The 102,037-nt window shown below is 43.2% G+C and overlaps 12 protein-coding genes across 20 annotated transcripts in view; 6 read left to right on the top strand and 6 right to left on the bottom strand.

Annotated features, from left to right (window-relative positions):
- The first annotated feature begins 4,093 nt into the window (after positions 1–4,093).
- Positions 4,094–16,513, top strand: lrrc8aa (leucine rich repeat containing 8 VRAC subunit Aa). Its single transcript, XM_084035420.1, has 3 exons — positions 4,094–4,259; positions 9,586–11,710; positions 12,900–16,513. The coding sequence occupies exons 2-3, from the start codon at positions 9,596–9,598 to the stop codon at positions 13,173–13,175; spliced, it is 2,391 nt and encodes a 796-aa protein (XP_083891546.1). The 5' UTR covers positions 4,094–4,259; positions 9,586–9,595; the 3' UTR covers positions 13,176–16,513.
- A 1,335-nt stretch (positions 16,514–17,848) lies between these two features.
- On the top strand, positions 17,849–22,814 carry phyhd1 (phytanoyl-CoA dioxygenase domain containing 1). Its single transcript, XM_084035668.1, has 11 exons — positions 17,849–18,002; positions 19,506–19,664; positions 19,983–20,058; positions 20,145–20,192; positions 20,287–20,342; positions 20,855–20,917; positions 21,312–21,333; positions 21,421–21,549; positions 21,637–21,753; positions 22,157–22,283; positions 22,477–22,814. Exons 1-11 carry the CDS (start codon positions 17,970–17,972, stop codon positions 22,523–22,525), a joined length of 879 nt encoding a protein of 292 aa, XP_083891794.1. The 5' UTR covers positions 17,849–17,969; the 3' UTR covers positions 22,526–22,814.
- Positions 22,815–22,838: 24 nt separating this feature from the next.
- On the bottom strand, positions 22,839–26,482 carry dolk (dolichol kinase). The gene is made up of 2 exons (XM_084035667.1): positions 26,352–26,482; positions 22,839–25,830 (listed from the first exon to the last, which is right to left on the bottom strand). The coding sequence occupies exon 2, from the start codon at positions 25,793–25,795 to the stop codon at positions 24,110–24,112; it is 1,686 nt and encodes a 561-aa protein (XP_083891793.1). The 5' UTR covers positions 25,796–25,830; positions 26,352–26,482; the 3' UTR covers positions 22,839–24,109.
- A 548-nt stretch (positions 26,483–27,030) lies between these two features.
- Positions 27,031–39,620, top strand: nup188 (nucleoporin 188). The gene is made up of 43 exons (XM_084035419.1): positions 27,031–27,118; positions 27,975–28,029; positions 28,164–28,237; positions 28,320–28,404; positions 28,507–28,587; positions 28,732–28,776; positions 28,892–28,984; positions 29,094–29,213; positions 29,327–29,538; positions 29,700–29,814; positions 29,936–30,136; positions 30,574–30,654; positions 30,740–30,832; positions 30,939–31,058; positions 31,154–31,280; positions 31,393–31,551; positions 31,842–31,968; positions 32,079–32,166; positions 32,257–32,333; positions 32,425–32,539; positions 32,738–32,858; positions 32,954–33,020; positions 33,243–33,368; positions 33,462–33,702; positions 33,786–33,992; positions 34,085–34,254; positions 34,365–34,434; positions 34,526–34,593; positions 34,671–34,866; positions 35,159–35,236; positions 35,328–35,413; positions 35,527–35,672; positions 35,758–35,936; positions 36,170–36,370; positions 36,811–36,903; positions 36,990–37,142; positions 37,221–37,358; positions 37,448–37,522; positions 37,688–37,903; positions 38,045–38,176; positions 38,265–38,338; positions 38,518–38,647; positions 38,786–39,620. Exons 1-43 carry the CDS (start codon positions 27,093–27,095, stop codon positions 38,963–38,965), a joined length of 5,241 nt encoding a protein of 1,746 aa, XP_083891545.1. The 5' UTR covers positions 27,031–27,092; the 3' UTR covers positions 38,966–39,620.
- Positions 39,621–40,674: 1,054 nt separating this feature from the next.
- On the bottom strand, positions 40,675–49,011 carry LOC311029938 (kynurenine--oxoglutarate transaminase 1-like). 2 transcript variants are annotated; one of them, XM_084035363.1, is made up of 13 exons: positions 48,884–49,011; positions 48,737–48,795; positions 47,590–47,737; positions 46,300–46,449; positions 46,116–46,202; positions 45,808–45,933; positions 45,609–45,729; positions 44,296–44,372; positions 44,128–44,217; positions 41,790–41,976; positions 41,608–41,681; positions 41,378–41,464; positions 40,675–40,952 (listed from the first exon to the last, which is right to left on the bottom strand). In XM_084035363.1, the coding sequence occupies exons 1-13, from the start codon at positions 48,953–48,955 to the stop codon at positions 40,893–40,895; spliced, it is 1,338 nt and encodes a 445-aa protein (XP_083891489.1). In that variant the 5' UTR covers positions 48,956–49,011; the 3' UTR covers positions 40,675–40,892. The 2 variants fall into 2 exon arrangements, with proteins under 2 accessions (XP_083891489.1, XP_083891488.1); XM_084035362.1 differs by having other exon boundaries at positions 41,608–41,684; positions 48,884–49,010.
- A 1,021-nt stretch (positions 49,012–50,032) lies between these two features.
- Positions 50,033–55,148, bottom strand: LOC311029939 (kynurenine--oxoglutarate transaminase 1-like). The gene is made up of 13 exons (XM_084035364.1): positions 55,106–55,148; positions 53,301–53,359; positions 52,782–52,929; positions 52,412–52,561; positions 52,183–52,269; positions 51,970–52,095; positions 51,769–51,889; positions 51,484–51,560; positions 51,314–51,403; positions 50,877–51,063; positions 50,695–50,771; positions 50,428–50,514; positions 50,033–50,342 (listed from the first exon to the last, which is right to left on the bottom strand). Exons 2-13 carry the CDS (start codon positions 53,351–53,353, stop codon positions 50,283–50,285), a joined length of 1,263 nt encoding a protein of 420 aa, XP_083891490.1. The 5' UTR covers positions 53,354–53,359; positions 55,106–55,148; the 3' UTR covers positions 50,033–50,282.
- Positions 55,149–56,551: 1,403 nt separating this feature from the next.
- Positions 56,552–58,976, bottom strand: surf6 (surfeit 6). Its single transcript, XM_084035353.1, has 4 exons — positions 58,767–58,976; positions 57,837–58,046; positions 57,669–57,751; positions 56,552–57,368 (listed from the first exon to the last, which is right to left on the bottom strand). Exons 1-4 carry the CDS (start codon positions 58,855–58,857, stop codon positions 56,679–56,681), a joined length of 1,074 nt encoding a protein of 357 aa, XP_083891479.1. The 5' UTR covers positions 58,858–58,976; the 3' UTR covers positions 56,552–56,678.
- An 11-nt stretch (positions 58,977–58,987) lies between these two features.
- On the top strand, positions 58,988–61,591 carry surf1 (SURF1 cytochrome c oxidase assembly factor). Of its 2 annotated transcripts, none has more exons than XM_084035354.1 (9): positions 58,988–59,127; positions 59,212–59,257; positions 59,954–60,081; positions 60,195–60,277; positions 60,465–60,656; positions 60,749–60,821; positions 61,024–61,186; positions 61,272–61,353; positions 61,434–61,591. In XM_084035354.1, the coding sequence occupies exons 1-9, from the start codon at positions 59,074–59,076 to the stop codon at positions 61,498–61,500; spliced, it is 888 nt and encodes a 295-aa protein (XP_083891480.1). In that variant the 5' UTR covers positions 58,988–59,073; the 3' UTR covers positions 61,501–61,591. The 2 variants fall into 2 exon arrangements, with proteins under 2 accessions (XP_083891480.1, XP_083891481.1); XM_084035355.1 differs by having other exon boundaries at positions 59,045–59,127; positions 59,218–59,257.
- A 507-nt stretch (positions 61,592–62,098) lies between these two features.
- rpl7a (ribosomal protein L7a) lies at positions 62,099–68,714 on the bottom strand. Of its 2 annotated transcripts, XM_084035740.1 has the most exons (8): positions 68,580–68,690; positions 67,431–67,551; positions 67,087–67,236; positions 66,755–66,895; positions 66,347–66,426; positions 65,949–66,079; positions 65,640–65,709; positions 65,395–65,532 (listed from the first exon to the last, which is right to left on the bottom strand). In XM_084035740.1, the coding sequence occupies exons 1-8, from the start codon at positions 68,580–68,582 to the stop codon at positions 65,428–65,430; spliced, it is 801 nt and encodes a 266-aa protein (XP_083891866.1). In that variant the 5' UTR covers positions 68,583–68,690; the 3' UTR covers positions 65,395–65,427. The 2 variants fall into 2 exon arrangements, with proteins under 2 accessions (XP_083891867.1, XP_083891866.1); XM_084035741.1 differs by lacking the exons at positions 65,395–65,532; positions 65,640–65,709; positions 65,949–66,079; positions 66,347–66,426 and adding exons at positions 62,099–62,312; positions 62,572–62,651 and having other exon boundaries at positions 68,580–68,714.
- A 1,656-nt stretch (positions 68,715–70,370) lies between these two features.
- Positions 70,371–80,325, top strand: usp20 (ubiquitin specific peptidase 20). 3 transcript variants are annotated; one of them, XM_084035739.1, is made up of 25 exons: positions 70,371–70,524; positions 70,841–70,941; positions 71,094–71,147; positions 71,440–71,502; positions 71,602–71,742; positions 71,882–71,984; positions 72,287–72,356; positions 72,463–72,576; positions 72,692–72,770; positions 73,926–74,439; positions 74,546–74,695; positions 74,859–74,971; positions 75,241–75,413; positions 76,178–76,272; positions 76,369–76,402; positions 76,525–76,570; positions 76,669–76,849; positions 76,972–77,098; positions 77,187–77,356; positions 77,778–77,859; positions 78,129–78,237; positions 78,334–78,436; positions 78,521–78,589; positions 78,679–78,847; positions 79,183–80,325. In XM_084035739.1, the coding sequence occupies exons 2-24, from the start codon at positions 70,864–70,866 to the stop codon at positions 78,834–78,836; spliced, it is 2,826 nt and encodes a 941-aa protein (XP_083891865.1). In that variant the 5' UTR covers positions 70,371–70,524; positions 70,841–70,863; the 3' UTR covers positions 78,837–78,847; positions 79,183–80,325. The 3 variants fall into 3 exon arrangements, with proteins under 3 accessions (XP_083891865.1, XP_083891863.1, XP_083891864.1); XM_084035737.1 differs by having other exon boundaries at positions 72,692–72,791; XM_084035738.1 differs by having other exon boundaries at positions 70,378–70,524; positions 70,838–70,941; positions 72,692–72,791.
- Positions 80,326–89,619: 9,294 nt separating this feature from the next.
- ptges (prostaglandin E synthase) lies at positions 89,620–92,422 on the top strand. Its single transcript, XM_084035249.1, has 3 exons — positions 89,620–89,945; positions 90,043–90,125; positions 91,435–92,422. The coding sequence occupies exons 1-3, from the start codon at positions 89,829–89,831 to the stop codon at positions 91,682–91,684; spliced, it is 450 nt and encodes a 149-aa protein (XP_083891375.1). The 5' UTR covers positions 89,620–89,828; the 3' UTR covers positions 91,685–92,422.
- Positions 92,423–94,457: 2,035 nt separating this feature from the next.
- The window catches only part of garnl3 (GTPase activating Rap/RanGAP domain like 3), a 54,298-nt gene continuing 46,718 nt past the window's right edge, over positions 94,458–102,037 (bottom strand). For 2 of the 4 annotated variants that reach the window (XM_084035734.1, XM_084035733.1), the window contains exons 28-31: positions 101,281–101,340; positions 98,650–98,868; positions 97,940–98,060; positions 94,458–97,860 (exon numbers count right to left, since the gene is read on the bottom strand). In XM_084035734.1, coding sequence (XP_083891860.1) covers positions 97,695–97,860; positions 97,940–98,060; positions 98,650–98,868; positions 101,281–101,340 — 566 coding nt within the window. In that variant the 3' untranslated portion in view covers positions 94,458–97,694. The remainder of the gene's footprint in view (positions 97,861–97,939; positions 98,061–98,649; positions 98,869–101,280; positions 101,341–102,037) is intronic. The other 2 variants (XM_084035736.1, XM_084035735.1) reach the window with 1 other exon arrangement.

Genomic DNA, 102,037 nt, shown 5'->3' with positions numbered 1-102,037 from the left:
CAGCTGCCCTTTCAACTGCCTACTCGTTTTCACACTCCCCAAGACGAACAGGGCGAGGAGGAGGAACTGGGCTCCTCATCTCACCCACATGGTCCTACCAGGTCCTTCCTCTCGACCACCTACCCCAATCTACGCTTGAATTTCACGCCGTCGCTGTCACCATTCCTTTCAAACTCAACATCATAGTGATCTATCGCCCACCCGGTCCTCTTGGTGACTTTTTGGATGAGATGGATGCCCTCCTGAGCTGCTCCCCTGATGATGGCACACCGCTCGTCGTCCTCGGTGACTTCAACATCCACTCGGGAAAGCTACACTCATCTGAATTCATCGACTTCTTTTCTGCATTTGACCTTACGCTCTCCCCCTCTCCACCAACTCACCGGGCCGGGAACCAACTTGACCTTGTCTTCACAAGATCCTGTGGCATCTCGGCACTCTCTGTTACCCCGCTCACCGTGTCCGACCACCACTTTGTGACTTTCTCCCTCCCCATGAAGCCCACCACATCCCTCCCCTCTACGCCTCGAATGGTCACCAGCCGCCGCAACCTGAAATCCCTCACTCCCTCCGCTCTCTCCTCAACTGTTATCTCCTCGCTCCCATCCTCGGAACAGTTCTCCTTAATGCCTACTGAGGAAGCCTCCTCTATCCTGATGTCCTCACTCGCCTCTTCTTTGGACACTCTCTGTCCCCCAATCGCACGACCGGCGCGATCATCTCCCCCCCCTCCCTGGCTGTCTGAACCTCTGCGAACCAACAGATCATTGTTGCGAGCGTCAGAGAGAAAATGGAAGAAATCGGGACAGCACGAGGACCTTGCTCACTACCACCTCCTCCTCTCTGACTTCACCTCAACTGTTTCGGCAGCTAAATCTGCCTTCTACCTGGCAAAGATCAACTCTTCTGCCTCCAACCCCAGGAAACTCTTCTCCATGTTCTCTTCCCTCCTCACCCCTCCTACCCCTCCGCCCCCTTCCTTCCTTACTGCCGATGACTTTGCAACTTACTTTACCAAGAAAGTAAATGACATCAGCTCATCATTCACGCCTTTTCCCTCCCAGAAGACATCTCCCCCAACTCTCAACTCGGATGGTCTTACCAGCTTTAGCCCCCTCACCTCTGAAGACGTTCACGCACTTGTTACATCTAACCGTGCCACCACCTGCTCCCTTGACCCGATTCCCTCCTCTCTTCTCCAGGACATCTCACACGACATCTTGCCATTCCTCACCACCCTGATCAACTCCTCCCTCACCTCAGGTGTCATTCCAGCGGATTTTAAGACCGCTATCGTGAAGCCTCTCCTGAAAAAACCCACCCTTGACGCTACTGACATCCAAAGCTACAGACCTGTATCTCTTCTTTCATTCCTCTCTAAAACCTTGGAACGTGCTGCCTACAACCAACTGTCATCCTATCTCTTGCGGAAGAACCTCCTAGACCCTAACCAATCAGGATTCAGGACTGCCCACTCCACTGAGACGGCCCTCCTCACTGTGACCGAGTCCCTGCGAGACGCCAAAACATCATCCAACTCCTCCGTTCTCATTCTCCTTGACCTATCTGCTGCATTCGACACAGTCAACCACCAAATTCTCCTCTCCACTCTGGCTGAACTTGGCATAACCGACTCTGCTCTCACCTGGTTTACATCATACCTGACAAACCGCACCTTTCAGGTCACATGGAATGGCTCTATGTCCAAACCCTGCTCTCTGGACACGGGTGTCCCTCAAGGCTCAGTATTAGGACCGCTTCTGTTCTCACTATACACCAGATCACTAGGTTCTGTTATCACATCGCATGGATTCTCCTACCATTGCTACGCTGATGACACCCAGCTGTTCCTCTCTTTTCCCCCGTCCTCTGACGCTCACATTGCAACTCGCATCTCGGACTGTCTGGCTGACATCTCTGTCTGGACAACTGCACATCACCTCAAGCTTAACCTGAATAAAACCGAACTCCTCTTCATCCCAGGGAAAGACTGCCCTCACATGGACCTGTCGGTCACTGTTGAGGGCATCACAGTATTTCCTTCCTCAACTGCGAGGAACCTGGGTGTAATCCTCGATGACCAACTATCCTGCACCCCCAACATCACTGCTGTGGCCCGATCCTGCAGATTTGCCCTCTACAATATCCGCAGGATTCGGACCTTCCTCACAAAGGATGCAACGCAGCTCTTGGTCCAAGCACTGGTCATCTCCCGCCTTGACTACTGCAACTCTCTCCTGGCCGGACTCCCGGCCTATGCGATTAAACCATTGCAGCATATCCAGAACGCTGCAGCACGCCTTATCTTCAATCTACCCAAATTCTCCCACGTGACCCCCCTCCTCCGTGACCTCCACTGGCTCCCTGTTGCAGCACGCATCCAATTCAAGACGATGACACTGGCCTTCAGGGCCATCAATGGAACGGCACCTGCCTACCTTCAAACACTGGTCAAACCTCATGCCCCGAAGCGAGCACTCCGCTCCTCTACTTCAGCTGGCCGGCTGGTACCACCATCGCTGAAATCAAACAAATGTCGCTCAGCAAAGTCCAGACTCTTCTCTGTTCTGGCGCCTCAGTGGTGGAACGAACTCCCGACCAATGTCAGGACAGCAGAGTCATTTGCCATCTTCCGAAAAAGGCTCAAGACTCACCTGTTCAGACTTCACCTCGACTCTACATAGCATGACCCACTAACACCCTCCCTCGACCCCCCCCCCGCAAAAAAAAAAAAAAAAACTCGGATCGTAGCACTGTTACTCTTGAAGTACTACTTTACTCAGATGAGGACCTAGCACTTGTTCTATTTTTAGCTCTTACTGCATCGGCAATGATACGTCGTGGTTTCTTTGTTTCCTTCTTTTGACAAATGTACTTATTGTAAGTCGCTTTGGACAAAAGCGTCTGCTAAATGACCTAAATGTAAATGTAAATGTTGTAGATGTGTGTGTGTATAACAGCAAATATATGACTTTGTTTTGTAGGTGTGTTATCATGAAATTTTAAATCACTGTCAAAAGTTTTTTGTCTAAATGTCCAAGGTTAAAATACTTCAGTAACTGACATCATAATTACTATTCTTTGTTGTCAGTAAGATAAAAGAGAGGGTTTATTGTTCTGAAGGGGATATTTTGCTGGGGCATTAATGCTGCTATCCCAGGGATGGAGCTCAGAGAACAGCGGCTACATAACAGTGACATATAAATCTCAGATCAGGTGTGTGTGTGTGTGTGTGTGTGTGTACGTGCTGAATAATGACTATGTTTGCTTGACTTGTCTTTGTATTCAAACACAACATTTGATTTAAGTTTTGATTAAGTAAACATCCTTCCACCCGAGGGTGATTGTGATTAGAGAGATTACATGTTTTATTCCAAATTCAAAGACGCATCTGGGAAAGCATCCTGCAGTGTATTAGTATTATTTCACTTGCTGCCAATCCTGCTAATCTACCCATTGGTATACAAAGTATTTAAATTCGCCCTAACATTGATGAACTATTAATTAATTAACCAATAATTAAAATGCTCTTACATGTATTTCTTTGTCATAGAAACGGAGAATCTAAAATTAATAATAATAATGATAATAAAAAGTAATTCTGCATAATGAGTACTTTTCCTTTTGATACATTAAGTACATTTTTTATGATAGGCCACGATTAACTCAAGTGGCAAGTGACTATGGCGAGTCTACTTGTACTTAAGTACTGTTAAAGGATATGAGTAGCTTATTCTGCTATCACTGTCTGTTGCATAGGCATACAACTGAGCTGCCACCCCACCCCACGTTACCAACAATTACAGAAATGAGGGCAAAATCTCTAATACCCAGAAGAGGATTGGGGAAACATATGAGTGGTTTTTTTAAGTTCTAAACTCAAAATCACAATTCTGATTTTTTTTCTCAGAATTGATTTTAATCTCAAAAAGTCCGAATTCTTAAAATACGTTGAATTTAGAACCAAAAAAAAAATCATCACATGTGGCCGTATATAACATTTTTCTTTTTTAATAACATGCTTTTATTTTGATGGCGGCTCTACATAAGTACTTCCGCCAGTCTCGTGCGGCAGCAGTTGACTCCGCTCGAGACGACCAGCGCGCTCGGCTGCTTATGTCTTCGTGTGGTTTCCTCCTCCGTCACTGTCGTACGGGGCTCCGGCCCGGTGTCCCGTCAACCACGGCTCCCGAGGACCGTTTGAGAAATGTGTCACCCGCGCGAGGCGGAGGCGACAGACACCATCTTTGATAAAACAGGTGTGTCCGTCTTTTCGCATATATTTTTTTTCTTCTCCTCACGCGTTGAACGAGCTGCGTGGTTTCGGAGCGAGTCCTCTGCCGCAGCCTGCTAACCGGGCATCGGTGGGATGAGACACCGTTTCCACTCGGCTGACGGTTTGTTGTGAGTCACCTTAAATAAATGTGTCGTTTGTAAATCACGCCGCTTTACTGTCGGCCCCCGTAATCACGCACGATTTATCCGTATCACTGTTTTAAGGCCAGCCAGGTGTCGTTATTAACCCTGGTGTTATTATACGGGGATAGTAAACAATGGATTCAATATGCTAATTTGTTTTATGTGATCTGTCACAAAAAAACAACTGTTGATTCATTTTTTTTTTTAATATTTCCAATTTTATTTTATTTTTTTGGTATTGCAGAAATTAAAAGCTGAATAATCTCTGTAAAAATAATGGATGTAAGAAAATTGGTTTAATATTCGTGCAGCAATATTGCAGTCTTTGCTGCTAAAGGGCGAATCATCATCGGCTAATCAACTCGCCACATTAGTTTAATTATATATCATTAACGTGCTTTAACAAAGTGTTTTTTTTTAATGGCTCTTTATCTCAGATGTGTATTATGATCGTGTGTGTGTGTGTGAGTGAAAGTGACGTCACCAGTGCTGTCTTATCATGAGAGGGGGAAAAGCAGAAGTCAGAACCAGTTAGACCTGGTCCAGACTGAAAACCAGGCCCTGCTCACTTCACCTCTTTGATGACAGAGTGGGTTGGGTCGGGCAGATGGCTTGAAATCACTAAAGTGTGATTTCTTTCTTTCCAAGGCGGCTGCTTTTGTGTTTTTTCTCTCTCAAGGAACAGGAAATATCTCGTTTTTTGGGGTCTGTGTGTTTGCCAAGAACCCGATTCTGAATGCGTTTCTATTTATACTTACAGTATGTGATTTACATCCACACGTTTTTTCTTTTCTTTTTTTTTTTTAAAGTGACTGAGCTAAAACTTGGCAATGAGCAGTCAAATGAATGTCAGTAACCATGTGGAAAGGTTATTAATGCAGAAGAGACCAACTGCTTATAGTCGGGGAATTGTTTTTTAGTTTGGTCAAATATTCTCGATAATGGATCCACGTTAAATCGTTTCTTTGTCAGAGAATCAATCCTTCAACGATCTCCTTCCTAATGTTACCTCATGATAAAATAACTTCAATGGGTTTCATGCTGTGTTGCATAATTGGTACTGGCAGACACCCCTACTCCTGTGACCCTGTTTAAACTAGTCCAGAATTTGATTGGATTGTTTTCCTCCAGTGTGTAACAGCAGCAAGCTGCATGGTGTACCATTAGGGGTGTCATGCTGTACCATTAGGGTGTCATGCTGTACCATTAGGGGGTCATGCTGTACCATTAGGGTGTCATGCTGTATCATTAGGGGTGTCATGCTGTACCATTAGGGGGGTCATGCTGTATCATTAGGGGGGTCATGCTGTATCATTAGGGGGGTCATGCTGTACCATTAGGGTGTCATGCTGTACCATTAGGGTGTCATGCTCTAACATTGGGGGTGTCATGCTGTACCATTAGGGTGTCATGCTGTACCATTAGGGGGGTCATGATGTAACATTAGGGGGGTCATGATGTAACATTAGGGGGGTCATGCTGTACCATTAGGGTGTCATGCTGTACCATTAGGGGGGTCATGATGTAACATTAGGGGGGTCATGCTGTACCATTAGGGGTGTCATGATGTAACATTAGGGGGGTCATGCTGTACCATTAGGGGTGTCATGCTGTACCATTAGGGGGGTCATGCTGTACCATTAGGGGGGTCATGCTGTACCATTAGGGTGTCATGCTCTAACATTAGGGGTGTCATGCTCTAACATTAGGGGGGTCATGATGTAACATTAGGGGGGTCATGCTGTACCAGTAGGGTGTGATGCTGTACCATTAGGGTGTCATGCTGTACCATTAGGGGTGTCATGCTGTACCATTAGGGGTGTCATGCTGTAACATTAGGGGTGTCATGCTGTAACATTAGGGGTGTCATGCTGTACCATTAGGGTGTCATGCTGTACCATTAGGGGTGTCATGATGTAACATTAGGGTGTCATGCTGTGCCATTAGGGGTGTCATGCTGTAACATTAGGGTGTCATGCTGTATCATTAGGGGTGTCATGCTGTAACATTAGGGGTGTCATGCTGTACCATTAGGGTGTCATGCTGTACCATTAGGGGTGTCATGATGTAACATTAGGGTGTCATGCTGTACCATTAGGGGTGTCATGCTGTAACATTAGGGTGTCATGCTGTAACATTAGGGGTGTCATGCTGTAACATTAGGGGTGTCATGCTGTACCATTAGGGTGTCATGCTGTACCATTAGGGGTGTCATGATGTAACATTAGGGTGTCATGCTGTGCCATTAGGGGTGTCATGCTGTAACATTAGGGTGTCATGCTGTATCATTAGGGGTGTCATGCTGTACCATTAGGGTGTCATGCTGTACCATTAGGGGTGTCATGATGTAACATTAGGGTGTCATGCTGTACCATTAGGGGTGTCATGCTGTACCATTAGGGTGTCATGCTGTAACATTAGGGTGTCATGCTGTAACATTAGGGGTGTCATGCTGTAACATTAGGGTGTCATGCTGTATCATTAGGGGTGTCATGCTGTAACATTAGGGTGTCATGCTGTACCATTAGGGGTGTCATGCTGTACCATTAGGGGTGTCATGCTGTACCATTAGGGTGTCATGCTGTAACATTAGGGTGTCATGCTGTAACATTAGGGGTGTCGTGCTGTAACATTAGGGGTGTCATGCTGTACCATTAGGGTGTCATGCTGTACCATTAGGGTGTCATGCTGTACCATTAGGGGTGTCATGCTGTACCATTAGGGTGTCATGCTGTACCATTAGGGGTGTCATGATGTACCATTAGGGGTGTCATGCTGTATCATTAGGGGGGTCATGCTGTATCATTAGGGGGTCATGCTGTATCATTAGGGGGGTCATGCTGTATCATTAGGGTGTCATGATGTACCATTAGGGGTGTCATGCTGTACCATTAGGGGTGTCATGATGTAGCATTAGGGGGGTCACGCTGTATCATTAGGGGTGTCACGCTGTACCATTAGGGGTGTCACGCTGTACCATTAGGGGTGTCACGCTGTAACATTAGGGTGTCGTGCTGTACCATTAGGGTGTCGTGCTGTATCATTAGGGGGGTCGTGCTGTACCATTAGGGGGGTCGTGCTGTACCATTAGGGGTGTCGTGCTGTAACATTAGGGGTGTCGTGCTGTAACATTAGGGGTGTCGTGCTGTACCATTAGGGGTGTCATGCTGTACCATTAGGGTGTCATGCTGTACCATTAGGGTGTCATGCTGTATCATTAGGGGGTCATGCTGTACCATTAGGGGGTCATGCTGTACCATTAGGGGGTCATGCTGACAAGTTTTATTAATGTGAAGCAAAATTCAGCTAGCCATGAAACAACAAAAACCAGCCAGTAGAGACTTCCTTGAGTTGAGAGAGAGGGTCTGCATCGTCGGTAATTCGTTGGCTCTCACAGCAGCTGGTTCACGCGTGTCACGGCCTCGTCTACAAAGACCGCCCACACAAAAGAAGCTCTGTTCACCCAGATAAGGCTGCCGACAGGAAGCCAAGAGCAAAGTCACCATATAATCCAGTCTTGATCTTTTTCTTTTTTTAATAATTAGATTATATCCTTTTGGAGGGGGGGATTAGTAATCACAAAGGAGAAGACCTTGGTTGAAGAATGGCGGAGTGGTTTTGGAAACCCTGATTCAGAGACGAGATAAACTGCTTTCAGACGCTTGTTTATTGTTTGGTGTCGCAATATTGTGAAAGAAATCTTGGCTGCTTAACTTAAGATATCACATGAGTCACAACTGGACGCTTGGGTGAAGCTCTTCAATAACACACTTCGTGACTCTTTTGTTGGTACAGATAACAACTCGTTATAGCCGCCATGCGTCCAGCTATAACCTGGAGCTCCATTCAGGTTTCTGTATCTGTATTTGGAACCAGAAGGGAATGAAATTGTGCAGAATTTTTGTGCCATAACAGGTTTTTTTTTAACACAGTATTCTGGGTTTGGGATGAGTTATTAATGTCGCCATCCAGTGTATTAATTACATTGGTGTGAAGGGGTTTGTGAATGATCACACTTCAGGGGGGTTTTGGCAGCGTTTGGGGTTAATGTGCGCTGCTGTAATATCTGAGTCAGAGTAAAGCCGCTACCTGACAGAGGAGGCCCACAGCGACTGTACTGCCGTTCTGGTTTGAACTGGATAAAACAAGGCTTTTCTGTCACCACTTGACCAGCGATCCTCTTTCATCCCTTTCCTGTAAGTCAGGGTGAGTTGAGCACACGGGGAGATACAATTTCACAGTTTTCCTTTCCTTTTTTTAATCAACTCCTCCCAAGTTTTGTTTTAAATTAAAAAGCATATTTGATTTTTGGATATTCTTTAAGAAAATAGTGTACTTCAGGGTTCACATTATGCTTTGAAAACAGCTTAGATTGCTGTGTTTTCCAGCATTGCTCAGACATTTTCTGTGCGAAGAAGTAGTCTAGTTGTGGGTTTTGACAGTACTCGAGTGTAAATGATGAGTTCTGCTTTTGGTGTTTCTTTGTTACGTGGTCAGCAGCCGCGTCTCACACTTCCATTTCACTCCAGTTCAGTATCCTCAGTCATTCTGATCATTTTTTTTCAAAATAATCATTGATGTTTGTATTTTTTCAGATGGTTCTTTATAGATATACTTATTATTCCCAAAGATGACGCTGTTATAACTTTGTCGTGCTTGTGCAGAACACAGCTTGTGTGAACACGCATGCTGTGTCAGGACCTCTGGTCCTTTTTTACTTCCAGCTTGCTCTGCACTTTCTGAAGAGCAGTATGCTGTCGGCACATGCAGGATGCCCAGGATATGATAGACTCTACATATCTAATATGGTACCAATGGGAAGTTGGTCATAATTTAAGAGGTAGCAATACTGTAGTACACACATACTTGAATTTGTGTAGCTCCCTTAGGAAATAAGGTCTTCATCGTTGCTCTATACATTAAGAAGCTGGTAATATATGAGGGGGTTGGGCTTCAGTAAGTCAATCATCAGATTTGATTTGTAGTTTTTCTCATTTTAAACAACTTAAAATGTTATATTTTCAGGTGTTTGTGTTGGTTGGGCTCTGTATTTCATGTTTCACAAACAAAACAATGAATCGATTCATTTAAAAAAAGAAGGGTTAAATGATTAGGTTTTGAACTTGACAGGTAACCAACTCATTCCCTTGTTTTCTGTCTTTGCAGATAAACCATCATGATTCCCATCACAGAGCTCCGGTACTTTGCCGACACCCAGCCGGCGTACCGCATCCTGAAGCCATGGTGGGACGTTTTCACCGACTACATCTCCATCGTCATGCTGATGATCGCGGTGTTCGGTGGCACGCTGCAGGTCACGCAGGACAAGATGATCTGCCTGCCTTGCAAGTGGGTGGTCAACAAGTCCTGCGAGACCATGCCCGTCCCAAACGTGAGCAGCGCCTACGCACCGGAGCCCAAAGGCATTCAGTACGACCTCGACCGCCACCAGTACAACTACGTCGATGCCGTCTGCTACGAGAACAAACTCCACTGGTTTGCCAAATATTTCCCCTATCTGGTGCTACTCCACACCCTCATCTTTCTGGCCTGCAGCAACTTCTGGTTCAAGTTCCCCCGCACCAGCTCTAAACTGGAGCACTTTGTCTCCATCCTCCTCAAGTGCTTCGACTCCCCGTGGACAACGAGGGCTTTGTCTGAGACCGTGGTGGAGGAGCGGGACCCCAAGCCTCTGGGGAAGATGAACGGCTCGATGGACAAGAAGGCGTCGTGCGTAAGCGAGGACGTGGAGGCCAGCGTGCCCATGCTCCAACGGACAAAGTCCAGAATCGAACAAGGGATCGTCGACCGCTCGGAAACGGGGGTTTTGGATAAAAAGGAAGGGGAGCAGGCCAAGGCTCTTTTCGAGAAGGTGAAGAAGTTCAGGATCCACGTAGAGGAGGGTGACATCGTGTACCGCCTTTACATACGTCAGACCATCATCAAGGTCATCAAGTTTATACTGATAATCAGCTACACAGCCTACTATGTACGCTACATCCGCTTCAGTGTGGTGTGCACGGTGAACATCCAGAAGCTGACGGGGTACAGCACCTTCTACTGTGCCCACCCGCTGGCAACTCTTTTCAAGATCTTGGCCTGTTTCTACATCAGCTTGGTGGGGGTTTACGGTCTCATCTGCATGTACACTCTCTGTTGGATGCTCAGCCGTTCCCTCAAGCGCTACTCCTTCGAATCGATCCGCGAGGAGAGCAGCTACAGCGACATCCCCGACTTGAAGAACGACTTCGCCTTCATGCTCCACATGATCGACCAGTACGACCCGCTCTACTCCAAGCGCTTCGCCGTCTTCCTGTCCGAGGTGAGCGAGAACAAGCTGAGGCAGCTGAACCTGAACAACGAGTGGACGCTGGAGAAGCTGAGGCAGCGCATCACCAAGAACTCGCAGGAGAAGCTGGAGCTGCACCTGTTCATGCTCAGCGGCATCCCGGACACGGTGTTCGATCTGGTGGAGCTGGAAGTGCTCAAGCTGGAGCTCATCCCCGACGTGACCATCCCGCCCATCATCGCCCAGCTCTCCAACCTGAGGGAGATGTGGCTCTATCACACGCCGGCGAAAATCGAGGCTCCGGCTCTCGCTTTCCTGAGGGAGAACCTGAAGTCCCTTCACATCAAGTTCACGGACATCAAGGAGATCCCGCTGTGGATCTACAGCCTGAAGAACCTCAGTGAGCTGCACCTGACCGGGAACCTGAGTGCCGAGAACAACCGCTACATCGTCATCGACGGGCTCCGGGAGCTCAAGAGGCTCAAGGTGCTGCGTCTGAAAAGCAACCTGACCAAGCTGCCGCAGGTGGTGACGGACGTGGGCGTGCACCTCCAGAAGCTCTCCATCAACAACGAGGGCACCAAGCTCATGGTGCTCAACAGCCTGAAGAAGATGGTCAACCTCACCGAGCTCGAGCTCGTCCGCTGCGACCTCGAACGCATCCCACACTCCATCTTCAGCTTGCACAACCTGCAGGAGATCGACCTGAAGGACAACAACCTGAAGACGATCGAGGAGATCATCAGCTTCCAGCACCTGCACCGGCTCGTGTGCCTGAAGCTGTGGTACAACCAGATCGCCTACATCCCCATTCAGATCGGCACCCTCACCCACATGGAGAGGCTGTATCTGAACAGGAACAAGATCGAGAAGATCCCCAGCCAGCTCTTCTTCTGTCGCAAGCTGCGCTTCTTAGACTTGAGTCACAACAACCTGACCAGCATCCACACCGACGTAGGCTTCCTCCAGAACCTGCAGTACTTCGCTGTGACGGCAAACCGGGTGAGGAAATCCCCTTCAATGTGTCCAGTTCTGGTCTTAATTTTAGTGGAAGCTTATTCTCATTCTTTATGCTCTTAGAGAGGTAATCTGTCTTACTGTCATGCGTGAATAAGATTACCTCAAAGGCCAGATAAGGTCAGCAAAGGTCAGTGCTTCTAACTACTGAGATCTTCATAGACAGGTTCGGAATTATGGAGGCTTTGGGAGTTTTGGTTCACTATAATTAAGAGATACTTAAATATATATCCCCTGATATAATCTTTAGCCTCTTTTTCCAGTGAATGAATGAAAGGCACATGATGTAAACGGGGTCCTTCTCTGTATACAGCAGTCAATTTGCGTTAACTGCTGTCACACATGTTAAATAAAGGTCCTGTCTGGAATGGAGCGCAGGTTTTTACAGCCAAGTCTGTTTACTTTTATCCTTTCAGGTTAGTAAATGAATTAAAAAACGTAGTCACATTAATGGTGTCTTAATCCCGCCGTTGCAGTCATGGTTGGGTTTGTCTATTTGGCTTCGGGGGGCGAAGTGGATCGGTTTCAGTCCGTGTGTTTTATTCGCGATGCAGGAATTTCATTCTCCTGAAAACAACGGTGTTTTTCACTGGGCATCATGTGTTTTCAGTAAAGGTTAGTGCTGCTTTTTACTGCGTTTGCTTGTGTGGTTGCACACTGAAAATAGGTTCCAGCAGGTTTGTGCGCAGCCAAAAATAGCTTCATTAAACGGGACCCCTCTGGTGTCTGTTGTGTTTTTGAGGCCTCTCTTGCGTAAATCTGACATTGTCAATTCAAATGAGTTTGTGTGTTTTGTAATGAGATTTATTTGGGGAATCTGTGATTGGGATTGACATTTTGAAGAATTACAAATAGGACAAGTTCATGGGGACGTAAGCACACAAAGATGTCTTTTTCCCTCTATCTTCAATTTAGATTGTGACGGTGAAGCTTGAGTGTCATTTAATCTCATTTTGATGTGTTTCCTGTGAGTCTGAGTTGTGTAATGTTTTCTTTTTTTTTAGTTGGGTAAAATTGAACTATTCTTACACTTAATGTAGTGGAAACAGCTCCTCCTTTTTCAGCAGATCCCTGCCTAATCTGCCAATGTATGTGGATTAAAAATGTAACAACCCAGCCTTTCTATTCACTGTAAACTTACACCCCTTCATTATTCTTCTCCTCTCCACTTCAGATTGAGACTTTGCCCCCGGAGCTCTTCAAGTGCAAGAAGCTGCGTACTCTGAATCTGGGAAACAACTGCCTGCAGACGCTGCCGTCGCGCTTCGGGGAACTCACCGGGTTGACCCAGCTGGAGCTGAGAGGGAACCGTCTCGAGTGCCTCCCGGTGGAGCTGGGCGAGTGTCGTCTGCTGAAGAGGAGCAGCCTGGTGGTGGAGGAGGACCTGTTCAACACGCTGCCGCCGGAGGTCAAAGAGCAGCTCTGGAGGGCCGATAAGGAGCAAGCTTGAGCCTAAAACCCTCCGTGGCGGAAAAGTTTGGATTTAAGGAATAATCGAGGGGTGATTTTGTATGTAAAGGCGGGCAAACCGTGAGAAGTTTGCAGCAGTGTGAGCCGTGCAAGCTCAGAAAAGGTCAGGGTTTGTTGTTTGCTTGGTGCTTCGGGCTGCCAAGACATCGAGGGATGTCCTCATGCAGCTCACTAGTGACGCGGTCGCCAAGGGAAAACATCTGGTGGTTCAGCAATGAGGCTTTTCTTTTAAAATCATCTTGAATATAAAGCTGCAAGGGTGCAAGTACGGTGATGTTGAATATGCATGCCGCCGTAGGACCTCGCTAAAGCAAACCTGTTTATTGGAGAGGTATGGGGGAAAAAAACAGGGAAAAGAAACCGTTGCACGATATTCAGCCTTGCCATTGAGCTAAAAGAGCTCACTATTACTTTGTCGCTGATCATGGGGAAACATGCACAAATCGAACATGCTCGAAGCAGTGTTTGCCTGACCTTCCTTTTTGGCCTTGAGACTTGAACATTTTACTTTTTGGAATTTTTACAATGACATTTGCAGTTGTGGCTCGGAATACAGGCAGATGTTTGGCGACCGGCAGCCAGATCTGTTGGCGGCACGGAGATAAGGTCCTGTTGTTTTCCTTCAGGCTATTTGTACGCTCGACATGCTCAGAGGCATCTTTTTACGTGACCAAAATGACTCAACAGATCATCCCACGGCTGATCTCACAGCTTAGGCCTTAACACTGAGGACTGATGTAACGGCATCAAAGGACACAAGTGGGAACACACTCGGTACAATGTCTAAACACGGCGCGGTTGTTAATTTATAACGCCCCGGCCTGTGTGACAGTGCAGTTTCTGGGCTGTGTGGGAGCCGCGGTGGAGACGCTCTCCTCTTTGTTTGGCTTCTCTAAGCGCCATGATTTATTTCTGCATATGAAACGGACTTAAACCTTATTTTGCATGGCGACACAATCACACACATGACTGGTGTGTGTCTTAATTTGTTTTTTCTTTAAACGCTACCACACGTCGGTATCATGTTTGGGCCTTTTTGAAGCAGGCTCTATTGTGATCGGTGCAACAATGAAGTACTTTGTGATCAAAAACCAGTGAGCGACTGCAGACTGAATGCCACACATTCTGCACAGTTGATGATTTTGTTTTTCTTTTTTTGTAAGCTGCTTGTGGAACATCCACCTGTAGTCCAATATCTTAAGTGACCTTTGTTCAATTGAAGGCTGATCTGTGTCGCTTCACTGACTAGACTGTAACCACACAAGGCGTTTCCCTTCCGTGTCCGTTGTAGAGTCACAGACTCCTCATCACGGTTCTTTGTTAAAACTTATGCAAGCTTGCACAATGCTAATCATAAAACCAGAATCTAACGTAGTCCAATGAATCACGGTACTTATCTGTGCTCTATCTAATCTTGATTTATGACCATAGATGATGATAATGATGAACATGAGTCTTGACGAGCTGCCAGGTCCTGCCAGTCTCTTAATAGAAAAGTGTTCGAGTCCCCGGCTGTCTGTGGAAGCTGGCCCTGTTATTTATCGTTTACTCCAGGGTAAACCGGACGTGTTGTCGGTGTTTTGTTGATCCATTCCAGTTGAGACAAACAGGAAATCACAGAGCGGAGGAAACTGGTTTTGACCGACCCACACAAGGGAAACGTTTCTTTGCGGGGAGAGTATGCAGAATATCCGATTTCCACGGTTCAAATTAGTGCAACGTGCTTCGTCTGCTTGAAACACTTATCTTGTTAAGACCTTGGATTTAATAGCATCATTTGGAGTAACCCTGCTATGTTTACTCCACACAGGCATCTCGTTTGCTAATATGGCCTTATCTTTTACAAGCTGTACGCCCTGGTAATGATCACAAACATCATGTTCACGACTTGTTTGTTCGTGTGTTGTTAAACGTATAGCAGAAATGTTTCGTACATATCCGTCGTATGGTATGTGGTCTTATTGTTACCAGCTCTTTTTGATTTTTATTCGTTATTTTTTTAAGCGCTTTAAAGGGAGGTTTCGCTGTAATAATACAGCGGCACCTTCTTGTTCACAGGGGGATTTTAGTTTCACCGAGGCCCTGGCCAAATCCAGATGCCCTTCTCGGGGTCGTTAGTAAATTGCTCCTGTTCTTGAAAGAGGAGCCTCGGTCTGGAATGTGTCGACTAGCAACCGGTTTTAAAGTTGTGAGGTCACCGACGAGGCAAAGGCACCCGAAAAATGAAGTAATTAAAAGGGGATCTCGGCTTTATCCAGCATGTATAAACTTCCTAGACATAAACACTGTATTGCGTGGCATGTCCATCTTGATGTGTCTCGCTCTGGTTTTCGTTTTTTGTGGTGCCAAGAACACATTTTTCCCCACTAAAAACCTTGCAGGTTGTGAGCGACATGTCGGATGCCAAATAGTGAATGCAAACCATGGATGTAGGGTCACGTTGTAGGACGACTCGTATGTCATCCCAAAGTAAATCGGATACAGGAACGCGGCTCATTGTAGTGCTGCAGTGCAGTTGTCAGTGCTGCTGACATAAAAAAAATCCCCCTCCTGCAGTGTCACATTAGGAGGCTCAAACAATGTTGGATCAAGTGTCTTTTGGCCTTAACTTTAGCGGTCGTTAGAGCTAAATATACTTTTTCTTACATGCGTTTTAAATCCTATAATGTGTCCTTGGTACAGCAGTTCTAGTACGTTTTACTCATGATGTGTGAGAGTGCTGGGAAGCTATGACACCTTTTTATTTTGTTTGGGAAAATGACACACATTGATGTATTCGTGTATCTGTCCTTTCTCTATTTCAGCCGTGTCATGGTCATCTGTCAGCCAAATATTTCATCCTCTGTCCTCCAACATTTTGATTTGTATCCACAAATATCCCTTTTCTTCTTTTTCTTTTTTCTGACTACAAGCACACAGCCGTCGACGGCAACTTCCCTCTGAGTCACAAGCTGACGAACACATTAAATCTCCCTTTTCCTGCACGTCAGCGCCGGTGACTCGGTCCAAGGTCTGAGCTGAGGTTAGTCACTTCTCTACGAATGGAGGAAGTTTTAGCGACCAACAAAAAAATGCCCCTCGGTTACTTGAAAACTCTCGTGCTAGCACTTTAATAAGTATCACGTCAGGAGAAACGTTGTTTCGGTCTCTTTTTTGTGGTACATGGAAGAAATTAATAAATAAGAAGTTGAAGGAGTATCCAACCACTTTTAAATAATCTTAATTAATACATTTAAAAGCTTTTTTTTCCACATTCTGTGCAAATACACTTAAAAAGTTTTTGCTTTGACCTTTTGTGTTTTTCCTGAATTTATTTAACGTATGATTTATAAAAGAAAAGTAAGTGTATTTATGTTATGTTTGCCTTAATAATGTAGTTTGTGTGAAACGGTGTGGTTGATATGTTCATTCTTACATAGGATTAACTCATTTGGATCCACACAGTTTCTTTTTTTCTTTTTAATAACAAGTCAAGGATTTCACCGATCGACAGAACGAACCCATGACAATCGAACATGGAGGTGAGCTCATCCACACACTGTTAATATCTGTAACACTTCTGAAGTGTGGACATTTTTTTTGGGACCTTCACATGAAGCCAGAAATCACAATATTCAAACTGTATAGCCATACTGACGCGAGCTGGATGGATCCATGTTTCAATCGGCACCGTCTGTATCACGCGTGACAAGGCCTTTTATTCATTACTTGTTGCCAAGTGGACTGAACTCTGGGCTTTTTAAGCAGGAAGTCTGTAACAAAGGACAACTGAACTTTATTTCCTAATGTTCAGACCCTACTTTTTTGTACCATTCTCACACACGATAATGAAATAAACACTTAACACTAAATCATTTTGGGAAACGTGTTGATTCCTCATCTGGTGGATGGTTCTTCTTTCAGGAGAAAGTCCTGACCACTGTTTAACTTGTTGCTGAGAAACTTATTTTAAATACTAAAGATGAAGTTGACTTTTACAGCATATACTTTTCTACTCTTGCAACATGACTGGAATTAGCATGTTATTAACTCTAACAGCACGGATCCTTTATTTCAGTAAAAGTAACAATAAATTGTAAAAGTGTTCTATAGTCTATATTGAAAATATGACTTTGTACAAAGAATGTAAGTATTATTAGAAAAATGTACTTTTAAGTCTATATAGCAGTGCATCATATTTGCTACGTTTTGTTTATAAAATCAAATGAATTTAAGCCAAACATACAGTATTTGCTGTTTTATATAGTGTATATATATAAAATATTATTATATTATATTATACAAGTATAAAGTAACATGGAATTGAAATACTCAAGTAAAGTACAAGTACCTCAAATTTGTTGTAATTCACCACTATCTGGCCAATAAACTTGAAAGGCCACGAGGTGACGGTGGAGTTCATCCGTGTTTATGTCCATGTTACAGCAGCGACACGGGCGACATCTAGCGGGCACGGTGAGCTACTACAGCACCACGATGAAAATCCTATTAGGGCCCCTCTGCGTGGTTTCACGTTAATTAGTTTCGACATGTCACGTGGTCGGAAGTCCGTGCTCGCAGGTTGGAGCCGAGGATGCGTAGAAACAGTTCGACTTCTTCTAAATATAATTCATATTAATGGGTATATCATGGGTTATGATCACGTTAAATGACCGTGCGCTAGTCGGACCAGATTATATTGCGCGCATGCGTAGAACCCCAATGACGTGACGCGTAACGCCTCCTCGTTTACAGGTCTTGTCCCAGGAACTACACCGCCCCCGAGCAGACAACGATGGATTTCATGACGGATCGGGACGTGCAAAAGGTGAGCGTTGAATTCAAACACGAAGATAGTTTTACAATGGCATGCGCGTGCACATGATGCTTTAACCGCACGTGCACACGGAATAAGTGGTTTCACGTGACGTCACGGTGCTGCAATCGCGAACGCGCTAAATCCATGTGGATGGCAGGGAGTGAAGTCTTCCCATAGAACTGCCGTGTTTCAAAGTCGAGATGCCCATGTTTTTGTGTAGTTTACGGCTGCTTCAATCGTTCTACCCGTGAAAAGGAAACGGTTTTTTTTAAGAGTACCAAAGGTTGTCGTCCATAAACGTGAGAATTGTAAAAAGCTCACAGAATAACGCCGTAAAAAGTGGATTTTAAACCTACGTTTGCGGGTCTGAGCGTCGCTTTGCCATCAATCGGGAGCGCCTGCCTCTCCCGTTCGGCGCGCTCATTCCTGCAAGATTGTAAGATTGTAATTGTTAATGTTCGCGTAGTTTACATCCAGCGTATCTCAGGTTCATTACATAAGCTCACCTGCTGCAGCAACAAGTGGCCCGTTAGTCTTCACGAGGACGCATTATGTAATTGAATAGGGAGCGTGTACAGTGTGTAGTGTTTCAATGAATTACATGTTTGTGTGAACTGGCGGTGATTTGATTTCTCCATCAGAGTCATTAAACACAGTGAACTGAGAGAACGTGTCTCAGGACCTTGTTAACAGGACACTACATGGTTCAAACTGTACAACAGGAGCTAGTCCACCTACCAAAATAAGAGCTATACCCAAATAAGAGCTATTCTACCTAAGAAAATAAGAGTTCATCTACCTACCAAAATAAAAGCTATTCTACCTACCCAAATAAGAGCTAATCTACCTAAGAAAATAAGAGCGAATCTACCTAAGAAAATAAGAGCTAATCTACTTACCAAAACAAAAGCTATTCTGCCTACCAAAATAAAAGCTATTCTGCCTACCCAAATAAGAGCTAATCTACCTAAGAAAATAAGAGCTATTCTACCTAAGAAAATAAGAGCTATTCTGCCTAAGAAAATAAGAGCTAATCTACCCACCAAAATAAAAGCTATTCTACCTACCACAATAAGAGTTTTACCCAAATATGAGCTATTCTACCTAAGAAAATAAGAGCTAATCTACCTACCAAAATAAAAGCTATTCTACCTACCACAATAAGAGGTATACCAGAATAAAAGCTATTCTACCTAAGAAAATAAGAGCTAATCTACCTACCAAAATAAAAGCTATTCCACCGGACAAAATAAGAGCTATTCCACCCATCACCTACCGCTACTCAAACAAATGGAAATACTTTTAATACTTTAAGTATGTTAATGCTGTACATGTGATACTAGACGAGTATGAGTGAAATCATCTATGTGGAAATCTTGTTAGATCCCGGTACGGGAGGTACTGGACCAGCTCTCCGTCTCCAGGGTCCGGTCCACAGGTCTACAGAATATAACCCAGAGACTGTTTAAGATGGTTTATTGACCCAGCAGCACTTTTTCTCCCTCTTCACAGTACGTGGAGGACGGGTACGTGGTTCTGGACGGGCTGCTGACCCCCCAGGAGTGCGATGAGCTGAGGCAAAGGATGGCGGAGATCGTGGACCGGATGGACGTGCCGGAGCACTGCCGCACCACCTTCTCCACCTATCACAAGGAGCAGCTCCAGACCCAGGTGACCCGACGCACCGCGGCGGCGGCGCCGTGCGAGACGAGTCTGAAACGGTGTCGACAACTCACTGTATTTCTTTTTCACATGCTTGCCATCGTCGTATTGCGCTAAAAGATGCAGGTAAGGTTTCCTGCTTATGTTCTCTCGTGGTCTGGATCCACTGATCCCCCGTTGGGGACTTTGACCCTCAGGCTCCTTCCTTTCCGGCTAATAGCAAACCCTTATGTCAACAAGTCCAGTCTGTGTCAGCGTGGCGTGTCTCTGGACTCTGTAGTGCACTCATTCACTTCCCAGATCAGATGTTGACCTTTTGACCTTCAGGGAAACGCTGACTATTTCATCACCAGCGGAGACAAGATTCGCTTTTTCTTTGAGAAAGGAGTTTTTGACGACAAAGGTGAGCTCTGTTTGGATCCTTTCTGGCCCGTCTGTCGGTGTTGTTTTATTATATTTATATATAATAAAGCACTTCCTGTCTCACAGGGGAGTTCATCGTTCCAAAACATCTGTCGCTCAATAAAGTGGGACACGGTGAGAGCTTAAAATCAAATTTCCCCCAAACATCAAGAGCTTTCTAAAAGTCCAGAACTAATTCCAGCTTTTTGTCTTTTTTTTTTCCATTCAGCTCTACACGCGTACGAGCCGTTGTACAAAAAGGTTTCACATTCACCCCAAATCCAGGTGAGTGAACAACATCAGAGGATTCAATTCAAATTCATCATTTAAATAAATATTCCTATGTACGTCGGTGTAATTGTACACTGAACAAAACCAGTAGACAGAATTCCACCTTGAAACGCGGCCGGATGCAACATTTCCCTATTTAAACCTGCATTTTCTGATAATAATATTCAAATGTATACTTAGTATTCTAAGTACATACTTTGGAACGCCTTTAACAAACAATATCAGGAACAATTTAATGACCAGTTGTGTCAAAGATCTAGGACGCATCAATAAAACACAAACTGTTATCAGGATTATTGTTTAATAAGTATATACTTATCTATGCTCATTAGATTAGCAGCCTTGTCCTCAAAGACCTGCACTAACAACACAGAGGTGATCCACGAAGGACTCTATAAATAATAATATATAAATAATATCTTGTTCAGATTGTAATGAATCTGTCAGTATTGCCACTTCACCAGGAACTACATCCAGAATAACCAACACCCATGTTGTCGTTTTAGGGCATCGGGAAGAAGATGGGTTTCGTCAGTCCGGTGATCCTGCAGAGCATGTTCATATTTAAGGTTAATTTACTTATTATTTGTTATGTATTCATTTTTAAATTCTGAATGCATTTATATGTATGTTTGGATACTAAAATATCTCAATATGTTTATATTTTTTGATCAAATTAAATTAATATTCAAGAAACTATCATATATACATGATAAAAAAAAATATTTGTAAGATACTTGTTTAGAAAAGTTTAAAAAAAGAGAAAAAAATGTTTGTTTTAAATTAAAAAAAAAAAAAAAAAAAAATCTTTTGATAAACTATTCACTTAAAAAATATATGTATGACAGAGGATAGTAATTATGGAGAAGGGTGGGATTAAATAAGTCCACTCCTTTTTGGACATGAAAAAGAATCTCTATGCTTTCTAGTTAGTAAAGATATATCTCTCTCTCTCTCCTCCAGCAACCAGGAATCGGTGGCGAAGGTGAGAAAACTAATAGATTAAAGAACACAGAAGTGTTTGTGTGTCAAACTCATAAACATTCTAGCAGATGATGTTGTTTTTCCGTAGTGACGCCTCATCAGGACGCCACGTTTCTGTACACGGAGCCGCTGGGCCGAGTCATGGGGCTGTGGATCGCCCTGGAGGACGCCACCGTCAACAACGGCTGCCTGTGGTTCATCCCGGGCTCCCACAGCAGTACGACCCGACCGTGCCCTCGCCTCCAGACACTTTCTGTTTCTCCACACTGACTTTTTTTCTTTTTTGTCCAATCACGTCTTCCAGGTGGGATTTCTCGCCGTATGGTGCGAACCCCGAAGGGCTCCTTCCCCCTGACGGACTTCGTCGGTACAGAGCAGACCTACGAGGAAGACAAGTTCATCCCCGTCCCCGTTAAAAAAGGTAACTAATTTGTGTTTTATAGCACTTTCACCGACGCTGTTTTTGAGGATATTTTTGCCCATTTTCCAGTAAAGTATAAGCAGTGTTTCCTTTGCCCAGAGCCAGGCTAGCTATTTCCACCTGTTCCCAGTCTTTATGCTAAGCTAAGCTAACTGGCTTTACATTTACCTACAGACATGACAGTGACATCAATCTTTCTCATCAAACTCTCAGCAAGAAAAAAAACATAAAACTCTCATGAATCAACTTAAAATTCATCCACAACTATTTTGATGATTGATTAAATATTGAAGGAATTTATCAGCTGCTTTAAATATGATGTGCTTGGTTTGTGTAATAATAAAATCAGTCAAAAGCTGCACATGTCCAACGTATACCCATGGACCCCTCTCTGTGTTTCAAGGTGGCGTAGTCCTGATCCACGGGGAGGTGGTGCATCGCAGCGCTCCCAACATCTCGGAGGACTCTCGCCACGTCTACACCTTCCATCTCATGGAGACCCGGGACGCCCGCTGGAGCCCGGACAACTGGTGGGAGTCCATTAGACCTTTTATCCCTATCTTACATGGAACTCACAATCTCACTTTATGCATAAAACGAATTATATTGTCTTTAAATGAGCAGATTTTTAGAGAATATTGTGTTGTGTTTTCTAAGAGGAAGGTTGTGTTTCGTCTCACTTGGACTCAAATTGTCCCGCTTTCATCTCTTTGGCGTTTAAAGGTTGCAACCCACCGAGGAGCTTCCTTTCCCGCCTCTCTACACGAAATGAAGGAGGACAAACAGAAGATCCATTCTTTTCCTGATGAACGGTTTTAAACACACACTTTAAAGGCTTGTTTTATAGCCGAGCGACACACAGCCTGGACCTACCGGCATTGTTTGATGAATGTTTTAATACATTGGAAAATTAACACTTTTAAACCTTTCGACCAACTTTCCATGGAGACTTCACAAAACACTTTTATTCAGCAACTCCTCAACAACATCGTCACCAACCAGCATTCTTCTTCTTCTTCATGGTTTTTTTTAATTAATGTCAAAACAAAGAGGTTCAGATTGCTTTTTTTTTTCTTCAAACGGACAACAGTACACATTATTTTCAAGTATGTTCATGTTAAGACGCAACTTAAATGGAAAAACATCAAAATTTTACGCTCATATAATTATTAAATGACGATATTGATGATTAACAGCCAAACCTCTGGTGTTAAAATGTGTCTGTCGTCCTGCTTCTCAGCCATTAAATGAGTCTCTGATGCACTCAACATGCAATATCACATTTTTAAAAAGGTTGATGGCAAAACATACAAGTAGGATCATGCTAATAAATTGTTACAACAAAAAAAAACTTTTTTTTTTGTTTGTTTTTTTTACAGCTCAATTAATTCATGTTGAAAAATAAGTTTCAGGTTATGAACCGTATCCTCATACAAGAACAATGACATGAAATTGGATATTTTCTACAAAGGAAAGGGCTTATGTTCATCATTTTGTGCCCAAATCATATCTACAGAGTCCAGAAAATATGAAGGGTTTGAAGGCTCAGTCTCACAAGGAAATGTGTATATTATACTTTTTCTTTGTCCCATCAAACCTCAAACAGAAATATACTGTATGATACTCCATGATACAGTACTGAAATTCACATTAGTGTCATGCAAGAGAGCATAGTGAGTTTCTGCCATATGGAAGTATAAATCAGCCCTTACAAAGGAGAGGGGCTGCCATGCGTCCGTCTACAATAGTAGGTAATGCACTATAGAAAATATATACTTCTTAAGGCAAATATTTTCAGCAAGTCTTTCATATTGCCATCGAGGAGGCAAAAATAATATCAAAATCATCAACAAGCTAACTTTAAATAATGTTCTTCAAAAGGCAATAAAAAGGTTTTCGTTTGCATTTTAGGGACTAGATAAGGAAACTTTTTTTCATTGGTGACCAAATGTGTTTAAAAAGGAGATTTTTTTTTCACTTTGCTCCTCCTGTTTGCATAATTCAGGAGCTGTTGGGAGTCTGGATGGTGACCCTCGTACACCATCGGCTCAAAGGAATATTACTCAAGTTGTTTTCTGTTCCCTCTGACGCTGAAATCACTCGTGATCTGAGGGCCACGCACTCTAATTTCATGCTAACGTCATGTGTGCTGCCATAAAGTAAGAAGCAGATCTATCTATAGTGGTTTGTTCACATAATGAATACCCGGCTTGATCAAGCTGTCAGCTTTTAACTACTTCTTTCTTGTGCTAAAGGGACTTCTGTTACTTCTACTATCATATATTTGTATTTCTTACACTTTCTTCCCCCTAGAAAGAGGACAGAGGGAGGATTTTTTTTTGTGCCATCTGTCCGGTCAAAGCAGCAGCAGGATGAAGAGGTAGAGAGGGAGTAGGAGGTTGTCTATTTGGGAGGTGTAGGCTTCCAGCATGGCCACCAGAGTGATGGAGCCAACAATCCACGAGTAGGTGGAGTTCAGATTGATGCTGCCGTCGAAGATGAGAAACATGGCCACGGCGATGATCTGGGCGAACACCGACGTCGCCGTCCCCTCCACCGTTTTCTTGGTGCCGGGCCAGCGGATCTCCCCCATGGTGCTGCCGAACACCGACGCCACGGTGTCTCCGACCCCGACGGCCAGCACGCCCGCGTAAGGCACCAGGCCGCCCGCGCCGGGGAGTATCCCCTTGGGGGCGCAGGGTGCGGGGAACAGCCATATGGGCAGGGACATGCCCACCAGCAGGTAGACGTGGGTCAGGATGAGAGGCCCGGAGTCCCGCTCGTCCAGGAACAAGGTGAGCAGCTGGCGGAGCAGCTGACCCAGCGGCCGGATGCGGAAGTAACGCACGTACTCCAGGAAGAGGAAAATGGCTAAGCAACCCACGGACGCCACGTGGAGCAGCTGCCTGTCGTAGATCAGCCCCGGGACGTACGTGGCCACCACGATCAGGTGAAAGTACTTCCTGACGACGGTGGAGGCTTGGTGCTTCTTGGAGCCCGACTGGCGCTGGTAGTTCTGGTGCAGCACGACGCAAGTGGCCACGACGGCCAGAAAGGCCCAGTACCCCAGCAGACATAGTCTCCTCTCATTTAAGGTGATGAAATCCAACAGCCACATGATGGGATGTCGGCCGATGAACAGGGAGAGCCACGGCATGAGGACGCCCAGACCCAGCACGGCCGTCATCATGTGGAAGAAGAGCGACGACACCCAGGTCTCCGACTCCATGAAGCAGAAGAGCAGGGCGAAGAAGACGCCCAGCAACAGCGAGCCCACCATGACCACCGGCAGGAAATAGTTCACCGGGTCGCCTTTGACCTCCGCCAGGTTCAGGGAGCGCTTGATGAGCTGGTTGACGATGAAGCTGATGCCACCGACGACGAGGAGCGCCTCCCCCGGCGTGAAGCAGCGTGGCAGCAGGTAGAGCACGATCAGGCTGAGGTAGACGAAGATCAACAGCACCTCCAGGACCTCGATGACCTCCGACACCGTCAGCGTCTGCTTGGCCGTGTAGAGGATGGCGCTGCCGGCCATGCCCGCGATCACGCAGGTGTTGGTGGGCACGGGTCTGGTGATGCCCAGCGCGATCAGCGAGAGGAACAGGGCCAGCATCATGCCCGTGATGGTGACCACCATGGCGAAGCGCTCGAAGTAGACGTTCCCCGAGGCGGAGCACTTTTCTTTCAGCGCCAGGCCCAGCAGAGGCATCACCATGGAGGCCGGGACGATGCCGCTGTTGGCCGTGGGACGGAACTGGAACACGGCTCCCCCGGACCTGAGCAGGCGGTCCCACTTGTGCTGCACGTAGAAGGCCTGGATGAAGAGGGCTATGCAGCACCAGGAGTGCTGGTTCCAGATCGCCATGTGGACACACAGCAGCACGGCCACGACCACGGAGGACTCCACCAGCACCGGGTCGATCAGCATGGCGGCCGCGGGCTGGAGGCTCGCCGGGGAGGGACGAGGCTTGAGCTGAGCGGTTGGTCTGCGACACTGAAGGCCTTCTTCTGGCGCTTCCCCTCTCATTTCATCACATTTCATCGCTTGGCGGCCACTTTTTCATTCGCTACAGATGTCTGGAATAGAAGAAGAGGAGGGAAATAAATCATTGAGGTTACAATTACAAGAGGAAATATAGAAATAAACAGAAAATAGAAATATGAAAATAGGAATTACTGAATGTAGCAGTCACTGAGTCCATGAGTCACCCCCCCTCCCCTCCCCACAGTGAACCTTGCCCGTCCTTTATCTGCTTCCTGTCGTGAACTGCGGCCACACTGAACATTCACCCAGTCAGCAGTCTAAACACATGCACGAGAAATACATGCTCTTCCTACTTCCATGGCTGCCTTTTGTCTTCAGACACGCTACAAATAAATGATATCCAAGTCAAAGTGTTGTTATTAACGTATACAACGCAGCGGAAACCAGCTAACCCCCCCTCCTCTTTCTCTCTCTGCAAGCCAAGGATGCTGCAACCTCAGACAGCATCAAGCTAGCGGAGGAACACGGTTATCACAACGCCACGGAGGGCAAAACTGCTGGCGCAGCGGGAGTGGTGGAAAAAACCAGGTTAAACAAAGGCAAGCGAACGTACCACATGCGTGTCGTGTCATACGTGATAAAATGAATCGGCGCCGTCCCTTTTTCCAGATTTCTTTTTCTTTTGTCAGCTGTCGCTTCTCTCACACCCAGAAGTAAGGGGCCATATTTGACAGCCGGGTCACATGGTACAACAGTAAAAAAAAAAAAAAAAAAAATCTCTTAAAGGCGTGGTTTCAATTCTATTTTTATTTTTTTAAATATCTGAAAATCTGTCAATAAATTGTTACGGTTTTGGTTTTTAAGTAAGCGCATAGTCTTTAACTTAACAAAAAAAAAATATTACTACACTCTTTTTACATTATAGCTAGTTCGGTATAACATAATTAACTTATCATACGCGATTTTTTTATTATTATTAAAATAAGAATTAATACGATTTATATTGCGTTTTTAGGTACTCAAGGACACTTTAACATTAGATGCTGTAAATGCTCAAATGTAAAATAAAACAAAATAAAATACTAAGACAAACGAAAGGAAAAGACACAGATAAATACAATAGTAAAAATAATACATATTATATATATATAGAGTGAACGTCAGAAATAGGCGCTTAAAGTTCTGTTTAAATATGTTTATGGACCATTTAGTGAAGCATTTGGAAATAGGCGGACATAATACATTCTGTCCAGGAGGTGGCAGTATTGTAACATTAGGAATACCGGCGAAGAAGAAAGTGCCGACGACATGATGACGACGCAGCACAACAACCAATCACAGGGCAGGAACGAAGATGGCGGAATCAGAGCTCAGCGTAAGGTAGGCAGATAGCAACAAACTTTAACTAACGATTCCGTTATTTAAATCGTTTTTTAAGTATTTACTGGCGCGTAGACATTTCTACGTAACTCAACTCTCCGTTGAGCCTCGTTGGAGGTGATATTTATACGTGAAAGCTTGTCATTTCACTTGTTAGCACCACGCTAACGTAGCTTAGCAAATGCTAGCGGTTGAACATTTGAATGGCTTTTCGGCAGCGCGGTGTGTCAGCCGCATGACAGCATGACTGTGAAGTTGACTCGGAATCTATAACTGGTTATTGAATTGGACGGGAAGCAGGCGCAAGTACCTCGTAGTGAGCTCCAACAACCGTTTGTTGTTAATTGTGACAAAGCAGAAGAGGCTAACGCTAGTGTTTGGACATAGAGAGGACCATGACAATGTACGTTTGCTTAAATTATTTCATATAAATGAAAAAATATTACCCATCGCTTGGACACATGAGACATTTTGGGACCTGTTAAATAAACTGGATATTGCAGTCAGTGGACGGTTTAACAATATTTTAAATGCATCCGTTAACACCACAGTAATTATACATAAATAAATGTTATTTATAACGCACTTTTCATTTGTTACAAATCACAAAGTGCTACAGAGTAAAAGCAGGAGCATAAAGTATACGAGTTATATATATTGTGAAGCACGTTATTTAACATAAAAGGCTTTTTAAGGGTTTCAACAACGTATAAAATAACGGTTTCACAGCTGTATATGTAATTTTATGTCACTATGCTGGCATATTACCTTCACATACAGATAGACTCATAGCTGCTCTCCAATCTGATATACATAAATACATGTATTCGCTATAATATACCCGTAATTCTCTTAGGAGCAGTCGAGAACTGTGGACCATTTTGCTGGGCAGATCTGCGTTGCGAGAGCCGGTATGTCTTCTTGCCACTCATCCTTGATGTCTTATTAATTTAGTCAAATAATTTGTCATACTTATGATTATATGTGTTGACCTCACAGGATATTTGTTCTTATAATATCTTATAATGAAATGTTTGTTACATAGGCTCAGATAGAGGCAGAACTTGACAGACACTGGGACAGACTGCATCAAGGACTCACTTACTTTAAGCCTCCCAGGTATGTTATTTTTATCCTAAGATCAAATGCACTACTACACATAACGATAGAGAAGGGTAACTGTCGGCATCGCTTGTTCTAGCTCATCCTCTGCCGGGAAAGTGAAGGACAACAAAGGTGTTGCACAGCCGCTGAAAGATTTTGGTCTAAGGATCAGTAAATTTCTGGTAAGAGTAAAAAAATATCTGTTTTTATGGAAAAGAAAAATATTCACTGTTTTCGTTTGCTGGTGCATTTCATGATGATTTGATAATGATTTAATGTAACAGGGTCTTGATGAGCAACAGAGTGTGCAGCTTTTGCAGTGCTACCTGCAGGAGGACTACAGAGGAACCCGTGATTCATTAAAGGTAACTGTTCCCACATCTTTAAATTTGTTTCCGTTGTGTCGTCTGAAAGCTTGGTGCACTCGTATATCTGTCATATGCAGTTATTCTAGTGGGATGTTATTATAAGATATATTCAGATGGTGGCTAACAGAGTCTTCCATACAGGTTGTTCTCAAGGATGACCGACAAAGCCAGGCACTGCTGCTGAAGGTCAGTATGGAGATCTGCTGGTATTCACACTCGCTGTGAAGTTAAATTGAATCAGTGTGATAGTTATTGGATTCAATATAGAAGAATAAGTATGACTGTTTTTATGTATTCACAGGTAGCTGACTATTACTACGAAGAGCGCATGTGTCTGCTCAGATGTGTCCTGCTTTTACTGACATACTTTCAGGACGAGCGACATCCCTACAGGGTGAGAAGCTGCAGGATTTGGGTCACGTCATGCATTTCTCCCTGAAAATATACCTACTTGGTTTTGCTTCTGTAAAATACTAAAAAGGGTGCGTTTGTTTTTTGCCCAGGCGGAGTACTCTAACTGTGTGAATAAACTGGAGAAGGACCTGGTGAGCAAGTACCAGTCGCAGTTTGAGAACCTCTTCAAAGCAGAAGCACCAACATGGGAAACTCACGGAAACCTCATGGTGAAAACTTACTGTATATTGTAGCATTGATCTGATATGACTGCTATATACTCAGATGGTGACATTTGTCCATCAAATGATGCAATGTTTTGTTTTTTTATTATTATTTTAAGACGGAGAGGCAGGTGTCACTATGGTTCCTGCAGTGTCTGAGGGAACAGTCGCTGCTGCTGGAGATCATCTTTCTGTATTACGCCTACTTCGAGATGAGCCCGTCGGACCTGCTCAGCTTCACAAAAATGTTCAAAGAAGAAGGCTTTGGGTTGCGGCAGACCAACAGACAACTGGTAGACAAGAGCATGGATGCGCTGGTTGACCGCATTGGGTAAGAGCACCTCCTAGTGTCTGTGTGTGTGAAGTTCTTATGGATAGTGTCATAAGCGTGGCTGTTTGTGGTATTTTACTTATACAGAGACAGTATATATAGTACATTGTTTGTTATTTTATTCCTCATTTTAATGTCTTCTAATTGTCTCTGGCCTGCAGATATTTGAGCTCTCTCATCCTGGTTGAGGGAATGGACATAGACTTCCTGCACAAGTGCGCCCTGGAAGAGTGTACAGAGCAGCATCAGTTCTCCAATGCTCCTGACATCATAAAGGTTTGGCTGCACACAATAAATACTCTATATATGTAACTGCTGAGCGATGATACTCAACCATAGCCACGTGGAAAAAAAGTCACACAGACACAAATCTCCATATTCCTTTTGTTTCTTCCAGGAGATGGATCAGCTGCTGTTGACGTTTGGTGACATCCCTCACCACGGCCCGGTGCTGCTGGCCTGGGTCCTGCTGAGACACACTCTGCGACCAGACGAGTCCAGCCCCGTGGTCAGGAGGATAGGCAACACCGCCCTGCAGCTGGGAGTGTTCAAGTACATTTCAACCATGCTGAAAGGCCTTGGAGTCTCGGGGAATAATGTAAGGGAACATGGATATACACTTATTCAAGAGCTCTTAAGAAGGTGGGGGAGTTAAGGGAAAACCGTCTTCTCTTTTAATGATTTCTGTTTTGTCACAGCTGCTCAAAGGGTTCAGAGAGCTTCTGGTTTTCTTAACCAGGTAGTTAAATGAAATCACATTGGGCTCCGACCTAAATCGGCCTGTAATGAGATGGCCAGAATGAAAACCATCTGGCAGTACTAGGGAAACATGCTGATTAGTTTTATAGTCAGAATCCGAGCAAAATCAGACTTCCGGTTTCATAATCATACCCGTCCAGCTGTGGTTTATATCTGCAGTGCAGCACATTTTGTCCTGTAAAAATATATGCCACAGTAGTACAAACTTACACATACCATATGCATTTTTCACTCTTATAATACATAGAGTTTTGTCTGCCCACCTTTTCTCCCCAGTGCACAGCGAGCACAGCAAAGATGTGTATCTACGGTCTACTCTCGTTTGTGATCACTTCTTTTGAAGAGGAAAGCCTACAGGTATACATCCAGATTTCATATGCATGTATTTTAAACATTCACGTTCATATTTGTAATCTGCTTATTTATATGATGCATTTGACAGACTGATGGCGTGGCGACACAGTGCTCCCACCTGATCGATGCAGCCTGTGAGGTCCTCTCCGCTCCCAGTCTGGCTGAAGTATTTTGGGAAATGGTGAGAGAAAACAAAACAAGTTCTTCAGAGAGAATATTTGGAAAAAAATTTAAACATTTTAATTGTTGGCTATCTATCCTGTCTGTCATATTTCTTTAAAATCCAGAAGCCAAACATGGGATTAGGTATGATCTTGGACAGTGCAGTCGGGATGTTTCCCCATAAGATCGGACCGTTGTTGCAGCTTCTCACTGCACTTCTGTCAAACAAGTCGACGGTCACAAAGGTAGATTTCACACATGCACAAACATACACACGCTCAACTTTCCCTTTTGTAAATGGTTTAACAATATAATTATTATTTTTACCTCTGTGTGACAGGTGTACAACTTTTTGGATAAGATGTCCTTCTACACACAAGTTTACAAACACAAGCCCAATGATGTCATCTCCAAGGATGATGAGACTCTGTGGAGGAGACAAACACCAAAACTCCTCTACCCACTCGGTTCGTTTTTTAGTTTTGGTTGTTACTGTGAGATTTAAATACAAATATTTGGATTTTTGTTTTATTCCATATGGATATTCCTCTCATGTGATGCACCTCTGCTGTACATCAGGCTCAGGGCAGACCAACCTGTGGATGCCACAGGGAGTGCTGGGCCAGGTGATGATTGCAGGCGATCAGGGCTATGTGGTCCGCTGGGAACACTCCTACAGCTCCTGGACCCTTTTCACGTGCGAGGTGGAGATGCTGCTCCATGTTGTATCGACAGCAGGTACACAACTGTTGCTCACCAGCAGAAAATCCCATGAAAAGAAGAAAGCCAACAATTTATGTACACTTAATAGAGCTCACTCCTCTGTGCCATCATTTGTATACATTCTATTATGAAAAGTCCAGCAAGTATGTTTTAATTACTATTTATTATCTGTATAAAATGAGCTTAATTTTCTAATTCTTAAATACTTTACTTAGACGAGTCGTTGGTCCATATTTTTCATATTTAGATACCTGATTATCATGTTTCAGCGTCATTAACTCGTGTGTTTCTCTGCCTTGTGCTAGATGTTATCGCTCACTGTGCACGTGTGAAGCCCATCCTGGATCTGGTCCATAAGATCATAAGCACAGACTGGACTGTGTCGGATTGTCTGCTGCCTCTCACTTCACGCATTTACATGTTGCTGCAGAGGTAAACACATTTAAAGAGACGCTTATCAAACTCTTAAAAGTGTGTTACTTTTATACTTCCTATGGTGAATTGATGATGAAAGCAATAATTAATTTGTCTTAATGTGTTAGGTTAACATCAGTCATCAACCCTCCAGTGGACGTGATCGCCTCCTGTGTGAACTGCCTCTCTGTTTTGGCTGCAAGGATGCCTGGGAAGGTGGCTATGCTTGGGACTTGTACAATTACAGATTAAAAGAACCGAATCTCCTCACATACCTCATCTTTTTGTTGTTGTTTCTATCTTCAGGTGTGGTCCAGTCTGCACCACACAGGTTTCCTCCCCTTTTCCTCCAACCCTCTGACCAACATGGCTCAGTGTATAAGGTGATGTCTGCTGCCTAATGTTTATTATACCTGGAAAATATCACACTGTGACATGATGGGGGGAAGTAAAAACAAATATCTTTCTTTCCAGTGCTGAAGGGATGAAGGCAGGTAACTATGGTAACCTGCTGGTCCAAATTGAACAGCCCAGAGGGGAGTATGCTGTGACCATCGCCTTCCTTCGTCTCATTACAACCCTGGTTAAGGTAACAGTTTGTATTTTTAAACCAAAAGAGATGTACCAAACTGTTTTTTGAGGAGGAGGAGTAAACAATCTAGGATTTTTTTTTACAGCAGTGATCTGCGATATAAAAATTAAGCCGCGGCAGCATTAATTTTGCAGCAGTATGCCAAAATGTACATAACGGAAACCCTGAATGTACATCATTGTTCTGTTCTTGCAGGGTCAGCTTGGCAGCACTCAGAACAAAGGCCTGATCCCCTGTGTGCTGCTGGTGTTAAAGGAGATGCTGCCTACGTACCATAAGTGGCGTTACAACACCTATGGAGTCCGGGAGAGGATCGGTGAGGGCACATGTCTAAAATACAGACCGTTTCTGTCTTCCAGACTTGAAATAAAAGTTAGAAACTGATTAAACACCGGCTCTCTAATGCTGCAGGTTGTCTTATTTTGGAGCTGATCCATGCCATCCTCAATCTGAGTCCAGAGGGAGAGGACCAAGGAAAGTAAGGATTACTTTTATATCCATTACATCTATATATGTCATTGAGGGTTTGTGTTATTAATTATGCTTCTGTCAATCAATATTAAAAGTTTGAATTTGATTTTGAAGTTAATTCTTGACCTTTTTTTGTTATATAATACAGCGGTTGACATAACAATCTCACGGTCCACATCGTCACTATTATTAAAATGTTCATCTTGAATTCTTCCCTTCCTTGCTGCAGCACTCCCACCCTGCAGTCTCTGTGTATCTACAGCTTGGCAAACACTGAGGCTGGACAGGCAGTCGTCAATATCATGGGCGTGGGAGTGGACACCATCGATGTGGTCCTGGCTGCACAGCCCAGCAGGTGAACAGACAAAACCTGCCATCTTTTTCACATAAACAAATTGTTTTGTCATGTTTTAGAAGTTCAATTATTACATATTGGCTTCCTTCTTAGCTGTGGCTCCGAGGGCCCCGGTCAGATCCTGATCCAGACCGTCAAACTGGCGTTCTCCGTCACCAACAACGTCATCCGCCTGAAGCCGCCGTCGGACGTCGTGTCCCCTCTGGAGCAGGCACTGACACAACACGGCGGCCATGGCAACAACCTCATAGTTGTCTTGGCCAAGTATATTTACCACAAGCATGACCCAGCGCTGCCTCGCCTGGCCATCCAGCTGCTCAAAAGGCTCGCCACAGTAAGGACTTCCTAAGGAGATGGATGGAGGGAGGGGATTTCTGTAGTTTTGTAAATATTCATCATGTTTAATTTTGTCTGAAGGTGGCTCCCATGTCGGTCTACGCGTGCCTCGGCAGCGACGCGGCAGCCATACGGGATGCTTTCCTCACTCGGCTGCAGAGCAAGACGGAAGACATGAGGATCAAGGTGATGATCCTCGAGTTCCTCACCGTTGCTGTGGAAACCCAGCCCGGTCTCATTGAGCTCTTCCTCAACCTGGAAGTCAAAGATGGAAAGGAGGGGTCGAAGGTATGAAACTGCAGGGATACGTAATGTGTAGTACTAAAACATGGTTATGTGATTTGTAGTGCTGCGTTGGGGTTAACATATCTTTTTTGCAGGAGTTTCTGCTCGGTGAGTGGAGCTGTCTTCATGTGGTGTTGGAGCTGATTGACTCCAAACAGCAGGGGAAATATTGGTGTCCCCCGCTGCTCCATCGAGCCGCCCTGGCCTTCCTCCTCGCCCTCTGGCAGGACCGCAGAGATAGCGCCATCTCTGTCCTACGTACCAAGTAAGCACGTCATCTCAGGCAAAATTCTAACTGGGTAATATGTGCATGGATGTTTTTAAACCCTGATTAATGGAGTTTGATGAATATATTGCTGTTTTTTTTTTACATAGAGAAAGGTTTTGGGAAAATTTGACAACGCCTCTCTTTGGAACCCTCACTCCACCTTCAGATACCACAGAGGTATTTACTCTACACTATAATAATAATCATTATAATAATGATGATGATGATGATGTCAACTTTGTCAACTCCTCTTGTATTTTCCCTCCAGCCTTGTGTTCTGGAGACGTGTGCTTTTGTCATGAAAATCATCGGCCTGGAGATCTACTATGTTGTCAGGTAAACTCCCTCGTTTATCTCTTTCTTTTAGCTCCCGTCTCACGTGATCCATCTTAAATATGTCTGTGCCGTTACAGTGGCTCCTTGGAGCAGTCTCTGAAGGATGGGCTTCAGAAGTTTTCCAACGCACGGCGATACGAGTACTGGTCCCAGTATGTGAAGTCTTTAGTGTGCCATGTGGCGGAGATGGAGGAGGAAGGCATCTCTTCCTTCCCCGAGACCCAGATGTTGATCTCTGCCTGGCGGATGCTGCTGATTCTTTCCACGACCCATGTATGTAACAGCAAACACACTCATGGCTGTAAGTGTTTGGTATATGAGTGTGAATGGGGAAACAAGAGAGGTTCAAACGCTGGCTGGATGTGAATCAGCATCTCTAAAGCTCAGGAAATCTGTTAAATGTCTGATTTGAAACTTTTCTACACTTTTTACAGTTTCTTTTGGTGGAAAGATGGTTGGTCTGATCTATTGCTTTGATTGAAATGCAGTAGTTTCTTTTGCTCAAACCCTCATCTGTCAATGAGCCCATGAAAAGACGGTGCATTGATAGATTTCATGTTTGCAGTCTGACGTGATGCAGCTGACGGAGGACTCGACTAAACTAAAGCTTTTCATGGACGTTCTGGACGGGACCAAAGCTGCTGTGAGTCATCATGGCATCACGTTTGTTCCTGTAATTTATGTCCTTTCATTCCTCATTTTTGTATTTCTCCTCCTCTTTCTGTCTCGTTCAGCTGACTACACCCATGTCCGTCTCTTGTCTTCGTCTTGGATCCATGATGGCCACTCTCCTACTCATCCTCCTCAAGCAGTGGAGGAGGTGTGTATTCATGCATTCGACAGAGGTTTTAAAGGTTTTCTTAACGTCAACGTCGCATACTTGTATCCTAACTCATTTATCTCTGATCTCAACGGCTCCCTTTCTGTCTTCAGTGTGGTAGCAACAGCTCCGGACATCCTGTCTCCCCTCTCCGTGATCCTGGAGAGTGTCCTGCAAGCTGACCAGCAGATGATGGAGAGGACCAAAGCCAAACTCTTCTCCGCACTCATTTCTGTGCTGCAGATTCAGGGACTTAATGGTAAGAGGAATTCCTCTTCTCTCTTCTCTTTACTGCGTCAGTGGTCTGTCGTTCAGGCTTGTTGATTCATTTCTTTGTCCACTAGGTGGAGATATTTCCCAGCTACCCCAGCTGCTGATGTCCGTGTGTGAGACGGTGAAGGACGAGGCCCTGTCGCTCATCGACAATACTCGTCACATGAGCCAGATGGGAGACACGGTAGAGGACGAGGACAGCATGGAGACGGACACTTTCCGCGGCCCGCAGAAGGACCAGAGAGACGGGGTGAGCTGAGGCAGGAAGGATGGACAGGAGATGGTGTCATTCCCGTGAAAAAGTACCTTTTTTTGGTACCATGTTTCCTTCTAGAGGATTCAATAAGTCAGGATCATATCCAAGCCAAGCATCTTCACGAGCATGGGCCATATTTATGATAGGATTCTTGGTTTAAAATGATGCCACCGCATCAGTGTAAACCCAACATAAAGTTCATTTCCCCCTCTGTTTCTTTTTACCAGGTGTGTGTGCTAGCACTGCACTTAGCCAAGGAGCTGTGTCGCACCGATGAGGACGGCGAGCACTGGGTGTCGGTGATGAGGAAGGTTCCGGTTCTCCCCTCGGTGCTCAGCGCTGTTGAGCTCAGCCTGCGATCCAAACACAACCTCTACTTCACTGAAGCTGCTCTTCACCTGCTGCTCACACTGGCCCGCACTCCTCAGGTAAACGCCAAAACACGTTCTTCTGCTTGAAATCTAAAGGACGAGGCTGGAGTTGTTCTTTTTTCTTGCCAATAAATGCTGTGAAAATGACTTAGACTTTCCAGAATAAGAATTTACAGTCGAATCTGCTTTAAGTCTCACCTATGATCAGCTGATCGTTGATTCCTATCATTTTTATTTTTCAGCCCTAAACCAATTGGTCCTTATTAATAAATATACCCTTTAATTATAGGACTAAAGTATATAGTTTAATTTTTAAAAGGCTCAGAAATGTCCTAAACAGCCGGATGCTGTAGGACTACACATTTTCTACGGCAAAGAGCAAATCAGGCTTCGGAATCGGATACACAGAGACAACACTTGTTTCATCCTTTTAAATGCTTTCATCAGTTTCAGATGTCAAATGACAAATGTTGACGGTGTTGTAATTTCTCCTCCAGGGGGCAGCAGCTGTTGCTGGAGCAGGAGTCATCCAGACTATCTGCCTCCCTCTTCTGAGCGTCTACGAGGTGTCTTCAAACGGAGCATCACATGTAATAACATTTTTATTATTATTATTATACATATACATACATACCGCTGCATTAACGTGCTATAACATGTCTACGCCTCTGAGCAGAGCTTCTCCCGGAAGTCCCAGGACTCCGCCTGCTGGCCAGGCGTGTACCGCCTCTGCATGTCTTTAATGGAGAGTCTGCTCAAGACGCTGCGCTACAACTTCGTCAACGAAGCCCTGGACTTTGTCGGAGTGCATCAAGAACGCATTCTACAGGTAGAACTGTCATAAATCGTTGAATTGATCAATCTATAAAACGTGGAGGAATGCTAACCCTCTGTCTCTCCCGCTCAGTGTCTGAATGCGGTTCGAACCGTGCAGAGCCTGGCGTGTCTGGACGAAGCGGATCACACGGTCGGTTTCCTGCTGCAGCTCTCTAGTTTCTGTAAGGAATGGCAGTTTCACCTGCCCAAACTGCTCCGGGATGTCCAGGTAAGTCCAGAGGAAAAGCACTGCGTCACATAAAAGATAACGCTAGTCGTCCCTTCATGATTATTTGTCTTCCTGCCTCCTCCCTGCAGGTAAACCTGTGTTATCTGTGCCAGACCTGCACGTATCTGCTCCACAGCAAGAAGATGCTTCATCACTACCTCCAGGTCAGAAACCAGGACACTTAATAACATTTTGTACATGATTTGATATCAACAGGCACACATTTCTATTCTGTGTTGTAATCACTGTGCTTTGCTGCCAAAAACAATCCAGTAGAAATGGTATATTTTTATTTATTCAGTTTGCTTTTGATTCTTTCTTTTTTTTAGGCAAGAAATGGTGAAGCGTTGCCCCCTGGTCCCCTTCCCAGGGCCCATCGGGGCCCCCAAACCCCATCCAAAGAAGCAGCAGGTGGAGGTGAGAGAGAGGAAGCCGAGCAGAAAGCCCTGCTGGCCGTGCAGTGCAGTCTTCTGAAGATACTCAGCAAAACGCTGGCAACTCTTCAGCACTTCACCCCAGACTGCTGCCAGATACTCCTGGACCAGGTCAGCCCCCTTATTCTGCCCTCATAGTTCCTCTTTGCCCCAAATCGTTGTTTCCAGCAGCATGAAAAGGAACTGCGTCACATGTTTCTTTGTTCATATCTGTGTGTGGAGGACTGATTTGTGTCTCTGCCTGTGGGACAGAGTATGGACCTGGCAGAGTATCGAACCCTGTTTGTGCTCAGCTTCACAACTCCGGCATTTGACCCCGACGTGGCTCCTTCCTTCGGAACGCTGCTGGCCACCATCAACGTGGCCCTGAGCATGTTGAGCGAGGTACACGTTCGTTGTGATCACTGAATCGCTTCAGCTACGCTCGCCCGACAGCGGATCCCCTGATTGTTCATGTGCTCTTTCTTCATAGATTGAGAAGAAGAAAGAGCCGGTTTCCTTGAGCATAGCCTCACTGGCCTCATCGGAAGAGATCCAGGCTCTGAAGTGAGTAACCTTATGGCTGTATACAGTGTTTCTACTCCACTAAGCTTGAGTTAACTGGCTGCTTTGTACGGACAGATATGAGTTTTGTTCAGAGTTTATGTCCACAAATGTCAAACTCTTTCTTCCTCTTTGTTTTGCTTTATATAGTTGAGATGAACATGTTTTTTTGGTTTCTTCAGGTCATTGCTGATGTTCACCATGGAGAACTGTTTCTACGTGCTCATCTCTCAGGCTGTCCGATGTCTCAAAGATCCCTCCATCCTTCCTCGAGACAAACAGAGGCTCAAACAGGAGCTCAGCTCTGAACTGGTTAGCCGTCAACTTTCCTGTTGTTAATCTGCTGATATTTGTTTGTGTTTGACTAACACATTGATGGTTTTTGACCATAAGAGAAGAACACAACGACATCCTTTGTGATACTGACTGAATTATTTTCTCCACCACCAGAGCACTCTTCTTTCCAGCCTTTCCCGCCACTTCCGCAGGGGCTCTCCATCGTCTCCGGCCAGCGGCATCCTCCCCTCCACCCAGTCCAAACCATCCACGCCGGGCTCCAAGGCCAGCCACGAAGGTCAGGAGCCGTTCATCCAGCTCGTTCAGGCTTTTGTGAGACTTGTGCAGAGATAGATTTCTCGTAAAAAAGACACACAAGTGTCCCCCTCTCAAAACATTATATACAGTATTCACTGTTTAACAATGTCAACGTTGGTTTTTGTACCTTCTAGTAGTGCAATCGAGGGGGAAAAAACAAAAACATTGTATGTACAGTTATTGCAGTAGTTCAAATAGCACAAATCTGTGACAATGAGTGTGTTTATTGTAATATAATAATGATCGGATCCATCATTTGTTGAGCATTTCATCTCGTCAAGACTGCTGTCGTAACTAGATTTGACATGACCACAACCAAAGTGTTTACTTTTAAAGGCCAACGAAGTGATTGTCCCAACGTGTAAAGATCTTGGTGCTAATAAACATCAGTCGCTGACTGGTTTGTCTTTCCGAGGCCTAGTTTTATAGGTCACTGATGATACGTAGAGACATGTTACAAGTGCTACTTAACAACATCTGACTTTCAAATCTTCTCATGTATAATGACTTAATGTAGTAGAAAAGCTCTGTAAACTCCATTATACCTTTTCTAATTCTCTTGGTTTTCCACTACATTTTGTCGTGAACCTTTCTATTTTCTTATCTGTGTTTATCTATGTAAACATTTTGAAGTGGCTACCAAGATTTGTACTTTAAAAAAAAAAGTATATGCTAATAAAGGGACTTTTGTACCACAATTAGGTTTCATCTCTCAAACTCTTTTCTTTACTGCATTTGCACAAATTCCTTGAACACCCAGAAAGCAGGTTTTCCTGAAACTCTGAGTTTGTTAACCCTGAGAAGAACCATCCAGAACGAGAGGTAACTCAACCTTTTAGGTCAGTTACCATAGTAACTGACTCTGTGAAGCTAACCCGCTCGCTGGCAGGTTTGCATCGACACACCCTGAGTTTAGGGCTGTTCGATTTTGCCCAAAAATAAAATCCCGATTTTCTTCTCTCAAAATCCGATTTTCGATTACGATTATTTTGTGAAATGACAAAAGGCAAAGGAATTATTTCAAATATGCTGTTTTTTTATTGAACATTTTGCAAATAATTTCCCCACTGGGATTTGAGTGCATACCTTGCTCTTATTAAAGCAAAAATTAATGAATAAAGTGCAGAGCTTTAACTTTTTAACGATTTTATGATTTTCACGTTTTTAACATCGTCCTAACGACATAATCGCGATTACGATTTAAAATCGATTAATCGAACAGGCCTACCTGAGTTTCTCCTACATGTCTCCGCCTTTTTCCGGAATCTGAACCAACTCTGAAAAAAAATTGCCATCCTTTCCTCGTCAACCTCATCGATACGGAAATAAAAGTGATTCTAGCAGCTTTTCGTCAGGAGAGGATTTTGATAATTATCTAAATAAAATTCTCCGACATTTTCAACATTTCATATTGCGGACATAATCCAGATTATTTGCAGAGCTCTTTAGATTTTTTGCGAACGGGAGTTTTCTGAAATCGGACATTTCTTTGTTGAAATAGCTGCTTATATTTACGGTTTAATATGTGAAATATGATTCAAATCATATGCCTTAGGCTACGTATTTGTGCCAATATTTGTATGCTTAATTTTCAACTTGGACTTTGAACTTTGAAAATGTTACGCATTATTTCTGCTAAATAGAAGAGAAACGCTGAAACAGAACGTATGGATTTGTTAAAAGGTTTATTATTATTGTTTGATTCAGGACAACTATCTGAAGTTGAAAGTGACAGAGTAGTAGGACATGATTGAAGTTAGAAAAAAACTTCTTTAAAACACAGTCACATTCAAAGGGACCTGAGTGTTTTCACAGCATGATTTTTATGAACAAATTTAAAGTGGACGTTGTCTTCAGGTACCTCACGTGTTGCCATAAAAACACACAAACATAAATGAACGTGTCATTAGGTAGAGGAGGTAACGTGGTTAAATCGGATGGACGGTGATGCTTCATCATGATGTTACTGTCCCGGACTCCACTTTCTCAAGATGTCCTCTGCTGCATTCAGGGTGGCGTCCTCCTGTTGGACAAACAGAGAGAGAGCAGGTTTCAAATTATGATTTCATCTCTGTGGGAGTCTCCGAAAAAAAAAACCTATGGTTGTGCAATTAAATATAGGCTATAATTAAACACACTGTATTTTTTGTTGAAAAGCTCTCAAATTGATAGTGGCGTTCTTTACTACACGTTTAGGATACTCTGATTACTTGTCATGTCAAGATATCTTTAACGTCAATATTACTCCGGCTGTGGAGGGGAAAATAGCTTTATTTGTAATTAAAATATTATACTGCTGTATTTTCAGAGAGTTAACTGTGTTCCTCACTCTCAGAGCTCAGCTCCCACCTAACTCCAACACTGAGCGAGAGAGTGTGACTCAAAGGAGAAAGGCCAAGAGGACAATGGTTGGATCAACTTGATTTGGGTTAATTAGGTCAAACGTACCTTGATGAAACAGAATCTGACGTATTTGTCAAACTCCGTGATGTGCTCTGGGCCGTAGAATGCAGAGACTGGGATTGTTGCCAAACCCTGCAGAGAAATAAATGACGTAGCAATAAGTAAAAAATCAGAAGCACAATATTCTAAATGCATCACCATACAGTGAAATTAACCGTCTTTATTTACGTAAAAACAAACCACAGTTTAGTATTAATTGAACAATTCACATTTACCTTCTCTTTAGTTAGCCACCTAACAAACTTGAAGTCCTTGGGTTCATCCTTCGTGCTCCGATCATTGAAGTCCTCTTCTATCAAAACAGAAAGCCGAGGTGAACAATAATCAAAGAATAAACCGGAACGTTTTCCATTTCATTTCAAGCGATGATGGATGCAGATGTTGGCTCTTCACTCACTGACAGAGGAGATGTCTACGATCATGAAATAACCTCCCTCCGGCATGAAGGGCTGCAGACCCACACTCTCCAGACACGAGGCCAGCTTCTTCCTCTTCTGCTGCAACATGGCGGGCAGCTGCTGGAAGTAGCTCTCCGGAGTCCCAAACAGCTCAAATTCTCTCTCAAACGCTTGAGCTACTGCTTCCTGTTTAAAGATGAGTTTCAGAGCATATGGCTTAGGTTGAAATAACAATTTCAAAAGAAAAACATTTTCATATGGTAGAAAAGTTGCGACGCTTTCCACTATGCCTCGGGAGACCCTACCAGGAGCGGTTGGCCCCGACAAGATACATGTCACATCCCCCTCTCTCTCCCATGTTTCCTCTCTATCCACCGCTAAATACAAAGGTGTCTATGCAAGAAAATAATCTTTAAAAAAAAAAGCCTTGATCATATTGTTAAAAAAAGGTCATGCTATAGCATGTCGAAAATTCCCGAAAAAGTCAGTCAGAATATATTCATAAAAAAATATTTAAAATTGTTAAAAAGGCATAAAAATCGCTCATCTCGCTTGACGCGCCTAGTCTCAGTGTAGTGAGTCCAAAACAGCCATAAAAAGCCATGGTCAACTTTTTCAGGGAAAAAAAAAGTCATACTATAGCATGTCGGAAAAAAAGTGAAAAATCGACAAAATTCATAAAATGTTGTAAAAATGATGTAAAAGTCCTAACATATGCTTCTATATCGCGTGTCAATCAAAATCTGAGTGTAGTGAGTGCAAAATAGTTATAAAAAGGCTTAGTCATATTCCCCCCCCCCCAAAAAAAGTCATACTATAGCACGTCGAAAATTCCCGAAAAAGTCAGTCAGAATATATTCATAAAAAAATATTTAAAATTGTTAAAAAGGCATAAAAATCGCTCATCTCGCTTGATGCACCTAGTCTCAGTGTAGTGAGTCCAAAACAGCCATAAAAAGCCATGGTCAACTTTTTCAGGGAAAAAAAAAGTCATACTATAGCATGTCGGAAAAAAAGTGAGCTTATTCACGGCAGGCAGGTGGTTGAGTGGTTAGAGTGCATGCCATTTACCCATGTCTGCATATATGCAGCAGCCTCAGGTTCGAATCCCGGCTGGAGATCCTTTGATACATGTCACATCCCCCTCTCTCTCCCATGTTTCCTCTCTATCCACCGCTAAATACAAAGGTGTCTATGCAAGAAAATAATCGTTTAAAAAAAAAGCCTTGATCATATTGTTAAAAAAAGGTCATGCTATAGCATGTCGAAAATTCACGAAAAAGTCAGTCAGAATATATTCATAAAAAAATATTTAAAATTGTTAAAGAGTCATAAAAATCGCTCATATCGCTTGATGCACCAAGTCTCAGTGTAGTGAGTCCAAAACAGCCATAAAAAGCCATGACAACTGTCACTGATCTGGGTTCATTAACAGACTGTACTGTCCGTACGTCAACGTCACTCATGTGAGCCCGCTTTTAGTGTATGCTCGACACAGAGACAGCAGGCTACTAGTTTGTAAGCTACCTGGCTCTAGCAGTTCGCGTTAGCGGCTTATAGTCACTCACGTTAAGTTAACGTTAGTAAGCTGGTCGTCTCTGTCTCTCTCTCTCACTGTGTGCGTGTTTATAGCTGTGGGAGGGTGTTGTCAGCGCCGCCGCCAGGATTCAATTTCAATGTACGCACAGAAACGGCAAATACAACAACAAATGGAAAAATACTTTTTTAAGACAAAATCAAATGTTTTCAGTATCAGTGAAATCAGTAGTGTATATCATGGTGATAGGCCCCGGTGCAAATCGTTTTTTGTGCCCTCTATCCCCGACCTAAACACAAGCGCACGCTTGTGAGCACTCCACGCACGCACACACACGCTTGGACACGCACGCACAGTACGGTATGATAACTCTGCCGGCCCGGGGAGAGAGACATGCATCGGCTCGGCCCACAGTGCTCAGCAGCAGAGAGGTGACGAGACTAGAGCCGAGCTGTATTGTGTAGTGGAGAGGGGCCAACACACGCTATGCGTAATTGCGCACACACGCGCGATCGTCCTCTCAAATGCGGCTGCATCCGGCCCGGTTCAGCAGCATCAATTTCTTTTTTCCACCTTCAAAAAAAGTCCTCCCAGTGCGTACTGGATTCCGGCTGGCAGCGCCACTGGGTGTTGTTATATATTCACATTGAAATTCTGACATTGATTTGAGCCCCACCGTCGTATGAGTTAGCCCCACCGTAGTTGAACCAGAAAAAATACTCTGGCGCCGCCACTGGCGACAACACAGCCCAACATTAAGGTGGAGGGTATCTGAAACGCTGAAGGTTGTATGTGTTTACCTGTGCGGCTGTAGGACAATGGTAAACACTGTTCTGATGGATGGTTTTCATGTGTTTAATCATTCGCTCTGAGCCGACGGCCCAGCCGACCTGAAAAGAAACAAAACATAAGAATGTGTCATAAAGAAATACAGATGACTTAAAGTCCTCAGACTATCTGTGCATTACCTTCCAACCGGTAGCACTGAAGGTCTTTCCGGCGCTGCCAATGGTGACGGTTCGTTCCCACATGCCAGGAAGGCTGGCTGTCAACACGACAACAAACACATTACAGGGTTTTTAAGTAAGTGCAACATCCGTCTGTGTGAGCGACATAATTAACATATTTCTGGTTGCTTTTGCAGACAATATAGAGCAAAGAAAGGAAGAAAAAATACCTAAAAGAGGGAGAGGAAGACGAGTACAGGACGAGGAAGATGAGGGAGAGGAAGACGAGTACAGGACGAGGAAGATGAGGGAGAGGAAGATGAGGGAGAGGAAGACGAGGGAGAGGAAGACGAGTACAGGACGAGGAAGATGAGGGAGAGGAAGACGAGTGAGAGGAAGATGAGGGAGAGGAAGACGTGTACAGGACAAGGGAGAGGAAGATGAGGGAGAGGAAGACGAGTACAGGACGAGGGAGAGGAAGATGAGGGAGAGGAAGACGTGTACAGGACAAGGGAGAGGAAGATGAGGGAGAGGAATACGTGTACAGGACGAGGGAGAGGAAGATGAGGGAGAGGAAGACGAGGGAGAGGAAGACGAGTACAGGACGAGGGAGAGGAAGATGAGGGAGAGGAAGACGTGTACAGGACGAGTGAGAGGAAGATGAGGGAGAGGAAGACGAGTACAGGACGAGTGAGAGAAAGACAAGGGAGAGGAAGACGAGGGAGAGGAAGACGAGTACAGGACGAGGGAGAGGAAGACGAGGGAGAGGAAGAAGAGGGAGAGGAAGACGAGGGAGAGGAAGACGAGGGAGAGGAAGACGTGTACAGGACGAGGGAGAGGAAGACGAGGGAGAGGAAGACGAGGGAGAGGAAGAAGAGGGAGAGGAAGACGAGGGAGAGGAAGACGTGTACAGGACGAGTGAGAGGAAGATGAGGGAGAGGAAGACGAGTACAGGACGAGGGAGAGGAAGACGAGGGAGAGGAAGATGAGGGAGAGGAAGAAGAGGGAGAGGAAGAAGAGGGAGAGGAAGACGAGTACAGGACGAGGGAGAGGAAGACGAGGGAGAGGAAGAAGAGGGAGAGGAAGAAGAGGGAGAGGAAGACGAGGGAGAGGAAGACGTGTACAGGACGAGGGAGAGGAAGACGAGGGAGAGGAAGACGAGGGAGAGGAAGAAGAGGGAGAGGAAGACGAGTACAGGACGAGTGAGAGAAAGACAAGGGAGAGGAAGACGAGTACAGGACAAGTGAGAGGAAGATGAGGGAGAGGAAGACGTGTACAGGACAAGGGAGAGGAAGACGAGTACAGGACAAGTGAGAGGAAGACGAGCTCCTCACCGATCTTGACGTGCTTGTTCCCGTCGTACGTCAGCCACTCGTAGACCTCGTCGCTGATGCACAGCACGTCATGTTTGATACACAGGTCGGCGATGGTTTGGAGCTCTTCGGTCTTGAAAACCTGCGACGGACATGAAACGTGTGTTGATGTACGAGGAAGGATTTCCGGCCGGTGACGCTACGCGGGTCGACCTCTGACCTTTCCCAGCGGGTTGTTGGGATTGTTTATAACGATGGCTTTCGTGCGTGGAGTGAATTTACTGGCCAGCTCCTCGGCAGAAAGAACCCAGTCTCCACTCGACGGGGCGGTGCTTCCCTCCATCTTCTAATCAAGGAAAGAAATAAAAAGGTTTGAATCACAAACCATAACGACACTGAATCTTGTTTTTATGTTTATGTTATAGTTGTACACGATAGTTCACTGCTGCTGTTCTGGGATTAATGAAGTAATTCTATTATATTCTGAAGAGTTAATGATCTGGAACCATTTAATAAAAATACACTCACCGGCCTCAGAGGCACATAAACCGCCTTTCCTCCGGTCATCTTCACCATCGGCTGGTAGCAGTCAAAGAACGGTTCAATAATTATGACCTGGAAGAAACATTTCTGTCATTTCTGTTTCAGCGATTATTCACCACAAGCTTTTTTTATTTTTTCCTAATGACCTCATCTGGGTTGATCTTCGTACCTCGTCCCCTTCGTCGATCAGAGCTTGGAACGCACAGAAGAGAGCCTGATAAGCTCCGACGGTGACCAGGACGTCGTCAAGAGGATCGATGTCATGTCCCACGATCCTGCTGAAGAACTTAGCCAGAATCTTTACAAGACGAGGATGGCCCTGAGGAAAGAAATTACAAAACATAAGACGACTCTCGCCGTTATCATGTTCATACACGCTTAAAAAAAAAAAAATCATTCTAGGTCATCTCATTCATTAACAACTCACTGTAAATGAGTGACTTCAGCTTCTTTCAGGAGACAAAAGGACACAAAGCATTCTGTGGTTTGGCTGACAATTAACACCAACCTTTGTGCCTGACTGACAATGCTGACCTTTGACCCCTTTGGTCAACAACCTAGATAGTGACTCGTATTAAGTGCAATTTGCTCTGTTTAAATGTCATCCTCTTTGATAACTTACTATGATTTCTTTCCCTTTTATCGAGCTTTAATGTTGATGGAAGTATCAGAGCATAAGTGTGATTTTCTTTCATCAACCTCTGTTTAACCGACTCCGGCCTCATCGTTGTCTGGGTCTGAAGAGGAATGTGGAGAGGAGTGCAGATACGGAAACATCGGGAAATGATAGAGAGACATCCTGAGTGACGAGTTCCACCAACGAAGGCCACAAAATGTTCCTAACAAGACTGTTTCCGCCCTTATAAACTATATATTATCGCAAAAAAATCTAATAAAACGGTGTGTAGTTACTGTATTCTCTACATTCCAACCAAAGTCCAGACTTGCTCCTCTCAAAATCGGCCTCCTAGTTTACATAAACCTCCACCGTCTTTCACCACAAGTTTGGAGGGTTTATTATATTTATTTATTTGATTATGTCCATTTTTTATTATTATTACATGTGGGTGGGGGTAGGATGTATGTATGTTTGGGGAAATCTCTGCTCGTGGAGAGAAGTCAGGATTAGACTGGTATGGTCCTTTAAGAGATCTCTTCCCCTGAGCTGACCCTGCTTATTATTTTTGACATTAGATATCAAAGGTTGCTATTGAAATTAAATCCAAATGCAGGTCAACTAAGTTGCTTCCTTGTTTTGACTTGCTAAACCGGATTCGCTCACATCCTTTGATGTTCTGCCGGTTTGTGCTGGTTGTTCCGTGCGACATCAGAGCTTCAACACGACGGTGTGTTCAGGAAACAACCATCATGGAGAACTTCCTCCAAACCCTGCTGCTATCCAGCCTGAAATAAGCGATAGCGACAGCGGCTGGTGGGCTAGTTTATGATTTGAACTTACAAAAGCTCTGGTGTACTGGTGCATCTGAGGCCCTCCGCTCACGGCTTGACAAAAGGCCTCGCGGACAAATTCGGGAGGGGAGAAGTCAGGAAAGCCTTGTCCGAGATTCACCGCTTTGTACTCCGTGACCAGCTGTGTGAATTCAACCCTGTTGGTGCAGATAAATAAATAAATAAATCAGACAATTCTGTTACCCAAATGATCAAAATCAAAACATCAGAATGTGTGAGACCACGAATCAAGGTCAAATTATGTCACCTGAACACTGTAATATGTATACAATTATAAATGCTTTGGAATAAAGCATCAATTTAATCTACGTTTTAATGCAAAACTTTCAAGAACCGTCGACGAGTGAGCAAATGTTCCAAAAAAACATACAAATCCTATAGTTTTATGAACACTCAAATGTTGAGCAAGTAGATATAGATAGATAGATAGATAGATAGATAGATAGATAGATAGATAGATATACTTTATTGATCCCAAGCTTGGAAATTAGAGTGTAAGCAGCAGCATTACACACAGTGACAACACAGTAACTAAAGATAAAGAACACAATCTGTAAAAAAAAAATCGCAGTAGATTAAAGTGCAAATTGAACAGTGAAAAAAAAAAAAAGTGTGACGTGATTGATTTATTCTGTGCTCAATCTACCATTTATCTGACGTTCAAGTGTATCCACGTGATATCCACACAACACTGATTTAATCGGATTACTTGTTATAGAACAGACCGAATGCCGAAGTAACAGCAACGAATGCACATGTTATTAAATGTACATGTTATTAAATGTACATGTTATTAAATGCACATGTTATTAAATGAACATGTTATTAAATGCACATGTTATTAAATGCACATGTTATTAAATGTGCATGTTATTAAATGCACATGTTATTAAATGTACATGTTATGAAATGTACACGTTATTAAATGTACATGTTATTAAATGTACATGTTATGAAATGTACATGTTATTAAATGTACACGTTATTAAATGTACATGTTATTAAATGTACATGTTATTAAATGTACACGTTATTAAATGTACATGTTATTAAATGTACATGTTATTAAATGTACACGTTATTAAATGCACATGTTATTAAATGTACACGTTATTAAATGTACACGCATGACTCACCAAACGTTCTTGTCGATGCTGTCGGTCCTGCGTGCATCGAGACGGCGCGTCATGATTGTCTGAAATAAAAGCACATTTCGTGAGCACGTCACGTCACGTCACGTCACGTCACGGTGCACTTTGAGCAGCTCCAACGTCATTACCCACTTTATAGAAGCTTCTGGCTGAGACCTGAGGGATTCTCAAATGAGTGACAAGCTTGTTCATTATTCCCATCATGTATACGACAAAAAGTCATCATATATATATATATATATATGCATATATATATGACAAGTGTTTCCACACGCGTTGTTTCCCTCTGCGGTTATTTGTTTTGAATTAAAGTCGCTTACTTGCAAGCCTTATCGCTGCGTCTCCTTCGAGCAGTTCCGGTTCGAGGGGAGTCGGGTCTGCGCAGATTCGACCTCCGGCGATGTGCACAATGCATGCCGGTTAGATTTATGGAATAAACCGCACCTTTTACAGCCATAGAGAAGACCGGCCTCCGCTTTGTTTTGCTGTACGCGCCTATAGGAGTGAAGCCCCGCCTTTCTATTTCCGGTACATGGCTAGATTGAAATTATTTTTCTGGTCCCGTTTGAGTTGTGCCATGAATTCCACGTATGTTGTTTGTGTTTTTTAAAGATAATTTTTCATGCAAAAAAAAAAAAATTCGATCTCGCCATAGGAATACATGCACCAGAGGTCCCATGTACCGGAAACAGAAAGGCGGGACCTCGCAAACAACAACTGACTTCAAAATAAGAGCAATGTTCCGGTGAACGCGATAGTGCATTTCACATTCACCCAATAAGTCCGTCAAAAAATAATAATACATTAATTCATAAATAATTAAAAACATGAAATGAATGAGTAAATGGCAAATATATTTAATAACTCAAAAACAATAAAGAAAAGATTAATAAATAATATTGAAAAATGACATTACACCCCCTCTCAAATTAAGAAATTCTAAGGATTCACTAAGTGACTGATTTAACTTATGGTTGATAGCAGACTACCTCGCGTACGGAAGAGGATTAGGGCCACATTTTAATTTTTGGTTGTCATTCTGAATTCAAAGTAAGAATTCTGCTTTTACTGCTATCAAACTCAAGTAAATAAGTCAGTGGATCGTTTCTGGTTAAATGTCATTTTGATGTGGGATTGGTCTTTGGAAATGTACTCATGCAGTTGGAATGACATTTATAATATACACTTTACGAAGTATGACGACACAGAACAGAACCACTGAAACAGACAACGTGTGGATTTGTTAAAAGTTTTATTAAACTTAGTTTGATTCAGGACAAATATCTAAAGTTGAAAGTGACAGACTTGAACAACAGGATTTAGTTATTAAATAACAAATATATGTCTTTTAGAATTCCCGATATATACTATATAATAATAATAATAATAATAATAATAATAATAATATTGAATTGTCTTCAGGTACATCACATGTAGCCATAACAAAAACACACAAACATGAATGTGTCATTTCGCAGAGTAGGTAATGGTCAAATTGGATGGACGGTGATGCTTCTCATCGTGGGGGATGTTACTGTCCCGGACTCCACTTTCTCAAGATGTCCTCTGCTGCATTCAGGGTGGCGTCCTCCTGTTGGACAAACAGAGAGAGAGTGTGACTCAAAGGAGCAAGGACAAGAGGACAACTTGATTTGGGTTAATTAGGTCAAATGTACCTTGACGAAACAGAATCTGACGTATTTGTCAAACTCCGTGATGTGCTCTGGGCCGTAGAATACAGAGACTGGAATTGTTGCCAAACCCTGCAGAGAAATAAATGACGTAGCAATAAGTAAAAAATCAGAAGCACAATATTCTAAATGCATCACCGTACAGTGAAATTAACCGTCTTTATTTACGTAAAAAGAAACCACAACACTTGTTCTATTGTTTTAAAAAAAATGTTTGTAGTATTAAGTATTAATTGAACAATTCACATTCACCTTCTCTTTAGTTAGCCACCTAACAAACTTGAAGTCCTTGGGTTCATCCTCCGTGCTCCGATCATTGAAGTCCTCTTCTATCAAAACAGAAAGCCGAGGTGAACAATAATCAAAGAATAAACTGGAACGTTTTCCATTTAATTTCAAGCGATGATGGATGCAGATGTTGGCTCTTCACTCACTGACAGAGGAGATGTCTACGATCATGAAATAACCTCCCTCCGGCATGATGGGCTGCAAACCCACAGTCTCTAGACACAAGGCCAGCTTCTTCCTCTTCTGCTGCAACATGGCGGGCAGCTGCTGGAAGTAGCTCTCCGGAGTCCCAAACAGCTCAAATTCTCTCTCAAACGCTCGAGCTACTGCTTCCTGTGGAAGGCAGGAATGGATGGAAAGACCAAAATGGGATACAAGATGAGTTTAGGCTGAAATAACAACTGTGACACAAAGTGGATTTGATATACCAGAAGATTTATTAAAGGTAGGAAAAACACGTTTGAAAATAAACGTTACGATGAGTAGCCGTTTGGTGTTTTCATAAGCTTTGGTGTCAAGATATTCTTACATGTTGGGCCTCTTCCAAATGTTCTCTGATACGCTGAGGGTTGTATGTGTTTACCTGTGAGGCTGTAGGATTATGGTAAACACTGCAGTGATGGCTGGTTTTCATGAGTTTAATCATTCGCTCTGAGCCGACGGCCCAGCCGACCTGAAAAGAAAACAACATAAAAATCATAAATCATAAAGAAACACAGACGGCTTCAAATCCTCAGGCTATCTGTGCATTACCTTCCAACCGGTAGCACTGAAGGTCTTTCCGGCGCTGCCAATGGTGACGGTTCGTTCCCACATGCCAGGAAGGCTGGCTGTCAACACCATAACATAATTATAATCATTCATACGACTTTTTTGGGGAACTCAAAGAAACTTTAGATGCTGCACAAATACAAAAATAAAATAATCAGACGCATGAGTAGAAAAGACACAAGAAATCAAACATTTCGGGGTTTGACAGTCCAGGTGTGGAGAGGCTTTCAGGAGGGTTTTGAGTTGGAGGTCCCGACTGTATCTCACCGATCTTGACGTGCTTGTTCCCGTCGTACGTCAGCCACTCGTAGACCTCGTCGCTGATGCACAGCACGTCATGTTTGATACACAGGTCGGCGATGGTTTGGAGCTCTTCGGTCTTGAAAACCTGCAACGGACATGAAACGTCTGTGTTGATGTACGAGTAAGGATTTCCGGCCGGTGACGCTACGCCGGTGAACCTCTGACCTTTCCCAGCGGGTTGTTGGGATTGTTTATAACGATGGCTTTCGTGCGTGGAGTGAATTTACTGGCCAGCTCCTCGGTACAAAGAACCCAGTCTCCACTCGACGAGGCGGTGCTTCCCTCCATCTTCTAATCAAGGAAAGAAATAAAAAGGTTGGTACACGCACAGGTGCTCTTTAAATGTTGTCTTTTTATTGAAAATGTGAAAGTACTCACCGGCCTCAGAGGCACATAAACCGCCTTTCCTCCGGTCATCTTGACTATCCGCTGGTAGCAGTCAAAGAACGGTTCAATAATTATGACCTGGAAGAAACATTTCTGTCATTTCTGTTTCAAATGTAACACAAAATGAGTCATTTTAATAAACCGCACACACAACAATCAAACAATTTTGATTTTGAATTTTTTTCATCTGACTTGACCTCATCTGGGTTTATTTTCGTACCTCGTCCCCTTCGTGGATCAGAGCTTGAAACGCACAGAAGAGAGCGTGATAAGCTCCGACGGTGACCAGGACGTCGTCGAGAGGATCGATGTCACGTCCCACGATCCTGCCGAAGAACTTAGCCAGAATCTTTACAAGACGAGGATGGCCCTGAGGAAAGGAATGTCAAAACATAAGGCGACTGTTTGTCCTGCAGCTATTTGCATTACTTGTAAAAAAAAAAAAAATAGGTGTTGAAATTAAAGAAGTAAACATAAGATGACTGTTTGTCCTGCAGCTATTTGAAAGTAGAAGGAGTGCTTCCCCTGGGACCGTCTGAAGTGACAGAACAGCCCACACTGGGAGCGGTTATTATCAGGTTTAAACGTACGACAGATCTGGTGTACTGGTGCATCTGAGGTCCTCCGCTCACGGCTTGACAAAAGGCCTCCAGGACGAATTCAGGAGGGGAGAAGTCAGGAAAGCCTTGTCCAAGATTCACTGCTTTGTACTGGGCTGCCAGCTGTGTGAATTCAACCCTGTTGGTGGGAAACACATCAGACACAGCAAATACCCCAAATGGTCAAATTAAAGGATCAGAATGTGTGAGATCATTAATCAAGCCCTTCTATGGTCACATCATGTCAACCATTACATCAAATCTAAAATATCAGAATCATATTTAAAATAACAGAGAGTCAGGTGTGAGACATCCATCCCATTTTCGCAGCTCGAGAAAATACTTTAGGAACCCTCGTGAATACGGCTCTCGTGTTAATACAGTATCTGACGTCACACAACGCTGTAACCTTGATGTAATTACTGGTTATAACACAGCCCTGATGCTGCATCGAAGGGCAGGAAAAGGAAGCATGCAGTAGGTCTACTGGAGTCAAATACGATCACTTACCAAACGTTCTTGGCGTCACAGGCAGCACCGTTAGAATGAAGATGTCGCGACATGTTTGTCTGAAATAAAAACACATTAAGTGAGGACGTCATGTCGCACTTCCTGCCCCCCGAATATATACTGTAAAGCTCTGTTTGGTAAGACAAATAAATGTAACCCCAGTCCCATGTAGCTAGTAAATATTCATTGCTAAACAATGGGACGGGGCCTGAGTTCGTCTTAAAGGCATGTATTTACATCTGGCAGCTTCTCAGAGTTCACACACATCACCCACACAACGACTCTCTGCCAAGTCTTAGAAGTTAGGAGTGTTATTTTGCTCTTAGCGTTACTATGGCAAGCCGTTTTAACATTTAATCGAACCACACTCCTATCTGTAATTATATTTTAGATATCCATAATAGCATTTCTCCTAGGAGAAATGGTAATTAAAGATATCCACAATACATTCTTACTAGTAAAAATGATATTTTAAGATATCTACAACTTTGATTGTACTAGTCAAAACTAAATTTAAGATATCTAAAAATCCTTAAAAAGTATAAGTGGCCGTTTTATCATTTAATAGGTAGACTGGATATTTATTGCAGATATCTGTAATTCAATTATTCCTAGTCACATCCACAATGGCATTCTTCCTAGGACAAATGACGTCACTTTTGCCATTCATGTGTATTGGGCTTTCAATTTCAGATATCCAGAATTACATTCTGGATATCTAGAATGAACAATCTGGATATCTGCAATTTAATTCTTACTAGGAAAAACTCCCATTTCAGATATCTTCAATCCACTTGTTACTAGTCATAATTTAATTTTTTTTTAAATGGCGTCCTGTCTACCTGTCAACAGATATCAACAATACATTTTGTGGATATCTGAAATGGTATTGTTCCTAGTCACAATTCTAATTGTAGATATCTGAAATTACATTTCTACTAGTCATAATACGAATTGTGGATATCCATAATGACATTTGTACTAGTCACAGTGTATTTTTGGATATTCAAAATTACATTCTGGATATCTGGAATAGTTTTTCATTTTGGATATCTGAAATGAAAATTATGACTAGTAACAATTGGATTGAAGATATCCAGAATGTTCATTCTAGATATCCAGAATGTAATTGTGGATATCTGAAATTGAAAGCCCAATACACATGAATGGCAAAAGTGACGTCATTTGTCCTAGGAAGAATGCCATTGTGGATATCTGTGATGTTCTTTTTGACTAGGAAGAATTTAATTACAGATATCTGCAATAAATATCTAGTCTAGCTATTAAATGTAGTTATCCTGCTCGGATGCCAAGAAGGCCGCTTCTCGCTGTCGCTAACCTTGCAGCGGCACGGAGGTGACGCATTATATGAATGAAAATAAGGGTCACAGGGCTACATGAAGATAAAGATTAATTGAATAGAAGCCCTAGAAAAGTTTAGAGTCTTAGCCTTAGTTTTTTTTTTTTTTTTACAGTGTCATAACTACAATACATGCATATTTCCGAAGAGCATTTTTGTTGCGTTCGTCGTTTTATTCATTATAGTATTTCTGCTTTAAGCTCTCTACTTATTTAAGCGTGTAAAGCTGCTGCCGCAGACTCACAGAAGTCCAGTGACACAAACCTAATGACTAAATAATGTGTTTTTAATCATTTGAATTCATCACCCCTTCGGTTATTTACCAATTAGACATTTACAGTATCTCCAATTTAAAGTACATATTATGGCTGCATTTGTTTCTTGAATTGATTTGTGAATTTTGTTTTGATGTATTATATTTTGAAGTAAAACAAGTCAAACTTACTTTGTGACCGCTGCTTGTTTAGAGACGAGTCGGTTCTGCTGCAGCGATCCGCACGACGAACGGCGGTTATATTCGCGTGCGATTGTTGACTCGCTCTGACGTCATGCACACGTAGGCGTCTCTTCACGCCATCTACCTGGCGCCTATGGCAAGCCGTTTTAACATTTAATAGCTAGACTGGATATGTATAGCAGATATCTGTAATTCAATTCTTCCTAGTCATAAAGAACATTTCAGATATCCACAATGACGTTCTTCCTAGGACAAATTACGTCACTTTTGCCATTCATGTGTATTGGGCTTTCAATTTCAGATATCCACAATTACATTCTGGATATCTAGAATGAACATTCTGGATATCTGCAATTGAATTCTTACTAGGAAAAACTCCCATTTCAGATATCTTCAATCCAATTGTTACTAGTCATAATTTTCATTTCAGATATCCAAAATGAAAAACTATTCCAGATATCCAGAATGTAATTTTGAATATCCAAAAATACATTCTGACTAGTAGAAATCTCGTTATGGATATCCACAATTCATATTATGACTAGTAGAAATGTAGTTTCAGATATCTACAATTAGAATTGTGACTAGGAACAATACAATTGCAGATATCCACAAAATGTATTGTTGATATCTGTTGACAGGTAGACAGGACGCCATTAAAAAAAAATTTAAATTATGACTAGTAACAATTGGATTGCAGATATCTGAAATGGGAGTTTCTCCTAGTAAGAATTCAATTGCAGATATCCAGAATGTTCATTCTAGATATCCAGAATGTAATTGTGGATACCGGTATCTGAAATTGAAAGCCCAATACACATGAATGGCAAAAGTGACGTCATTTGTCCTAGGAAGAATGTCATTGTGGATATCTGAAATGTTCTTTTTGACTAGGAAGAATTGAATTACAGATATCTGCAATACATATCCAGTCTAGCTATTAAATGATAAAACGGCCACTTATACTTTTTAAGGATTTTTAGATATCTTAAATTTAGTTTTGACTAGTACAATCAAAGTTGTAGATATCTTAAAATATAATTTTTACTAGTAAGAATGTATTGTGGATATCTTTAATTACCATTTCTCCCAGTCAGAAATGCTATTATGGATATCTAAAATATAATTACAGATAGCAGTGCGGTTCGATTAAATGTTAAAACGGCTTGCCATAGGCGCCGCAGTAACTAGATCACTTGGGATTCAGGACATTCTGAGGGTGAATTTCACATTGAAGCCCTCTTTAATATCTTGTATTGGTTATGTTCCATGTAAGTTCTTTATTATTATTATTTAATGGAATAAATTATTGGCCTAGAAAACAATTAAGGAGATTGCTGAAACTACTCAAATTGGGTGAAGAACTGTCCAACGCGTGGGTAAAGAACCTGGAAGGACTCCAGTGAGAAGAAGGGCTGTCAATCATGTTCATCATAATGAGGGATCAGGTTTTATTGACTCAAATAAACATGACTCCTTTCAGAGCATCAATCATAAAGAGAGCCGGATTTACTTATGAACACATTGCCTGTGGTTTGTTGTCACAGAGCACACACTTCCTCTAAACTGCTGCTTTTTTCAAGTCCTCTGGCAGCACCCTGCCCCTCTTGCGTGCCCTGTCCTTCTTCTTCTCCGTCTTGGCACTCTTGCGTTTGTCGAGGTTCTTCCGTCTCTTGTCCTGCCGATGCTGCATCTTCTCCACGATGCTCTCGCTGCGCGTGCTCCACTGCTCCTTCCTCTGGTCGCGCCTCTTCTCCTTCTTCTTCAGCGAGGAGCGCAGCATGACCTCGTCGTCTTTGATCTTGAGGCCCTCCGCCTTGTACAGCACGTTGGTCCACTTCATCTTCTCCTCCATCTCGCGGGCCTTCCCCTCGTCCGTCTCCCTCAGCTGCTCCAGCTTGGCTTTCCGCGCCTCCACGCGTCCGAGCAGCTGCTTGTAGTTCCTCCCCGTCAGCGGTGTTAACTGGCCCTTCATCGCCTGCTTCTTGTTCTTCTTCTTCTGGATTTTGTCCACGTAGCCCTCTTCCACCGTCTCCACCTTGTTGAAGACGATGGCGGTCTCGTTTCTTTTGCATGCGGCCGGAGGACGCTCCACTTCCTGTTTTATCTCCGGCTGCTGTTCTTGGGCACTTTCTTCCACCTCTTTCTTCTTCAGAAACTCTTTCCTCTTCCTCTTCTTGCGCTCCCGTTCCTGCTTTCTCTTTGCTCGCTTTGCCTGCACGTCCTCCGATGCTGCATTCTTTGGGGCACCCTGATAAAAAATGTTTTAAAAAAAAAGTGTTAACTCATGTGTAGTTATTTATTAACACCATTTTCCTTTTTGCAAACAGGAAGATGGATGTGTAACAATGTGTCAATATGTAAGAAACAAACAATGTACACAAACAAAGATGCATGCACTTTGTAATCTACCCTGACTAGACTAACACATTAATTGCTCCCTCGGGCCAGGATTAGCATTTCAAAGTAAATATTGAACTGAAACCTAATAGTTTGTTTGATCGACTTTGTCTGGAAGCAAATGGAGGAGTCATCTTTAAATACTGCATACCTGTCCTCGTGACTCTTCAATCTTTTCATGAAGTCTCTTGCGTAGTACATCTACGGTAGAGAAGCTCAACTCCACATTTCCACCTTAAAAAGGAAACAAATGTAAAAAATGAAACATGACTGTAAAAAACTTCAGGAACAATCGGAGTAGCGGATACACTCAGTGTACCTTTCGCTGCTTGTGTTGTAGATCCATTTATGCTTTGAGTTTTGGCCCCATTCGGTTTTGCAGTCGCCGGTGATTTCTGTGCCACCGGGGAGGGTGCAGGCTGTCGTTGGGATTTAGGAATGTCAGCGATGCCCTTTTCTTTAAAATGCTTCTTTTTGCATTTTTTCTTCTTCTTTAGAGGGCCAGCGTCATTATTCGCCTTGAAATAAGCTACACACAGACAAACACGTATTAATGATCACATATATTCAACATTAAAATGTCATATTGGAGAGACCGACGTCAGTGAGAACAAAGCTGTGAAACTATTGATTGAGCTTTACCCTATCTAACCTAAAGATTATTTGGATTATCAATAAATCATCAGTTTTTCTTTTTAACTCAGTGATTCCCAAGCTTTCCTCCCTTTTCGTAAGAGCCCAAAATATGGAGCAAAATCATCCCTGCAGATTTCTTAAGGGCCTTCACCTCAGTATCAAAGAAGAAATTGAGATCAAATGAATAAACATCTGTTTTCATTATTTATTTTTGCTTTTTGTAAAACAAGACAATCATCTTGTTTAATTATGTCATCAATCATCATGGACTCCTTGTAATGGAATGTTGGGAATATATATATATATATATATATATATATATATATATATATATATATATATATATATATATATATTATATATATATAAATAAAAGAAATGAGGAATATGTGACTTATTGCTAAATGACTAAATTATCATATGAAATCATAAAATCTTTGTAAACAGCGCAGCGCCCCCTTCTGGCCATCAGCAGTAACAACCACGTTTTGCTGACACATTGGATTTTAGTGCTTTTCATCCAACAGCTACAACACAATCAGTACGCGTACTGTTAGCTACTGCATTTTATTTTTAAACAAGCGAGCTTTAAAAACATGTTAGCTAACGTTACCAAACGGTCTCTTCTTCGGCTCCTGGTCTCGTTGTGAAAACACTGTGCTGGCGAGCTTCTGGATGTAAGAATCCCTGGAGGCGAGGTCCATTTAAAGCGACGGGAAAAAACGGTTTAAATCGGCTAAAAACAGACACGCCGACGAGTTTACGGGTAGAAAACAAGCAACAAGCTAACGAACACACGTGCCTAACCTGCCGGGGGGCGGAGCGTCAGCGCACCGGAAGTGGTAACACCAAAAGGCGTCCCCCTTCTCAGAAGTTATGTAGTCGGTCGTGTGTCGTCTATTTACGTTTTTTTAACTGACATGGCTTCGTTGAAATCGGTGCTGGCTTATTCCACATGGCTGCTCAAAAAACAGGCAAGTGTTTTTTACGTGTTTTACGTGTTTCTACGTCACTGAGTCTCGTGAACGTTCTGAGCTGGTTTTCTGTCTTCGTTGTAGTCGCAGAGGACGCTGCTCCTGGCCAGACCTTTCAACCGAGCAGAAGGTACAAACGGTGAAACCGGACTGTAGTTTTTAACTGTGTGCTTTTGTTTTCATGCTTTAAGAAATATACCAGTGATTTATAGTTCAGTTGAGATGAGAACGAGCCACCTCTCTCTTCCTAATTCCACCTGAAGAAGTTAAATTATGAATGAGATTCATGACTTTGCATCAGAACATGAATATAACTCAGACATTTGTTCTCTTTTGGGAACAATAATCTCATATTTGGCAAAATATAATATTTGAGTAACATGACTATGCATGTTCCCTATTTCCTGACTGCTCACTTGTATTATACTATTTTTTGGTTAATTATATATATATAAAGAAGGGAAGCGCCAGGAAATTACAGACACATTGATAGGTACAAGATTAAACTTGAAATCCCTTTAAGAAATTAGGAATGACTTAGTAATGAAAAAAAATACAAACAATATAAATTTTGTGGTTAAAATATATTTAATTTGTGAAGATAACATGTATATATACAGTATGTTAACATAGTTTCAGACTGACATGAACAATTTACATCAATATCAGGTTCAAACTCTGTAATGTAACGCTCAATGCTGAAAAAACATTTGCTAATAGTCTCACATGGCAAAGAAATGTTTGTGGTAACATCCGTAGATGCGTCGGGTGTAAATGTTCCACTGTGCTGTCCTCACTTCCTGTCGCGTGCGTTGTGAATTTCCAGGCAAGTTGATTACCTTCGGGCGGCAGTCGAGCTCCACGGCCGCCGGAGCGGAGAAAGGAGAAGACTCATTCCTCAAATGGTTCCTGCTGCTCATCCCTGCCACGACCTTTGGCCTCGGCACATGGCAGGTTCGGCCTCTTTACATTGTGTTTTTTTTTAAAAGAAAAAATAAATGAATATTACTGCTGGTGGTGGGTTCACGTTGGATGGATTCAAGATGCGTTTTTTTGTTTCTGTGAAGGTGAAACGGCGTCAGTGGAAAATGCAGCTCATAGACGACCTGAAAAGACTCACCACTGCAGAACCCATTCCTCTTCCTCTTGAGTAAGTGAGATACATTTACTGTTATTCTCACACACCTTCATTAAACAGCGAATGAAACCCCCTTCCTTCCCCAGAAGTAGGTTATTTTAGAAATAGAAATAGAGTTATTTCCTAAGAAACTCAGTGGCACAGCTGGTTACGTTATTAACTAGCCGATTCTTTTGCTGTTTTCCTCCCCGGATCGTAGTCCTCATGAGCTGAACAGCCTCGAGTACAGGCGGGTGAAGGTGCGTGGACGGTACGACCACTCACAGGAGCTGTACATCCTGCCGCGCTCACCAGTCGACCCGGAGAAGGAGGCCAGAGAGGCAGGCACGCTGTCTTCAAGTGGAGAGACCGGCGCAAATGTCATCACTCCATTCCACTGCACCGACCTCGGGTAAGACAACGGACACAAACACTCAAAATACTACTTGCATTGTTGTGTCTGACATCCAGCACTCAACTGCTCTTTGCTACCTTCTCCTGCAGCATCACGATCCTGGTGAACAGAGGATACGTCCCAAGGAAGAAGATAAGACCAGAGACCAGGATGAAGGGACAGGTGAGAAGAGCCACAAATCTGTATAGTCTGAGTCCCCATAAACACCACTTTAATTGATTTACGGATCTCAGCTTTAACCAACCACACAAAACCATTAACATCACATTTAAATCCATTAGAGCAGCGGCGCTGAGGCTTCCCTGTCCCCTTTGCAGCCTGTTCAAACGCTCACCAACAAAAATGTGCTGATGCTTCCGTGCAGGTGGAAGGTGAGGTGGAGGTGGTTGGTGTAGTTCGGCTGACAGAGATCCGCAAACCCTTTGTACCCAACAATGACGTGGAGAGAAACCGCTGGCATTACCGTGACCTGGAGGTCATGGGCAGCGTCACTGGAGCTGAGCCCGTCTTCATCGATGCAGACTTCGGTAATCTAGTGATCGTCAGATACATTTTCCAACCGGCTTGTGCACTTTAGAAATAAAGTAAATTAAAGCGTCTTTTATTATGCAGGGAGCACAATTCCTGGTGGACCAATAGGTGGACAGACCAGAATCACCTTGAGGAACGAACACATGCAGTACATAGTAACATGGTACGTAGGTGCTGTTTTACTGTTAACAAACACCGTCCTGTTACTTAAAATATTTACTGAATTAATCTTTTTCTCCTTAGGTTTGGCTTGTGCACAGCAACTTCCTACATGTGGTACGCGAAGTTCATCAAGAAGATCAAATTATGACGATTAAATGCAGTGAACTGTCTGAAGTGCATAATAACCCACTGCAGATTCATTGATATGTAAATAGTTATGGATTATTCTCCTGAAACATGTTTGAGAATAAAATATAAATGCATTAATGCTTTCATTCTTCTGCACTTTACTTTGACGTGTTGCCAACTGATTACATGAACTGATGAGGACCCTCAAAGTAAGATACCCTCTATCCCCTCCTAAATGTTGCCGTTGGTTTATATTAGCAAAGGAAACTGTTGCCCCATAGACTGCAGTGACATCTTGTGCTGGAATAACTACTGCATTCTGACCAAAACAACCAACCATTTCCAATGTTGATAAAGGGTTAGTTGCATGTTTTACCCCCAACAAGTCTGATCAATCATTACCAAGGTAACCACTTACAACCCATAGGCAACATCTGGATTATTCTTCACACCTAATTATAACTAAATACACATTTTAATAAAATAAATATTTTTTTTTTGTATTGATTAAGACTTAAATCCAAACACTTCCCAGACATAACTGTTCAAATTCGATCTACAGTTGGATTTTGCTTCCAAAACACAACATTTAGTTGTAATAGAAAAAGACAAGCCTCTTCATGTTAGACATTTTTTTTTATTATTATTCCAAACAATTTAATGGCCTTTTCCAGCTTCGTGATGCAGGCTGTGGATTTTAGGCCCATGATGTGTGAAGGCGACTGAAGTGCAGGTCTTTCTGTGCACCAGTCTGCCGAGTCTAGCCTTGCCCTTGATGATGCAGTATGGGACGCCCATCTTGCGGCACAGAGCTGGGAGGAAGACGACGAGCTGAAAAAGCACGAGGAGAAAATATTAATATTTTGGAACAAGTTTTTATCTACAGGTGATTATCAAAAACTAATTCTGGTAAAACATGCATTTCTTGTCCGTGGTCTCTGCTCAGATTTAAAAAGCTCGTAAGTTTGATCCACACAGAGGATTCAGGTGAAGAAATTCAAACATCATTGCTAGTGACCACTTTATAGACTCAACTGTTCCCAATATGGGAAAAGCACACTTCTACCAAAGTAACGTATGATAAGCTTACCTCAATTGGATCAACATCGTGGGCGATGATGACCAGCTGGGCTTTCTTGCTCTCAACCAGAGAGGTGACTGTGTTCACACCTGCAGAGAAGGGGGAGAAGGAAATTACCTTCTACACATAAAACACCACTCCATGAATAAATCTTAATTTACATGGTGGCAGATGCTCAGGGTTAAAAAGCTCAAAAACCATCAAGGAGTGTTTCAGGTGAAGAAATTCAAGTCATCATTGCATCAAGGCCAAATTAAGAGAATTTCTAAGATGGGTCACACTTATAAATCAACTTGGATATGATTATATACACATGATCGTCAACAGCCCAACTTACTGGACTTTCCATATACATTTTTACACTAAAATGTTACCCATCAATTTGACCATCTAAACTGTCCTTTTGCGACCCTCACCTGCACGGAGGACAGTGGGCCTCTTGGTCGGGGCAGCTGCCTTCTGCTCAGCGTGGGCCAGCAGTCTGGGTGTGGGTGCGCTTGTAGAGGATGGAGCGCTGCCCCTGCAGGCGGATATAGTGACGCCATTTCACAAAGCGTGTCAAGTCATGCTTGGGCTGAATATCCTGGCCTGTGGGGTAGAGACAATAAACGTTAAGTAGCCGAATGTCTAGAAATAAACCTTTGAATGTTCAAGGCTAAAGTGCATCAGCGATCTTGGTGATTAAAATTGTCATCAATGCTGTTAAGATAGCAAATATTCTTCTTCATCACTTGCACCATTACAGTATCAAAGTCCCACTTAAAGCTACTCACCAATGCTAAAGTGCTTTGGCCTCTTCTCGACTTCTTTTTGGGCCTCATGTTTCTTGGCCACAGAAGAGGCAGGGGCCACCTCCTTCCCATTAGGCTGTGGAGAAGAAAAGTGTTAGGATGGGCTGATGAAGGTAGACATACAGACTACAGAAGTCTGTGCAAGGCATCACAATTGCAGACGCAAATACATCTTCAATGTATCGCCCAAGTACGCTAGACTCGTCCATCTAAATGCCTCATAAATACTACTTGGTTTAACTGATACATACAACTGTATTGGGTGCCACACATTATTATTGTAAGACCAGTAGTTGTATGGCAGTAAGCTAAACGTGTGGAGAAGAGCTCCAACGCCGTATAGCGAAGCCACATGACCGCGTTGATCGGTCTCCGCTATTAGCATGCCATATGCTACTAGCTTAGCTGCTAACGCGTTTTTGATTTGTAAAAACACTTTCAGATTATTTGACCACCAAGCTGCGCTAAAGTCACTAAAACGTTGACTATGTTCGAACTATGTGACTATGTGGTGAACAATTTAGCGTGTCCACCAACATTAGCTTGTTCGCTACCGGGACCGGCTACACAAGGTTCAACTAAACTTACGTTTTAAACCCCAAACAACAAAACATCGACGCGAAATATCAACATCGCCAACACGGACGGGCTTCAGAGAACTCAACTGTATATTTTAGAAAGAGAGAATACGCGTACGTTGAGGGATGGAGACAGATACACTCACGTACCCAGGAGGACAGGTTCGATGAAATGATGGCGGAGATCCCTCTGCTAGCTTAAAACCTGCATCTTACCCACAATGCAACTCGATTTTCGAACCAATCAGATTTGGTGTTGCTCCCTCCAAAGCCACATAAGTGCTGCCTCAGACCTGTAAAAAGACTGATTTCCCATGAACACGTCACCATCCGGACACTTAAACCTCTATAACTCATCTAATTGTTTTATTGATCTCATCGATAACTAACCATACAAAAACCTCTATAACTCATCTAATTGTTTTATTGATCTCATCTATAACTAACCATACAAAAACCTCTATAACTCATCTAATTGTTTTATTGATCTCATCGATAACTAACCATACAAAAACCTCTATAACTCATCTAATTGTTTTATTGATCTCATCTATAACTAACCATACAAAAACCTCTATAACTCATCTAATTGTTTTATTGATCTCATCTATAACTAACCATACAAAAACCTCTATAACTCATCTAATTGTTTTATTGATCTCATCGATAACTAACCATACAAAAACCTCTATAACTCATCTAATTGTTTTATTGATCTCATCGATAACTAACCATACAAAACCACTAACATCACATTTTATTTCATTAGAGCAGCGGGACAGAGGCTTCCACAGCCTGTTCAGACGTGTCCGTCAAAATGTAATGCAGTGATATCTTGTGCTGGAATAATTTTTATACCAATGTTGATAAATTAGGTAACAGTTGGAGGCTCTACATTCAATACAACTCAATTTATCTAGTCTAAATCTCAGATTTCCAGGAAACTGTAGACCAGCCTGGGCTGTGGTATTATTAGATATATTAGACAATACCAAGCTTTTTTTATTTTAAAGAAATTCTCATGAAATCTGTGCCTTCTATAGGGCAGCTCCCAGCATAGTCAATCAAGGTTCTCTAGTTGGTTTAAAGCTTCAGTTCCTCATGAAAAAGCATTCATCAGGTCAATACCAGATCAAGACATTTGAATTGGAAAAATCTATTATTTTTTTTAAAACCAGCCCCAAAATGTATCTCCAGAAAATTGTTTTAAACCCAGACACAATGTATTCTGACTGAAGCCAACATAACTATTTCCATTTTTGATAAAAGGCCTGGTGTCAGGTTTAAACCCTTAGTCTGATCAGACTCATCAATCATTGCCATGGTTACCACTAACAACCCATGAATCACATCCACAATATACTTTTCAACCATAACCACATAAAGAATAAATGCTCAATAAATCCCAGACATATTTCCCAAAATATGATACATTCAGTTATATAAGAAAAAGCCCAAGTCTCTTCATATTAGACATATTTTTTATTCCAAACAATTTAACCAAGCTTGGTGGCCAGTTCCTTGGCCTTTGCCTTCTCCAGCTTTGTGATGCGGGCTGTGGATTTTGGGCCCATGATGCCACCTCCCCAGTGACGACGGATCTGGGAAACGGTAAAAAAAAGAAGTTAAAATGGTGCAATTTGTTCCTTTATATCAAGATGCAATTTTTACTCATGTGGAGGGACTTTATGGTTAAATGAACGCTCACCTCCTCGTATCTGTCGTTGTAGTTCGTCTTGATGGCTTCCACAAGCTTGGCGAGTGCACCTTTATCCTCACTAGGAAAGAACAAAACTAGTTTATAAAGTGCAAAAACCATTTGGAGAGCTATGAGGAATTATATGTCCTGGCATTATAGTAATACTTTAATTCTTGGATACTATTGATGCTGAAAATTCCCTACTACTAGTCAAAACTTGAACTATGTTAAGGTGACTAAACTGCAGTTTTATCAGTCAAGAAACTGGCAAAAATGTAATATTGTTCCTGAACACAACTCGTTTATGGGCACACTTACGGGTTGGTCTGTGTGAAGGCGACTGAAGTGCAGGTCTTTCTGTGCACCAGTCTGCCGAGTCTAGCCTTGCCCTTGATGATGCAGTATGGGACGCCCATCTTGCGGCACAGAGCTGGGAGGAAGACGACGAGCTGAAAAAGCAGGGGAAGCCACAGGAGAAAATATGAATATTTGGAACAAGTTTTTATCTACAGGTGATTATCAAAAACTAATTCTGGTAAAACATGCATTTCTTGTCCATGGTCTCTGCTCAGGGTTAAAAAGCTCGTAAGTTTGATCCACACAGAGGATTCAGTCGAAGAAATTCAAACATCATTGCTAGTGACCACTTTATAGACTCAACTGTTCCCAATATGGGAAAAGCACACTTCTACCAAAGTAACGTATGATAAGCTTACCTCAATTGGATCAACATCGTGGGCGATGATGACCAGCTGGGCTTTCTTGCTCTCAACCAGAGAGGTGACTGTGTTCACACCTGCAGAGAAGGGGGAGAAGGAAATTACAGTCTATGCAGAAAACACCACTCCCCGAATAAATCTTAATTTACATGGTGGCAGATGCTCAGGGTTAAAAAGCTCAAAAACCATCAAGGAGTGTTTCAGGTGAAGAAATTCAAGTCATCATTGCATCAAGGCCTAATTAAGAGAATTTCTAAGATGGGTCACACTAATAAATCAAGTTGTTTTAAGATAAACACTGGATCTTCAACACAGCCCAACTTACTGGACTTTCCAGATAGTTTTTTCCACTAAAAATGTTACCCATCAATTTGACCATCTGAACTATCCTTTTGCGACCCTCACCTGCACGGAGGACAGGAGGCCTCTTGGTCGGGGTATCTCCCTTTCCAGCTGCCTTCTGCTCAGCGCGGGCCAGCAGCCTCTGCCTCTTCTCCTGCTTGGTCTCTGGCCGGTACTTGTGAGCCAGCTTGAACAGCTGTGTGGCTGAGGAGGAACATAACATGTTTTAATTCACCCACACAAGTGGCTTATGCACAGTTCGTTATAGACACAAAATATTTAAGGTAAATGCATCAGTGATCTTGGTGGAATGTCAGCATAGCTATTCAGATAGCAAATATTATTTCACATCACTTGCAAAGCCACAACGGCCTTGAAATTCACGAGCAGCTTACCGGTCTGACGGTCCAGAGCCTGGGTGAACTGGTTGATCGCAGGGGGAACCTTCAGACGCTTGTAGAGGATGGAGCGCTGCCTCTGCAGGCGGATGTAGCGAGGCCATTTCACAAAGCGCGTCAAGTCGCGCTTTGGCTGAATATCCTGGCCTGTGGGGTAAAGACAATAAATGTTAAGTATCCGAAATCAGGAGGCAAGACATTACACGTTCAAGTCTTAAGTGCATCAGCGATCTTGGTGATTAAATTTGTCATCACTGTTGGTAAGATAGCAAATATTCTTTACATCACTTGCACCGTCACAGTACCAAGTTCTCCCCAAAGTCCCACTCAAAGCTACTCACCGATGCCATAGTTCTTTGGCCTCTTCTCGAACAGGGGGTTGACTACTTTTTTGGCCTCATGTTTCTTGGCCACGGAAGGGGCAGGTGCCACCTTCTTCCCCTTAGCCTTCTTTCCCTTAGGCTGTGGAGAAGAAAAACAGTGTTAGGATGCGTTGATGAAGGTAGACATACACAGACTGCTTTGACATGTTAAAAAACCTCAGTGTTCATCTACAACCTTGGCAAAAGTCTAAGTGCAAAGCAGCACAATTGCAGACGCGAATACATCAGTGTATTGCCCAAATACTACCCATCTGAATGCAACATGAATACTACTTCGGCTCCAGTTTCCAGCATGCATGGCCTTTTGCATCTATAACTCAGTATGGCAGTTGGACTCCTAATAAATAAAGCTGTATGGGGTGCCAAACACACATTATCCTAAGAGCAGTAGTTGTCTATAGCAGTAAGCTAAACGCGTGGAGAACAGCTCCAAAGCCGTATAGCGAAGCCACATCACCGTGTTGATCGGTCTCCGCTGTTAGCATGCCACACAAACCCCGAGTTAAAGCCGATGCTACTAGCTTAGCTGCTAACGCTTTATGACTTACAAATATACATTTTTACATTAGATAACTACCAAGCTGAGCTACCAAATTCACTAAAACCGTGGACTCATTTAAGCTATGGTTCAAAACTGTACATTACCACCCAACACAAGCGACGCTCGGGCCCTTCAACCAACTCAACCGGCTAAATCACCCGGATAGCTAACCGTACTTCACTACATTACTAGTCCCGTTGTACTTCAATTAATTAAAATGTAAGTAAGACAAATAAGCACGTACTTGTAGTTCACATTCATGCGGTAAAAGCAGAGTAATATGAATAAATAGCTTATGAAATCACGCGTGTTAACCAACATTAGCATTAGCTTTGCGACAAGGAGTCACGGCGCTACCCGGACCGGCTACACACAAGGTTCAACCAAACTTAAGTTTTAAACCCCAAACAACAAAACATCGACGCGAAATATCAACATCACAAACACGGACGAGCTTCAGAGAACTCAACGGTATATTTTACAGACCGAGAATAAGCGCACATTGAGGGATGGAGACAGATACAACAGCAAAAATATTTCCGCAGAAGGAACAGCTATGCACCCACCATGTCGGTTCAGGCAGAAAGGAAGACCGAGGCATTCTGGGTAGCATAAATGACGCGGGGCTTGCGTCGTGCTTACGTCGCGGATTTCCACCGATCTAGAGTCAGATGTAAAAGCCGCTCGCTTGAAGCTCTGTATTTTTTAACAACGGGATTCTGACCCAGGATCAGCATTTCAACATACAGTTTAATACGTCACACTAGTGGCAAATTATCCCCATTACATTTATAATTAGATTACAATATAACAAAAACACATTTATTAAAATGTAAAACATACACATAATTATTTTATTATGAGTACTATGTATATATACCACGGAGATACTTTATGATATAAAACTAAGTACTTGAAGTTGAAATACCATTTCATGCTGCTTTATAATTCTACTCTACGACATCTCAGAGGGAAATATTTATAAATCATAGTACTTCTTAACCAGCATGCAACATTAAAGTGATGAACACAATAATTATAATCCAATAATATTCTGGCGCGTCTTTGTTTATCTGTTGTAAATATGCTGCTATTACATCCAATCCTCTGTCATGTTGATTTTCTTCCCCCTTGTTGTTGGTAAATGGTTTGTGCCTGTCTCACAATTGTGTTTAATCACACACATATAGAAGAAAATGGCAACATTTGTTTTAATTGTATTGATTTTTTTTTATTGTATATATAAAGTGTCTTTGAGAATCTTTTAAAAGCGCTATACAAATAAAATGTATTATTATTATTATTATTTAACATGGGACGATAGGTGGAATTAACATGAGACTACTACAAGTGGTGTTTATTGCTTTTATTATTTATAAGCTTGTCTTATAAAAACATACCACTTTTTAACAGTTTTTTAAATTATTGCACAATCAAATAGGCATATAATATATCCAAGAGAATATAAATCACGAACAATATTAACAACCAAGCGCGTGACATAAAAGAAAAGTAATTAGACAGAAAATAAGGTACATAGATATTCATACAGATGTAGGGCTTTTGAAATGTTACAACACATACTTTTTTTGTAGTATCATTTCAATTATAGATGCATTAAAAACAGGTAGTTTTTAATAAATTACATTTGTGTAAAAAACATTAGATTACTGTTCCCAAAGTATTTTTTTACTTTTAAAAACACTTTTGCTTCCAGTGTAACAGGAATAACGTTGTCGACGAAGCGTTTTAAAGCACAGATGAAGCTAATTCAACGTTACTCGAAATAAATTCCACCCGATAAGGGAGATATTGATCGGAAATGCACTGTTCATGTTCAATATTCGTTAAATACGTATCGTGCGCGATCGTTCGTTCCACGCCGTTCTCGGGGGCGCATTTCAGCGCCGTACATTCTACGTCACTTCCGTAAACAGGGATCTTTAGCATCTATTTGAATAATTTCCGCTAAGCCTGTCGTACGCGACAAATACAAACGACAAAGTAAAATAAACCAATGCACTGTTCATATTCAAACACCCCAATGTTGGACATGTTATTGGTTAAATACGTATCGTGCTCAACCGTACGTTATTTTCCGACACACTGGACTCGGGACGGGCATTTAAGCGCCGTACAAATCTACGTCACTTCCGTAAACAGGGATCTTTAGCATCTATCTGAATATTAGCTTCTGCTAAACCACACGTACGCGACACATACACACGATACAGGTCAAATAAGTTAAACTGAGGGTTTTATTTAATTCATTTGACCGGGTCGTTTTGTCCGGTTGACGTCTCCGCGTCGCCTCCACCTCCTCCAGCGTCGCGCCGTGGATGGCGGAGGGGGGAGGGGGAGTTGTTTGGGGATGGTGGGCCGGGGTATCGCGTCTGTCGGCTCGGCTCCTGGATATCTCGCTGCCATACCGTCGCCCGTCCGCATCCACAATGGATTATTGACAAGAAGAATGACAAATAGCAATAGTCGTCGTGGCATCGGCTTCTGTTGGTAAATACGAGTCATTCATAACTGCTGTTGACGTCGCTGCTGCGGCGAGAATATGCTTTCTAAGCTCTCGTTGGTAAACATAAGGCCTTTCAGTTGTTAGATTGTGTGTATGCGGAGGTTATTGTTGAAATATGGTCTAAACAACACGATAGATGAACAACTTCTGTTTCTGTTGGTCATAGATGAGGAGTTTGGGCTCTCTGTGGCTGCAGCTCGTGTTTTTGTGTTGACATGATTCAGCTAGCTTTAGCTACAACAGCTTGGCATCCGAATCACTGCAGTTTTTTTGTTTATTACTGCCCTGTCCAATCAGCAGACGTCTCCCCGAAGAGAGTAGCTATGGCCGAACAAGACACCTGTCCTCACCTGGACTCCATAGGAGAGATAACCAAGGAGGACCTCCTCGAGAAATCCAAGGTGGGTTTTTTCCCCCCCATTCATTTACTGGAAATGTCAAAGCTGCCCAGATGCTAGCTTGGGTGGGTATTTACAATGGAAAAGCATCCTTGCCTGCATCTGATCAATAAAATATTGTATTCTGTTCCTTTCTATTCTATTCAACTTTTCAGGGAACATGCCAGTCTTGTGGAGCAGGCGGTCCAAACCTTTGGGCCTGTCTGCAGGTGAGACTATTTGTCTTTTCAAGGGTAATTGCTGTCACCTGAATGATGACTCCTGCAAACATGACTACCGCTGCATTTCAGATGAGGAAACCGGGTGGAAGCTAAATAATTAATGATGATGTGAGGCGTTAGTGTAATTGTGAATGCAGTGGCTCTCAAACTAATACGCTGACATGTTATATTCTTGCATGACTTTAAGTTATAGATTGAGCCAATTCAGATGGATAGAAAGGTAGAGGGGAAAGGAGAGGATTCAGAAGCCTAAGTCTAATACGGTGTCTCTGCTCTATAGAGTGACTGCCCATATGTTGGTTGTGGAGAGTCCTTCTCTGATCACAGCACCCTGCATGCTCAGGTAAAAACCCTCTCACACAAAACACACCTGGCCGTTCACCTCCTCGGTGGAGGGCTACGAGATAAACATCAAACCTGATTACAAGAGTGTTTCCTTCAGACCAAGAAGCACAACCTGACCGTGAACCTGACGACGTTCAGGATCTGGTGTTACGTGTGTGAGCGGGAGGTGTTTCTGGAGCACAGGCCTTCGCTGGCGCCCGTACCTGCCACGCCCCACCACTGCAAAGCCACAGAGCAGGTGTGAGACTTCGCTTCCTCATCTGTCTCGGATTTAAATGAGAGAAAAAAAACTATCAGTGTTAATGATGCTATTTCAAATTCACACAACCTGTTTTTTTACTCGCCTTATTTATAGTGCCTATTAATCTTTTTCCTAGGAAGCAGCTCCTCAGCCACTAGGTCACCCGCTAAAAGCAGTGCCAATTGCTGTGGCAGAAGAAGAAGGTTCAGAGTCAGAGGAGGATGAGCTTAAACCCAGAGGTACAACATGCCTACTGTTGCACAGAGATCTCTCAAATGTGTGGTTGTTGTGTTATTAATCAAACAAACATCTTTCTAATTACTTATGCTATTGGGTCATAGCTGCTATATTTAATAGATATATGAACTGCTTTGAGTCCTAAGTGTAGTTCAAAGCCTGTTTCTTTTAATCCAAACTAGATAATTAACCCTTTTGTGGCGATCTCTCTGTCTCTACACATCTAGATTACTTACTTTATACACTTTCACTTTCTCTGGGAATACAAAAGAAACTGTATGTCTTTTGTTTGTCCTGTTTCTAGGCTTGACAGGAATGAAAAATATTGGAAACTCCTGCTACATGAACGCAGCTCTCCAAGCCCTGTCCAACTGGTGAGCTCACTTCCTCACATAACCAAGGATGTCTCCTTTACTATGTTTGTTCATTTGTTTCCCTTTAGCTAAACAGTTGTGTTGATGTCATTTCCCCCTCCCCCAGTCCTCCTCTCACTCAGTTCTTCCTAGACTGCAGTGGATTGGTCCGGACCGATAAGAAGCCTGCTCTCTGTAAGAGCTACCAGAAACTCATCTCAGAACTCTGGCATAAAAAACGGTAATGAACCCATAAAAAGTGACATAAACACCCTGAATGCAGCTATAGGAGACTATTATGTACTAATGAGTCATTTACAGTGTATTAAACTAACTCGTGGCGGCTACCCTCGCAGGCCCAGCTATGTCGTGCCTACCAGTCTGTCTCATGGCATCAAACTAGTAAACCCCATGTTCCGTGGTTACGCTCAGCAGGTAGGGGCAAGCACCCAGCAGGTAACTACACCTGGCGTCACTCAACAGCTTGACACGGTCTTGTCCTTGTATTTTTAAACTGTGAACCTCTGTACATTCTCTCTCTTTCTCACACAAACACACGCACAAAAATTATTCTTATTTTTGCAATTAACTACATTTGTTTTTAATAACCAAAGGCTCGTCTTGAGTTGTTTAAGTAAATTTTAGTATTTTTCTTACATTCCCAAGACAAGACAAAGTCATAGATGCGTTGTTATGTCTCTCTGTAGAAAACAGTGGAAAGTAACTGTCGGGGATGATATATATAATTACATTTCTTTTTTATTCATGAAATTGGAGATATATAATTGCTTAAACTACACTGTATTTATGTTAGCCCAGCCAAACCTCTTATCGAGGTATAATAGTGTGTTTCTTAAAATAATATTTTCACATTTCAGGAAATGTCCTATTATATTTTTGTACAAACTAAACAGACAAGATATAATAATAGTAAATTTGTGAGCTAAGATGTGCTAGTAGGTAGATTTAGTTACCTTTGGACATGCTAGCTGCTTACCCTGTTTCCAGTCTCCTTGCTTTAGCTTTATATGCTGCACACAGAAATGAGAATGTCCCAGAATGTCCAACTTTTCCTGTGACTTAACTACTATGTGGTCCAATGGACATCCAGTCCTTGGGCTGCGATAGAATGAATGTCAACATACCATCAAACTGCATGCAGAAACATTTAAAAAAAGCATCTGTGACTTGATCTGACCCTGTGGAATAAAGAAAAAGAATTACTTCTTTTAAAAACACATAAACAACTCACATCAAAACCTTTGAGTTAGTCTGATTCTTTGTAAGATGCTGAATTATCTCTGTAATCCAGTTTAAACATGTTTTCAGACTTCTTGCATGTTTGACTGTGCAAAATGTGGTTTGTTGGATTGTGATTGCCATGGAAAAGTGTTTTTAATAATGAGTCTCCTTGTACCACATCTTGCAAATATACAAAACGCTTCCTTGTTGCAAACAGATATACACCATGACTTACACATTTCTGTATCCAGCTGCTTCAACGTCTTTGCAAAACTCCTGTCTCTCTGTATGTAGCTGCACTCTTGCATCCTCCTTTTGAGTGATTGCGATGTGCTTTTCCCGCTGCAGGACACTCAGGAGTTCCTGCGCTGTCTCATGGACCAGTTACACGAAGAGCTGAAGGAACCTCTGACTGAGTGCAACATGAGCAGGGAGGGAAGTGACGGCGAGGAGATCAGGGACGGAGACCGCTCGCCGTCTGAGGATGAGTTCCTGTCCTGCGAGTCCGGCTCCAGCAGTGACCGGGGGGAGGGAGGGGGAGCGGGCGACGGCGAGCTGCTCCTGCAGGACGAGTCCGATGGGGTCAGGTCATCCCCGGGAGGTATAGTGAGCGTCGTAGCCGGCGGCGTGATCTCGGAGAAGGAGAGACTGAAGGAAAGGAGGGTGTCTGGCTCTCCCCTCCGAGGAGGCTCGCAAGAGATGGACGAGGATGCTGATGTAGATACAGCAGCGGAGGTGGGGGTTCCTGAGAGGGGAGAGGAAGAGGAGTTAACGCCAAACACAAACACTGAAGTCCAAAGTCAAGAGAACAATCAGATATCTGATACTGGGCAAGGACAAAGCCCCAGCAGCAACACCTCAGGTATAAGGCCAGCAGGATTACGGATTCTTCCATTTTAATATCCCAAGCGTGTGAGTCATTTGTCTCTTAACTGTTGGTCCTCTGCATCCAACATGCTGTTTTCTAGAACCAGACAACGAAGCGTCAATGACCCAGACCCAGTCTACTCCCTGCAGTCCTGTACGGACCCTTCAGGAGCTGCATCCCAAACTGTCCTCCAGTCCACCTCGCTCCAGCCCCCTCCGCTCTGCAGGACCGGCATACTCCTTCAAAAAAGGTAAGGAAGTTGTAGATGGATTCAGCCGGCTCATTCAAGGCAGCAAATGTGAGGTGCCTAGAATGGGAACTTGATGAAACCAGGAAGGATTTCTGAAGTTTTCATGAAAAAATACCACAATGTTGTCTCTCTGATGTCGTCCTCGCCGCCATGAATCTTTCAGCTCAGCTGCTGCTCAGTGCCAGGAAGAAGAAACAGTATCACTATCGCAGCGTGATCTCCGACATCTTCGATGGCTCAATCCTCAGTCTGGTCCAGTGTTTAACCTGCGACAGGGTGAGCTGTGCTTCACGTCTTTAACCACCAGGGGGAGCGACATGTTCACTTAATAATATATACATTATTGTTATATTTTTGTTTTAAGAAAAATTCACATTGTAAACTTCCAATAGTTGAGATGATCTGGTTTGTATGTTATTTTTTTTATCTTAAATTATTCATCCGCAACACACAAGCATTTATTTACATGCTTTAAACATATTAACGCTCTAGTCTTACTGATGGAGGCATGCTGTGTAAACCTTATATCTCTGAATATGTGACAGGTCTCTACCACAGTGGAAACCTTCCAAGACTTGTCCCTTCCTATTCCTGGTAAAGAGGACTTGGCCAAGCTCCACTCGTCCATACATCAGAACCTTCCGGTGAAGACGGGCGTGTGTCCCGACAATTACAACTCACAGGGTTGGATCACCTTCATCATGGACTCCATACGCAGGTCAGTGGACCACGACAAACTACCGGGGGGAAAAGACGAGGTTTGAACGCATTATTCACACTATGAGGCCTGTTCCCGGTTAGAGGTGTCATCCTGACTTTCTTTAAAATGCTATGACTGATTGAGGTTTGCTCATTACAGAGAAATAAGGCAAGTGGAAACCTGAATTGGTTTCTGATCAGACAGTCATTATCACTTGCGTATAAAGATGGAACTCTGATAATCAAGATTAAAAAAAACAAACATTACGAGGCTTCCAAGAAAAACGTTGGCTCCAGTGAATTTATAGTAAACAGTTCTGCATGTGGAGACCACAGAAGGTGTTGATGAACAATTAATTAGCTTGCAGACTTCAGGGCTCCACTCATTTATTACACATAGCTCCTTTTTTCGACATAAAAAGTAGAATCACTTCCTTTGCCAAGAGCTACGGTATCGGTTTTCATCATCTCATATTTGCAGTCAGGCATGCTGTTTGCTCATCTGCCATCTACATCATTTGGTGAATTGCGTGGTTTCTGAGTTACGGCGTATTCTGGGGTTGAGACCCGTGGTTTAGTGCACGTCCCAGCTTAACGATGGCCACCATGCCCATCCTGCTGCCTCTGTGTAAGGCAATTTACTGCCATCAAAGACCCTTTCAGGAGTCAATATCACTCCAGGCAGCATTTGTTTTGAGGTCATTTAATCGTTATGACTGTGGTGGGACAAACTAAAAGAGGCCCTGTGGCTGGAATGCTTACGTCTCTTTGTATTATGAACAGGTTCGTAGTCTCATGCATCCCTACTTGGTTCTGGGGGCCCATGGTGACCCTAGAGGACTGCCTCGCTGCCTTCTTTGCTGCAGATGAACTCAAAGGTAAACGCTGTGCTATTTTTTTCTATGATTCTGCAGTTTTAAAATGATCAAGTGGAGATGAAAAAACTTTACATTTGCATATTCTTTTTCTCACAGGGGACAACATGTACAGCTGTGAGAGATGTAAAAAGTGAGTATGTATAGTAAATCAAGGTGGATTTACAACTGTTTAACCTGTTAAATGCTTAAAAACATCAATACAATCAAGTGTTTTTCATTTCAATTTTTAACACAGTATTTTGTTTTCTTCAGGTTGAGAAATGGTGTCAAATATTGTAAAGTCCTTAGACTACCGGAGGTATACATTTCTTTTTTTATCTGATCACCATCTTGCTGCAGATAAGTTCTGCTTGTGGTTGGTGGATGCATTAAGTGTTTTCCCGTGTGTTTGTGTAGATTCTGTGCATTCACCTGAAACGCTTCCGACACGAGGTCATGTATTCCTTCAAGATCGGCAGCCACGTGTCCTTCCCGCTGGAGGGCCTCGACATGCGGCCTTTCCTGGCCAAAGAGAGCCCGTCCCAAGTCACCACATACGATCTGCTGTCTGTCATTTGTCACCATGGCACCGCAGGAAGTATGAGATAACGTTACAGAGACTCAGCACATATCTACACGCCCTGTGTGATCTACATCATTCTGGGGAATCGCTTCTCTTTTGTAACTTTTTTTCCCTCTCTCACTCCTCTGGCTCTGCAGGTGGACACTACATAGCTTACTGTCAGAATGTGATCAATGGCCAGTGGTATGAGTTTGACGACCAGTATGTCACAGAGGTCCATGAGACGGTGGTGCAGAATGCAGAGGCCTATGTGTTGTTCTATCGGTAAACACTCTAACGTCAAACATCTGACCAAATCAGTTTATCCAAAAAACGGGTGTTGCTGACTTTATTCTTCCTGGACTTTCTGCAGAAAGAGTAGCGAGGAGTCGGTGAGAGAGAGGCAGAAGGTGGTCGCTCTGGCCAACATGAAGGAGCCCAGCCTGCTGCAGTTTTACATCTCCAGAGAATGGCTCAACAAGTTCAACACCTTCGCCGAGCCCGGCCCCATCAGCAACCACACATTCCTTTGCCAGCACGGAGGTGTGTGGTCAAATCTTAATGACGTTTAATGAGATTCAACCTGTGAGTCCCTTCATGTTCGTGAAATAATCACTCGAGTCATTTTAAATAAAACACACAACCTAAGAAATAACGTCATAATTGCAATTACTATATTATTTATTCATCCAGGTGGTAAATTTCACAGTTTTGGGTTTCTCAAAAAGTCACCATCTCTACCCAGATTTATTTCAAACAACTCTTCTTGTTAAACTTCTTTTTAGATTTTTATGACAGTTGGCTAGTTTACATCTCTCAGTTAGGAAAAACATTGCTTTTGTAAGTTCCAGGCTATTGTTGAAGAGGACATCAGGATGAGGGTGGGGGTTTGGTGTAGGAGGAAAAAACAATCTACCATAGTTAGGATTCTCCTTTAACTTGCATATATGTTATCTCTGTGCAGGGATCCCTCCCAATAAATACAACTATATAGATGACCTGGTTGTGATTGTCCCCCAGAATGTGTGGGAGTACCTTTACAACAGGTAAATGTGCAACATGTTACCATTCCAATTATTAATGTGTGTGTCTGATAATATTTCTATGTTGTGTGTAATGCAGTCATTCATAGAGACTGGGGATGGGACGATATAATATAATCAATATAATTAATACAATAAGCTAATTGTGGTAAATTTACCCCCAAAAAGCATTGATGATCTATACTTTCTACACAGTGCTGAAAATGTATTATCATTTGGATGCATATGTTGCAGCTGCCTTTCTGCTAAATGTTGGTGTTTTCTCTCCTCAGTTTCGGAGGCGGCCCGGCTGTGAACCACCTCTACATGTGTGCCATCTGCCAGGTGGAGATCGAAGCTCTGGCGAAACGCAGGAAAATGGAAATAGACACCTTCATCAAGGTGAAAAGACCGTATTCTGCAGGCTCTTACCTTGGCGTGAATGTGTCGTTACGCTCTGTGTTGGACGTTGAATGAGCGGGTTTCTCTTGTCTGCAGCTGAACAAAGAGTTTCAGGCCGAAGAGGCTCCGACGGTGATCCTGTGCATCAGCATGCAGTGGTTCAGAGAGTGGGAGAGCTTTGTGAAGGGCAAAGACAACGGTACGACCCTGCAGGAAGACAAACACAGTAGTGCATTAAACTTCTCCCGTCTACAAAACATTTTTTTATGACTTGTTTTCTCAGAGCCACCTGGTCCCATCGACAACAGTAAAATTGGTGTTATGAAAGGAGGGCACATACAACTCAAGCAAGGTAACCCCTGCAAGCTACAAGCTGCTGGTTGTAAAAGGTGGAGGAACAAACAGTCAATATACAAGTTTTATGTGCGTTTCGCCCCTCAGGTGCAGACTATGGACAGATCTCAGAGGAGACATGGCAGTACTTGCTGGGAATTTACGGCGGCGGCCCCGAGATCGCGGTGAGACAGACCGTGGCCCCGGCTGACCCCAACAGCCTTCATGGAGAGAGGAAGATCGAGGCAGAGACCAGAGCACTTTGATAGAAAACGAGGTTGGAATGTATGCTTATTGGGAAATGCTGTAAAAAAAATATCATAATCCCTCTTTAATACCTCACATTCCCGTGCAGACTTGCAAACAATCACTTGTTTAAAATGGCTAATGTGTAACACTTTACTGGAAGTCGTGGTCATTGAGCTCCACCCACTTGGTTTACGTCCACATGAGCTCATAAATTCCTTCTGGGCAGCAGAGAGTAAAATAGCCGCACGTGTGGGGAAAGAATAATGGAGGCAGTGCAGATAAACTGTAAATCCAATCTCGACTGTTTGAGCGGAGGAGGCCCACGAATGCTCTGTTTGTTCTCAACATGTTTTTCATTTTCAGGTCTTCCGATTCCCCCCCCCCCCCCCCCGTTCCACTCCTGCCCTCGCGGGAAGCTGAGGAATTTGGACCTTGGTGAAGAAGCCTCGTCGCGAGCACTTTGTAAATGTAGCAAGCAACGCATTATCCTGAAGCCGTGTCGCGAGAGGGTGAAACGGTACTTAAATATCTCGTAGTTTATTTATTGAATTACTCTGATCCTCAATGTTAAGGTGTGAAAAAAAAACTGTTACTGGTAGCTATGGTGTTTCAGTGGCTGCTGTAGACAAACTGTCACATAGTGCTCAGCTGGCAGACGGCGACTGGTGTCGTGGAGCAGAGCCAAGGAGGAGAACAGGACTACAGTGTGATACTTAGTTTGACGAATGAACTCTTCCTCTTCATTAGGAGCAAACAACCAAGAGACGCTAACGAGATTTCCGTTGTCTGCCCGTTTACTAGTTACATAGCAACAAGTTCTGACATCAAGTGAGAGATACTGCATACATCATACTCTTGCACCTACAACCTTAAATACACAGTATAACTGAGTCCTCAGGAATGGAAGTCTTTTGTTTGGTGAACGGATCGGATTAAGGAACTTTGGGGAAAATACCACAGCTGGTTTGTGTCAAACCACAAAACATGCATGCGTTCCAAAATGACCATTGTCCGGGTGTATTTGAAAAAGCTCCATAATGCATGTGAGTGCTACTCCTTTATTTGGACCTGTATGGACATTTCACTGACACGTCTTGAGTTTGTTGGCTCAAATGCACAATAACATCTTTTCTGTGTTTTAAATATGATGGAAATATAGAGTCACTGCTGTCCAGCTCTATCCACAAACAGGCATATGTGTATATATGTGTGTGTGTCACTTTAAATAGAGTAGAGAAACGGCACATTTCTGGAAAAGACAAACTAATTTAATTCATGTATGGCATTTCAGAGGGCAGGACTCGAAGGGTAACGTCGGTATTTCAACCAGGACCCTGTATTCCCAGGTTTTTTTGTGTCTAATTGACTAATAGGGACGATAATAATTCTGAAAATTGTCCAGTATTGATGCAGAGGCAGCTGCTCACAGGCCTACACGCTCTGGCCACATGAGGCATTGTCTTGCATCAGGAGGAACCATGGACCCACTGCACCAGGAGGAACCCAGGGCCCCACTACACCAGGAGGAACCCAGGGCCCCACTACACCAGGAGGAACCCAGGGCCCACTACACCAGGAGGAACCCAGGGCCCACTGCACCAGGAGGAACCCAGGGCCCCACTACACCAGGAGGAACCCAGGGCCCCACTACACCAGGAGGAACCCAGGGCCCACTACACCAGGAGGAACCCAGGGCCCACTGCACCAGGAGGAACCATGGACCCACTGCACCAGGAGGAACCCAGGGCCCACTACACCAGGAGGAACCATGGACCCACTGCACCAGGAGGAACCATGGACCCACTACACCAGGAGGAACCATGGACCCACTGCACCAGGAGGAACCATGGACCCACTGCACCAGGAGGAACCATGGACCCACTGCACCAGGAGGAACCCAGGGCCCACTACACCAGGAGGAACCCAGGGCCCACTGCACCAGGAGGAACCATGGACCCACTACACCAGGAGGAACCCAGGGCCCACTGCACCAGGAGGAACCATGGACCCACTACACCAGGAGGAACCCAGGGCCCACTGCACCAGGAGGAACCATGGACCCACTGCACCAGGAGGAACCCAGGGCCCACTGCACCAGGAGGAACCCAGGGCCCACTGCACCAGGAGGAACCCAGGGCCCACTACACCAGGAGGAACCCAGGGCCCACTGCACCAGGAGGAACCATGGACCCACTACACCAGGAGGAACCCAGGGCCCACTGCACCAGGAGGAACCAAGGACCCACTGCACCAGGAGGAACCATGGACCCACTGCACCAGGAGGAACCCAGGGCCCACTACACCAGGAGGAACCATGGACCCACTGCACCAGGAGGAACCATGGACCCACTGCACCAGGAGGAACCATGGAACCATGGACCCACTGCACCAGGAGGAAATATGGACCCACTGCACCAGGAGGAACCATGGACCCACTGCACCAGGAGGAACCATGGACCCACTGCACCAGGAGGAACGTATGCATACCTTGTGACGTTATGACCTGCCAATTCTGGTGTTCTCTGGCGAATGCCAATGGAGTTTAACGGTGCTGGACTATGAGACCAGGACCCACTAGAGGACATCGGCCCTCATGCCACCCCCATGGAGACCAGTAGCCTTGCAGGTCATTTCATGGCTGCTGGTTACAGCGGTCTTCCTCAATACTGGAGCAGTTTCCTAACTTGCTGTCCCCATTCATCCCTTAGACAAAAAAACATGGGAAATAGAGTTCAGGTTGGAAAAATACAAAAGTTACCCTTAAAATAAAAAAGATAAGTACATATCTGGTGCAAAAGTGGTACATTTACCAGAAGGGGTAAGAAAACCTTGTGCAACTGGCTTTGCTGATCATAGGTTACGTAGTAAAATTGGAATTCTTCTGATACATAACCTCATACGCTCCAAAAAGACCAATGATGAAGTACCCGTTTAAACAAAGAGAGGGCAGTATTTTTCACCATCTAATCATTTAAAAAGAAAAGTGATCTGACAACATCCCAAATAATTAGCACAACATGCACAAATCCGGATTAGGTTACATCAATTATGGTTACTACTTGATTGATCAGGTATATTTTCTAATTCCTGCATAATATCTTAATTTTGCATGATTTTGTCATCGGAAAAATGAAGCTGCACCTTTTGGTAGGGCCGTCAACGAGCTATTTGCTTGTAAAAATACTTACAAATGTCAAGCTTCCGTAAATAAACCACATCCTCTTCTATCTCATTGTAGATAAATCACATGCTTGCCTTTTCCTTTTCTTTTTTTTTAATAATAAATTGTACAGATCTGCATCGGCAAAGTCTGCCACCACACTTCCAGCAGATAAAACAGAGAACTGAAGTAAAGTGAGCAACACATGGGAAACTCAAGATACCAAGAATGTCAAGTGTAACTGTGCTTTTCTGTTATATTAAAAATAAATACCAATTTTGAGCCCAAAGTAGGACATTTTTAATTATTTGTTCAGTCTAAGAAACTCTTAACTTTCAAATGACAAATGGCTGAGAATAAGTGACTTTAAAATGTGCTGCGATGCAGTATTCACACAGAAACACAGTAGTTCTTACCTTCTGATATTTTCCTCCGTTGTATTTTGTTTTTGTAGCAGCATTCGGGCAATGACATCTGAAATATTGACAACCAAAGTAAAACATGTAAAAAAATATGACAATCTAATAGTTGATGATCTTCAATACAATCATCCTTCCTTGTAACGCAGTAAGTTCAAGCCCCTACATACCCACAATGCAATGCTCTTTTCTTTTTTTTACATATTTTTGCCTGAATACTGGGCACTAATGTGACTTTGTTGTGAGTCAAGTGAGAAGGATTGATGCCACTCTCACGTCTGTATGGTAAACATGAAGCTACCACCAACGTCCAGTTAGCTTAGCTTAGCAGAAAGACTAGAAACAGCTAGTCTGGCTCTAAAAAGGAAACATCTGCTCACTGGTTCCTCTGAAGCCCATCACTAAAATTGTTAAATTCTGTTTGCATCATCTGTATAAACACAGGACTTAAATAAAAAAACAAGTTGTGGTTGGCTTTTTCCTCCCGCTTCTAGTCTGCATGCTAAGCTAACCGGTTGCTACGTAGCTTCAAAAATTAGCGCAATGAATTGTTAAACTATTCCTTTAAAGACAAAAGAGACTGTCAACCTAAAATAAAAGCTCAGCATCAAACATGAAGGATCATTACTTGGTTGTTTCTCTACTTTGTTTCCTCTTTGAGCTAAAATTAGCAAAACTTTGAGATTCCAGACAAGTGGGACAGACTTCAGCTGATAAAATCAAACTATTTCAACAAGCTCAGCAGATATCCCGACATGTAATTACCTGAAGATCTGCTCAAACATTCCCCCGGGGGCAACTAATGCCACTAACGAATCGTGACACGAAGTCTTGGAATTGGAGCAACCTAATTGGAAGACGGCCAGAGAGTTTCCGAGATGGCGAGTGTACGATTTTTGACAAAAAGATATGAAAAATAGCAGCTTTAAGTTCCGAGCTAAGGGTTGCATTAAAAGGCTACAAAGTATCTCTTTACACACAAAAAAAAAGATATTCTGTGAACTTGAAATACATTCAAATACATGAAGATCACCTAAATCTGCGTAAACAGAAGGCAGCCGTCATTAATGCTATTTATTTCACTTCTTGCTATGACATAGCAACTTTATTCCAGACCCATGGCCTTTAGTGATCCATGTCTCCCTTGTTCTGTTTGTTGATGTGTTTAAAGAGCACTTTTAATAAGAGAGGACTTTGTTTATGTCTTAAGAAAACTGTTTTTTGCACATGTCCAGTGTGTATCTGCTAGACATGGTATTGATACTGTGTATGTGTGTATATTTAGATACTTTGTGAAGGGAAAAAGTGCAATGAAAAAAGAAAAGAAAAGCTGGAGACACTGGACAGAAAGCTGACAGTTAAGTGAGGCAGTGCAGCGTATTATATATCGGTGTGAGGAAACGTTTGCGTGGTAATTACTTCATTGTCCCCACCCATGAGTTTGTTTGCTTGTGTTACAGCATGACTGTAGCTATGCGTGTGAGATTTCCATTTCACCGGGACATACGAGCTGTGGTTGGACGGGGGTTCATCAGTAATATCACGACAGCCTGGAGACAGCACGACAGGGTTTTGCTGACTCATGTTTTCCCCCCTCACGTTTTACAGTGTGTGTGTGTGTGTGTGTGTGTGGCTGCTGCGGTCATGAAATCACGGGACTAAAGTGGTTGGCCTCAATTAGATGGGATGTCTTCATGTATAACTGATGTAATTACACACAACTGGTTAAATGATTAAATCACCTGGTCTTTGATTTGTGGTTTCTTTGCTATGATATAATAAAAAAAACCGGCAAGAAGTGAAAAGGGGAGAATTCAGAAATGATGGGGTATTTTTGGATACATTTTTTTTTTTACTTGTCATGCCTCTTCGTCAGACCTGAGAAAACCCCAAGGAGTTAAATAGTTTCACATTTTTGGTCAATATGCTTGCTGAGACCCCGATGAGAGAATCGATACCACTCATATAATTGTGTGTTAAATATGAAGGCTGAAGCTACAGCTAGGAGACAGTTAGCTTAGCATAAAGACTGTAAACAGTTTGAAAAAAAGTTTAAAATCTGTGAAAATCGTACTATAAAACATTCTTTTACTGACACTGCCAGGCTGTTTAGCCATCCAGTCTTTATGCAGAGCTAAGCTAACATGCTGCTGACATGAGTGGTATTGATCTTCTTAATACCATATTGATCTTCGGCAATCAAGGGAATAAGCAAACTTCCCAAAATGATCTAAAATCGGCGTGGGCGTTACCGTGACAAGGAGGGTCTATTTAAAACACATTGCATTGAAGAAACTGTCTTGTGCTGCTAAGATTTCGCCAAATAATAATAATAAAAATCTGTCTCTCCTGACTCCTCCAACTTAACGGGAAATTGGAATGGATGCATGAATAAATAATATCCAGATAAATCGGCATGTGTATATTTCGATTTACCTGGTTGGGATTTGAGAAAGAGGGGGGGGGGGCTTTGAACACTCAGCTGTGATGTCATCTCAAGTCCCATACGCATGCTGAGCTGGATACAGACAGAGGCAGACGGAGATGAAAACACACACACACACACCGGGCAGATGAGAGGAGGATGCGATGCACATGCTGGGAGCGCTCTTGAAGGCAGGAGAGGCGACATGCTGTTCAGGTAAGAGGCATTCGGGCCACCTCGTAATTCCCTAAATCGTTATGCGTGTTTCCTGCACCGCCTGTGTGTTCAGGACGATGGGACGCTTGCTTGCAGGCGTAGACGCTGCGAGGGATGCATTGCCACACCAGATACATAGATGAATAATTAAACATCCCACGGCAGTAGTTGGGACAGATGACAGTACGGTGATGTTCCAGGACAGCAGAGGGAGGGAGGGGGGGGGGGGGGGGGGGGGGGGGGGGTTAAAGGAGGGTCGCCACTGCTGCGTCCAGTCCTCGGGATGGGATGGGTGTGGCAGATAGCAGCACTTGCCCTTTTCCATCCTCATCTTTAACGTCACTTACACTCCTGCTAATGGCTCTCTGTGCACTGGCGCAGCACGATGAAGGTCAGATGATAAATCTGAGAGGGCAGGTTGAGATATGCATTAATGAAGTGGAATAATAACCAATTATGCGTGGACATATCTGTGCCAATGAGAAAGGGGGGAAGCTGGAGCTCAGTTAGTACACACAGTTGAAAAATCAGTGTAACGTTAGTTTGGAGGCGATACGTTTGTTGCTACAGCCGTCAGAGCAAACTGGATTCTGCCCGGGTGACGCATACATTTTTAATATTACAGTTTATGAACAATTGTGTGGTTTCCCACCCCTGTTTAACCTCGGAATAAGCCTGGGTACCGTCTCCGACTGTGCTCACGGAAGTCATAAATCACTAAGACCAGAATGGGAGAACATTAAACATTAAAATTCCTCACATTTTAAAATGATCTTTGCTAGTCTTTAAAACTATTTATGGTCTTGCACCAGCTTACTTTTGCAATCTATGATCTGGCACAAAGCGTTTAGTTGGCGGAAACTTTTGGTGAGACAGTTTTTATTTCTTCTGCTCCAACAAGCCTTTAAAAAATACTGCTGTGAGGAATCCGAGAGCAAAGTGTTGATATCCTTACACTTCAAGTCTGATTAGAATGATCGCTTTGATAAATTGTATTCTATTAATGTTTTACTGTAAATCTATATTTTTAATTTCTCTTTGTTTTATGATTACAATTGTCATTTGTGTATACACTTGTGTGCATGATGTTTAAATTTGCACTGCTTTATGATCAGCTACGTTTTATCCTATTTAGATATTTAACTTGTTGTTTGTGTATCGTATTTGACAGCCATCCTTCGTCCAGCTGAGGATAAGGAACACGCCAGCAGCGGGACGTTTACCAAAGCTCCAGTATGAACAGGCACCGTGGTGGTCCTGCACCCAGCTGAAGCCGAAATCAGAGTGCTGCAGTATCGTCAGAGCAGGAGAGAAAATCCTGGACTGACCGACTGATTCAGCCCCTCTCTCTGTCTCTCTCTGTGGTTTTTGCAAAAGCGAGCCGATGTAAATATTTACATGCCGTGTCTGGCAGCTCTTGGAGACGGAGAACACGTTGGGATTGAGACCTTTTTAACTCGTGGTAACCCTTGTTGGGCCCTGCAGGCAGGGCTGGATGGGAGACTTCTTTTACTTCCCTTTTTTTTTTTCGTGAAACAGGAGAGGACTTGATCGGGAGTTTCACTCCTTGTTTTTGCTTTGCACTACGCCTCCCATTCCCTGCTCGTCTTGTTCTTCATCATTACTCACTAGGAGCCTTTAATAGGATCAAAGGAACACCGATGAAGGCGTCAACAGGGAAACACGCCACATAGATTTTGCTACACATGCCAATATATTGCCATCTCCTCTTGTTCTGACATCTAGCTGGGGAAAATACGTGGATGTGTTTTTGAAATATATGAAACATCAATAGTAGTTTATTATTCAGTATATTCTACATAACAAATACACTGAAGTGTTAAATGCTGGTAGATCTTGAATGTAGAGCTGTAGTGAGGATGTGCGTACTGACAGCTGTGTGTAGACTAGAACTGTTTACACCTGTATAATCTCCTGACCAGCACACACACACACACACACACACACACACACACACACACACACACACACACACACACACACACACACACTTACACACACCCACCATGGGCTGTGCCATGTGTTCCCAGCTGGTTGACATGTGGACCGTGAGGGTGAGCAGGACCGGCCGCGGGGCCATGGAGCTCACCTCCTGCCCACAGATGCTCCAGGGAGGCTACCACAGGGTGACCGGCCTCCACTACATGTCCTCCTTCTCCGACGCCGAGGACTGCTGCGACGACAGCAGCTCCGGCAGCTCTCTCACTCTGGACTGGCAGACGCAAGCCGCCGACGGCTGAGCGGCAGGCGTTTCCACGACGGAGATGTAAATAAACACGATAAGACGCACAGGCCCGTGTGTGGTGTGTTCGGGATGGGAGTCGAAGAGAAACAAGATGCGAGAGATAGTTTGCTTTTTATAACATCCTGTTTAGTGGATTGGTCTTATAGATTTTTCTGAAGAGTTTTCTTGACACCCAGTTATAGCTACAACTAACTATCATCTTCATAATCTGCTGATTATTCTTTTAGATTAATCGTTTGCTCCGTATAATGTTCCACACTCTCTCAACCCCCCCCAAACCACAAAGATATTACGTGATATAAAACAGAGAAAAGCCAGCAATCTACATAATTGTGAGGCAGGAAACAAGATATGACTTAACAGATGATTTGATTACTAAAACATTTGCTGATTATTTTTCTGTCGATCTAATCAATTAGTCGATTGATGGTTGCAGCTCAGAAGTACTCAGTGAATTTAGACCATGCCCCAAAATACTCCATTCCAAGTAAAAGTCTTGTATTTATCACTTTAAGTCGTAATTAAAAATTTAGCATCACATCCCTGGTCATATTGTATACTAAATATAACCGCAAAAAAATCAATTTCTTCATATTTTATTTAACATTAAAATCCAATACCTTTTTCTTCCTGTAAAAACAAAATACGATGCCTGCTTATATCAGCTATATATAACCAATTTTAACCAACAATATTAATCTGCGATTTTGTCACTAAACTAGATGTAAACTAGTTACTTTGCCCCATCATGAAATAAGTGTTATCATAAGGCCGTACTACATGAAATGATGACAGACTGATGTTGAGCAACCACAGCGCCGGATCATGGCACCACTTCAACCTTAATTGGAGTGGGAATTTTCCTTGTTTTGCAACCAACCGTTCCAACCCATATTTTGCCAGCAGTGAACCACCGCATCATTTTCTCAGAATGACACCACAACACACAAAAGAGCGCATGGGTGACTCAGTGGTTACTAAACGGTGGTGGAAGAGCTGTACTCAAGTACAATAGGAGTGTACCTGTACTCGTGTGTTTCCAAACTACATTCCAGTAGGAAATACTGTACTTATTATTTTTTTATTACTCCATTTCATTTATTTGACAGCTGTTATGAGTAACTTTTCAGATTTAATACGGATTTTTTTAATACCTCTCAACATCTTTTTTCTGTCGATCAATGACACAACTACTATACTTAACCAGATAATAATGACCTTGGAGGATTCAACAAGCATCAATTAGCCACATAAAAGGGAAATTACCTGCCACTTCCGGTGGAATATGCAACAGTCACCGACCAGCCCAGACAGCACAAAGATGTCCAAACAATAAGCACGTTTAAGCTAAAATATCTTTGTTTACAACAATGACTCACCTGTTTCAACGTTGAAGTCCTCCTGGGTCTGTCCCAGTCCACTTGGCCCCTCTGTTCCCAGTTCAACCAGTCCACTCGTCCCCTATGTTCCCAGTTCAACCAGTCCACTCGACCCCTCTGTTCCCAGTTCAACCAGTCCACTCGGCCCCTCTGTTCCCAGTTCAACCAGTCCACTCGTCCCCAGTTCAACCAGTCCACTCGTCCACTCGTCCCCAGTTCAACCAGTCCACTCTGCCCCTCTGTTCCCAGTTCAACCAGTCCACTCGGCCCCTCTGTTCCCCAGTTCAACCAGTCCACTCGGCCCCTCTGTTCCCAGTTCAACCAGTCCCAAACATCAGAAAGACCTCATGGAAAGTTGGAGGCTCCATCGAGCGCATGCTAGCAATTAGCACGCTAGCTTGGCACAGCGTCTGTGCGCGCGTGCACACACCTGTTGGTGACGTGTCGACGTGGGTGTGTTTGATTTGGGTGTCACTTGGCGGTTGGCGTTGGGTGGTACAAAAAGAAAACCGGCTCATTGAGGTCGATTACATTTTTTTTTTATTATGCTGATTTGTAATATTGACAACCATAACCCACAAAATGAGACTACAAAAACACATAAAAACTACAAAAACACAAAACAAACAACGTATCGATACAGCGCCGGTGAGGAGAGTAAACGCAGGTTAATTCATCACTTCCACCCCAAACAGACGAGCCCACTTTTATTATGATGTGTGGAATAATAATTATTAAAATGTAGCCTTCTCCACTACAACAGTAAAAAAAAAAAAAAAAATGCTGCTTCATAAAAACACACCAGGATAGATTTAAAAGTTAAAGGTCTGACGATCTTAAATGTAGCCTCGGGGAACACATTTCGGAGTGCCAAGGAATTTCAGTCAGTCTGGGATTCACGGAATTATGAATGAAACATTCAAATTCTTCCGTTTAACATGCCTCATCACCGTCATCATCGTCATCATCATTTTGACGAGTGGGTGGAGGCTTCATGCGACGGTACAAAAATGCCTCCTCCCCTCGGACTCACTCATTTTAATTTGGGTTGCGCTTTTACGCACGCTCCAAAATCAGAGCTCTTTTCTCCCCCTCCATCCCCACGTCAGCTCAGCTTGGATTCAACAACAACAAACAAGAAGCCATGGCAGTAGTGATAAGAAACGACGTTTTCTCCTGTTTCGTGTTCTACGGAGTCCTTCTGGTGCTCAAAATGTACATTATAGCGATCATAACGGGACAAGTGAGGCTGCGCAAAAAGGTGAGTGCTTGTGAGTTAGAAGGAAGCGGAGTGAAGTAAAACTGCATAACTTTCACTCATGCAAACTGTTTTTCTCTCTCTCTCTCTCTCTGGAAAGGCTTTTGCCAACCCCGAGGACGCGCTGAGACACGGAGGTTTACAGTATCACAGAGAGGATGCATTCGTGGAAAGATGCCGGAGGTAAGAGAGCACGCCGACGCTCGCACGACATGCTTTTTACTTTACTACTTACTCATATCCTTCATTTAAGAGTAAAAAAAAAATCAAATATCACAATGTAAAAATACACACATTGCAACAGTGGGGTCAAAAGTACAGACGTCCTGTCCTCAAGCAGAAGTACAGAGACGTGTGTTCAAAAAGTAGAAGTGATTCAACTCCTTCACTCAAGAGAAAAACTATCATTTCTACTGGCTGTGTTTTTTAATACAAGAAAAATACTCGTTAATTCCCCTCAGATGCATTAAAACTAAAGTAATGATGAGAATGTGAGGAGTAGAAAGTGCAGATATTTATTTTTAAACTGTAAAAAGAAAAAAGTACAGCACAGATACCTAAAAAAAAAGTAACAGAGTATTTGTACTTCGTTACTTCCTAGCTCTACATCACAAGTATCACTTAGTAAATTACATGCAAGTAATGCAATGTATAAAGTAAAGGCCTAGTGTATTTTTGTGTAATGTATTTGGAAATATTATACATATTTATAGATGAGGTTGGGTAGGTCAATCTGTTGCTATGGAAACATGTCTATAAACTCATTACAACTTGAATCCATAAAAACTACCAAACCAGCCTCTGAAGTGTTACAGATTACAGTACCTCAAAGTACTGAGTGTACTACTGATTAGAACGTTGCATATTTATTATTCAATCTGATTTAGTAGAATATTAAATGTTGTTTGCTCACATATTTTATAGAAGCTTCTCTCTGGGGTTGCTTTTATAAAAACCTGCATGTGCCAAATAATGCACTTTTCTCTGCCCCCTTAATTTACATGTGGCATTTTTTCCCCATTTGGATGCTGGTTCTTCTAACGAGAGCCTGTCGGAGATGTGCTTCATGGCTTTGTTTTAACTTGTCAGGAAAATGATCCGTGACAGCAGTGGGGAAGGCTCATACTTTTCTACTCCCATTTAAAAACACACACATTCCCCTCTCCTGTTTCCCCTCTCCGTCTGTGTATCTTGGCTCATCCATGAAGACCTGTGGCAGAGATACAACTCCAAAAACAATGTTGGTTATGAATTCCTGTCTGAGCTCAGCCATCTCTTCTTAATGTGCCAGCGGGGACAGGTTCCCTAGAATAAGGTTATTAAAAAGTGGTGGGGGGGGGCAGGAAAGACGTTTGTAGAAGTCATCCAGTCAAGGAGAAAATCTCAGACGTCTGCTGCCGTGTGATTCAGATAATCCAGCTAGAGTCACTGAATGCCCTTGAATCACGACGATTACAGAACTGTGACTAACCCCCCCTTTTCTCTCCTATAGAGCTCACATGAACGACTTGGAGAACATCCTCCCCTTCCTCTTCCTGGGTGCCATCTACTCCATGACTGGACCTTCGCTCGGCGTGGCCCGCCTCCACTTCCTGGTCTTCTTCATGGCTCGTGTGCTGCACAGCGTCGCCTACCTGTTCGCCCTGCCAGCGCCCACCCGCTCTCTGGTCTACATCGTGGCACAGATCCCTTGCGTCTCGATGGCTCTGCAGACCCTCATTGCGGTGGCGGCGTACGCCTAAAAACGTCCAGCAATGACGGGGGAACTGAACTGGAGCTGTATATATATATATATTTATATGTTCTGGCTGGAGAGACGGCGGTTTACGAGCTGTGCTGTGAGATAAAAACGTAGCCGGAGGACACCGGAGAGAGGCCCTCCTGGGGAGGGAGAACACAAATATGTCAGTGAGAGTGCAATATAAGGTGTGTGATACACCTCAACCAGCTGGGTTTTTTTTCTTTTTCTTTTTGTGAGATTTCTGTCAGTATTTCCATTGTTTTATTTACAAAGTGACAATGTCTTTAAAATGTATTTGAAGTTGACATCCTGCACTGTACTATAAAACACTCAAATGAAGTTTTTTTTTAACCAGATTCCATTGAAGTGACCCCGATGGACACTAGTTTAAGCCACTTTTGCAATATTTTCCAGCACCACACTGTACGTTCATCCCTGCATCCCCCTGTCATGTTTACACACAACACAGACCACCAGTCATGTGTTGTTGTATCCATCTGCTTTCTGTGTGGATGTTCCATACGCTGAGACAGTGAAAACAGGTTGATGCTTCTACTGTGGGAGTGAAGCCGTCTCTCTCTTGAGTAACGTCGTGATCTCGCAACAACCTGCAGAGAATGAAAACGGTGAAAGAATTTTATCTGTGAACAAAAAAAGGCTTTTTGAAAAAGTTGCAATCATAATTTATTATTCAGTGTAACGGCTACAGTGATGTTTTTGTAGGCAATAAAACAATTCATGCATGAAACCAAAGCCTCCTTGTCTTTTAGCAGAGAGATTAAATGTGTTGTGTGTGTTTTCGGGTGTTATGGGGGGACCGGGCCCCACTTTTTTGTGTGAGAGTGAGATGATCCAGAAGTCTGTGGCGGAGCTCCTACATTCCTCCGCCTATTATGTAAGACCTTTTTTGGCCGTGCTGTGTTCACTGGTTCCCGAGGGGCCTGAGAAGAGGTGTCGACTCTGTTCATACCATAAATATGATTACAGCACGTGTCAACCTGCTCCAGTCACCTGTTGCATCATAAGTGAAATGTTCAGGTTTCTTTTTTTATTATTTCTTACTCCTGTGTGAATCGTATTCGCCACCAACCAATAACTCCAGTATTTCCAGTCATCCAGTCATTTCCAGTGATGACTCACTGAAATTACAGAGCTGTTTCACGACCGTGGAGTTTTTTTTTTTTTTTTTTTTCCAAAAAGGGAAGAGAAATAACAAAAGAAGTACTGGGAAAGCCTAATCCTTTTATTTGAACAAGTGAATGAGCATTAGCAAGACAGGTGAAACATAAGGCTAATGACAAGCCAAAGACACAGGGGTGTGACTATATCCTGTATGCGTCAGCGGTGGGGGGCCGCCCCAACCTGCCTTTACCTTCAGGGTAAAAGGAAGTGAGGCCCTTTTCCTATATTACTCACTTTTCCTTCTTTATTGCTCTCTTTTTTCAGACCTCCCCGGTTGAACGAGCTGCGAGGTCTGACTCACACAGAAATTACAAACCGCAATTTCATCAAATGTGATGAGTAAATTGCCGGCTACGTAGAAATATACTGTCTCATTTTTCCTCATACAAAAGCTCTGTTTTTGTTGCCCCCGGCCGTCCCCCCCATGTTTTTATTGGCTGGGATGGTCTATTGTTCAACCGGTGCAGGCTTCAGTAGACACAGACATAAAAAGTGCACTTACATCATTATTTATCCCCACCTTGTGGCCGAAATCAGTAGTGATCAACGGTGGGAGAAGAAGTATTCAGATCTCAAGCAGCTTTAATGAATAATTTATGATAACAAAGTGCATGGGTGGATCATGAAACAATAGGCCTCTGGGCACAGACTTGCAAAATACCCCCCATCACCTCTCATACACAGGAGTAACTCAGATTTTATAGTTGCTTAGTCTGTTTTTGTTGTCTGTTGTTTTATGTCTTGATTCTTTACATCTCTTTAATGTCTCTTTGTAGTTGTTTTGGTGTCTTTGTCATCTTTTTGTTTAACTTTGTAATATTTATTTTTGGGTGAAGGGTTTACAATTTGATCTTGCCATCCCATAGTGGAAATTGAGTCACTTAAAAAGCAAATTGCCTTAGTTTAAAAGTTGTCTGAGTGACATTCAGAGCTTTAATATGGCAGCAAACAGGAGTAAAGTCTACCTGAGCAGAGAATGAAGTTGCTTCTTTTTTGCTTTTCGTGCATGCTCATGCATGTAAGCGTGCCCCACTGGCTAGCTCATCAACTGTCCCCAACTGAGAGCATGTTAGCACTGTTAGCTAATGGCTAGCTCATGGACTGTCCCTGACTGAAAGCATGTTAGCACTATTAGCTACTGGCTAGCTCATGGACTGTCCCCGACTGAGAGCATGTTAGCACTGTTAGCTAATGGCTAGCTCATGGACTGTCCCCGACTGAAAGCATGTTAGCACTGTTAGCTACTGGCTAGCTCATGGACTGTCCCCGACTGAGAGCATGTTAGCACTGTTAGCTACAGGCTAGCTTAGCCGTAGCCATGTTGAGCAGCAATAGAAATGCCACCTTTAAAGTCGAGGTGAAATGAAAAATGCCTTTTAATCCTTTCCCATCACATCCCCATCATATTGTTCACCTATTTAACAATATATGCCAAATAAATTACAAAAAAAGAAATACATTTCTTTGTTTAGTTTTAATGTGAATGTACTTGTGCTTCTTTGCAAGTGTTTTACACTTAAACATGTTATGATATGGATATTTTTGTGGATATTTTATGTTTTTGGGTACGTTGTATACGACGAGCCAAACACTTCAAATTTCATAAATATTTATTACATATCAATGAACAGAATCGACTACTTTCACAGCAGTGGTCTACAGCACTTGTTTAAAATAATTGCTCAAATAATAATCATAATAATATTAATAATAATAATATAGTTCAGTTTCATTTGAGGCCACATTTGATACACAAACATTTACAAGTAGTACTTGGCATTAAAAACGATGGCGATACAATATTTTAAGACACTTGGTGTTTTTTTTGTTAATTTTCTTTCATTTTGATATCACAGAGAGGTTCAGCAACAGTCTAAACAGTAAATATAGATTCAAATACAAAAAAAAAACTCAAACAAACCAACAAAAAAATAAAACAGTGAAAATGCCAAGGGGAGGTAGGAACAAGGAGTACTTGACAGAACTACAGGAGAAATAGGAACATCATAAGTGGGAGAAGCGGCACTAGAGTACCTTTGACCCCCCCCATCCCATCCTTCTACTTCTTCCCTTTTTAGTCTTCCTGGGTTGCGTTATAGTGTCGAAGGGGGTTCACACTGAGACCGGCGAGAGAACGGAGGAAAGGCGCGGGGGGAAAACGAGGAGGCTCATGCAAGGCTGCTGTGTTGTGAAACCACCACATAGAGGTGCCACACCTACATGATCAGATATCATCACATATATCAGAACCAGCGCTCCCAGTTTGTTGCCCAGCGGACCCCTTCAAGCTCTCTCTTTGAGCGTTCTGTTCATTCCTCAGAACGTTTCAGATTTAGCCATGAAAATGACTAAGGACTGACTAACTTCCTCAGTGCTGATTACACAGGAAAACTGAGTTTCTGAAGAAAATGAGGTGCGGGTGATGATGGTGGTGGTGATGGTGGTTAAACTGGCATTGCTGGCGTAACTTGAAGAAACACGAAGGAGCAGCTGGATGGAGCATGAAGAGTTGTAATTGTAGGAAAAGGTGCAAATGAAAGGTGTCGAAATGAGTGTTTTGGTGTGAAGTCTGGGAGTTGTTGGTGCGTGTCTACGTGCAAAGTGTGTTATTGTTGCCACTAAAACCTGTGTTGCAATGCTTTAAAGCCTTATACGTTTCACAGAAATGCCAAATGTTTAAACATGCGTGCATCCATATCTGAATTTGTAAAATGAGCTCCTTGTTTGAAGGGCCGTGACTGGTTTTGTGTGTGTGTGTGTGTGTGTGTGTGTGCCAGTTAAGAAAACACAGCAATTAACTGCCGAGGGAATCCTGGGTGAGACCTTCTAGATATTCACACAAGGGCCAGGAAGCAAAGAAAGGAGTCGAAATAGCAGATAAAAATGTTAAAATGTTGCATGACACCACATAGTGTCAGAAAGGTTGATCAGCCAATCCAAAATCTGCCGTGTGTTGAAGGTTCATTTAATAATAATAAGCCTTTATTTATAAGGACATCATACAGTGAATAGATTAAGAGTGTAATTCCTATCACGGTGGACTTTACTGAAAAATATTATATATATAATTTTAGTTTTTAGTTCCTGAAATCTCAGTTTTTCAGTTAACTTTGGAGTCAATGGGGAAATTGGATGGCGCTCCTGTGTAAGTTGCTTTGCTTTAATTTTTTTTTTTTTTTTTTTTAAAGAGGACACATTTTTACTACGCTTTGGTGAAAGAATAGTGCACGAAAAGTGAAAAACAGTTGGGAGTAAAGAAGAAGTGAAAACTGCTCAATCACAGTCTGCTGGTGACGTTTCCGTCACACGAACGTGGGAACAACTCCCAGAAAACTGGACTTCACACGTCTCCTCCTTTGTGGAAATGCAACACTAAAATCTCTGTATTAAAAGCTTGAACCAGTTTAAAATGTGCAAATAATCATAACTAAAGTCGGGAACTGTGAATAAAGTGTTGGTGTTAATTGGTGTTAATTTTAGTTGGTTAAAAGGTACAACTTTTTAAATTCAGATTATTGTTTGTGTGCATATTTGGAATCGTTGCTGTGCAAAATAAACAATAAATGTATATTTTCATTGTTCCAATAATTGGGACCCCCTAACCTTTCTGCACTTTCCACACACAGAAAAAGACATTTAGAATATTTCACACATTACTTTAGTGTGGTTAGTAGTTTTACTTTTTTATGCCATCTTTTATAATTTCAGTTTATGACAATAAATTGCATTTTAACTTAAGTTTTTGTGTCATTTATAGTTTTTGCCATAATTCCTTCGCTGCACCGTCATACTTGGAGGTGTCACATGTCAGTCTAGTAAACATCAGGTTTGCTTTATGCTGCTTTATGTTCGGTGTGATGTCACAGATCTCATAGAAGCGGTTTCTTTAAAAGTCACAACACGCGTAGCAAAGTCATGCAGATCGAAGCGCGTCTCGTTCTCACGGGGGAAAAGGTCGAGTGCCTCCAGTTAGTGAATTCATCCCGACGGAGTGGAGCTGTGGGACACCGTAGTATTCTAACGAGGACTACAATCATGGCTGCTACTGTAAGAGGTGTAGTTCAGTGGAGGATGCTGGGAAATGGCACTTGTGGGAGACTTTTGCCTCCAGCCCTGTCGACCTGTATACTGTGAATACGTAGAATAAATAAGGACAAATATGTGCATAAAACATCTTTTTTTGTTTTGTTTTTACTAAATATGGGAATAAAATGGATTTTTATTAATAATATATCTATAAATATGCATCACAGGCATGACAGGCACACATGCCCGCCACTGTGTGTGTGCACTTTCATGTATAAACAGATGTACACGCACATATGCATATCATACAACGTTTTGAAAGTGGATCGGAAATAATCGCATATAATATACAACACATATTAAGCTCTAGCGAATCGGAGGGCTTCGTGGACGCGGGGATGGTTTGTCGTCGTGCCTCGGCGCGCGGATTTACATTCAGTTTTTGTGGTTTGGGATCAAACCGTTAACGTTATCTCAAGGCTGTTGCACAACTCTGAATAAACCTCACTGCCTCTTTGGGTTATTTGCTGCTGGGGGGAGAGGGGGGGGGGGGGGGGGGCAACACAAACACCCAACACACAGTGGCCGAGGGGATGCTCGCGATAAACAAAAAGACACATCTTCCAACTCCCACTGCACCCATCTTGTCTGATGAATGGGGAGACCAAGATACAGGGATATATAAACAACAACACAAAGCAAAGAAAAACATAATCCAATGAATTGAAAAGCAAACCAACCAATAGAAATCATAGTGACAGTACATGAGTGGGTGGGCGGAGGAGTGCACCGTGGGATTGTCTTCACTTTAGGTCCAGGACGTCCTCTTCGAAGGACGTGGCGAGGGCGTAGGCGCTGGCGAGGGGCGGGCTCTCCGCTCGCAGCACCACCTTCTCCGGCTCCGCCTCCGAGCTGGACGAACAGTGCAGCTGGACGTCCAGGTCCGCTTCAACCGACCCCGAGGATAACCTGGGAAAATAGGACGCAGAGCTCGTATCACCGTCATCGTGCGACTGTTTTCAACGTTTGCTGCTGTTGGATCCGTCACCTGTCGCTGTTGGTTGACGTCAGTGCTCGTGCTTTGGGGTCTTCTTCCGTGTTCTTCTTGCTCATCTTCCTCTGTTTGACCGTCCCGCTGTCTGACTTCCCACTCGGCTCCTCTGTCAAGCCTTCGTTTGGATGAGGAAACAGAAGACGTGTTAAAGAGATGTTAAATACTCCGTTTAGCAGATAGAAACAGCTTGCCTGGCTCTTTATGAAGGTAACAATATCACCCTGCTCGCACCTTTTTAAACTCATTCATCATATTTTGTTTATTTAATCTGCACTAGAATAGAAAGTACAAACACTTATATTGTCCAAATAGACATTTGTGCAAAAATGATCATAATAAGCGTATGCATTCTTGAGTTATGGCCGCTTTGACCCCCAAATTCTAATCAGTTCATCATTCTCATGGATCCATGGACTACTACTGTTAATACTACTACTATACTCCAAACCCTGGCCTGGTCTTTCCTGTAGATTTCTGCCTAAAAGTCTATGAAGGCAGTTTTTTCTCACCACTGTTGCTTGGTACTACAACTGTCTGTTGTGATATGACACTTTAAAAAACACTGAATTTAATTCATCTGAAGAGATTCCCTTAGATATTACGTCATGAGGCCGGGACACACAGTACGTACATACGAGCAGACAGACACAACGCCATCACGGCGCCATCTTCCCCTCTTAAATCTAACCGGATCGGTTCATTACCCAGCAGTTCCTTCCGCGTGCGGCTGGCTATCTCCTTGATCTCCATGCGGGACAGGGAGAGCGAGTGCGTGGCGGAGATGAGGGGAGTCGGGGCCACCATGGGGGGCGCCGGCGTCGTCAGCACCTTGTTGACCAGCGGGGACTTGAGGGGTCTCTCGATGCTGCGGCCCACCAAGTTACACAGAGGGATCCTGAACATGTGCTTACATGCCGACTCACCTGGGGAGGAAGAGAAGGATGGGGGGTGGAAAGGAGAGAGAGAGAGAGCAAAAAGTCAGAAAGAAGGAAGGAGGCGGAGTGTCAAGAGAAGATCAAAAAAGGAGCAAAGATGGGAAGAGAGTGTCGGGAAAGAGACACATATAAAAGTGTGAAACGTGTGGCAGCTAATGAGAAATGTATGAAACTGGCCTGAAGCACGTTTTAGTTCGTTAGCCGAAGACATGCATCTCTATTTGAAGCATAAAACGTTCCTTTTAGGCTTTCCACGCAACCACTGAACATCGTCAATGTATTTTTTTTAGGGTCAAAATGACATTACGGTTGCATGCTAATGCAGTCGGGAAAGGTTTCTGGAAGTGCTTTGATGTTTTGGGGAAAACATGTTGATTTGATTTCTTGCCCAAAATTAGATCGAGACGGAGATGGATGGAAGAAGATGAAGATGCGTACCACTCTCGTGTCTGTCTTCTGACTTCAGACAGAAATAAATGCTAATACGTGACTTGCACAGTCTGGGGTTAGCTGTTCTGGCTTCATGCTAAGCCTTCTTCTACATCTTCATATTCAGCCCACCGGACAGACATGAGAGTGGTAAAGACGTTCTCATTTAATCCCAGGCAAGAACGGGAAAAAACATATCACCCCATAACGTGAACAGGTCATTTAAAATAGCCTATAAAAAAAAAGTCCTTGAATGCACCATTCAAGAAGATTTTCAAAAACAAGACGTCAACACAAAATAAAAGTATTTGTTGTGATGGATAACTAACCTGAAGCAAGTTTCAAGCCTCTTTGAGTTGACTTTCACAGTTAAATTAATGGTTAACAAAAAAAAATCTATCCAACAAATGCAATGACCTTCTTTTGTGACTTTGAGGCGGGAGGTTGACGAGCTGATAACAACAGAAGCAAACCTCCATATTCAAAACGAAGACACTCCGACGTGATTAATAGTCCTATTTACTGAAACAGCATGTGATCCTAAAATTAATCATCCTTACCGCAGAGAGCTAATGTGACACGACTGTTCAGTAGCCGTTTATAGCAGACCATCTATTATTCAGCAGAGACTATGAATGCTAAAAGTCTGTTTTGGACACATTAAATGGATGTTTGGGTGCTTTTTCTTTCTCAAATGGCACAAAATCTGCAGCAGTGCCGTCCTGCAGTGCCAGGTTTGTGCCACCGGGGTGCAGCATTGCAGTTCAGCAGCTCTGCTCCAATGGTCACATGGATGAGAGCGGATGGATGCGGAGGGGCGACGCCGCACAAAGACGAACCGCACATCCGAAAATGTCAGCGGGTGAGAGGTGAGCAAAGGAGCCATGGAGAGAGAGACAGGGTCACTGCTGATGTTCGACAGGTACGCTGCATCAGTTCCTCTCTCCTGGACCTGCACGCTCATACAGCGAAAAATGGCAACAACAATAAAATAAATAATAATAAAATAAATAAAACGCGGTGGGAGGGAAAGCATGCAGTTATTTAGAATATATAATCACAGAGATCAATATATTCCACATACGTTTCTGGACCAGGGGAAGTGTCACATTGCATCACGCTGGCAAATGAATGAAATTTCACTATTATTATTATTTTTTTTTTTGCTTTCTCCAATTCACCACAGCAGAGAGATGCTGCGGGTCTTTAAGCCAGCGGAGGGAGGCGGCGGCGGCGGCTAGCTGCCACATCAGTAACAGCATCTTGTTCACATTACTGGTGCGATTACATCACATGAAACCCTCCCCAGGGAGCAGATACGGCAGGCAGTTAGAGGATGGGATTTTTGTCAGCACCCCTTCCACCTCTCTCCACCATCTTCAGCACCAATCCCCCCCCCCCTTCCCTCCCCAACCCCCGGATTGTGGCACCGCTGTTTGGACTACAGCTTTGGATCGAAGAGAGGGCTGACAAAAGTCTCCATGGCGACAGTGCAATCTGTAAATCATGCTGCGGCAGACGTGTCTTCTCCTTCCCTCTTTCCCTTTTCTCCCTCCTTCTCTCCCAACCTCATTCTTGTACACAACCCCTCCCTTCTCTTGCACTCATGCACACCTTTTTTCTGCACCTCCTCCCACTAGAATCCCCCCCCCCCCCCTCCCTCCTTGATCGACATCTCCTCTACCTCACTTTTTTTTTTCCTTTTACTTGGCACTCTATCACCCCCCCCCTCCCCCTCTCACTCTCCACTCGCACTAATGCTTTAATTAGTTAAGACAGAAAGGGGGGGGGATGGGGAAGACATAATGTTCACTTAACATTCAACCAACGTTCAAGTCAACATGCCGCCGAGGAGCAGACAGGGTGGTACACTCTGGGAGCGTGTGCATGTTAGTGGGGCGGCATTGTGAGCATCATTCTCATGGAACTGAGGACGGGTTGCGGGGGGGTGGGGGGAGAATCCTGCAGTACCTTCGGCATCCTTAGACATGTACAGGGAAAGCTTGGTACCATAGGGGATCCGTATAGAATCTGAACCAGGGATGAAGAAGAGGGTTACACAGACTGATCTGAACACACACAGTAACATACATTTAGGCACACACACACACACGCAGTATGTTCTCTATTAGGTGCAGGACTCCCAGTGATGCACAATCATATGCAAAACCAGCTAAAACAGGAAAGAAAATGAGAATGCCTTGGAGAGAAATCATTACCTCAAGCAGGCTAAAAGCATAAAGCGCGTCCTCTAATTGCAGCAGTGACAGTCAAACCTTCCTCCCAATTAGCCTTAATGGGACCTCTAAATACTCGCTCCCATCAGGAAAACAGAAGGACTTTGCCTCGACGGCGGACACACAACCAATTTCAATAATCATAATAATTGTATCCCTCAGTCCTTTTGTCCTTCCCCGCAGCCAGCTGCATCACATCTGCATCTGACTTTCTGGCTGTAACGGCGAGAAAGTCTAATGAACAGCGAGACGTCGGCATCGCCACGATCCATCAGTCTGAATGACAAACCTGTATGTCATTAACCACAAAATATACGGTCCATTTTTCAGACAGTTGCATCAGTCTGGAAGAGGTCAGCTGTGGGGGAGGGGGGGAGGGGGGGTGTAAAAGTGGGCTGGGTGGTGGAAGGGAGGGACTCGTATTGATCCTCAATCATCCTTGAAAGCGTTCTCTGCCTCCGTGGACACTTAGGTTGTTCCCATTTTTTTGT

Source organism: Eutrigla gurnardus, assembly GCF_963514095.1.
Source record: "Eutrigla gurnardus genome assembly, chromosome: 19".
Classification (NCBI taxonomy): domain Eukaryota; kingdom Metazoa; phylum Chordata; class Actinopteri; order Perciformes; family Triglidae; genus Eutrigla; species Eutrigla gurnardus.
This window is presented reverse-complemented; position numbering and strand designations above follow the sequence as displayed.

What these genes read in the sequence shown, in the direction of transcription:
- LOC311029939 (XM_084035364.1), bottom strand. Translation starts at nt 53,353, where the DNA reads ATGTCGCGACATCTTCATTCTAACGGTGCTGCCTGTGACGCCAAGAAC. An exon ending in TGATCCACGAAGGGGACGAG is followed by an intron (nt 52,270 to 52,411) that starts GTACGAAAATAA and finishes TGTTTCTTCCAG; the next exon opens with GTCATAATTATTGAACCGTT. An exon ending in GGTGGCTAACTAAAGAGAAG is followed by an intron (nt 50,515 to 50,694) that starts GTGAATGTGAAT and finishes ATTTCTCTGCAG; the next exon opens with GGTTTGGCAACAATTCCAGT.
- dolk (XM_084035667.1), bottom strand. Translation starts at nt 25,795, where the DNA reads ATGAAATGTGATGAAATGAGAGGGGAAGCGCCAGAAGAAGGCCTTCAG.
- phyhd1 (XM_084035668.1), top strand. Translation starts at nt 17,970, where the DNA reads ATGGATTTCATGACGGATCGGGACGTGCAAAAG. An exon ending in AGAGCATGTTCATATTTAAG is followed by an intron (nt 20,918 to 21,311) that starts GTTAATTTACTT and finishes TCTCTCCTCCAG; the next exon opens with CAACCAGGAATCGGTGGCGA. An exon ending in CCCCGTCCCCGTTAAAAAAG is followed by an intron (nt 21,754 to 22,156) that starts GTAACTAATTTG and finishes CTGTGTTTCAAG; the next exon opens with GTGGCGTAGTCCTGATCCAC.
- nup188 (XM_084035419.1), top strand. Translation starts at nt 27,093, where the DNA reads ATGGCGGAATCAGAGCTCAGCGTAAG. An exon ending in ATGGAAAGGAGGGGTCGAAG is followed by an intron (nt 33,993 to 34,084) that starts GTATGAAACTGC and finishes TCTTTTTTGCAG; the next exon opens with GAGTTTCTGCTCGGTGAGTG. An exon ending in CTTCAAACGGAGCATCACAT is followed by an intron (nt 36,904 to 36,989) that starts GTAATAACATTT and finishes GCCTCTGAGCAG; the next exon opens with AGCTTCTCCCGGAAGTCCCA.
- surf1 (XM_084035354.1), top strand. Translation starts at nt 59,074, where the DNA reads ATGGCTTCGTTGAAATCGGTGCTGGCTTATTCCACATGGCTGCTCAAA. An exon ending in CTTCATCGATGCAGACTTCG is followed by an intron (nt 61,187 to 61,271) that starts GTAATCTAGTGA and finishes TTTATTATGCAG; the next exon opens with GGAGCACAATTCCTGGTGGA. An exon ending in ATGCAGTACATAGTAACATG is followed by an intron (nt 61,354 to 61,433) that starts GTACGTAGGTGC and finishes TTTTCTCCTTAG; the next exon opens with GTTTGGCTTGTGCACAGCAA.
- rpl7a (XM_084035740.1), bottom strand. An exon ending in ACGATGTTGATCCAATTGAG is followed by an intron (nt 66,080 to 66,346) that starts GTAAGCTTATCA and finishes CTGCTTTTTCAG; the next exon opens with CTCGTCGTCTTCCTCCCAGC. An exon ending in GCCTTCACACAGACCAACCC is followed by an intron (nt 65,710 to 65,948) that starts GTAAGTGTGCCC and finishes GTTCTTTCCTAG; the next exon opens with TGAGGATAAAGGTGCACTCG.
- lrrc8aa (XM_084035420.1), top strand. Translation starts at nt 9,596, where the DNA reads ATGATTCCCATCACAGAGCTCCGGTACTTTGCCGACACCCAGCCGGCG. An exon ending in TCGCTGTGACGGCAAACCGG is followed by an intron (nt 11,711 to 12,899) that starts GTGAGGAAATCC and finishes TCTCCACTTCAG; the next exon opens with ATTGAGACTTTGCCCCCGGA.
- surf6 (XM_084035353.1), bottom strand. Translation starts at nt 58,857, where the DNA reads ATGGACCTCGCCTCCAGGGATTCTTACATCCAGAAGCTCGCCAGCACA. An exon ending in GCCGAAGAAGAGACCGTTTG is followed by an intron (nt 58,047 to 58,766) that starts GTAACGTTAGCT and finishes GTCTGTGTGTAG; the next exon opens with CTTATTTCAAGGCGAATAAT. An exon ending in TTGAAGAGTCACGAGGACAG is followed by an intron (nt 57,369 to 57,668) that starts GTATGCAGTATT and finishes ATTTTTTATCAG; the next exon opens with GGTGCCCCAAAGAATGCAGC.
- usp20 (XM_084035737.1), top strand. Translation starts at nt 70,864, where the DNA reads ATGGCCGAACAAGACACCTGTCCTCACCTGGACTCCATAGGAGAGATA. An exon ending in ACAGCACCCTGCATGCTCAG is followed by an intron (nt 71,503 to 71,601) that starts GTAAAAACCCTC and finishes TGTTTCCTTCAG; the next exon opens with ACCAAGAAGCACAACCTGAC. An exon ending in TGGGAGTACCTTTACAACAG is followed by an intron (nt 77,860 to 78,128) that starts GTAAATGTGCAA and finishes TTCTCTCCTCAG; the next exon opens with TTTCGGAGGCGGCCCGGCTG.
- LOC311029938 (XM_084035362.1), bottom strand. Translation starts at nt 48,955, where the DNA reads ATGATGGGAATAATGAACAAGCTTGTCACTCATTTGAGAATCCCTCAG. An exon ending in TTTATGTGCCTCTGAGGCCG is followed by an intron (nt 45,934 to 46,115) that starts GTGAGTGTATTT and finishes TTCCTTGATTAG; the next exon opens with AAGATGGAGGGAAGCACCGC. An exon ending in GGTGGCTAACTAAAGAGAAG is followed by an intron (nt 41,465 to 41,607) that starts GTAAATGTGAAT and finishes ATTTCTCTGCAG; the next exon opens with GGTTTGGCAACAATCCCAGT.
- ptges (XM_084035249.1), top strand. Translation starts at nt 89,829, where the DNA reads ATGGCAGTAGTGATAAGAAACGACGTTTTCTCCTGTTTCGTGTTCTAC. An exon ending in AAGTGAGGCTGCGCAAAAAG is followed by an intron (nt 89,946 to 90,042) that starts GTGAGTGCTTGT and finishes CTCTCTGGAAAG; the next exon opens with GCTTTTGCCAACCCCGAGGA. An exon ending in TTCGTGGAAAGATGCCGGAG is followed by an intron (nt 90,126 to 91,434) that starts GTAAGAGAGCAC and finishes TCTCTCCTATAG; the next exon opens with AGCTCACATGAACGACTTGG.